General features: G+C 45.8%; 2 protein-coding genes across 5 annotated transcripts in view; both read left to right on the plus strand.

Moving 5' to 3' along the window:
• Positions 1 to 21,919: 21,919 nt before the first annotated feature.
• PEMT (phosphatidylethanolamine N-methyltransferase) lies at positions 21,920 to 100,754 on the plus strand. 4 transcript variants are annotated; one of them, XM_029577149.1, is made up of 7 exons: positions 21,920 to 21,963; positions 24,553 to 24,660; positions 59,865 to 59,980; positions 76,004 to 76,149; positions 87,632 to 87,743; positions 98,450 to 98,524; positions 100,353 to 100,754. In XM_029577149.1, the coding sequence occupies exons 2-7, from the start codon at positions 24,568 to 24,570 to the stop codon at positions 100,405 to 100,407; spliced, it is 597 nt and encodes a 198-aa protein (XP_029433009.1). In that variant the 5' UTR covers positions 21,920 to 21,963; positions 24,553 to 24,567; the 3' UTR covers positions 100,408 to 100,754. The 4 variants fall into 4 exon arrangements, with proteins under 4 accessions (XP_029433009.1, XP_029433007.1, XP_029433008.1 ...); XM_029577146.1 differs by lacking the exon at positions 21,920 to 21,963 and adding an exon at positions 22,698 to 22,977; XM_029577147.1 differs by lacking the exons at positions 21,920 to 21,963; positions 98,450 to 98,524 and adding an exon at positions 22,697 to 22,977.
• Positions 100,755 to 143,012: 42,258 nt separating this feature from the next.
• Positions 143,013 to 144,179, plus strand: part of RASD1 (ras related dexamethasone induced 1) — a 1,755-nt gene continuing 588 nt past the window's right edge. Inside the window, exons 1-2 of the mRNA XM_029577340.1 lie at positions 143,013 to 143,353; positions 143,801 to 144,179. The exon at positions 143,801 to 144,179 is cut by the window's right edge and continues 588 nt beyond it. Of these exons, the coding sequence (XP_029433200.1) occupies positions 143,083 to 143,353; positions 143,801 to 144,179 (650 nt within the window). The 5' untranslated portion in view covers positions 143,013 to 143,082. The remainder of the gene's footprint in view (positions 143,354 to 143,800) is intronic.

Below are 144,179 nucleotides of genomic sequence, written 5' to 3' on the forward strand. Positions count from 1 at the left end.
GTTACGAGCACCATAGAGAGGAGTGAGGAGAGCACAGTACAATGTCAGTCAGCTGGAGATCTCTAGGTTGAACGCTGAGTTACCATTACTTAAGGATGTGGGCTCTATGTTCATCACTAGGTGTCGCTGTCGCGCGATGACTATGACTCTCTCTCTCCCACCCGCAGGGGCTGTGAACACTGCCCCCACAGCCTCCTTAGTACCAGCCAGCCTGGGGAGCAAGAACTGAACTCCTCCACATGGCAGCACCCAGCACTGCCACCAGGGCGGCCACCTACAGTAACAGCAAATGACAATCCATAAAGACCGAAAAGGTCCTTCCAGCCTGCCCAGCGAAGTGTTTACATGTCCATTTGTTCACCTTTTCTAAATCTTCTTTGCTCTGTCATGAAACACCAACTCCCAGTGGCAAAAGCAAGACGGCATAAAGAAGCAGTGTTGGAGAACCAATAGTATGGAATATGTCGTGAGGGTGGGCCTACCATGGCATGCAGAGATTGACGGTTTGGATGAATTCAGTATCAAGAAATAATGACACTGCCTTATAGAGACAGAAGCTGAAGAATTGTTGAACCCTGGTTTCCTGCTAGGAGGATGGTTGTTAAAAGAAGCAATAACCAGCAGCTTTTACTGAACAGGCATTGACAATTTGCAAGATCCTTCCAGCAGACACAAAATAACAAAGAAAACAGCATATTTTGCAGTTTGGCTCCTGTTGGTCATATGCATGGCGGAGATAATGTTGCATGCCTTGTCTGCAGATCTCTTATAGCAGATAACGGCAGATAAAGACCAATTAGCTGATCCAATCTGACCACTTGCTTTCCTTTCTGGTTCTGTATCTCTTTGGGAAGATCAGCAGATACATTCCCAGCTCCTCCCCATATCAAGCTTGATCCCACCTCTCCACTCTGTATCTGGTCGACTATTCCAGGACTTCTCATTCTCCTCTTGGTTCTTTCAAGTCTCATAATTAATCCAACCCCCAGGACCTCTTCCTTGTCTTACCACCAGGCTTTGTAATAATCCAGACAGCCACCAAAATAGTTAGGCTGTTGGCTAAATCATCTGCCCACCCCAAGTTTGTTAATGTTAGGGTGATTTAATTTGATTTAATAACTGTATTTGGAACTCACTTTTTCCGATAATCAACTGGAACATAATCATACAGATTTAAAACAATAAATACTACAATACATAGCTACATTTAAAAAAAACACAATAGTTAACAAAAGAAAATAATAAATCATAATGGATAAAACAACAACAACATTATTTGAAAATAACTTCTAAGATTTCAACCAAACTCAGCAAACAGTAAGGTTTTTTTATAACTGTTGTCCAAACACCGAACAGTTGTGTCAGAATTTCAGTTGTAAAGGGAGTCCATTCCACCAAATAGGGGCCAATCTTGTAGAGGTTCTTAATCTTGAATTCAAAGGGGCATGGAATAAACACTGTGGATCCCTAGAGGATGGGAATAAGAAAAGCGTGCACGGGGGTAACTTGCTGGCGCGGCAGTTACTACACTTAGCAGAAGGCATGGGGATTACGACCCTAAATCAATAAGCCTTGATGCTTTTAATGCAACTGCAACATTGCTCCCTGCTTTGATGGCAGGGGAAAAGAGGAATTGGATTCAGAGAACAACCAAGAGGGCCCTGACTTCTACGGACTGGGATACTGATGCACAGGCATAAGGGGAAAAGCACAGAACTGCTTCTTCGGCTAAGTTCAGAAGCAAAGCTCGTCAAGCAGCACTGTCTGAATTTTCAAGAAAGCTCATCATCCAATAAAAATGGTTGCTAGCAGTAATTTTTATGAGTTGTCATTAGGCTTGGGAATAACTGCATGGAGCGGCAGTTACTACCCTTAACAGAAAGCATGGGGATAACCTGCATGGAGCGGCAGTTACTACCCTTAACAGACACATGGGGGGAACCTGCACCGAGCGGCAGTTACTATCCTTAACAGAAACATAAGGGTAACCTGCACGGAGCGGCAGTTACTACCCTTAACAGAAAGCATGGGGATAACCTGCATGGAGCGGCAGTTACTACCCTTAACAGAAAGCATGGGGATAACCTGCATGGAGCGGCAGTTACTACCCTTAACAGAAAGCATGGGGATAACCTGCATGGAGCGGCAGTTACTACCCTTAACAGAAAGCATGGGGGTAACTGCAGAGTGGCTTTTCTCAACACTTTGATGGATGGCCCAACCACAACCAAAACCAATCCAGAGTCTTCACTTGAAGATAATGCGCTTTCCAAAAACACTGGACATTTTTTCTTTCAGAAACCTAAGGCCACAACTGGCCAACGCTTGGCAAACTGAAGAGCAGATCTTACATTTTAACCATAATGTAATTTATTTTATTTATTTATTTTTAACTTTTATATACCGACATTCCTGTATAAAATACAAATCACACCGGTTTACAATAAAACATAACTTCGCCTGTGAAGCATACATTACCTTTGTCAGAAATGTAAAACAATTATAAAGAAGAAATTGTTAACAAGGGATAAAAGATAACAAGGGAAATATTTAAAACTAGGGGATGCACGAAGGGCAACTCAATGCAGGGAGATCAGCACTGGGCTGAGACACGCATTCTCCTATACTGGTCCTCAATTATGGAACACCCTCCCATGTTATGTGAGATTAATTGATGATATACAAGCTTTCCGTAAGCAATTAAAGCCTTATCTGTTTATTGAAGCGTTGAGTAATAACTGATGTTTTATATGTTTATTATGCGATAAGAAAGGTATTCTGTTATTCTCGCTGTTTAGCGGTATGGATTTGTATACATGTACACCGCTTAGAACAACTTGCTTGTAATCTGCAGTCTATACATTTTTATAAATAAGTAAATAAATAAATAGAAGTGAAGCATTGGCATTACTCGATCCCACCACCACCTGTCAGGAACCTAGCTGCAGCTTTCTGAACTTCTTGTAGTCCTGATAATCTAAACGACTCCACACTGTCACTTGCATCCCAGTCCTTAAATCATAAGGACATAAAAATGGACAAAGCTGTTTAACTAGGCCTACATGATAAAAAGCTTTCAAAGTGGCTGTTTTGATCTGAGCTTCCATGGATAAGTTGGAATCTAAACTCCTAACCAGTGAAGCTAGATGTATCCAAGTGTTCTTTACTTCCTTCTCCAACCCAATAAACTTATGTTTTATCAGCATTTTGCTTCAGCTTGTTAACAAACATCCACTCCGCTGTTCTAGCCAGTAACATTGGCAGTTTTCTCTGGGAAAATTACCATGAGTCTTTCCTATGCTCCCTGATCCAGAAGCAGGGATAAATATCCATGGCAGCTACATGCAGATCACACCAGCCTTCTTGTATTTCAGTGCAATCCAGTATTGCCATCGGATGCATTGCTAAGCACTGATTCTATTTGTCCTGTCCTGGCACCAGCCTGCAAGCTCCCTGCACCTCTAAGGAGTTGAGTGTGAAGGAACGTTCCCGCCCAGCAGATCCGTGTGTTGCAGTGTGGGGGAGAATGTGGAGAGACTCAGAACAGGTGTGGAGAGAGAGAGGGATCCCCTCTTCTCCATCCCGCAACTCACACACACCTTTGCAGGAAGACCCCAAGCCTGGTGTTTTAAGTGATGACTCTGGTTGCCGCCTCGAGAAACGATTCATTCATTCATTCAATTTCTATTTATTTTATATTCCCTCCCAACTTACTTTAGACCAATCATTGTAGTGATAGCCATCACCAGAGGCCATGAACCATGAACCATAGACCAGAGCTCCCTGCAGAACCCTGCAAAGATAAGTCCTTAATCCAGCCACTAGGTGTCGCCATTACACAATAACTATGACCCCTGCTCTCACTAGGGGATGTGAACACCTGCAGAAATCTGACTTTATCAAGCCATTCAAGAAAAGAAAAGTCCTGTCTTTTTTTTTTTTTTTTTTTTAATTTATAATTTTATTGGAAATACAGCACATATACAAAATGTAACCAAGTAACAATACCATGGAAAAAACAACCAAGAGTATGACATATACAGAACAATTACGTTCCAAAACATTTGGTGAAGTATACTCATGTGCAGCCGAGAACAAACAAAGGCCAACATATGTACCGTCAATGTCTAAAGGCTCAGAACCCTATTCCATAGGGGATGCATAATTCGCTAATTGACTTTTTGGGCATATACACTCATACACACGCAAGCTTCTCTATACTTTGGACAGGTGGTGTATGGGTTCATAGATAACACACGGACACAGGGATCGATTATATATTAGCAAGGTTTATTGGTACCAAGACAGACATCTTTTAGAGCAATGTGTTTCAAATGGTTTTGAAGTCCTGTCTTTTTCACCAGATTGTTGTGTTCTGTCCTGGACTGAGCAAGCAAAAGCAAAGGTGAGATAACGCAGGTTATTACTGTGGATCCTTAAATGCTAGAGGATGTGAATGAAGAAAAGAGTGCATGGGAGTAACTTGCTGGTGTGGTGGTTTCTACCCTTAACCAATAAACCTTCCTACTGTTATTGCAACTCCATTATTGCTCTCTGCTTTAACGGCATGAGGAAAAGGGGAATTAGATTCAGACAGCAGCCAACATTTACACTGAATTTTACAATCTGGGAAAACAAGTAACTTGCTGATGCGGCTGTTACTACCCTTGACCAATAAGCCTGATACTTTTGCTGCAACTCCAACAGTGCTCTCTGCTTGATCGGCAAGAGATAACGGGGAATTGGAGTCAGATAGCAACCAACAAGGGCACTGACATTGACGGTTTGGGAAACTAAGTAAGGGGGTGACTTGTATGGCACAGCAGGTGCTACCATAACCTTGCTGGGCAGACTGAATGCACCATTTGGTCCTTTTCTGCTGTCATATTTCTATGTTTGTAAAACTTAATTCCATAGTTACTGTCTCAATAACCATCTTGTCCAACTTTAAATTATATAAAAGTAAATTTAAAAAAAAAAGATCAGGAAACAAGCGCAAGAATATAATAGAACATCTCTTTCTGTTCTTAAGCTTATGATGACGGTTATGTCATTGATTTTTGACTCATCAGCATTTATGTAACAATCTTCTCGTCAACGGCAGTGTTTGCATTGCAAGGCTTGTGCCTTTTTTGTTTTTTTTTCCTTCTCAAGATCACGTAACTCAGGAACCTGAGCAGAGAAATAATTGCCATGCAGGCAACAAGGGAGAGTCTTTCAAAGCCCTAAAACGCTCTTTTCATCGAAGGCTCACAACAAGGCTGCGTTAGTGAAATGGGATTACTTGGTATCGTCACTGCCAGTGGAGCCACACGGGGGAAACATGCCGTCCCTTACCGAGCAGGACACGAAAGGGGGGCAGCAGAGTCTTCCCGGGATGTAGCATAGCCGGGCTCATAAAAGGGATTAGGCGGGAGTAATCACAAGAGTCAGGGATGCAGCATCCCTGGGTTCTGAGGATCCCCAAACCTTGATGACAAGAAACTGGAAGGTTATGATGGGGGATGGACCCTGTTTCTTAAACACTACTTGCCGGATGAACCTCTTAAACAGGGGGAGGAATGGGTGGATGGAGAACTGAAGAGGTGGAAGGGACACAAGAAGGAGAATTTCTAAGATGCAGATAAACGTTTGTCCCTTCAAATCCAAATAATTCATGATGTGCAAAATGGAATATATACAATGAGGACATTTTAGGTTGAAGGTGTTCAGCATACTCTCTTCCCAGCCCAAACCCTGTAGCCTTTCCCTTTCCTCTCTCCTACTTCTCAATCTGCAGGCATCCCTTTTCTTCTGGTCCACCCGAGGCCTTCCTCCTGCCATCTGTTCATGCTTTCTGGGGTCACGCATGCTCTTTGCAAAATACGCACGTTGGAAAGTGGACAAAGCCTCCTGCTGCCACCAATGAAACCGCAACAGTTATGTATTTTTATATTAATATTTTGCATTTTTATACATTTTGTATACTGCTTTCAGTGGTTTAGTTTAGTTTATTGAACTTTATTTTTTGCTTGTAAAAGAGACATCTGAGCAGAGGTACAGTAAAAAACATACATAACAAAAATAAATACAAATCATTAGTTATTGCATAATCAAAACCATAAAATCTATAGCGCTTACAAACTTCACATAAGTCTGGCTAAAGAGAATAAGACCATCCAAGTTGGACAATGTCAGTTCCCAAATGCTTGAAAGAACAACCAAGACTTTATAGTTTATAAAATGTCATGAAATCTTTTTGAAGGTGAACATCCAACGGGAGGGAGTTCCACAAGGTAAGTAACTAAAAGTATTATCAAGCCTGATAACTGAGGGAGGTGGGAGAGTTAATAAGCTCTTGCCAGAAGAACATAAGGAGCGGATTGGGGACTAGGGGATCAGTAGTTTTGACAAATATAAAGATAATCTAGAATGGAGCGCATGGAAGGTCAGGGATAGTGTCTTAAACTTAATACGATAGACAATTGGTAACCAATGCAGCTTTCTCAGAATAGAACTCATACGATCACATTTTCATAGCCCATAGATTACTTCCACAGCCATATTTTGAACCAATTGTAATTTCTTTAGTCTAAGAACAATGAATTACAATAGTCAATTTGCAAAATGATGAAAGCATGAACTATCAATTTAAAAAAATGGCTTCAGTCGGCGGATATATCGGAGGAAGAAGATGATTTCTGTATTACCTCTGAAATGTGAGAGGTCACAGCCAGCTTAGAGTCTAGGCGGATTCCTACAATGGTCACAGATTCCTTTACCAGAATCGGAGTACCAAGCATTTCAGAAGTGAGGGCTGGGCCTGATGAATGGTGCTAGGCCCACAGAGCCTTGGATTTAGTTGGGTTGACTTTTAGTTTATGCAGTGAGAGCCAGTGCCCGACCAGATCCAAACAATTTATGAAATCATAAGCTCTTGCATCAAAAAATGCCGGTTGTTTTAACCAGGAAAGCAGTATAAAAGTTGCTTTAAATTAATTAATTAATTAAATTCTGAACCATATTTATTTTATGCCCAAAAAAATGAGGCATGTTTTCACTTTGCTTATGTCCACATTATCTCCCAAATCATTCAACCTACAGCAATCAAATTTTCATGATATGTACATCTATATAAATGCTAGAAACTGGAATATCATTTTCACAGAAAAGATAGGGATGTAGCAAAAAATTTGGAAAAATGACTTTTTCAGCTACAGTACCAGCACTAGGCAAAAGGTGGCAGTAACCTATTATTATAATAGATGATACTCACACCTTGTGGCCACTGAGAGTATTGCAGTCTGGACAAAACCTGATGGATAACACAAGTTCCCATCAGTATCTCAAAAGAATTGCTACGCAGTTCTAACCTTGCTTTTTTTTTTTTTTTTAATTAACATAAAGCATATAAACATAAACATATAAAATATCTTAAAATATTATTATTTAAAAATAGAGATTCTTTATCAGGAAACAAATTGGGCTGCAAGTTCTGCTTCTGCAGACATGCCAAAATATAGGGACCTTCATAAAACACAAATGCACGTCAGCATCATGGTGTCTCACAAGTTTACTGATTAAGTGGAGCCAAAGCAAAGTATATTTTTATTTTTAAATGAGTCTTTGTTTGTTTTCATTATCCAGGTGATTTCACTAACAATAACAAATGCCTTGCCCGGTAGTTTAAGTTGCTCTAGTTATATTAGACTCACAAGCACATGAGGCGAATCATTGCAAAATCCTGCATGCCCTGTCATGTCTTATTGCCACTGCAATTTGCTCTTCCAAGATTAATCATTGCAAATAGTCATTCATTAACACTGTAGATCAGCACAAGGCATCACACTGAATTTATAATACTTGGGGGTGAGGCTCTGTGATTACTATTGTTATTGTAGTACACTGGTTCTCAAGCCAGCCTAACCAGTCAGGTTTTCAGGAGAACCACAATGAACATGCATTGTGTGCAAATCCATCTCATGCATATTCCTTGTGGATCTCCTGAAAACCTGTCTGGCTAGGTGAGAACCTCTGCTGAAGTGTATCTTGTTTTCTTTCTTTCACACAACATGTTTTGTGCTGCACATGGTTTTTTCAGCCTCTACAGGTATGTGCCATCAACTCATTTTCAGGCTGAAGCAATATTAGGCACTCAGGTCAGCGCGCCGCTTAACATACAGTTGGACGTGCGTTTTAGACGTGCTAGACTTACATCCTATTGTTTTGTTATATTATATTATCGACTGCTCATATACAGGACTCCCCTCCTTTAGTAGTTTTGTAACGTCAGATTTGAAGGTTTATTATATTGTTTTGTTTCTTTTTTTTATGATGTCATTTAAAACGACTTAATGGTTATTTAACCTTCCTTTTTGTAAATGATTCAATTGTAAAGATTGAATATTCTGAAAATTATTAAAATATAAATATAAAAAAAAAAAAAAGATCTTATATTCTGCAATATTCCAGTAAATCGTTCCACTTCTAAATAAAGTTAGCATGTTCTGATTTTTCTATAGATACTCCATGATTCTGATCCTGATCCTGTTGAGTAGAGTTTGTGTGCTCTGATTTTGCCATGAATGCTCTATGATCCTGTGCACTAGAGTTAGCATGCTCTGATTATCATGGATACCTGATGGTCCTGTTGAGTACGCATGCTCTGATTTTGCTGTAGATGCCCAGGATCCTGTTGAGTAGAGTTAGCATGCTCTGATTTTGCCATGAATGCTCTATGATCCTGTGCAGTAGAGTTAGCGTGCTCTGATTATCATGGATGCCTGATGGTCCTGTTGAGTAAGCATGCTCTGATTTTGCCGTAGATGCCCAGGATCCTGTTGAGTAGCGTTAGCTTCTTCTGCCAGTGGCTTAGAAACAAATGTCAATGGCAGGAAGCAGTCTGCCTCTACAATCTGCAAATCCTGTTTCTTTGAAAGTTAGTTTCCTTCTTTCTCAGAGAGCAAAGGGTGCTTTGCATATGAGGGCAGTCTAGTTAGCCAACCAGTGTAAGTAAAAAATCCATTGTTTTTTTAACTTGTTCCCCACTTTAAGACTCTATTCTTATAGGTACCCTGGTCTCAGTCTCCACAGCAATTCTCATTGCTCTGGCAGAATGTGTGTGAATGCTGCACTAACCCTGCAGTCCATGGATTTCTTTCCTGTCACATCCTTGCTGTTTTACAAGTGCAGAAACTTGCATGGCCTCCATTTTTTGCCTCTAAATATTTCTCCTTATCAAGCAAAATGAGGCACTCATTTTGTTGATATGGCACAAATTGTTCAGCAGAGCTCATCAGTTCAATTTCTTTTAAGGGTGCTTGACAGGATCAGAAAGCCCTGGTGCACCTGCTGGAGAGAGAATTGATGTGACTGAAGTATGTGGGGTTAAGCTGACATTTACATTGCAATATGAAAATCGCCCTCTTAATCCTGCCATAATGATGAAAAGTCAGGGGCCAGTAGCTGATGGCTAGACTTACATGTGTTTGTGTGTTTCTGCACACGCCTCTGTAGTATGTGGATTGTAAAGCACGGGGGACGTTCAACCAATCAAATTGTACTGGTCAGTACGCCACTGGACTGTTCCACTCTGCAGGCCATGAGGGATGACTTCCTCATGAAATTTTTTTAATGAAAAAAAAAAAGTCCAATCTTTTATTGAGCACTTACTACATAAATTCCTAGCTGCTTCATAATAAGATTAGTACGCAGTCAGTGGAAATTCTTCTTATGTAAGAGTGCCACCGTGCGCACACTTAATTGCAAGATCAGCTCACTTCTCGTGTTCTGCCAGGCTCATCGCCAACTGTGCACAAGGTGACAGTCTTACATAATAAGAGAAGCTGATTTCGTCTGCACAAACTCACTTCCAGCTAACACACGTGCTATATATGTTTCCACAGTGTATGTGCTTGCCTGCATATGCATTTGTTTGCCGGTGTGTACACGCGCTCATGTGCACATTTGCACAGGGGTGTGCTCATGCACGTGTTAGCTCACACGTGTTCAGGTATTTTTTGTGGCACACGAGCAGGCGCTACGCACATATGGGATTTTTCTTTTCACTTTATTTGGGGAGAGACCATTCTAATTCGATCCTGCCAGGACCATAGGGTGAACAGGACCAATGTTAAATGTCCAGTTTCTACATTATCTATTGGTTGTAGTTGCTCCTGCTCCAAAGCGGCTATGTTTTGGATTTCTTCAGCCTAACGTCGGCATCTTCCCACCAGAGTTCCGTTTCCCTAATGGGAGATGCGCACCCTTTGCCATCTTTCCTGGAGCCTTCGCCACCTCTCCTTATGTCTTAGGCTGTTTTTAGCACTCTTGTCCAGTGACTGCCTGGCGCCATTACACAGGCAGCTTGGGCTGCCGACTGCTCCAGGGACCCGACAGTACTGCTGTTGCTTGAAAGGTAGGAGAGCGACACCAAAAAACAAAAATAAACCCGGATTAAAACACAAATCTTGCTTCATTTAGAACTTGAAACTAAAAGCAAAGGCAAATCTGAGATGTAGAAGATACTGGGAGATGTGGAAAGAAGCAAGGCCACTTGTTCAGCCCTTCCAGTCTGGGGCATGGCCCTGAGCAGACTCTTCATGTGAATAAGAGCAGCCATTTGCTTGTTACTGTCTGACATTGTCTGTTGATGCTTCTCTTCCATAGAGTTGCCATCTCTTGATGATGCCCCATGGCCTCCTGAAAGGGATAGTGTGGTGTTGGGAAGGTCATTTTAATGTACTTAGTTATTTGAATTTAACTCACACCTTGTCGTTGGTAGCTCAAGGCAAGTTACTCTCAGAAGGGCTATTTCTGTGTCCACGGCTTACAATCCAAGGGCCTCATTTACCGAGCCTTTTTCCCATCGACACAGAACGAGGGCAAGGCCCTAATAAATCAGGCCCTATGCTTGTACCTGAGGCAAAGGAGGGTGCAGTGACCTGCCCAATGTCGCTAGGAGAGGCAGCAAGATTTGAGCCTCTGTGTCCTTGGATACTCCTTCACTCCACTTATCGTTGTGCCTAGCTTGTTGTGTCCAAGCTAAAATAAATTCTCTGCTCGTATTAAGGAACCAGGCTTCGTGCTTCCACTAGGAACAAATACATTTGACCACGGATGCAGAGTTAGTTCAGTGCTGCCTGTGTGCGTCCTCTGGCAGCCTTGAGCTGGCTACGGGCCTTGCATTTATAGTAAATCTCCAGAAGCTCCTTTCCTCCTGTGCTTAGGGTTGGCCAAGGTCATGCAGTTTAACCCGAGATGCCTTTCACCGTGCTGAATAAATGCAGACTCACTAAACCGTTTCTTAAAAGCAAGTCTGCAGGGGATGGGTGATAAACGAAAAGAATTCAGATGCGAGTGTCATTGGATACAGGTTGCATTTCATAAACACAGTCTTTCGATAAACAACCTTCCTTTCTGCTCCACTCTTTTTGATTACTTTGCCCTGAGAAAACATAAACACAGTACAGTCACCTTCGGCAAACCTCTGAGTGAAGGATGGTTGGCGATGACCTCGGGATAAGGCCATAGATCAACAACCCAGGAAAAATGGCACCTGTCCAATGTTTATCAGTCAAGAATTTTCCTCTCGGCCCATGTTAGGTTCTTGCCCACATGCGTAGGTTTTTATATTGTTTATCATGTCTTCTCTGTTCAGATATGGCTAATTAAGTTGGCAGTAAAAGTTCATGGAGTAGTCAGAAATGCTATACAGTGGATCTTCTGTTTTCTCTGAACAAGACCTGGTGATCTTCCGCCTTGTTCCAGTCATTCAGCAGGTTAAGAGGAGTGAGCAGGGAGGCCAGCATTTCCCCAGCCCAGTTCTGGAGGCACGTTTAGGCAGTCTGCTTTTCAGGACACCTGCAATGAATGCGCATGAACCTCATTTTCATGCACTGGGTCTTCGTGTAAGCAGCTCTCATTCACATTCATTGCAGAAAACCTGAAAACCAGAGCAGACAAGGCTGAGAAACACCAGGTAGGCAACTCTGCTCCTGGAGGGCCGCAAGCAAGTTTGCTTTGCAGGATACGAACAAAGAGTATGCTGACTCCATTTTTTGCCAAACAGGTCAAACCAATTCAGGTTTTGTAACCCATCAAATTATGCAGCGTGTTAGAACAATACTTTTCTTAGGAAAATGGGAACGACAAGTCCAGCACTGGGTCAGTCTGCCTGGAAGAAATAAGAGTCAACTGGCATCCTGGCAATGCTTTAGGTTTAAAGTGAACTATAAACATTAGCATTTAAAAATGCAGTGATGGTCCTGAGCCAACAGATATGGACTGTAGCTCTCTTGGGACCCTGGTATAAATGTTCTCTGTTCTGGCCTGTATGTGTTGCTGTAGCATGATGGCTAAGGATGCCGCCTCCAGCGAGTCAGTGACTGGATATTTCAGAGGTACTTTTCCAATGGGCTGTGTGTGGAGTTTTGTGTGTGTTGGCATGGGGACAGGTTCCGATTTGTACCAGGAAATAAGTGAAGGCGTATCTGCTCAGGGTGATGGCTCTCAAGATACTTTTTTTTTCAGGAAACAACTCTCTGGCAGAAGAGGAGCAAATGCTGCAGAGGCCAGAAACCCTCCTGGTTATTTTTTAATGTTCTAAATCTTGACTGAAAACAGATTGTACAGTCACTGAAAGATGCATAACGTTGGTTTCCAGTGAAAACAAAGACCTTGGAGCAGACCTGCAGGGGTTCTGTGGGCCTTTGTGCAAAGTTATTGGAAGCTGCCTGGGTCCTGTGACACTGGCAACCTGCCCTCGATACCAGGGGCACAGAGCGGCCCACACAGAGGTAAAGAAGTAGGGCTGACATTTCTCTGCATGATCCAGAAATGCCAGCGTCTTCTCCCGTGGTTTAGAAGATATGGGAATTGGTGGAACAGACAAACGCTGCTTTGCTTCTTTTTTATTTACTGGGGTGAGGCCAGCAATTTTCCACCCGGGCCCTAACTGATCAGGGAGTCCCACAAGCTTCTTATTTCTCTACTTTTGCCCCCTTTGTAATAAGTTGCAAAATTTGGGCCATGCATTTTAAAGTGTGTGCCGATGATGTTGAGTTACTGTTTTCCGTTGCATCGAGTACGGCAGATGCGTTTGATCGCATCTCCAATACTTTACGTGTGATAAATGTATGGATGGGACAAAATACTTTTTTTGGTGAACTCTTCTAAAACTGAGGCGTTGGGGATCTCTCGCCCTTGTTTGGAAGCTCCTCCATCTGCAATATATTTTTATGGTGTAAAAATTCCATTTGTGGGAATAATTAGAAACTTGGGCTTCCAATTTGATTCTAATTTATATTTTCATCCACAGTTGAAAACTGTAGTAAGGAATGGGTTTTTTAAATTGAGGAAATTGTGGAAATGAAGATATATATACTGGATAGGAGTGACTTTAGAACTGTTACCCAGTCTTTGATTACTGCAATGCATTATGCATAAGGTTACCTGCTTGCCAGCTATTGTTGAGTGTGGCCCCCTATGTTAGCGTCTGGATGCCCTCTTAGAGAGCGCATCAGTCCAGTTTTAAGAACATTACACTGGCTTCCCATTATGCAGTGGATCCGGTTGGGGACGGTAACTTTTAAATAGCTGCGCAGGCGTCCATGTACGCACGTATGCCGGCTCGCACCAATGGACGTGCCATGTCATACCATGTGCACGTTTATATGCGCATGTTATAAAATCAGCCGTACGTGCGTACACTGTCCGCACAATTTTATATGGACGGACGCATGTGCGTGCCAGTTCTTTCCCAGTTCACCCAAGTAAAGGATAGGACTTCCTAACCCCCCTAGTTAATTAGCCTCCCTTTTACCCTGTTAGCCCTGACCCTTATAACCCCACTGACTAGCCCTGTTTTTTTTATTTTAGAACTTACGCGCCATCCACAGCAGAAGTAAAGTTACATGGTAGGGACTCCAGCGCACGCTTGTGCGCACAAATTACTTACACGCAGTCTTCATGTTACAGACCTGGACTGCCCATGTCCCGCCTCTTTTTTCCTTTTTGATTTGTAATCATACTGGGAGATACCCACGTACTCAGGCACTTCTTACGAACCGCGTAGCGTGCACTGACCCGAGACACACATGTATCTCCCAGCTTTGGCACGTGTAGGGATTTTAAAATCAACCTTTAAGTTTTAACTTTGGCGCATCATACATCCCATGAGGAAGGCCTTATATATTTAAAACAGTTTCTGGCATGGTATCAGTTTCTATGCGCTTTGCGTTCTTTAGATTCTTAATTCTTGGTAACACCTAGTGCTAAGATTTCATGGTTAAAAGAAACTAATAGGCGTGCTTTTTCGGTAGTAGTTCTATATTTATGGAATAAGCTTTTGCAATTGCTTTGACAGATTCAAGACTATGATTCTTTTCAAAAAGCACTAAAGACCCATCTGTTCCTTGAAGCAATTAATTTTAGTTTTTTAAATTTTTAACTTTTATGTTTTGAATTTGTTTTGATGTAGTATTTTTTGTAAGTTGTTGATTGTGTGTTTATTTATTGTTTATCTGTAATCCACCAAGAATGGAAGTCCAGTGATTTGGTGGGACAGAAATTGTTGAATGTATGAATGAACAAATAAATAAAGTCACCATCTTAATCCATTTGGATATGTAGAACTAAAGGTCAACAAACGAGCTGTAGGATGTTGTGGTTCATTGAAGTAAGAACGTTTAAAGCATCAAGGGGAGGCCTTCTTATTGCACTAACTGAATACCACTGTGAGTGGCTTTGGAGAGCTGCACCCCCTTGAGCTGCTGAAGGGAGCATCGTTCTCGAATGTTCATCACAAGTGTACTTAGTCCAAAAAATGTTCTCAACTGTACCCAGTCTGCTGACCCTTATTGGTAATAATAATAACTTCCACATCTCAGTCCAGCAGCGTGCGTCAAGTTGTTTTATAAATCAGGATGGCCCATAATTTATTTATTTATTTATTTAATAGCTTTTATATACCGGCATTAGTGAGAAACATCATGCCGGTTCACATTTTAACAAAATGAGCGGAAATACAATAAAACAAGGAGATAGGGGAGGGGAAAACAAAGCCAACTGGGCAACGAGAGTGCAGGTTTGAGAAGAAAAAACGAATAAACATAATCAAAAGGCAAATTAAAACTGAAACTAATTACAACAATTCAACATGATAATTACAACAGAAAAGGGCATAATATAAAGAGATTACAAAATAATGAAGAGGGAAAAGAAAACGAGAGGGCACGGAGTTCTCGGCATGGAAGGTTGGGTCACCGAAAGGAATAGGGGGGGAGGGGCATGGGTTGAGAAGAACAGACAGTGGGGGGGGTGAATCAATTAGTTGATTAAAATAGTTTCCTAAAAAGAAAAGGATGAAGCTTGAAATATGGGAATCGATTTTGTACCACATAAAGCTAGGAGTCTGGTCCTCAATGATTTCTTAACTATATTGGGATATGATGGGAGTGGTTTGAGATGGGTCCGTGTGTGGTCTTTTTTCTTTTGTTGGGTAGGTTTGAGGGGGGGGGGGGGGGAGAGAGGGCGGTGTATATGAAAGGAACAGTTTCACATTATTATTCCATTATTCTCTGGTATGTATTTGCAGTATTTAGTGGGGGGGGGGGGGGGGAAGTGTGAGGAGGGATAAAGATTGTTTGTTCATAATTTTGAGTTTCTTTGATGGCTGTTGTGATTTATTGTGTCATTTGTTTGTATAAAATTCAATAAAAAGATTCTAACATAACATCAAACGATGTTCCACTTTACATAAGCATCCTATTCTGAGCAGCAGCTAATTTGTTGGAAAAATAATCATTTTTAGTAAACAAAATAGACAAACAATCTTGTAATGGGTTTGGTGTTTTGCTTTATCTTCCAGGCTCTATGATCTGCACTATACTGTCTCTCATATTAAAAGCTAGAACTTCCCATGATAGTCCACCACAAAGGGTTAACATTTGGAACCATCCAGAAACATCATCGCCCAAGCCTCATGGAAGTGCTGATTACTGAGGTTGCTCAAACTCATCAATCCTTCTATGGAAACATTAGAGAAACCTTACCACAGAAAGAGACAGAAATCATATACAATGTTGTGCAGCAAAACTTATTACTGAGAGAATCTTACTACCAAGCAAACAAGGCGAGAAGAACAGGAGAATGATAGCGACTCCTCCTTGGAAAAAATGTATAGAAGAGGAAAGGAAATGAATGCATGCAGAGGCGTCAGTGGCAGATGCATACCTGAAAGAACTGAGGACACCGAAAGTAATGAGAAAAATCCAAAACGTAAAGCTAAGATACACTGCACTAACAGAGGAAGAGCTTAAATCTATTATCCTTCAGCAATGCACTGAAAATAAGAGCAGAAGCACAAAAGCTGCAAAGATAAGTTCTTGGAGGAGAAGTCCATTAATGGCTATTAATCAATTTTACTTAGGGAATGGCCACTGCTATTAATTGCATCAGTAGCATGGGATCTTCTTAGTGTTTGGGTAATTGCCAGGTTCTTATGGCCTGGATTGGCCACTGTTGGAAACAGGATGCTGGGCTTGATGGACCCTTGGTCTGACCCAGCATGGCATGTTCTTATGTTCTTATATTAAGAAAACAAAAGCGAGGCAGTAAAATGAATTATTTAGAGAGAACCCAAAGCATACAGGGAATTGGGGAAGAGCATTAGTGCAGATAAAACACCAGCCATGAAAGAAGAACCCAAACAGTTGGGAGAAATTATATCGCAGAGGATCAGAATGGCTGTCCAGCAATGCAGGAGAATATAGAACAGGCAAACAACACAACTATGGAATGGCCTGAAGTATTTTTTCACTTAGCGCACAATCGAGCTATGGAATCTGTTGCCAAAGGACTTGATCAAGGCAACTTACACAGGGGGTCATTTTCAAAAGCAATCGCAGGGCGGAGTCGGCCCCGGAAGAGGAGGAGTCGGGGCGGCACCGGGGCCGACTCTGCGGAGACATCGCTGGCGGCGAACGGTAAGGACCCTTATCGCCGCCAGTTTCGCGACGAATAACTACACCTTTTATGGTGTAGTTATTCGGTGCGAAAGCCGACAGCCAGCGCACCGCAGTGATGCGATGGCTGCCGGCTTTCACAGGCCTGCCCCCCTCTTCTCCCCCCCCTGCTTCCCATTACCGCTGGATTTTCTAAAGTCTGCAACATTAGAAAATCCAGGCCACAGTGAGGTTCAAAAGAGGATTGGATAAGTTTCTGAAGGAAAAGTCCAGCGCTTGGGAAAGCCGGCGCTTATTTTCCCTGGGAGTGAGATGTTTCTTTCTGGTTCTGGAGGAAAGAGGATGCTGGCATGATAGGAGGAGCTAGGCTGGCTCTGGTTCTGATTCACGGCCTTCTGGGTCCCTATGGCCTTCCCGGCAATAACTCATAAAGGGATGAAAAACCATACCATTTGGAGAAGGAGATATTTCAACAAGAGGTGACTCTTTATACATTAAAATCTCAACAAGGAACAAAGCATGCAGCTCAGATGTACATTAATATGTACATGCTTCGAAAAATGGTAATGGCCAGTTTACAACGAAAATTCACAATCCCCCCCTCCCCCCCAAAAAACAAAGGAAATAACTGTGGGAATAAAAAGCATTTGTAGATGAATACAATGCAAGATAAATCAAATCAAATCATATAAACTCTGGCAGAAATTGATAACGGAACAATTATTAATGTTGTAATTACCAGACATGAAATAATAGCCTATGACAATCTCCTTGGTAAATGATTCACCACTATATACACCAGGCAAATTTGTTATAAGAGAAAAGTAGTTCCCATTTGCAGAAATGTGCTTGCAGATTGCTGGGCTGTGTAAACACAGATAAATGCCTTATTCAAGCTAAAATGCTGGACTTCCCCTTGTATTATTGCCATGAAATTTCTGTTTAAAGGCCTCCTGTAGAAAGCTTTTTCCCCATGGCCAGCAAGTGGGAGGGAGGAAATGTTAAGTGAATCTTCTTTGCAGGATAACCCGGTGACTGGATGAGCCCGAGACCCACAGGGAGACTTGACAGCATCATTACTGGAAACGACATTTACATTGCCATGGAGAAGGGGTTATTGGTGTGTGAGGTGTGAACGCATTCAGCTGGGTTTCCTGCATTTCCACTTTTTCATATTGAACCTTGAAAACACCCCAAGAATGAGCAGTAAACCTTGGGGCTTGGTAAATCACGTTCCACAGCTATTCAGCACCATGGTCTGGACAGCTCCTGTAACATCTCCACCCACCCCTTTGACCAGCTTTCAAGAACTGTACTCCCATCAAGTCAGTGTCAAAGGGTTACTACAACCCTCCAAAGCTGAAAGCTGGTCACAAAAGGGGTCAGTTTGCAGAGTTTAGCTTCCTAACTTTGGAAGCCTGGCTCTGTTATCTAAATGGATTAACATGGCAAGCACACTGCTTTTTCTAAGGAAGCCTGGATGGCTGTAGAACAGTGAAGTTTCTGCATCAAGATTTACACTGCTGTAAGCTTGCGTAGATCTTTTTTCTAGTGAAGATTAGGGTAGTATAATGGCTTATTGTGCAATGCCTTCAGTAAACCTTCGAGAGAAGATGGTGCAGTTTGTACATTTTCCCTCCCAAGTCATTTTAGGAGTGAATCCTGAGCAAATCCCATTTCCTTTGCTACAATAACTTGATTTCTGCCTGTGTCTGCGCTGATTGCCCATCCCAGCGCCTGAGGACTTCCCGTGGTAAGCATTCTGGGCCCAAGGGTTTTTGGTTTGGACTCAGCAGAGCCAGCCAGTCCTGGTCCGTGTGGCTAGGGAGCACAGGAGCACCGCTCTGCAGCACAGGCTGAAGAGTCAAGGTTGCCTTTGATGGGTTGTTTGTAGGGAGAATCGATAATTTGTCCATTATGAGCACTACAATTTCTTTTGAAGTAAAATGTAAACAAAGGAGGTACCAGAGACACTCACTGCATTCACAGCCACAGCTGGAGGCCTTCTTTTGCTCTGAAACATCCATTAACTGCCTGCTACCTCGGGATAGGGGACTGAGGGAGCCGAAATCTCTCCCCATGTTATTCCCCCGGGCTTAGGTCTGGTTTATGCTTTGGCCTGGCATTAAGGAACTGGTTCTAGCCCTGGTTCAGTAGGTTTGGAATATAATATATCATCATCATCGTATTCCTCCCGTTACCATGGAAATGTTCAGTTACTGTCGAGGGCAGAGAAGAACAGAGCATACATTTGATAGATCCTAACTGTCTATTAGCATAATGCTAGTTTAATAGATGACAAAAACAAAGAAACTATTTTGAAATACTGGTAAGTACAAGGAAGGCAAAATCCTGAATGCTAATAGTGTATAACACACACACACAAAACATGATTAAATCTTTCCTTACGTGTTTCATTTAAGTCTGAACATCCATTTATTTCTCTGGGCTTATCAGACGTATGATTACTTCTCTGCAATCCATTTAAAATTGAGCCAGACTGTCACGTTCTACCGTGTAGGCATGGATCCTCTGACCTGGCCAGTCCTTAGTCAACTGACCATTTTGTATAGGGTGACTTGCACAACTCTAGATTTGTCCTGGGGAGAGGCCCCTCGAGAAGAGGAGCAGTTGACGGAGAAGCGAGTCCAAATGAAAGATGCCCTTGCACCGGGATGCCAGCTCTGCCTCTGCGGAACAATGGAGAAGCCCATTAACCTTCCGGTGCCTTCTTTAACCGCACTGTAACATTAAAGAGTCCCGGCATTTGGCTATTCAAAACCCAGCTGTTATTCTTCGCACATTTTCCTCTGTCCTGGAAGAGCTGTTGATCCTTTGCAGAGCATCCATTCTGGACAGGGGCTGCAGAGACAGTACCCAGGTTCTGCCACCCTTTGAAAGGGGCCAGAACACGCAGAGTGGCCATCGCTGCTTTCACCTCAACAGAACAGGCTGTGAGGGTGGCCTGCGCCCGGGGCCACATGTCCATGGCCTTAGGCCTAGATTCATCAAATTGCTAATATTTAATAGTGGAAATATGGTGCATTAGCGGCTGTGAAAAAAGGGGCATGGATATACAAATTTTCAAGATTCTGCATCATGTAGCTAAAAATTGTAACCTGCGATAATTTTTGTAGCTCGGAACAGCTTATCCGCGGTGTGCAACGTAATAAGAACATAAGAACATATGAAATTGCCATGCTGGGTCAGACCAAGGGTCCATCAAGCCCAGCATCTTTGTTTCCAACAGAGGCCAAACCAGGCCACAAGAACCTGGCAATTACCCAAACACTAAGAAGATCCCATGCTACTGATGGCAATTAATAGCAGTGGTTATCCCTAAGTATAATTGATTAATAGCCCGTTAATGGACTTCTCCTCCAAGAACTTATCCATACCTTTTTTGGAACCCATCTACACTAAACTGCACTAACCACATCCTCTGGCAACAATTCCAGAGCTTTATTGTGCGTTGAGTGAAAAAGAATTTTCTCCGATTAGTCTTAAATGTGTTACTTGCTAACTTTATGGAATGCCCCCTAGTCCTTCTATTATTCGAAAATGTAAATAACCGAGTCACATCTACTCGTTCAAGACCTCTCATGATCTTAAAGACCTCTATCATATCCCCCTCAGGCCGTCTCTTCTCCAAGCTGAACAGCCCTACCTCTTCAGCCTTTCCTCATAGGGGAGCTGTTCCATCCCCTTTAATCATTTTGGGCGTGACGCACGCCGTGACGTCATGCGCAGCCCGTCTAATATGCTTTCATTGGCCGGAGCGCCCAAATTGATGGGCGCTCAGGCCAATGAAAGTACGCTTCGCTCGCGCCATGACTTTTGATTTGAATATCTCCGAGCAAAGCAGGAACTGTCTGATCACCTTAGCTTGAGCGTGCCTAGGTTTCTCGGGGTATGTAAAACTAAGACTGGGACCAGTGGAATAATTAAAAACCAGCAGCCTTAGCCAAACAGAGGACCTCTCCCATTCTGTGCCTATGGAAAACGTCCTCAATGAATTGGCGCGGGGGGGGGGGGGGGGGGGGGGGGGGACTGCTTGCGAGCCGTTTCCGCCGCCGGCTGCCCCCTCCCGGAGGGCGGCAGAGAAGGGAAAGTGGCTGAAAAGCAACAAAGGGTAAGTTGGCACATGTCGAGCCGCTTCGGGAGGAGGGGATTTTCGGTTTTTAGGTTTTCATGGGTTAAAGTTGGGATCCACTTCCTGGTGCCTGTCATTTCAAATGTCATTTGAAATGACAGGTACCAGTGCACCCAGGATACTGTATAGGCGCTGTATTAAGCACCTATACAGTAAAATGGGTTGCGCGGGCCTAACGCTTCGCAGACGCGGCTTGCATTTGCATGCCATTTAAATAGAGTATCGAGCGGTATGTGATCAGAACAGTGCGTGGGGCAAACGAGGGTGCACCCGGCACTGCCGCACTCTTTCTAACGCGTCCTTACTGTATCGACCCGTTAGAGAATAGCCACTGCCATTAGCAACGGTAACATGGAATAGATTTAGTTTTTGGGTACTTGCCAGGTTCTTATGGCCTGGATTGGCCACTGTTGGAAACAGGATACTGGGCTTGATGGACCCTTGGTCTGACCCAGTATGGCATGTTCTTAGGTATTTTCCATTCCCTAGAGGGCTCAGAGTGACCCATTTTACTGTATAGTTTGTAAGGAAAAGTGGCAGTGGAATATGAACCCTGGCTTATAGCCCTCTGCTTTAATCACACCTTTTAGTATTTTACTTTCCAATTTTGGCTATTTTTCACTTGTCAATAAATGAGAAGTTGTGTGGGGCACTCCAGTAAAAGGAAAATATAAGATTTTCTTTTCCAGGCTTAACTTCACTGTACTATTGCATCAATACTCTTAGGTTTTGGAAAATGTACAGTAGTAGCAGTCATTCTGGACAGCTGCCATGACACAGTGGAGTCAGCTGCAACCTACCCAGATCATGTGCAAGGCATGACCTGTGGCTTTTAGCACGGAGGACTGACAGAGCAAGACAAGGCAGGTCAGTGATCAACGATTATTTTCTTCATGGTTGGGAGCGTAATGATCAGGTAATTGTAGGTCTACCAATGTCAATATGCACTGCAAGTGATCTCAGATTGAAGGAAATCCGTTTCTTTTCTTACTTCAGTCGTCTGACTAGGAAAGTGTTTTTTTATTTTTTGAGCTGGCATGTTAACTGCACTCCAATCTGATTGTGTCTATCTGTGCACTACCAAAAAGGAAATTATACAGACATGAAAAGTCTTACCCCTGATTCCCATTTCTGGACAATTTCCGGGTTTTTGTTTTTTTTTGCCCACTCAAAACACATTCACTTTATTGCCTGGCTGAGAGGTTATTAAAGCAAGGGCCTGATTCCCTCACCTCCCTGCAAAACAGCCTAAACTCTGATCAGCGCGGTGGTCTGGGATAGGAAGAAGTGGGGCAGTCAGTTTATATGAGGCTCAGACTGTTTTACACTGAGAACAGCAGGGCTGGGGCCAGCACCAAGATTTCGCCTCATTCCTTTCGGAGGCAGACAGACTCCGCCCCCCCTCCTTCTGCTCTCCGGGCCAAAAATATTCTAAACCCCGGCTCGGGGAGGGGGAGGGGGGGCGCAGCGCATGAGCAGAGTCACGCCTAGAACGCTTCTCCAATCCAGCGGGCAGCCAGAGAACAGGGCCAATCAACGGGCAGCACTCGCTGACCAATCGGCTCCGGAGATGCCTAGGCTGTCCAATCGGAGGGCGGCTACCATGTTTGCGGAAGTAGCGTGATGCCGGGGGGGTTGGCAGCTGCTGGCAGGAGCTGCGCGTGCAGGGTGGTGGGCGCTCGCCATGCGGCTGATGCACTTTAACCCCGGCTGGGAAGCTCTGCCTTTATGTTTAAAGGTTAAGGATGGGCCGCGGTCGCTATGGATTTGAAATCAATTGGTCGAACTTTGTTCTCTCGAGTCAGTCTGGCTGACTCTTTAGCACTTCCTACGTTACAGCTGGATTGCTGTGGAGGGCTGAGTAATTTGGATTATAGAAAGGTACAGATTGCATTTTAATATTGTTAATTTCAGAATATAATATTTCACGAGTTACTTGTTTGGAATGTAGTAAGAGCCACCAATTCTGTAGTTCTTAAGTGTGGGGAATGTCTTTTCAGTTTAGATAAAAATACAAAGTTTTATGGCTAGACTCAAACTAACAGCTTACCCAGAGCAAACTGAAAGTATTAGACTGTGCCTTTCCAGTGGTATGTATGTGCATTATAGTGTTCACAACGCTTCTGTGTTGTTTTAGGGAATAAAGGTGAATACAAATACGGTAGTAACTTTTTATTGAACTAAATACATTTTTTGATCAGCTTTTGTGGGCTTATTCCCTTCCTATTCTCCTCCTATCTCCCTTGGCTCATATATTTGGCCTGAGGACGGGAGTATTAGTTTCTAAAAGCTAGCCAACAAAACTGTTAAAAGTAGTCCAATAGAAAGATATCGCAGTATATATATATTTTTTTGTTTTTATTTTTGTGCGTTCAAGAGGACTAAAAGAGCAGCCACACTATTTTATCTCTTCCTCAGGCCAGAACAGAATGAGCCAAATGAGACATTGTGTTATTTCAGGGCATCTTAATTATGTAAATTACCATGACTGTTCATGTGCACCAGCTTAACTCTAAAAGGTGACTTCCAGTGGAGATGAGTGTCACGCTTCACTGAAGATAAATGGAAGAAATAATTTATCATTGTACTGGTGATAACTGGAAAAGGTTTCTTGTGGTCCTGGATATGATCAAATAAAATTGTGCAAGAAAAGACCTTCTATTTGTTTACAGCACTGACAGGCATTCAACCAGTCAGATAGCCCAGTAGGCATTTTATGGGCAGTGGTGTCCAATGCATCGGAGTGTTAATGGACTTTTACTTCTTAGCAGTCCTTTAGAGGAGAGGCATGTTTGCAGAATTATTTTTCAGGTTTAAAACTGGCACAGCTGCAAAGACCTACAAATTGAAACTTCCTAGCTGCTTCATCTCTACTGTTGTGCAGTTTAAATATTTGCTTTAAAAACAAACAGTTGTTAAAAAAATATATAAATAGAACATGATTTATGTAATATTTCTTTGTTTCCTTGTTTGGATCCTGCTGTCAGGATCAGACTTGCACTTACTTATCCCCCATCAGCCCAGTGCAGGAGCAGCAGCCAGATTTACAATACTCAAATCTTTATTTTTATTCATTAAAAACATAAGAAGTGACTTGCTGGGTCAGACCAAAGGTCCATTGAGCCCAGCATCTAGTCACTGTCAGCCCAATCCGGATCTCTAAAATGTACTTGGCAGATCCCAAAGAGCAGACCCATGCCCAGGTAGCTGGCTAATAATTGTTTATGGCCTTTTTTATTTTTTTAAGCAAGATTTTTATTTTTGTAATTTTTTAAAAATAAACATACTGGGGATCAGTTTGCACTAGCTGCCCACTAGTAAGTTCAATTAATGCAAGGTATCCTTGAAACTGAATATTTACATTGCACATTATATACTGCCATGAAAATGTGATTTCAGAGTTCACTGTGATAAAACAGATGGACATTTCAATCAATTCTGATCTGTGTCCTACAGGTTGATTTTTCAGTTATGATGGGGGCAATTAAGTATGTCGACTTGACAGATTCCAATTTTGCTGTAGCCGTTCTCTGCATTATTTTCAACCCACTTTTCTGGAATGCGGTAAGTACTGCACACCACGAGGTAAATTTATGGGAGAGAAGGTTCTAAGCAATATTGTAACATAGCCAACCCAGCCATGGATTGGATGTAAATGTGGACTAGGGGGCATTCCATGAAGTTAGCAAGTAGCACATTTAAGACTAATCAGAGAAAATTCTTTTTCACTCAATGCACAATAAAGCTCTGGAATTTGTTGCCAGAGGATGTGATTAGTGCAGTTAGTGTAGCTGGGTTCAAAAAAGGTTTGGATAAGTTCTTGGAGGAGAAGTCCATTAACGGCTATTAATCAAGTTAACTTAGGTGATAGCCACTGCTATTAATTGCATCAGTAGCATGGGATCTTCTTGGTGTTTGGGTAATTGCCTGGTTTTGGCCTCTGTTGGAAACAGGATGCTGTGCTTGATGGACCCTTGGACTGACCCAGCATGGCAAGTTCTTATGTTCTCATCTTAAAGTCTGCTCTGTTCTTCTGTCAGAGGAAGAAATAACTTTTTAATATAAATGTTTGGGCGATTGTTTTTTTCACTGTGGTTTAGCAGGGTTCTTACAGCTGCTCTGCTCCTAGCTTCCTCCTGAAGGAGCAACTCAGGAGTCCCAGTAGAGGCAGGTTGAGGATCTGCTATGATAGAAGGAGCAGAGAAACATCTGTGCATACAGAGCACATAAATGTAGGAATTAATGTGAGCAGGGGTAAGTGAGGTAAACACTGGGAATATTAATACAAATCCAGCTGTTCGAGTGGAGCAGGGACAGTGTGTACAGTGCCTGTCACCTCAGATGCTTGCTGGGTTTATTCATTAGAGGTTTTCTCCATCATCTGCTGGCTGTGATTCAAAAGTGAATGTGAGACCCCAAAATGAATAAGGCACAATGAATTGGGTATTTAACGCTGCCTCTTAATACAATTCAGCTGCCTGCCTTTTGAGTGGAACAACGCATTTACTTGATTTAAGAATCCAACCAGAAATGATGGACCAGTGATGGTCTCAACTGACCTAATGCAGCAGTAAAACATTATTTCAATAGTCTTTTGTTCCCAAGCACTTATTTTGATAAGGACCCCCATCCTCACATCAAAGTAACCTGGATGGGGAGGCAGCAGCCCTAAGGTATGGCCTCTCATACCTCTAAAACATCTGGATGACTGCCTCATCTGGGAGTGGCTGGCAGAGGCCATGGCATTTCTGACCTTGCCTGGTTTTCTAGCTCCATTTTCTTCCTGCACTAACTTTCAGTCCATAAGTCTCTGTTCCTTTGAGCTGTGGGCCCAAGGAGTGCACATCCCCCACTTGCAGGATATGGATGTTGTTCCGAGCCCCCTCTGGTGCTGAGCTCATGCATAGCGTTTGTGTTTGCACTGAGTGAATGCTGTGCTGCTGTTCTCCTACACAAAGTGCCAGAGATAAGGGAGGGAATGTGTAATCCTGACCCTGGTTAGGCCAGACGAGAGCTTTCTACCTTACAGCACTGTGTGCCCGTCCCTGAAATCCCACCTTTGGGAGGCTGCTGTTAAAATCTTAACCTCTTTTTTTTCCTATAATAAATAAGTGTTTTGAGGCAACTTTTTTTTTATCTTAATGATTGTATGTTGTCCTAACTAGATTGTAAGCTCCTTGGAGCAGGGACAGTCTCTTATGTGTGTCTGTACAGCATTGCTTCTGTCTAGTATTTTATTTATTTAAAATATTTATATGCCACCCAATCACAGAAGCTGTGAGCGGCTTACAAAGAAACATTCATAAAATCAAACAATCATAATACAAAACAAAATAAAACAAGTGTCAGGACAATAGACATCTTCACAATTTCAATTAACACAAAAATGTCAGGAAAGGCCATTCGAAACGAAAAGGTTTTCAGCTGCTTTGTAAACGATTTTATGCAAGTTGTTAATTGCAATTTTGTTGGTTTGGGAACAGCAAAAGAAAATGCTCCCCACCAGACACACGGTACGCGTTGAGGGGACGTCCAGCCAAACCTCTTTGTGAGGATCTCCGTGATCTTGGTGGGTTATGTATTTGTAAAATTTGAGCAATGGTAAATTCTCTGTACAAGTCATTTTGAATACCAGACAGGCTACCTTGTACCAAGCTCTCATTTTAACTGGTAGCCAATGAAGACTGCAGCGAGTAGGGGAAATATCTGCCCTCTTACAAAGCTCTGAGATAATATCGGGCCGTGGAATTGTGCAGCAGCTGTAAGGCATGCGATGCGTACGCTCGTAATCCCTATACAATGCATTGCAATAATCTAAAACCGGGAAGGATCATTGTACTAGCGATGGGAAAGTCAGCATTTATAAGACCCTTCTTCTTCAGACGAAGGTGACAGTCGCCAGATGTAATGACTGCAGCAATCTGTACTATACAAATGATAAGGGAGCAGTAGTAGCAATGCTTGACCACATGAATACTCTTGTCTAGCATGAAATGTTTAGCCATTTTTTAATTTAGCTTCTTCTCTTTCCTGTTGGCATCTCTTCTTTGTCGGTTCAATCTTTTTTTTGGTTGATGAATAGCAACAGGTTAGAATGTGAGGGGTGGGGGGGTCAGTGATCTTTATTATTCTACAGGGTTGATGGGCACCATCTAAATTGTATCGGAAGATCACAGGATTCTCTCAAAGCAGTTTGAGGTGAGGTTGTGAATCCCAAAGGTGTGAGAATTTGGGGTGTTTCCTGGAAATCGTTATTGGAGCATAGCTCTGTGTTACACATTGGTGCGTACTTTTAATCACAGACCTGGTCCACACAAATAACAGATGTAAAGGCCACAGGTAGTTTTATACCTACAGACTTTGCCGTTGCCTTTTGAAAATTAGCAACCTGACCTGACAAAAAATTTCCCTCATGCAATTGTGTTAATTCTGTATATGTAGATTAGAGCAAATTGACTGACACTCAATAACGCATCTTGAGAATGCATGCAAATGCAAAATAGTTGTGATAGTGCAGGGTAATTAGGAGAATGCATGCATATGCAAAATAGTTGTGATAGTGCAGGGTAATTGGCAGATTACGTGCGCAATAGTTGTGATAGTGCGGGGTAATTGGCAGATTACGTGCACAATAGTTGTGATAGTGCGGGGTAATTGGCAGATTACGTGCACAATAGTTGTGATAGTGCGGGGTAATTGGCAGATTTCGTGCACAATAGTTGTGATAGTGCGGGGTAATTGGCAGATTTCGTGCACAATAGTTGTGATAGTGCGGGGTAATTGGCAGATTACATGCGCAATAGTTGTGATAGTGCGGGGTAATTGGCAGATTACATGCGCAATAGTTGTGATAGTGCGGGGTAATTGGCAGATTACATGCGCAATAGTTGTGATAGTGCGGGGTAATTGGCAGATTACGTGCGCAATAGTTGTGTAAGTGCGGGGTAATTGGGGGATTATATTATTTACCATTCCTGCTTATTAGGTGGCTCACTTCCCTTTTGGTCCACAGATTTCCTCCACTGCCTTGTGGGCTTCTAAGAATTGGAACCTGCCAGTTGGGTTAAAAGCACTGTGAGCCTTCGTTCTCTCACTGTCTGGGAGTCTCTTCCCCCACCCATCTATCTAAGTCTGGTCATTTCAACCGGGGCTCCTTCTGGGAAACCCTGCAATCATGGGCCCTGAATCCAATCACTAGGTGTCCGCCATTGCCTGATGACCGACTTGACTCCCTGCCCTCGGGCATTGTGAGCGCTGGCTCCGCAGCTGGCCCAGTGGAGCAGAAGTCCTACGGGGAGAGTCAGACTTGGGTTCCTCTGGCCGGCTAGTGCTCAGTTACTGCCACAGAGCCAGCAGTCTGGTCCCATCTGTGACTGCTGCCAGGGATCGAGGGACAGCGCAGAACTGCTGTGAATCTTTACAGCTGAACCCTTGAAGGGATGGTGATGGGGCTGCAGCGTTTCTGGATCACATGACGCCTGGAAAAGGGACTTCCGACGTGTTCTGTACAACAGTAAAAGGTGGAGGATTCAGTTTCTTCAGAGCTCTGGTTAAATCCAAGAGCGGGAACGCACAAAAACAAAATCCTTTCAAAAAAGAAAAAAAAAAAAGGTCTGATCTCTCAAGGAAATCCGTTTCTCTTTCTGGTTCAGACAGTTGGGTTTGGCCTTTGAGTATGTAAAAAGGAAAAGTGCCTTTATGTTTGGAGCTGGCCTGATAGTCTGTTGGACAGTTTTGGGGGTACAGGCTGCAGATGCTGTGTGGGTGTTAGATGGCAGCTGAAAGGAAGGTGCCCTACTCATCACTCTAGTAACCACAGCGCCCATCCCTCCTCTACACAGCTTGGAGGTAGCAGCTGGAGTAGTCTGAGGCCTTTCGCTCGTGTTGGAATTTCGTAAACCTGTAGGTAGCTTTTTTTTTTTGTATTTTTGAATGTTTCCTTTTCTATTTTTTGCACTGCAAATATGTGCTGGGAACTTACTGTCGCTGCACTAAGAGGGAGAGGTTGGTGTCTACCAACCAACCTCATCCACATTTGCTGGCTCAGCACCTGCAAGCAAGTTTTTTAAAGAATCGAAGCGTGACCGATGAAATGGGGATTGCCCTGTATGTCCAGGAAACGTGGGCAGACAGGAACCTTGTACAGTGAGCTTCATCTGTTTCTGAATAAAAATATTCTCTCTCCAGGGGACTCCCTGGCTGTTGGTTCCTGGCCTTGTAAATTTCGTCGGGCTGTGTACAAACGTGCCAGGTGCTGACGCATTTCAGAAAATTATAGTAGCACTGCTTTCGCTGTACGTGTGATAAGAGCAGGGCGGCTTCTCCTCAGAAGGCTGAGCTTACAGGGCCAGAAGTTTAATATGAAAGAGCTCTCCTCCCTTGTATATGAATGAACTACAGTACCTGGAAGGCCTGGGTTTGTGAGTCTCAGTTACTGGAGTTTAAAGCAGAAAAGTAATTCAGCACTCCCAGATTTTCAACATTCACCGTGTCAGTGCTCCTGTCACGCTCTGAATGCAAGAGAACTGCTTTTGTATCCTTTAAAGATATCCGCGGCAGTCTCTTGAGATGAGGGACAGCTGTCCGACTGGCTGATGCTTTTACATTTATAAAAGGAAGGCCTGCAGTGGACCCATGAGCGAGTGTGAGATTCTCCTCCTGGCTTTTAATTTGGGCTTATTTAAATTGAACACTTTGTTGTTGTAGCAGGTAGGAAAGAATCCGAGGTTTGCACAGCAGAAGCAGTGAACGTAGCAGCTGGAGACGCACACGAGGTAGTTAGCATCAAATTCAAGAAAAGAAAAGCTTGGAACCTGAGGCAGGAAAAGAAATCTTTTATAGAGGGAATAAATGCTGTTGTCAGCGAGCAGTGGTTTCAGCGTGTGACGCACTGCAACCACACGCCACGGTTTAAATGGTTCCTGGAGATGCAGCAGTTTCAGATAACTGAAATCTCGCTCATTTTCAGACCCCCAGGCCCTGCTGGTCTGCCTCTGTTCCTTCCTGCTATAATGTTGCTCTCTGGCTTCACCTTCGCTTCCCTGCAAGCTGTGTTTTTTTATTTGCTGGATTCCTGCACCTTCCTTTGATTTCCCCTTTAACTGTGGTTTTGGGACAAAGGGGTAAACAACAGTGGCTCCTGGTTTGAAGCAATGTGGAGGTTGAGTTGGCTGACTTGGATGCACAGAAAAATAGGTCAGCAAACAAAGCTGATTGTGAGATCTTTTCATTGGCACGGATGTATTTTGGTTACTTGGGTCACTTGCAGGTATCGGGTTCATCGACCTCCATTCCTGATGAAGGCAGAGGAGAGATTTTGGGATGAATGTATCTGATGATCTCCAGGTACCGAAATACTGAGAATGCAGTGGCCAGAAGGATGCTGGGGAAAGAGACTTAACCAGCAGAAGCGAGAGGTGATAATGCCCCGCGTACAGGTCTCAGTGGTGGGACCTTGCCTACAACAGTGGGTTCAGTCCTGGAGGCAGTATCTCTGACAGGACAGGCTGTCTGCATGCTGCAAGCCATATGAGATGAGACCCAAGAACCCAAATATGTATGCCCTAGCCTAGAAGAGAAGAAAGATGGGGGGGTATATTATTAGGCGTTTAAATAGCTCAGAGATATAAATGCACGAGAAATGATCCTTTTTCAGAGAAAAGAATGTTCCGGAACAGGAGGTCTCCCAGGGTGTAGACTTGGGAGCAACATCGGAAAATATTTTTTCACAGAAAGTCGTGCTGGATGCATGGAATGTCTTCCCCGTGGAAGAGATGGAGACAAAAACAGTAATGAAATTCAAGAAGGCCTGGGAATAACCAAAGAGTATCCCTAGTTGTGAAGGAAAAGACAGAGATCAACTGGAGTCTTCAGCATTGCTATTGAAGGTAGGTTGGGTTGACTAGGTGAGCCGAATGGTCCTGAGCAGCCATCATGTTCTGTTTCCTAGTGGATCTACTCAAAACTTGTTAGTGTCACTTTCTTCTCGTATCTGCTCATGTAGTGCCTTCCTAGGGGGTCTTCAAGATCATTGTTTCCTCTTTGTACTTGGCATTTACCAGTGTTGAGGTCTCTTTGCTTAGGCCCCTTCTTCTGTGCGGCAGTTCTTTGCACTACCATGCCCAAACCCAACCCTTCGTCCTACCATAAGCTCATCCCTGATTCTGCATTCAGAAAAGGGTTTGGTTTAGGTGGTCTTGAGTATTGAGAGAAACTTGACTGGGTACGGTTAGCAACTTTAAACATAAAAATAATACAAAGGGGTTGATTCACCCCTGCTGGTTGGACCTCAAAATATTGGGTTTTCCCCAGTATCTGTTCTCATGAAAGGAGATATCTGGCTGCTAAACTGCATGTTTTAAAACATTCCAGACATTAAGATGATGATAAGTGCCCTGCTGGGTCAGACCAAGGGTCCATCTAGCCCAGCATCCTGTGTCTGAGCGTGGCCAATCCGGATCTCTATGCAGTGCTAGCAGATCTGAAAGATGTCATGGAGTATGAGTCCTTGAGCTGTGGCATGGTTGCTTTTCCTCAACTCATGGGTACACTACTGGCTGGAACTAAGAGGAGGCTTCACCCATATCAGTCTCTTCCCCCTGCAGGTTGAGCGCATGGGTTCTGAGACTGGCGGGCCTAAGGCGAATATCCACAGCAAGAAGTGTTCTGAGAGTGAGGGCATATAGCTGTTAGACGGGGTTGATATTCAGTCAAGGGTTGAGACAGGTGAAGAGCAAGGCAGAATCAGTATCCAGGCAATGGTCAGCAACGAGAGATCAATCAGAGGGGTGAGGAAGACAGAGAATGTGGACAAGGAAGAACAAGAACAAGGCTGGGAAAAAGAACAAGCAGGAAGGGGCAAGGCTGGATGGGAACAAGGCAGGAGCGTGGTGGGATAAGGAACCAGGTGAAGCAACCAACAACCGACCAAGATGCAGGAAGACCCATAGCTGAGGCATTAGCTAGGAATTTAAATGAGGTTTAAATATCCGGGCTGCTGATGTCACCCAGTGGCACCACGGGAGGGTTTTCCTGCTGCAAAGCCTACTAGAATGGGCCTTTTTCCAGATCATTAATGAATAAGTTAAACACTGGTCCCTGAGGCACTCCACTATCTACCTCTTTCCATTGGGAAAACTGACCATTTAGTCCTACCCCCTTGTTTCCTATTCCCGATGAGCTTCTCATTAGGTAACTCTATCAAATGTTCACTTTCTCCACCTTCAGAGAACTCTAATAAATGATAAGTCATGATCTCCCTTTGCTAAATCCATGCTGGCTCTTCCCCATTACAAAATGTTTATTTCTTCAGTAATAGCTTGCACCATTTTACCCAGCATTGATGTCGGGCTCGCTGGTCTTTAGTTACATTGGTCATTCCTCAGTCTTTTTTGAAAATTGGCATTGCATTGGCTACTCCATTCAAGTATAGAGGCAGATTGGCATTTTACGTTACAGATTACCAGTAAGCAGGTCTGCAATTTTGTATTACAGTTTCTTTAGAACCCTAGGGTAAATACCATCTGGTCCTGGTGATTTATTGCTATTTAGTTTATCAGTTTGCTCTACCACCTCTTCAAGATACACTTTTATTTCTTTGTTTTCCTGACTCATCACTTACAGTGGTTACAGTGTGGGTATATCCTCAACTTCCTCTAAAGTAAAGACTAAAGCAAAGAATTTAGTTATTCTTCTATGGCCCAACTGATTCCTTTGGAGTGGTTAGAGCATTGGGCTGTGAACCAGGGAAGTCAGGGTTCAAATACCACTCGCATACCTTAGGCAAATTACTTCACCCTCCAGAACAAAAGGAAAAGTGTAAACTTCGTGATGGCTTGGGGCTAACTTGAAATGGAGCATCAGTTGCTACCCTAGGAAACTTGCTGGGTAGCTGGATGGACTATTCGGTCTTTATTTGCTATCATTTTCTATGTGACTATGTTACTGTTTGCAGGTTTCCCATTTTTATTGTATTTGAAAAAGCTTTTATTAGTTTTTGCCGTGATGGCAAGCCTCTCCTCAAATTCTCTGTTCTGTTTTATTAGCATTTTACATTTAATTTGCCAGTGCTTGTGCCCCTTTATTTATTTATTTATTTATTTAAAACATTTTTATACCGGTATTCTGTATTCAGTCATACCAGTTTACAATAAAACAAAATAAAATACAAACAGAATAAAACATACATAATAAAACAAATAAATTCAATCAAAATACAATCAATAAAATAACATTAGAATCACATTAATAAAAAAAATTAAGATCAACACATTAGAATCATCATTATCTCCTTGTTAGGTCCTGCTTTCCATTTGTAAAGGATGCCTTTATTTTTTTACTTTAATAGTCTTTCACAGCACCATTTAGCCATTGTAGAGATGCTGGTGGTTGTTCTTTTAACCTTTTTTAATTTGTGAAATACATTTCATCTGGGCTTCCAAGATGACATGCCTCATGCAGAAGTTTAACCTTGGTAACAGCTCCTTTTAATTTCTTTCATTTTATCATAGTCACCCGTTTTAAAGTCATATGTTACCACAGTTTTATTTATTGTTTCTCTCTCGTGATTACCTCAGATTTGACTGCATTATTGTCACTATACAGTAAAAAAAAAAAAGTTTGAATACTAAGACAAATCAAGCCATACCTTGAGGCTACTGACCTTATAGGCACTTGTGATTTAACAGGTTAGACTATCGTAACTCGCTTTATCTTGGGCTGCCTCACAAGTGGTTCAGAACTCTGCGGCTCGTATTCTGACAGGAACATCTGAGCACGAACGTATTTCACCAGTCCTGTTTTCATTACGCTGGCTTCCTATTGCTTGGAGAGTCCTGGGGTACAAGCTCTCTGCGATGAAACTCCCCTTTCTGCCGGCGCACTGCTAAAGATCTGTCGTCCCACAAGGACTCGGCTGATAAATTGCTTTTAGACGTTCCAAACCCATGGTTAACAAGACTTCACCAGCCACAAGGAAGGATGTTCTCCAACACTTTGGAACAAGCTCCCAGAGGTTTTGAGAAAAGAAGCTTCTATAAAAACTTTCAGGAAACAGCTTAAAGCAGAGGCCTTTAGGGTGCTGATCTGATTTATTTTTCACTGAATTTTAGCACAGTATTTATTCTTTTATTTTTATTTTCTCTGTTTTACTATTTTCATGCATGTCTTATGTATTTTGTTTTATGATGATATGGATCTCTTTGTGAGCCGCTTTGAACCTTGGACTCGGCGGGATATACAGTAAACATTTAAATAAACTCTATCTAACTGGCTCTACCACTTGTGCCCCTTGCGGCTGAGAGCCATATTTAAAGCTGTATCCTCTCTCATTGGTTCTAGGACCAGTTTCTCCATGACGTAGTCATTTGTGGTATCTAGGAACGTAGCCTGAATAAAGTTATTTAGAGAGAGCAGGAGGGAAGCCGACTACACAAAGCACTTTCAGACTCCACCTCAAAAGGTCATTTGCCTCCCAGGGGTTTCTACCCCGATTTAAACTGGCTGCCGTTCAAAGCGGGAGTAAATCCAGATGACCATAACTACCATTTGCTATGGGAGGAAAACAGAATTTTTTCTTTTTCTTCAATGGATTCTGACCCGTGCCACCCTCTCAAGCCACTATTGGTAATGTTTTCCCTGCAATAGGTATGTTTTCCATGTCTGTGTAAATAGTGGGGTTTACCCCATTGAATTCTATGGAGCTGGGATGAATAAGTGTTTCAGAGAGTTCGCATGTGAGGTAGTTTGAAGAATGAAGTATGCAAAGGTGTTTTGTGTTTCTCTGCTCATTGCAAGCAGTGACATCATGGCCTGTGCATGCCGCAAGCACTTTTCCTGCCTGCAGGAGACCAATGTCACATGAGCAACTCGGCTTATCTGAAAAGGGGTAATGAGGCTCATGCATAGGGAAATGAGGCAAACGGTGCAACCCACAGCTCTGAGCAAGGTGGGCCCAAAATGTTTTAATTAAATGCTCATTATTGCCTCCTCTGTCCCTATGTGGCCCTCCTGTGCTGCCTCTGGTCCAGCTAATAGACGTCATTTTTGTTCACTGGCCAGCCCGAGTATGTATTCACTTCAGCCTCCTTTCTGGGTTTCAAGTTAGTTCATTTGACCCCTTTTTATAAATGAATGTAGCCAGGGTACACCGATTAATTCAAGAAAGAAGGGGAATTGTTTCTTATGAATGATTATGGTAGAAATCTGGTCATCTTTCAACCCAATCGACTACGTTATTGTGTAAAGGGTGCATCAGGGAGAGCACTGTACAATCTCAAAGACCAAATGTTTTTCTGTGCTTGTATCACCACCGAGCTACATATTATTGATTCTTTTGTCGTTTTTTCCTTCAGGCTGTGAAGCAGATGACCCAATAATGCAAGCTTAACTATATAAAAATAAAAAAAGGAAGTGGGTTAAATGTCTCCATAAGACCATTTCATAAGCCCACGCTGCAGGGTCCTGCCCCTCTCTGTCTTTGTCTGCTCACCGCACAGCAGTTCGGTGGCTAAATTTAGAGCACTAGGCAGCTCCCCATTGCCACCTGTGAAAGCAGGAACTGGAGAAGTGGGTCACGCACGCAGCGCGCTGCGATTGTGTCAGCGGCACAGCCGGGAAGCAGGACGTCGGGCCTGCTCTTCTCGTGCGGCTTCTGAATCACTTTTACCTTTCCTTCCCTCTTCTGTTGCTAAGCTTTTGCCTTTGTGGCGTTTTCTGCCGAGGAACGGCGCATAGGACCTGCAGTGGTTTGGCACTGTGGCTTCTGTTTTATGGTTGCGGGCCTTCTCAACGCCCCTTGGATTAATCCTGCCCGGAGCAAGTATTGGGATATCAGACTAGAGTGGGTGATCCTGGCGATTTCGTTGCCGCCTTGTGTAATGTAGACCTTAGCGACACCCGAGGAACGCGAGGCCCAGCTGGCCCTGTCCACGTCCCGTGCAGACTCTTTCCCCTCGGAGCCTCGTGTCTAAGGATCCTCTCTGCTTGCTTTCCACTGCCTCAGCTGTTCCCTTTTCTGTCGAGTCTTCAGTGGTCTTTCTCCTTTATACTGAGAGCTGGGTGATTGATCCGTTCCATGATGTGGACCGTAGCTTGATCTAGGAGAAACATCCTCGGTCTGCTGTGGCTCCCGTTACAATTGTAAGGAGTAGAAAAGCTTTCAGATCTGGATATTGTGAATAATTAATTTATTTATTTATTTATTTAATGGTTTTTTCTATACCGCCGCTCATCAAAGATATCACGTCGGTGTACAAGGAACAAAATACGCAATTGCGTGTACATATAACAGGATAAAAATAGATTTTAATAATAATATAATAATAATAATATAATAATAGTAATAATACTATATATATTTTTTTTTTATGGAAAAGAGCTGGAATAGTGCAGCAGTGCACTTTGTATAGAGGTTATTGGGGGGGCGCTATTTTAAACCTGGTGATATAATCTGGGCCCAGGCTTGTTCACACCGGAGAGTAATATTGCAGATATTCTCCGTCACTAATACTTTTTAAATTTCTGTTTCAGAATTATAGCCAAAGAGTAGATTCAGTGGGCAGGCGGGTGGAAACCTGGGATATTGTGCAGATAAGTCTGCCACTGAATGTACCCAGATGGTTACCTGGGTGGCTTTAGGACAGGTATTTTTACTTACCCGGATGTCTGTGCTCGCCGGCTGACGTTTAGCCATGACCTTGGGACCTCCATCACCACCTCTTCCTTCCAGCCGCATTTTGAATTTGTGCAGGGAGTGCCTCGCCAGACTAATCTAGCCGGGGAGAGGGGGTGGGATTTTCACACTGCAGGTATTTCTGGGTAACTCCAAAAGTTACTCAGATTAAGGGAATCTTGGTCCCATGAGGCGATGAGTACTCACAAGGGAGGTCCAATAAATAAACCTTTTATGAAATTGCTATATCCGAAGACATCACAGTGCATTTTATGAAAACCTCTCACTAAAGAACAAGTCCACAATCCACCAGGACCCTTGAACGTCTCTGCTGTCCCCTCTCAGGACCCCCCCAGAAAAAAAATCAGACCGTATTAAAAGTCTACTTCCCTGACCACCCGACACAGATCAACGTTTCGAATCGCCGCGTCGTCGTCTTCATTCTGACAGCTTGCGTTCTAATCCACCCTGCCGCTGCATTAATGCAAATTCAGCAAAGGATCCCTCCATTTCATTCACAGCCAGTACCCCTTTCCATTCCCCCTCCCCCCCGGGTGTGAATTAAACGGAGCATCTTCAAATCACCTTACTTGTTCTCGGGGTTTCACCGGAGTCTCGTCTGTACATTTTCGGGAGCTTTGGTTTATCCCTTCTAGGCCGCTTCATCGTCTCCGTTCTATCAATCCTGGCGCGGTTCTGTGCGACCTCTCCTACAGCTGCCGAAGACTGGAGAGACCAGGCTGCAAGAGGTGGAAAAAGGACCTGGAGCCCTGGGTGGCTCTCTTAGGCGGGAAGAGAAGGAACCGGTTAAGGGCGGGGGAGGGTTCTTGCAGGCCGGTGGCATGCGTTTGCCGCATGGCTAACAGCTTCTAACTCTCTGTGCTTGGCAAAATGTTGGAAGTGATAAATGAGAAATGCATTTTGTGTGTCTCTGGGTAATTGCCTGGAAAATCTTTTCCCTGCCTCCTTTCATGGCCCATGACAAAGTGATGTGATTATGAATCTGTTCAGTGCACTTTACATTAATAGAGGCCCTGCAGACCTCACAAGCCTTTTGCCTTTCTGTGCCGGTTAGCTGAGCCCCAGCTCTCTACGCCTACAGCGGCAGCTGCTCTTGTAATCATCTGGAATTGATATTCTTAAGTGCGCTGTTTCATCCAGGTTCTTGTAATTTGTGAAATTCAAGGCTTGCTTTCTTTCACGTATGATTGTGGGATCATTTTCTTCCTGCCGGCTCGTGGAAAAGAGGAGAGGCTGACAGTACCTGGAAACGAACCTCAACTTGTTGGCCAAGTGAAAGAATGAGAGCTGGCATCGTCCTGCATTTGCTGTGGGTGATTTCTCTTCACTAATTAGCTATGGCATTCCTTATTAATAGGTCGGGAGGTAGATAAGGGGTTTACATTTAATTGGTAGGGATTTTGCTGTAATCCACTTAGAAGGATATCTTCAACTTAAGTGGAATACAAGAATTTTTCCATCAGTCAATCGAGATTGTACTTTTGCTCCTCAGCAGTCGGAGGAGACCCATCCACCCTTCTCTATAACTGTTCCAGTTTGGCAAGGCTGAACGGGGGCTGTTTTCCCCTTATCAGGCTGAATGCCTGGACTTAAGAGGGACCCTATCTCATCTCTTTTTAGTCACTGGCATCCGATTCAGACCTGTAATGCACCGAGATCTTAGCCCTTCTGATTTTCATGAAAAGTCCACATACTGCCTGAAAGTGATCAAGGAGGCAACTGTGCATGGTCTTCTCTATCAAAATATAAAACATGATAAGAGAGATGTCCATTTAATTTGTAAACCAGGAAAGCTAGGTTAATGCACACTGTGTTTGGGATCATGAAAGCACACGGCAGTCAAAGGCCAGGTATACTAAATGGGACTGCATGGGGAATACGTTTTAGTATATCTGTCTCAAAGTGGCGTGCTTAGGGTCAGCGGCAGATAAAGGGCCTTCTGTTCTGGCTTTCTCCTAACTCCAGCAGGCCAGCGCTCTAAACCTCTGCACGTAAAGATACGTCTGTCTAGCTATCGGGGATAAATGCATACTATTCATTTGCACAAACTGTCTTAGAGGAACGTTATGGTTATAAATGAGCAGGAAGAGACGATTCAGAATAATGGCAAGCAAATCACTGCACCCTTTGTATCTCGTTGCATGCATACGGTTTTCCATGGCATCTTCTCACAATGATGCGACCTACAGAAAAGAGGGTATTACCATTTCTAAAACTGCCTGTTCATAAACACAACATTACACAACATAGAAGAAATATAAAATACAGAAGAGCAACAGCAAAACAAGAATGAAAGCAATAGAGCAGCTGACGGGGAGAGTGTGTAATTAATTAGGAGTTAAAAGCTGAGGTAAACACCCGGGCCTTAGCTTGCTTGCAGCAGTCAAACTCTTCCCCAGCTAAGAATTGCACAGCTTAGGGACGGCAGGAGAGAGCGAGCTTTTTCTTCCAAGACTCAATGAAGTTTATCTCCTTTTAAGGAGGGCTCTCTGTCTACCCTTCCTGAAAAGAACAAAGGTTTACTTTTGGGGAAATATCTAATAAGTCTGCATAGATTTAAAAACGGATGATGATCGTTTTTCTCTGAAATTCTTGCTGTCGTGCATGCTAGCAGGACATTCCCACCCTCAAAGGGCACCTCAGCCTTACTCTTAGGTGTAGGGAGAGGTCAGAGGGCAGGGAAGCAGCTCGATAAAAGCTTTGGCCTTTCTGAGAAGATACTGAAATGAAAAGTATGGTGTGGTATTTAAGAAGTTAAACACCAGCGACTTTTCTGGAAGGGCCGAGTCTCTGCAGCTGCCCGGCGGGATTAGAGCGGGTTATGAAGGAAGACTAAATGAAGTTTAACCTGCTACTCTGGAGAGGTGTTGACCTAATTTTCTTGTTCTGAGACCATGGGTAAAAATGAAAAGCTCAGGGATGCATTAACGAGAGCTTTGCTAGCAGCACTTTGAGGTTTGGATGGGACCGGCCGCCTAACGTCAGAACATTCAGCGTTGAGCAGCGTCTGCTAATCTGCGGAGGGGCTGCTGCTGGTTTTTCAGCTCTTCACACGCAGATGATCGTGGCCTTTATTTCCCCTTTCCTTCATGGAAGTGGACGAGTTTTTACCACAGCCGTTTATACTAGGCCAGATTAGACCGGCTGGCTAGGAATTCAAAGCAACACTTGCCACTTTTGTATAGATATAATCTTTAGGTGCTTCCCGTTGCCCTGCAGATGTGGTTGAGGTCACTTAATTTTTCTCCCTTTCCTTTTGGGCATCCAGGTTAATCAGAACCAGCCTTCTTCAGACATGCTTACTGTAACAGTTAAGTGATCAGGGCAGATTTATTTCTCTTGTTTGTGCATCTCAGATTGTAAGCTCCATGGAGCAGGGACGGTCGGTCTCCTGTGTATCTGCACAGATGTGCGCATGCCTTGTAGCACTACAGAAATGCAGAGTAGTATGTTCTCCCTCACTGTTCCCCCCTCACAGAAAAGAAGAGCATCCTTAGCCCGGTCATAAAGAAGCAGACCTCCTGTCGTATTTACTCTTAGTGCTTATATCAGTTGAAAAGTAAAACGCCTTTGTCTATTTACTGCTACTGCTATTTACCTTATGGTTGTTTGTCTATAGTGACCCAGAAGGGAGACAGCCAAAATTAAAAAAAAAAAATGTAAAAACCCTTGTGCAATCCATTAATAAACACTTGGACTAATTAATCCCTTCCCCATCCCAAATATGACAATCAATAGAAGCCCCTGGCTGAGTCTCTTCCCTTGCTTCTGAGGGACTGCCAGGGCCACATTTCATGCACAGTGGAGTTAATTATTCCTCTGAAGTTTGCAGTGCTCTGTCTGTCGCTTGGCAGCCTATTCCTCACAAGACGGTGAGATATCTCTCTCCTCCAGCCCGAGGCCGTTCATGGCAATGTGTAAGAGGGTCCTTCACAGTCTCCCTAATTACACAATTTGATTATCAGATTGTACGGGCAGTGTAATTAAAAAAAAAAAAAAAAAAAAGTTCAGAATCGTTCATTGCAGCTTTTAAAATGAGACGCCCGCGCTGCAAGGAAAAATTGAACTCTGTTTCCTGCTCCTGCGTGGTCCCCTGCCCTCGTCCATTCCCTACTCGCCTGCGTTCAGTGCCCATTTCTTTGAACGTTGCATCAAAATTCATCACCATTGCCGTTTCAGCTCGATCCCTCTTATCACTTCAGGGCTCTAAGATGTTGTGCAATCCATGGGAAGATGACCCACATCAAAACGCAAAACCCGTTCTGCACATCCCTGGGTCAGAACTCTTTAACTGGTTCCTAATTTGCACCTTAAACTCTTTCAGTAAAAAAAAAAAAAAAAAAAAAAGTTCTTTCCCGTTGCAGACGAGAGACCACGATCTGTACAGAGGCGGCTGCATGCACCCGTTTCATTCTTAAACGCTCGTGTACGGTCCCAGAAGTGCGCGCCTAGGGGCCTCGCCTCCTGTGCGCTCGCCATGGTCGCAGCGCGCTTACATGGAGTAACATGGCCGCGTACACACGATGCACTGAAGCACGTGGCCCCGTCCCACGAGCCAGCCTGGGGGCGAGGATGGTGGCCATAAGATAAAACTGAACAAAGCGAGGATGCCTGGAAAGCCCTGCTCTAGAGAGGGGTCGTGGAGCGTTCTAGAAGCCGGCATGGCTGCGAGGCGTGAGCAGGTTACGGAGCTGCCGGTATCGCGCCTCTCGCTGTCCTCCTTGACCTGGCGAGGAAGTGCATAAATACAGTAAATGTTCCCAGGCGGAGAACACGGAACACGATATCTTGACTTGGGGCCGGATCCGGAGAAGTCCTCGAGCGCCGGCAGTGTTTTTTGCACTCCGTGTGTCTGAGGTGACACAAGTTCTCTTCGGATGAGTTATCGCTGTTCCGTGAAGAAACAGCAGATTAGGTGTCGCTTTGCCTTTTCACGGATTTCTTTCCCGCTCTGGGGAAAGCTCCTGCCGGTACGAAGCGTGCACGGAGATGATCCCGTTGCGACTTCTCGTATCCCGGCACCGAAAAGTTACCCGAACGATGTGTAGGAAGCCACTGTCTTGTTTTGAAAAGGTGAGACTTTTCTTCCCATTTCAGCAGCTCCTGCCTGCAAACTGAACTGTGCCAACTTTACCTGGCATACCTTGTTTTACCAGGGACTTTGGGTGAGAAATATTTGCAGACTTGGGGGCCTGATTCACTAAAGCTTTCTTTCCCCTCCTCCCCCTGGACCCAGAGTTTCTGTAATACCGGACCAGGCCCCGTTACGGTGGCGTGGTGAAGAGAGAGCCCTGGGACGGCTTTCTGACCAGGCTCTCTCTAGGCCTGTGGTGTTTCCTTTTACCGCGCCAGTCGCAGGGACGCAGAGAGAGGGGGGGGGTGGGGGAAAGCCAGGCTGGCAAGCTGAGGCAGACGTTAAGAGCCAGAACGCCTCTTCATTACAGACTTTACAAAAGCAGTCACTGGGTGAGAGGAGGGGGAAGAGTTGTTCTGGGCGGCGGCGACGACAAATATATTTTTGCTGAGGCAGCTAAAAGGAACCCTGCATTTGGACTTAATCGTTGAATGGCAAATTCATCTCGCACGTGCTCGGGGCTGCTAGAATGTCGGTAGCGGCAAATCGCAGGGTCCTCCGCTGGCCCCAGTCTTACGCACACGAGTCCACTTTGAAAATGAAGGCTGAGGACTACGCGTACTTCCCTCATGCGGGCTTCAGCCCTGCGCAGGTTGTTATAAAATGGCTCTCCCATGTGTATAATTTCTGATGCGTGCTGGATTGCTAGGGCCCGGTGTTTATGATTTGGTTTTAACTGTTTTATTATTGCGTGCGTGATGCACTCATGTTTTAGATTGTAAACTGCACGGGGTCTTTTTCTAACCTTTCTAAACTGAATGCACCGGAGATTTTTGCTTTTTTTTTTTAAATTCTTTATTTAAATTTATGATGAAAAAAAGAAACCATCCTTCATGAAAACAACAAAACAACCCCCCCCCCCCCCAGAAGGGAGCAAAAACAAGATGATACACAAAACATATCGTATTGGGCAAATTACAGAAAGATTACGAACAAACACATCACGTCTGTACGCGGTATCCATAGAACTACATTGAGGAAGAATGGTTATTCCGATACGCCCAATAGGGAGGCCAAATCTTATCCTATAAGAGCATATTACGGGTGCGCTTCTCCATCGGAGCAATCTCATGACCCTGACTCAGCCAGCGACTCAGCGTAGCCGCCGATTCCGCATTGAGGCGATCGTAAATTCCCCGTGTGTATTAAATGATCTGCCAACCTCTTTTGCTTCGAGGTGAGGTTGTGTTCTCCTCCCCCCAAATCCCCCACCAAACATAGTTCTGGTTTAGTGGTTTTCCCTTTTCCTAAAATAAGGTGGCAAACCACCATGATGGACCGCCAAAAGCCAAAACTATTTCGCAGGAACCACCAGACGTGGATATAGGAACCTGGATAACCACAACCCCGCCAACACAATCCAGTGGAATCAGAAACTTTAACATAAGATAAAGGATATCCGAATGCTCTGTGGAGAAGCTTTACCATCATTTCACCCGGGCGAACACACAAAGAAATCGTATGCGCTTTCTCCCAGATTCTTGCCAGTTCCAACTGAAGGTCGCTATTCCATTGCTGAGTTACGCCTAATGGTGGTTCTTGCATAACCTGTACTTGCAGTAAGGCCTTACAGAAAATGTGTGTGAAAATGCTGGTTTCTGCTTAATTTTTCCTGTGGTACTTAATAGAAAAGTGGACGCCTGTACGTGGGACTCGTGGCAGCTGCGCAGAAAAAACGGCCGAAACGTGGGAGAGGTGCTGCCAGTCGTCAAAATTGGAAGCCCGAGGATTTTGTTTCCTGCAGTTTCTGGAAAGGAGAAAACGTTCCATAGAGGAAATTAGTGAAAGCCAAATCACTGTCTGACTTTCATCCAGTCCTTTAAGTAGAGCATTTTGGAGCAAAAAATACCTCGTTTCTGAATTGTGCAAGCAAATGCACTCGGGGACTTCTTGAAGTTGCTTGTGCCCCAAAACGTGAACATGGCCTTCTGGGAGGTCTGAAAACAAACCCCTGGTGGTACCTGTAGCCTCGGACCAGCAGATGAAAATTCATCCATACAGTTATCACTTTCATTGGCTTGGGCCGTTGGTTTTGCTTTTCCTCCTTGGGAAAATAAATTGAGGCGATAACCCTGAAAAGATTTTGAATGTTTGGTTTCACACTTTTATGGATCGATGCCGTTCCCTTCAGACAGAGGAGATCTGCAGGAGCTGTGTGGTTCTTGCAGCTTCCAGGGGGAAGCTTGAGGATGCAGTGCGACGTCCCTAAAATCGACCGAGTGAGTGGGGAAAGCGGACGAGAACGCGGATGCTCAGAGAATCCGCGTTGGCGTAGACCACAGAATTTAAGGCTCCGCCATTCTCCTCCTCTGTTAACACCTTCTCTCTCGCTTTGGCAATATGATTTCTATTGAACTTTTTCAAATGAAGAAATGAACAGGTTGTGATGTTGAGTTAATTCCTGCTGCTCCAGACTTACAGACCCAGAGCAGAAAGAAGACGAGACCGATCTGTCTTCAGGCTGAATGGGAGTAGATGTGCCCATCGCAAGTCGTCATCGTCATCCCTTCCTAAAAGTTATTAAAGTCTGTGGCTTGGTCCCAGTGCTGATTTCTGCTTCCTCCTTCTTCTACAGTGGTAGGGAAAGGGTCCGGATCTCAGAACATCTGTCCAGAACAAAGCTCTGCAGAGTCTCCTGTCAAATTGGATCTGATGGGATTTTGCTGATAGTGGAACTGCTCCTGAAGAGAAGTAATTGAGTTTTTGTGGGTTGTTTTTTTTTTTTTTAAGCATTTAGGTACCGTGAGTTAACCTTCAGAGAATAAACTCCCTTGACTGGAACTCTAATCAGAACCATCCTGGTGCCAAAGGAAATTCTTTCCATGTGCTCGTCTTTTAATCCTTTATTTATTTATTTATTTCCCCCCAGAATTACACCTGGGCAGAACCACCTCCTATGTCTACAGCCTCCCCTTCCCCTTCCGGGGCTGCAATTTCTCCTGCCTAACTTTGCACTGCTGGCCTTCACCTTTGTAACCCATGCAGGACATCAGACACCACCCTGCCCTTTAATTGTGTGTTTCAGACGCCTTGTGGTACCTGAAGATAACTCGGCATGAGGTGAATAGAAACAAACAAAGTCCGTACAAAATGTCCACAGCATTCTTGGATGTTTTCGATCTGAGTAAGGCGGCAGATCAAGAGAGAGGGAGTAATGGTGTAGGTACCAAAGCAGCCCCTTTAACTCTGAAAATGGCTTTTCTAGTCACTTCATAGCAAATTGCTAATTTTTTTACTTGGTGATGCAACCATAATATTAGAGATTTTGTTGCAGGATCCCTCAAGTTATTAGCCTTGAATCTCGGGGGCGTTGCTTATTCACCAGCATATAGCAAATGGAATGCACTTAGCTGAGGGCACGGTGATCTGGGGCCGGGCCAGAACATGTAATTTCCTGAGGTAATTCTTGCTATAGATCTCTGGGTTAAATAAATGCCATTTCTTTGAAATGAGGATGCCATTTCCGCTCTTTCTAGGTGCATGACACTGGTTTTCCAGCGATGGAAGTACGGTACAGTGTGCTTGCAGCATTCCTGGCTAGAACAGATGACGCTGCCGGAGGAGTTTCATTCTCTTGTAAAAATGCGATTCACCATGGAAATCCTTTGCGATGACTCTGCTGTTGTGACAGTAACTGGGAGAGTCTGGTGTACCTCTTCTTCTTAACGTCCTTGTTTTCCAGGATTTTTGTTGGCAGATAGCAGTTTCTTAGCTCGCAGCCTGCTCATTGGGTTCTTCTCCAGTGAATAAACCTGTTGAGCCACGGTAGATGTTGGCTTGGCCACCAAATGTAAGAAATGCAATGAAGCTCGTGTTGTAAGCCTTCTACATTCTGAGGCAGTCTGTGCAAATCCCAGCTGTGTTAGCATTGGCAGTGACCCGGGGTAAGGTGGCTCCCCTAGGTCTGTGTTTCCCAGCCCTCTTCTAGAGGCGCTCCTAACGATGTCCATAATGAAGATGCATGAGCAAGACTTGCATACACGGTGGAGACTCAGGGGTATGCAAATCTATCTCATGCCTATTCATTGTGGCAATTCTGAAAACGTGACTGGTTAGGTGCGCCTCCAGGAGAGGGTTAGCGATACTGATTTCCTGCTGCATGTTTTGTCCGCCATTTCTCAGGCTTTGGGGTCTGAATGGAAGAGCACAGTTCTGTCATAACTTCACATTTTGCTGTAGACATAAGGTTAACGTTCCACCCCTTTTATACCTTGGTATCTTCTTAAATCTCATACTTCTTGTGTAGCCGAACAGTGATAGCGGAGAAGCAGAAGGAGCATTGCTGGCTAGGACAGGCCAAGTTGTACGGCTTCCATCAACCCGTCCAACTTAGTAAAAGATACAGTAGTATAATCTAAAAAATGCCGCTTGCAAACAATGTAGAACTGGGCTTGGATAATCGTATGCATGTCGGAGCAGAATGTAGGATGCAGCTTGGTCTGCTGGGAAAAGCACATAAATAAATCCCATAGGTACAGTGTGCTCTGTACAGTGAGCTAATTAGACTAAAAAGCCGAAGAGACTTAAACTGGGTGGGATCTTTTGTTTTTGGTCCATTTCTAACAAAATTGTGAAATACCCCGGCTGCAATAACAAATTAAGGGAGGAGAGCTCCACTGTTTTGGAGGTCGTAAAGAACTTACGGGCCTTTCTAATGACTGCTGGACAAGATGAGAATTTGGTTTCCGAAAGGGGGAGAGCCTACGAGTGAATGATGTATCCTGGCTGGCAGAAGCCAGTTTTATAACTTTGCCCTGCAGCTTTTGTCAAGCTGGAAAATGAGTCCAGTGTCAGGAGATTCAAAGTCACATCCCACCATCGCTGGACACGACGTGGCCGTACAGAGGGTGCTCACGCATGGATTATACACCCTTTATTTATTTATTTATTTAAAGATTTTTATATACCGCAACAATAAGACATTTTCATGTCCGTCTAGGCGGTTTACAAATATACATACATAATATTAAAACAAAAATGACACAATATAAATTTAAACAAATAAAAGTCTGTTGGATTTAACAAATTATTAAAGTTGGTTATACTATACGCATCATTAAATAAGTATGTTTTTAACATTTTTTTAAAGTTCCTAAATTAGTGTTGTGTTATATATATATATATATATATATATATATATATAGTACAAGTCATTGGAAGTCTGTTGTGGTGTCCAAGTACTGCTGTGGTTTGTAGTGCAATTTTCACAACTGCGCTGCCCCTTTACAAGACCGACCATGAGTGGAGAATGAACTCTCTCATCCTCGAGTGCTGGGAATGGCCATGTTGCCTAGTCACATGGTCAGCTGGGTTGATACAAGACCAGATGGTTAAAACAGTGCATCACGAGGGGTGAAATAGACTTAAGTGCTGTTTTAGTGGCCTCTAGTTGCTTCCTTTGCACTGTAACTCACTTTGTTATGCTGCAGTTTCATGCATTATGTATTTGTTCTCGGAGTCTACCTTTCATTGCCTTTACACACACACAAACACGTTTATCATACTGTACAGTGCTTGTGGGCTCGTTTGTGTATCATACATTTTTTTTTTTTTTTAATTTATGAGAGAAGCTACCAAGAAACGTGAAGCATATATTTTTTTTCCCCCAAAGTGAAATCATTCCGGTTATGAAATGTTTAATTACCACCGAGCTTTCGTAAATGCATACTTTGGTGACCTGATTGGAAACAGAGGATGAGATAAGGCTCTCAAGGACCATGGAAACACTATTAGAGAAATTGAATTTGGTAGCAATCTGACTATCATGGGTGGATTTAAGGTAAAGGATCAGCAGAGATGATACTGAAAGACTTTCCGAGGTAAATTCAGCCACTTTCATTTGTACCTAACGAGTTGACATTTTTTTTCCTTCACGATGGGCCATGATGTGGTGATGACCTGTGTCATGTGATGTTAGAATTGTGTTTGCAGGTTGCCTTGCGAATTGTTACCGAGAATTACTTTGCCTTTTTTTTAGCCCCTGTGCTTACTTCTGTTGAAACCATATCCCATACTCTGCCGTGTCAACCGTTTGAACTTTGCCCGCTCGGGTTCCCGACTGGCTCCGGATTTTCAGGGTGGGTTGATCCAGTCCTGGTTTTACTCCCCATTGCATGCAGGGACTTGTAGTCATGCTTTTTCTTATGGAATGCCTTAGGGAAATGAGAACAGGTCCCTGCATGCAATGGGGTAGAACCAGGACCGGATTAACCCGTCCTGAAAATCTGGAGCCTGTTGGCAACCCTGCGGCCTGCTAGGGATTCTCCACCATGCTGCTGCCGCCAGTATATCTTTCAGGGAAGAGATTCCCTTCCAGTAAAATCGCTTGTGGGGTTTATGGAAGGAAGCTTTAGATCCTATTTTTTTATTAGTGGTAAAGTGCTATTAAAGATGAAGACATGGGATCAGAATGGGAAGAACCTTTTAGTGCGTCAGCGCTGTAGCGAGAAATGACGTTGGTTCATGCAGAGGGAGGCGTCTGGCGTTTCACGCCTCGCATCCTTCCATGTTCTCTAATAGCTTCCCTTCCCGTCTCGACGGTTTCTGTCCACGTAAGGAGGTTTACCCTTGGTTTTGGTTTTTCCCGCGGTCACAGACTAGCGAGCTGCTTGCTTGACTTGGTTCTGTTTCCTGAAGAGCTAATGGGGGCGCGTGGGTCCTTGGCCTGCAGCTGCTCTGCTGTGGTTTTCACGTTTTAATGGCGAGGAACTTTGTACTGCGTTTTGTGAGTCTTTCGTTGCCCCAGGTATAGGGAAACAAAGGCAAGCAGTAATGCCCTGTGTCGATCTGCGTAGGATGCTTACTGCTCTGAAGATTCATGGAGTGGAACGCGAGGCGGGCAGATGGTGCTTAGATAAGGCTCCTGCTCGGATGGCGTTCAGCTTTCCCAGGTTATAGTTTGCCAGTACAAATTAGGTTTTGTTACATTAACTTACAACTACCATGGAAAGTTGTATGTGTGTGCTTTTTCCCCGCTAAACTGTTATCTTTTTCCTGGATTATATTGGCTTTGTAGTGAACAAATTGAGAGTGGGGAAACTGGCTGAATTGGAGAAGCATTTATGAAAACAAGTTTCCGGACAGCCAGACTTTGCACAATAAAAACAGTGCTTTAGAACTGGCAAACACTTTGATTACGGTTAATTTGGAAAGGAGCTGGCTGTCTCGGGGCGGATGTTGTCCAGCCCTTGCTGTTTTGCTTCTTGCACAGCAGTATTGCTCAGCATCCAACAGCTTCAGTAGGGGAAAGCAATTAAAGCGCCGTATAAATACGCCGGGATTAGCGTTGGCCATCAGTTAGGGACCTGCCTGTTGTTGCTTTCCTAATTTCTGTTCACAAAGCGAATGGATCATTTTGAGTTTATTAATAACTCTCCAGTTGACGCCCAGCAGATTGTGCATTAAATGTGCCTTTCCCCAGTTGTAGCACCGCTTGTATTTCAGTTTAAAATAAGCCCTGTGGTGCTTGTGTTAGATTTCTGAAATGCAAAAGTGCTAGCAAACATAACTGCATTAAAAATAACTTTTGTTATAATGTGTGCCTGCTCCGACTGCTCAGTTCTTACAGTGACTGCAGCACAGGTGCTTGAGTTGTATAAAGAACAGGTACTGATTCGGAAAGAGCTGACTTTATTTTGGGGGGGGGGGGAGGGGGTGCATGCTGGTCCACCTGGGGTAAACTCTGCAGAGGGACGGGGACTGCTCTGATGCTTCCAATGTTTTCCTGCCACCCCTAAAGCTCTAGTGGCTGCTTTCTAACAAGTTGTACCCTGCCTCCCGCAAAAATTAGCAGGTGATAAGTTCAAATAAAATAAATGGTTATAACTCCGATGCCAGCGAGCTTAAGGCTGCCAGATATTCTGGCAACGGCCTTGCTAGTTTTGGTGGCCCTGTGGATTATTTCCAAAGTTTGGGCGAGGCCCTGGGTATTCGATGAAATATGGCGACTTGTAAGAACCAAAGAGAGAGAGACGAGGCCTGGAGCAGCCTAGCAGTGCAGCGGGAGAGGTACAGAGAGCAGAGCTCCTGCGAACGCTGGTTGTTGGGTTTAAGGATTGGAATTGACCCAGCTCATCTTCCCGCACTGTTAGAGAAGAGGGCAGAACGAGCAGGGCCAGTTGGTGGTCGTTTGCCATCATTCACAATCTTATTTATTCATAATATTTTTTTTTTTGTTTAAGATTAATACAAGACATGAAATACTGAAAGAAATTAGTCGGCCAATTCTAACTTTTCGTTGCTCGTTACTAACGGGCCTGTTAGGGCCGTTGCAAGGGATGGACGACGCTGCCCTTTCGAGTCAGCCTATGAGCACAGAAGCCTGAAAAGAAAGGGAGACGCCAGAAGCAGTGCCCGGGCACCGTTTTGTCCAGCAAGCTTCCTGGACTGAGCGTTGTTGGCAGTACAGCCTGCATAACTAATCAGCGTGGGATGGTTTAACCGTATAACTCTGGGAGTTAGCCGTTCTAAACCTAACTGCTCTCGTTGAAAAAAGGGCAGGGATTTAGCCAGTTAGGGCTCGCTTTCCAAGCTGTCCGGCTAAGCTACGTGGCTCATTCTGAGTGGAAAGACCGCAGGCCTTAATCCAGCCAGGCAAATTTCCAACTAAAGAGTTTTAGATTTGTCTGAAAACTCAGGTAAAATTGTCCCAGTATCTTTCCTGCACAGAATGAAATCTGGAGCCAAAGGAGTAATCTTGCATTTTCTCGTTGTCTGGGTTTTGGCCCAAGACTGTAACTAACGTCTTCTTATCTGAAATGCTGGCTTGTGAGGACCGCTGACCAGAAAGTCGGTTGCCGTGAGAAACACTGCCAAAGGCAAGTTTCCTAACTCCGAGGATGAAGGAATTTCGTTCTGGACCGCAGGCTGCTGCCTCGTGGGTGCTCACCTGCCCAGCAAGTTTCTTTGCTGCTTCTCTGCACGTTGAACGATGACTTGCAGCGCTCATGCATACAAATCTTATCCTAGTTCTAGCAATCGGCCAGCCGGTGATAAACCCAGCCATGTTAAAAGCAAAAAGCTTTATTAGCTCTCCACTAGGATGGGAGTGTGAGGAAGCGAAGACCTTCACAGAGGCCCTTCTTTGGCCAAACCTTTGTGCCATGGCTCAGAATGTTTCGGTGGATTAACCCTTCTTGTAGCTCGTTAGCTCCCGAGATTGAGTTACTGCTACCTTTGTGTTTCACTTTCATGCAAGGCTCCGTGCAGCACGGCAGGAGGATACCTGCTGAGTCAGTTTCCTGGAGGACGACTTTATTGTGTCTCTGTTCCGTCTCGTCATAAGGTGAGGCGTACATGGCGATAACCACACCGTGTGCTTGAAAGCTGTTGGGAACGTACTCTCAGCACCAACGTTTGCAGAATCCGAATTTCCAGAAAACAATGTTTATTTAGCCTGTGCCTCCCATGCAGGAGAGATCTACGGTCGCTCGGTGTAACTGCTGTAGGGTGAGATGTTTTCATGTCTTGTTAGTGCGATTTCTGATCAGTTCTTCTTATTCGGTAACTCTTCCAGAGGACTGCGCTTAAAATCTACCTCTCAAATTTTATCATTTAACCCTTCGAGGGCAGCCACTTACGAGACATCTAATGGTGGACCAGTTTCAAAACATAGAAAACCTACTAAAACAGACAACTTTGCTTTGTTCTTTGATGATAGTGCATACTTTATTTGGTCAGCAGTGATGAATTAATTATCATGATGAAGGAATCACAACCTTAGGAAAGAGCTGACTAGTTTAAGCCATGCTTTGGTTATTAGTTGACTGGATTATTGTAACGCATTATACCAGGAGCTTCCATCAATCAGTCTGAAGCGCCTACAACTTCTACAGGATACAGCGGCAAGGTGTCTTGTAGGCGCTAAGGGAAATGCGAATCGTTTTGTTGTTCTTCTGGGACTTACATTGGTTTCCTAGCAAGATTACAGGCTAAAATTAAAGAATTGCCACTGGTGCATAGGTGTTTACATTTGGAGATTCCAAAATATTAATCTGATCTTTTGAGATGATACAAACCAGTTGGAGCATTGCATTTGTCTCAGCAAATGCTGTTGATAGATGCACCTAGGCTAGTAGCTCATTTAAGGGGTAGTTTTTCAAAAGGGTTTGCCTGCGTAAAATGGGGTTTTACATGTGCAACTGCACTTTACCCATGTAAGTGGGCTTTCGAATTGTCCCTAGGATATTCACGTGTAAATGCATTTTACACATGATTGTGGCTTTTGAAAGTTGCTGTGAGAGTCTGTTACATGAAAACGACCCCCTTTTATGTGCACTGTGCTCATAGAGTTTGCCTGTTTAGCCACAAGTCTTGGGAATTCTGTTCTGTTGGAGCTTCAGACCCTTTTAGAAAAGAAGTTAAAAGCTTGGCTCTTTGCTGAAGCGTTTACATGAAGAGCTGTATTTTTTTAGACTGAGTCAATGACAGTGTGTGGTATTGAGGGGCGCTGTATTTTTAGACTGGATACCGTTGACCTGTCAGTTACAGTCCAGTGTTATTAAATAATAAGGTATTAATTGCTCTGGAGGTTTTTTTTTGTAATGAGGTTGGAGGGTTTGGCGGTGCAGTTTTCCAACCTGCTCCTTTTTATTTTGCAGTTGTTCAGCCACAAGCTTTTTGTAAGAAGATAAGAAATTGCCATGCTGGGTCAGACCAAGGGTCCATCAAGCCCAGCATCCTGTTTCCAACAGAGGCCAAAACCAGGCCACAAGAACCTGGCAATTACCAGGTTCTTATGGCCTGGTTTGGCCTCTGGTTCTTGACATCTCTGTAACCCTTTCTGGGCTGTATCACTTTCTGGCTTGGTGTCTGCTGGAGCCCAACTGGGCATAGGATACCAGGACCTAGGCTCTCAGCTCCGCTTCCTCCTGCTCCTCTGGGCACACATTCTCTTGCTGGTGTTGGGACTGCGCTGGGTTTCTGACCCTGGTCGGTTATAAGTAGGTACAATACAGCCTGTTCAGCTAATTAGTGCTCAGGCTGATGAACACTGCGTGCCATTATCTGATCTGCAAGACGCTTTGGTCATTTAAATGAGCAGACAGCAGGGAGAACATATTTAAATAAGCTCACTGGAGACCATTGTACAGATATTATTTATGATTACCAGCCTGTACAAATTAATTTGCAGATTTGTTCTGTTCTGCCGCTGTTCCACTGCTGTATCTCATCGTGGCTTCTTGGTACATTGATTGCCAGTCATGCTGTCTTTGGTGATCCGGGTTGTCCAGATGGTGCTGAATGCCAACAGTACCTTCCAGTGCACGGAAACACTGTCTTATTTCAAAGACTGCACGAACCGTACTCGCTCGCCATACTGCAGTAGCATCAAGGAGGCTGAAATCTTCCTGTCACCTAAGTCCATGAAAAGTCTGCTAACCTGAGACATGATCTGACTGCAGCAAGACTTACATCATTGTCTTGTGATTTAGGGGCATGTACGCCAAACCGTATTAAAAAAAAAAAAAGTAAACTAATTCTTGACCATCAAGAAAGCACAAAAGACCTCTCTAAAAATGCCCACTTCTGTCCAGTCCCTCCCCCACTAATATCAAACCCTATATCTAATCCCGACTAGGAACCTGGTTTGAACGGCAAATTGCAGTCTTCTTCAGGGGATACCACCCCTTAAAAACCCATATCCTAAAATACCATCAACTAATAAAACAAATATCACACACACAACTTCATGTTTGTAATTGCCAATTTTAAAAATTTGAATCCAAGAATTCCTTTAGTTGTCAGTTTTCTGCAACTTCATGCTCATTATACCAACTGGAAAATATTAAATAATGAAATATACAATATAATATTACAAAATAAAAAAATATATATATTTAAATAATACGTATAAACACCCTCAGAATTTTAGAATAAAACCTGAATTTATAATCTGTGGTGTTCTTCACAGCCTCCTTTATACTTTTTTTTTGAACGTCTATTGTAACGCTGTAAAAACCACAGACAAACAGAGGGATTACTTGAACAAATCCAAAACCCCAAAATTGCCGGTTTCAACTACATTGATGCCCTCATGGGTTTTCCTTTTGGTTTTGATATTAGTGGGGGAGGGACTGGACAGAAATGGGCATTTTTATATAGGTCTATTGGGCTTTCTTGTTCAAGAATTATTTTACATTTTTTTTTAATAAATATTTCTATTTAGAGGCGTATATATTTGCTTTTGGCACTGCTTGTGTTCGTTTAGCTGTATATTTCCATATGGCCCCACTTGTCACTCTTATGGTACGTGTGTGAATGTGACGAGCGTGAAATCGCGTCCCAGCCATAGTTTTCGATCATGGTGGCTCCCTTTTGAGTGAGACCACACACTTTGAGCGAAGAGTAGAAAAGTCTCTGGGTGCCGATGTTAGTTTGGTGATTCCATTTGTAATGCAGACCTTGGGAGTATATCATCCTTCTAATATTTAGAGATTCTGGTTTTCCATACAATTATACTTACTTTAAAAGTAAAACCGTGCATGGAATTCATTATTTCCTGACATTTTTGGATGGTAATTTTCTTTAATTGCTAAAGGATTGCAGGATTGTAAGTAGCAGAGCTGTTGTGGATTCTTAGACCATTTGTTAACAATAAGAGGACCTGCAGAATGGATGCGAGAACTCAGTACTTCAGAGTAGGGTCAAGCAGATTGTAAAGTGCGGTATTTCTCAAGACACAGGGACTGGGAATTGCATTACGTAATTTGTGACTGGCTAAGATCGGTAGTTACCTGGTAACATTAGTAAACGATGGCCTAAATATCCTTGAAGGTGACTGCATAGGCACCGTGGACCTAGCCTGCCACTGAGAGCACAGAAGGGGGACAGGTTGCAGGAGTCTGTGACCTGTCAGATCGAAGGGGAGTGAAAGGGATTGTAACTGATGGCCATAGGGCTGTGTGTGAGGAGAATCATCGGTGGGATAGCATTGCATTAGGTCTGGGATTACAGAGAGAGACTGATGTGGGCTGCTGGGTCTCTGCAGCGCATAAACTGAATGCCCTACATTTAGAGCTGCTGATGTTAGTTGTTTATAAATTGTAAATAGAGGTGTTTATTTGCCAGTTGTACCAAAAATTAGTGTTTATCGGTGTCTTGGCGGCACAGATATTATCGGGTATCATTTTCTGGTTGAATCACATACATACATTTGTGCAGCTGAGGAGTCGTTACTGTGGAAGCAGAAGGATCCAGGGTAGGCAAAGAAGGGGAAGTAGTGTTTTTTTTTTCCAGTATTTATCTAATATCTATTATAACATAAATAGTGTTTCTGATTTTAGGCCAATAAAACACCCCTGATGCATAAGAACATAAGAAAATGCCATACTGGGTCAGACCAAGGGTCCATCAAGCCCTATCTGCCCAAAACCAAAGAAAAAAAATGAAGACTTCGAACCTATCCAATCTTCGACCGATCACATCTCTTACCTCTCTTGCAAAACTCATCAAATCCATCATTCTTCACCAACTAATTGACTACCTATCTGATAACTCTGGCCTTCATCCAAATAACACAGTTTCCGTAAAGATCACAGCACTGAAACGCTGCTTCTCTCTTCATTTTACACTATACTACGCGGCTTCGATTCAAACACTGATTATATTGTAGTATTACTTGATATCTCAGCTGCATTTGACTCGCTTGACCATAAAATACTCATTCATCAATTACAATCCTTAGGCATAACCGACGCTGTATTAAACTGGTTCAAATCTTACTTACACAATCGCCCACACCAGATTAACATTGGTCCCTATTTTTCTGACTGGTGTACGTCAAGGTTCTTCAGTCTCTGCTATTCTACTTAATACCCCCTGTCACCTTCTTAGCAACCTCAATATTCAATTCAGAATTTATGCTGACGACATCCAGTTTTTCGTACCATACTCCACATCATGGTCCAACACCCTCGCAACTGTCTATCTATCAAAACAATACAATGATGGCTTTCCAACAACCGCCTCTAAAACAGAAGTCATACCCTTATCACCTATTCCTCATTCTGCCTGCAGCCCCACTTCTCACTTACTCTTAGATGGTATATCGATTCCCATCGTATCAAAAGCCCAAAACCTTGGTGTGCTTATTGACTCGCGCTTATCTATGTCCTCCCATATCTCTACAATAGTAAACAATTCATTCTATAAACTACATCTACTAAATCGCATTTGTCCTTTGCTGTTTTCACATGACATCCGTACAATTTTACAATCTTATTCTTACAGGCATTGACTACTGCGATGCCCTCTACCTCGGCCTCTCAGACAACGCTCTTCGCCCTTTACAGTTAATACAAAAAAAAGCTGCAAGCATTTTGACCGGCACCTCCCGCAAAGAACACACATCTTCAATACGATCATCAATACATTGGCTCCCAGTAAAATTCAGAATACAGTACAAAGCTTTATCTGTCGTCCATAATTTAATTCACAATGACCCCTCAACTTGGCTAGGCGCTCTACTCGGAATTTACCAGCCCAGCAGACAACTTAGTTCATTACACAAAAATCTCCTGGGGACACCGTCAGTAAGGCTAGACGCGCCTTCTCAGTCGCCGGCCGCATGCTCTGGAACACTCTCCCGGACCATCTAAGACAAATAACATCTCACACAGAATTTAAAAAAAAATCTAAAACATTCTTCTTTGCTTTGGCCTTTAACACTCCCTGACACCACTTTCAGCTGACAATTCGTATCAAACTACAATTTCTGGAGCCTTCGCTTTTATTTTTTTCCCTCTCTCCTTATCCCTTACCAGTTGTTTATTGATGCCTGAAGATGCATTTTGTAATTGTGGGCACCAATTATTAGGAATTGTGTCTTCATAGAGGACTCTGAGCCTTGCTATGGAGCATCCTAAAATAAACGTGGTCAGCCCGGTGGCTTAGTGGCTAGCCTGTCATTCCGCTGTGCAGAGGGACCTGGGCTCAGTTTTCGGGTCAGGTTGGATCAGCCGGGGGATGCCGTGGAGGGACAATGGCAAGACCTAGTGGCTGGATGCCAGAGGGAGCTCTGGGTGCACGGCGTGGGCGGAGGCTTTGTTGCTGCAGTCACGGAGGGAGAGAGAGAGAATCCCCAGGCAGCTCTGAAGGAAGGCTTATGGCACCAGATAGCCCAATGGGGACAAGTGCAAACATATCTGCCCGTCGGCACGCACATACGTACGTTTGGTTGCTTAGACGAGAGGTGTTTCCAGGGGGAAGGGGAGAATGAGGGGTGTTTCAGACTCGTGTTTGGAAGCTACGTGTGCGCGCGCTGAGTTTCCCAGAAAGTAGGCGTGTTGTAGGCATTCTGCTAACGTTCACCACTTTTATGCCATTGCTTGGAAACACGTAAGAGCAGGCGCAAACGTTTAGCTTCATTAATGACCACGATGTAGGAGGGGGAAAATCGGCCTGCGTTATGCGAGATTAGCAATTTACGTGTAACGTTGCTGCTGCCGTTTTTTATTTTTTAGGCCGTACCTCGAGACTAGTTACGTTCGGATACAGTAGGCAGTTCCCTCTCCCCAGAAGGCTTCCAGTCTTAAGTCTCCAATGTAATAAGACATGAGTAATAAAAAAACCCGTTAACTCACAGTGCAGCGAGCTAATAGTATGTTAGTGTATCAGGAGTTTAAAAAAAAGTGCACAGAAATAATGAACAGTGCACACAAATCAAAATGAATGCACACAGACCATGATTTAGGAGTCTAAACAATGCTTTATGTGCACAGCAGTTAATGTACCTAAGGTTTATGCACAGAAAGCAAACATTGTGCATGTAATTCTGTAAATCGCTCAGAGCTCTGTATACCAAATGATTCATAAACTTTAATAAACTAAACTAAACATGTGAACTTGCAGGACCCCAGCACCACGAGCTCCAGAAACTTTACGCCGACCAGGAGTTTTCTTTCCAACATTAAGAGAATGTGAGTTAATCTTGCTGTAGCGAGTGGACTGGTCTCGGTGTCTGGAACGGCCAAGGAAGACATCAAGACTTGGCTGCACTGGTCAGGAGCAAAGGTTTATTTTCAGAAATCAAAGAAACGGCCAAACAAAATGGTAGCTTGCCTCGCTCTAAACATCCAAGCAGCTCCTGCGCATCCTGTTCAGGACGACCCAGATGCGTGACCCTGCCTTCCGGTGGCTGGCAGACGCTGGATCGCTTCTCCGGCTTTGCTAGATCTCTCCTCATCTTCCCCACACCTCTTTTTGGGTTCCTATCCTGCTGCAGATTTTGGGATCCGCAAAAAAGGTAGAACCTTTCCTGGCGGTCCTTACGCAATATGACTTGTGAAAATGTTGAAAAGAAGCTGGGCCCCCCCCAGACCGATCCCTGCGGCCCCCCCCTTGGAATGAACTCCCACTTACTGCTTCCCATCCAACCAATCGCCTTAGGGCCCAAACCAAGGCTGATTAGTTCGGAGCCTGTGTGGAGCTGCGTCCTAACTGCATCCACCTGGCCTGGTCATTGATCCGCTTTGACTAACAAGATCTAAAGAGCCTGAGATCTCATCATCCATTGCATTCCAGGAATGCGGCAAACTTCATTCATTTACTCTCCGCCTCAGACTGCGACAGGCCTGTAGTTCCCAGCCTCCCACTTTTTGTGAAGAAGAAACCACATCCGCCTGCCTCCAGTCCTCCGGAACCACTTCTGTCTCTAAAGAAGCATTGACGGAGGCCGGCTCATGTAGCAGCGAGCACAATCCCCATCCACAGTCTCAGCCCTGGAGCCGGGAGGAAGGGCAGAGAGATACGAACGAACGGGCAGGAAGCTGAAAAAAGAATTAACAGGATGAGGAGAGAGGGCTCTTGATGGTTTTGTGCTGGGGGTGGCTACGCATGTAACATGAAAACAATGCAGTCCTGAGCCTCCTCCTTGCTACCCAGAATAGTGTTGCTTCCTTACCTATATCCGATTTTTTTTTTTTTTTTTTTAACATTAAAAAAAAAAAAGTTTAACTTCCGCAGAAATCCGGCAGCGGATCCTATTGTAGCAGCAGCCTAACACGCCAGTGCCCGCCGTATTCATTCTGTGCTGACAAAACATTTTTATACTTTCTGGCCCAAGGAATACAGATCGGTCTTTTGTTAAAGAACAGTGAGTGGATTTTGTAATTTAGGGAGCAATTATTAAATTGCTTAATTCAATTATCTCTCCTCCTTTTCATCTGCGGCCCTGCGGTTTGCTCATATCCCGAAGTACTCGACCGAGGCGAAAGTTTCAGCTCCACCTGAGTTCGGTGAAAACGCATCTCCTGCTGCCGCCAGTTCTCTTCCGTACCCGCTCCTTGCAATTCCTTTCACGAGTAGAGCAGAGACTGAAATAAAAAAAATGTTCAGCTAGTGCAGCTGACATTGGAGAGGCCGGGCAGCTAAGCAAGGCTCAAACTCTGTCGGGGCCTTATGAGCACCAGGGATGACCACTAGCACAGTTCCCGATCTGTGGTCTTCATTACTGGAGCCTTCAGATGGGGGTTTATTTGCATTCAACCCCCCCTTTTGCCACCCATCACCAGCAGAGGGAAGGGGCTGAGCTGAGCAGGGTACAGGGATGCCCGACACCCGAAACGTTTCCTCACGCAGCTATCCTAGAATTTTACTTGACGTGATCTTGTCCTGGGCATCTTTCTACTTCCTACTACTATTTATCGTTTTTAAAATGCTACTGGACTTACACAGCGCTGTACAGACACACGTGAGAGAGTCCCTGCTCCAATGAGCTTGCAAGAATCTGTAAAGCGTGCATTATAGAGAAGTACTTTGAATTTTAACAAACAGTTTCAAACTGGATGTGAACGCGGCCAGAGAGGGAGCATAGTGCACAGACCGGGGAGTTGGCTGTGGAAGAGCGGGTGCGTAGATAAGAGCGCCTACTGAAATGTCCTCATCCCTTTGGGGTCTGAGTTGCACGGTTGCTGGGATTTTTTAAAACTTTGCTTGTCTCTTCAGGTAGCAAGATGGGAGCACAAGACTCGCTCCCTGACCAGGCTGCTTGGCTCACCGTATACAGGATGTTACTGCTTGGGAGTGATCCTTGTGCTGCTCGCCATCTTAAGGAGTCACTGGTAAGGAGGCCTGTTTTGCAGCAGCAGGTTATTTCTGTTAACCCCTTAATTGCTGTCTTATTTGCTACTTGTATAAAGAGGACAGTTGAGACCTGGCGAGAGATGTGTGTTTTTGGTTTTGTTTTTTTTAATTCTGTTTTAAAAACCTGCTCCCCCGGGATCACCCTTTTTAATTGTTGCTGTTGTATTTTGCTGCACAGGTTCAACGGGTGACCAGGCCCAGTGGTGCCCACATATATACTCCGACCTATAGTGAGAGACCAGGCTGACTAACTCCAATAGTGTGGCTTGTGATTTTTGAAGCAAGCCACGTTATTTGATTTGCATGTTTTTAGGGAGTGAATGAGCAGATTAGCACGCGTTTGCTCCTCAGCTCATTATCGTGAACGCGCGGTGCCGGTGGCAGAATAAGGCGAGGTATTTTAAATACCTCGCCTTATCGCTGTCGGGCCGTTTACTGCACAGCCTAACATGGCTTCATAAATGAGGCAACGGTGGGCAACGTGACCTGCTCAAGGCGATAGGGAGCGTCCGCAGGATTTCAGCCCTGTCTTCCCTGGCTCTCAGCCTGCTGCTCCAACCACTAGGCTCATCCAACCTGTCCATTTTCCCTTCTTGCTACACAATACTGCGGACCCTACTTGGGGTTCCCCCAGTGATGCAGAATTCAGAACTGAGCCCAACACGCAAAAGGAGGTTTTTGCCAGCGATCTGTACAGAGGAATTATTGCCAGCTTTCTGCTGGTTATGCTCTCCCTTCCTGCACCTATCATTCTCCTGCTGCTTGAAAACCAGGAGCTCATGCGATGCGTTTGCCCCCAGACCCATCTCCTGTTGGGTGGTTTTCATTAGATCCATAGAGCTGGACTGTGCCAGTAAAGCCACCCAAGCAGCCCGAGTTAGCAATGCACAAGCATTGCTAACTTGGCCCAATGTGCTGTGGCAATTAAAAAAGCAAACAGAATGTTGGGAATTATTAGGAAGGGAATGGTGAATAAAACGGAAAATGTCATAATGCCTCTGTATCGCTCCATGGTGAGACCGCACCTTGAATACTGTGTACAATTCTGGTCACCACATCTCAAAAAAGATATAATTGCGATGGAGAAGGTACAGAGAAGGGCAACCAAAATGATAAAGGGGATGGAACAGCTCCCCTATGAGGAAAGGCTAAAGAAGTTAGGGCTGTTCAGTTTGGAGAAGAGACGACAGAGGGGGGGAATATGATAGAGGTCTATAAAATCATGAAAGGACTTGAGGAAGTTTAATGTGAATCAGTTATTTACTCTCTCAGATAATAGAAGGACCAGGGGGGCACTCCTTGAAGTTAGCAAGTAGCTCATTTAAAACAAATTGAAGAAATTATTTTTCACTCGGGGCATAGTTAAGCTCTGGAATTCATTGCCAGAGGATGTGGTTACAGCAGTTAGTGTAACTGGGTTTAAAAAAGGTTTGGATAAGTTCCTAAAGGATAAATCCATAAACTGCTAATACGGTAATCAATAAGCAATAGTAGCTTGAGATTTATTTAATGTTTGGGTGCTTTCCAGGTTCTTGTGACTTGACTTGGAAACAGGATACTGGGCTTGATGAACCCTCAGTCTGACCTAGTATGGCAATTCTTATGCTCTTATGACAGCGTTCAGGACAACGGGTCGGAAAGTAGATAATGAGGGTAGATCATAGTTTAATTGAAAACAGTGTAATTGAGGGCAATAAACATTTTTCCTTTCTATGCCACTTTTGTTTTACTGAGATAAGTCTATTTGCATTTCATAAGTGTGAGATGTGTAGCGCAAGACTAGCCAGGTTAGCAATTCATCGGCAATGATCTTTTTTTTTTGCTTTTCCAGGATGGGGCATGAAGCCTTTATTTGGTTTCTAAGGTACCTAAATGTAAACTGAGAAATTTAATAAGCATTCTGGCAGGTGCAATGGCTTATGAGGCAGATGTGGCTTGAGAGAAGGGGACGGAACATAGAAATGACGGCAGAAAAAGACCAATCGGCCCATCCAGTCTGCCCAGCAAGCTCCCACACTTATTTTCCCATACGTATCTGTTTCCATACTTATCTGTTTCACAGACCACCAACTTCAGGGCTCTTGTTGGTAACTGTTTGATTCAAGTTTCCTGCCATCTCCTGTCATTGATGCAGAGAGTAATGTTGGTGTTGCATCAAAGGTGAGCATCAGGCTTATGTTTAAGGGTTGTAACCGCCGCATCAAGCAAGCTACCCCGATGCTTGCTCACCCAGACTGCACAGATTTATGTCTTGTTGGTTGTTGCCTGAATGTAAATCCTGTTTTCTACTTTTTTCCCCCTACCGTAGAAGCAGAGAGCAGCACCATATATGTATTCAAAGTGATATATCAGGCTTAACTGGTTTAGGGTAGCAAACGCCGTAATAAGCAAGCTACTCCCATGCTTATTTGTTTACCCAGATCATGAAGTTTAGTCCTTGTTGGTTGTTGTCTGAATGCTAATCCTCTTTTCCACATTTTCCCCTGCCGTAGAAGCAGTGAGCAACGCTGTGTATGCATTCGAGTGATGTATCAGGCTTAATTGGTTTAGGGTAGTAACTGCCGTAATAAGCAAGCTACCCCCACGTTTATTTATTTACCCAGATTGTGTAGTTCAGTCCTTTTTGATTGTTATCTGAATGCAAATCCTCTTTTCCATATTTCCCTTTGCTGTTGAAGCAGAGAGCAACGTTGGGGTTGCATTAACTGTGCAAGGGATTTTTTTGAGTAAGGGTAGAAATCACCAGGTAGTAGCTGTCATTCCAGCAAGCCACCCCCATGGCTCTACTCTTCATTCCCATCCTCTAGCCTTTATGGATCCACAGTGTTTATCCCACGCCGCTTTGAAATCTTTCACAATTTTAGTCTTCACCACTTCCTCCGGAAGAGCATTCCAGGCATCCACCACCCTCTCCGTGAAGAAATACTCGACGAGACGGTCATTGCGTTTTTAAGTGACAGTGGAGCTCCAGCTATGATTTGTGATGACAAGAGGTTCTCATGGAACCCTTCCAGCATCCCCTCAAGCATACGGCAGTCGTTTATGTGCAGTATTTTCTTCTTCAAATGGCTTCAGTGACTCATCCTGTGATTTTTAAAGCAAATCTAGTCTTCTTCTTGCGTCCCTGGCTTGCACAGGCCTTTTGATGGAGAATATACTAAAACTACCGCAACCTTGAGTTCTCTGAAAGATCACGTCCTCCGTATATTTGTGCTCTGATCACCTGATCTGGAAGACTGGAATAAAATGTTTGTGAGGGGTACGGTATTTGTTAGTTGTATGCTGGCTACACGCCTGATGAGATACATCCCAGGGTGCTGAAGGAGCTCAGGGAGGCGCTGGCAGGGCCTCTGAAAGACCTGTTTAATAGATCCTTGGTAATGAGAGTTGATCCGCAGGATTGAAGAAAGAAAGGCGATTGTGATCCCTCTTCACAAAAATGGGAGGAGCCTGGAAACTACAGACCAACGAGCCTTACCTTGGTGGTGGAAAAAAAACTAATGGAGACACGTCTGAAGGAAACGATAGAGAATTATCTGCAATTCAGTGGTTTTCTCGATGGCTTTACCAGAGGAGGATCATGTCAGACAAAGCTGACTGATTACAGAATTAGATCAAGGAAGAGCACTTGATGTGATGTATCTGGATTACAGCAAAGCTTTTGATACAGTCCTGCATAGAAAGCTCATGAAGAAATGGAAAAGCCCAGGAATGGGTCCCAAGATGGTGAAATAGATCAGAAATTGGTTGCTTGACAGATGACAGTGAGTCGTCATAAATGGAATCTACCTTGAGGAGAGAAGAGTGTTAAGCGGAGTTCCCAAGGATCGATTCTGGGACTGATCCTTGGGACATTGCGGAAGGGATAGAAGGTAAAGTTTGTCTTATTTGCGGATGATGCTAAGCTCTGCATGCCTGAAGGAGAGAGAGAATGAGAAGTGATTTAAGAGAGCTTGAGGAGCGGTCACAGATATAGCAATTAGTATTGAATGCCAAGAAGTACAGAGTCCTGCTTCCAGGATGTGGTAATCCAAAAGAGCTGTATGTGATGGGGAGGTGGCGAGAGAGACCTTGATCTGAAGGTGGTGAAGCAATGTGAGAAGGCAGTGGCTGCTGGGCTGCATAGAAAGAGGCAGGAGAAAGGAGGTGATAATGTCACTGTACAGGCCATTGATGAGGCCTCATCTGGAGTTTAGTGTTTGAAAGACCGCATCTCAAAAAGGGCAGAGAGAGGATCAGAGCAGTCCAGAGAAAGGCGACCAACATGGTGTGGGGCCTGCACCAAAAGAGTTATGAGATGAGACTGAAGGTCTCATCTCATAACTCTTTTACCCTGGAGGAGAGGAGAGTTAGGGGTGATATGATATGGACCTATAAATACCTGAAAGGCATTAATAAAGCACAGGAATCAAACTGTAGAACAAGGGATCGAATAAGGAGCAATGTCAGGGAAATATGGGTGGATACATGGAATGCCCTCCCAGAAAAGAGGTCATGAAGACAAGGATGGTCATGGAATTCAAAAGACCATGCAATAAGCACAAAGGATTTCCTAGTGGATAAATGATGGCGACAAAGAAATGGAAACCCATGTTGACTGGGATAACCTACACAGAGCAACAATTACCCTAAGAAGAAATAAAGAAGACTGGGCACACTGGATAGATCATGTGTGTCTTTTTCAGCTGACATTTACTGTGTCGCTGTCTTACTATATTACTGTGTCGCTGTGTTACTATATTACTGTGTCGCTGTCTTACTATATTGCTATGTTGCTGTGTTATTGTGTTACTATATTAGTGTTACTATATTACTGTGACGCTGTGTTACTATATTGCTATAACTGTCGCTGTGTTACTATATTGCTGTTGCTATAACTGTTGCTATATTACTGTGTCGCTGTTACTATATTGCTGTTACTATGTTACTATATTGCTGTTGCTATAACTGTTACTATATTACTGTGTCGCTGTGTTACTATATTGCTGTTACTGTATTACTGTGTCGCTGTGTTACTATATTACTGTGTCGCTGTGTTACTATATTGCTGTTACTATAACTGTTACTATATTACTGTGTCGCTGTGTTACTATATTGCTGTTACTATAACTGTTACTATATTACTGTCGCTGTGTTATTGTGTTACTATATTACTGTGTTACTATGAATGGGTTTATATGTAAAAAGACTTTGGTTTGTCGGGTCAGAGTACAAGTTCATTTGATGACCTTGCCAGGGCTATGACTTCTTTTGCCAGTAGTTTTGAAGAAGAAAGCTACTTCATCATTTCACTGCCACCTGTCCTACATCTGTCCTGCTTTTCCCAGGAGCCCTGCTACGGACATAGCCACATTTATTGTATTCATGATAATTATGACACTCTCTCTCTCTCCCTGATTTGCTTTTCGAGTTCCCCTTTTGTCTTTCCTGAATCTTAAACTGGCCTTTACTAATCACAGCAATATTTAGTCTCAAATGACTGCCGCCTCTTTCTTCTTAGAAAATTGTGTATCCATTTCTGACTCATCGCTATTGTCTGCGGTCTCGGAAAGTGGAGAGAGAGAGTGCACTGGGGAAGGGGGGGCCGCGTTCACTGGAGGTGAGCGCAACGCAGTCTTTTTGTTTAAATCCAATAACTCGGTATTATAAAGGTCCTCAGCCGGTGCATCCAGAAATTGATGGAAACCCGGTGTTAACGGCAGCACGAGCTGCCTGCGTGCGTCCGTCGGGGGAAGTCGCTCAGGAGGGTTGTGAAGCCGGGTTCAGAAGACGGAGCTGCAGAAAAGAACCGGGACAGCAATCCGGAACGTTCCTACAGCGCGACCGACCGATGCTAAAGTTATGGCGTCACGGTCCCTAGCGTAAAGTGCTCGGGAAAGCACGAGTGCCGATGCTTTGCTATCGGCAAAGTTTGCGGAAGCCGTTTGGGGGAGATGCATAGCGGAAGTAAAACCTCTGTGGAACCGACGGAGGCCGCCCTGCGAGTCAGAAGTAAGAAATGTTCTTCCATTCTCCCCGAATGGCCCGGAGAAAGGGCGATTTGTAAGGGAGCGACGGCTGGAAGTGCAGGGCCCCTTCAGTGCCCTGAAATGTTCTCCCTTAGCAGGGAAGCGAGCGTCGGGGGCTCCCTGGCCGATTCAGGAAGGCAGCAGCAGACGTTGCTCAGTGGCAGTGCTGGCTCCTGTATTTGTTCGCTGGCCGTGACCCTGCCGTGTGTGATTTATTCTGCATAGGCTTGCCCATAAAAGAGAGAGAGAGAGAGATCAACAGCCTTTCCTCATAGGGGAGCTGTTCCATCCCCTTTATCATTTTGGTAGCCCTTCTCTGTACCTTCTCCATCGCAATTATATCTTTTTTGAGATGCGGCGACCAGAATTGTACACAGTATTCAAGGTGTGGTCTCACCATGGAGCAATACAGAGGCATTATGACATTTTCCATTTTATTCACCATTCCCTTCCTAATAATTTCTAACATTCTGTTTGCTTTTTTGACTTCCTCAGCACACTGAGCCGACGATTTCAATATAACCTCAGATCACCTGTGTCCTGGTCTGTAACACTGTGGCAAAGCCCGGAGGATTGCAGCCCTGGCTTGTTAATTCGATGCAGTAAATGCAGTGGCACCGTGCCATGCTACGGCTCTGCCACATCTGGTTGTGAATATCATTAAAAGACATCTGTTTGTTTATTTAAAAATTCTTATAGTCGGCATTATACAATAAAACTCGTTGTAGAAGTCCTAGAGGGAATAATATACGACAGAGCGTACAATGCACAAAGCATTTGTGGGTCTAAATACACTGCATGGTTTTAGGAAAACAGAATGAATTCAGTCTACACAAGAAATCCTTTCACGTGGTTTGAATTTGGCTTGCTACTAACATTGAACTTAGACTAGCAAATACTGAAAGCAGCGTCTTTGTTACTATAGCGACACGCCTCTTCCCTCGGCCGAAAGTGAGTGGAAAGCTCACCCTTGTTCTCCCCTGGGTCAGAGGCACTGGGATCTGTATAAGGAGATGCTTGAGTGCCAGGGAGATCAGACCTCGGTGACGTGTTAGAGACTTTACGCTGTTTTATAATTTGTGTTATCTACGTATGCCCGTGCGCATAACTCTTGCTTATCCGATGCACAAAAAAACCGAGAAGACTTTAAGGCTTTTAGCTTCTCCGTTATGCCCGGGTTGTAAGCCCGATGAAGGAATGCCCTTGGAAAGCAGCAGGAGTTTGCAGGAGGAGGGTCTCGGTGCACGGCATTCCCGTTAGCCGTAGCTGGAAGGGAGGCACAGCCGCTACAGGTGGGCGAGGAGTGGCCTGTTGGTGTGAGCAGTGTGATTATAAGGGCAATGGGGGAAACCAGGATTAATTCCTTTTCAGATTTATTAACCGCCTCATCCCCACGGGGCTGAAAAGTGGGTTCATATCCCGCGTCCGCCAAGGCCCTCCGTGTCCTGTTGCCTCAGGCGCCCACTTAGATCGAAGAGACTTTTACCGTGCACGAATCGCAATCCGCCTTGAGCTTATTCTGGAAAGGCAGAATAAAAATGCCCCCCCCCCCCAAAAAAAAATCTCCTCAAACAAAACTGCAGTCGTCCACTCTCTTTCTGGGCCGCGAGGAGCGTCCAAATGCTGCTCTAGTTTCCTGCGTCTGCAGCGGTGCCCGGGCAGCGCTGGCACCGAGTCGCCTTTCCTTTTAAACAGTATTTATTTACTTTCAGAATTCAGACTGAAAGGGGAGGGGTCGAATTCCCTACCCCCCTCCCCCCGCTCCCAAAGGTGACCCGGAGCCCAGGTAATAGGAATTTCATTCTGCTGCTCCAGAACCCAAGAGCACATCTGCTGCGTCCGAGCTGGGCCCAAGGTTTAACGATCTGGGGAGAAAGCGAGGGGCCGACGCTGCTCGGATTCCCCGCTCGCTGTTAGACGTCTCGGGGGGGGGGGGGAGAAACTCGCTGACCTAAATAATACGTAACCCCCTTGCTCTCGGAGGAGCGGAGACGCTTTGCCGAGGAGAAGAAGCTGTGAAGAAAATGACTGAGAGCGCCAGCTGAAGACGGTGGGGAGGAAATCTTTTATTTCCCAGCGTCTTACAGTCGAGCTGCTCGTTACAGAGTCACCTCGCCAATAAATCGTCGGGCGCCGAACTAGGTTACCAGAGCACACGCAGCTGGTTGTCACTGAAACTTTAGGCTCACTCTTTGTTTTTCCTCCAGGCTCATGTGCTGCTTTCAGGGCCCGATCCTTTCAAGAGTTTCACACCGGCCCCCCCAGTAGACACAGAATGGAAGAAACGTCTTTTGTTGCGCAATTTCTTTGACCAAGGAAGGACTCTGTGGATTGCTGGCCAGAAGTCAGGTGGGCTGAATTTCCGGCTGCCTGATCACCCCAGATGAACAACTTACCTTGTCCTTCACTTAGGCAGTCCCTAGAGTGCAGCCAGGTGATGGTAAAATATTGGGGAAAACCATGCTCCCTGGCTCTTCTGCCCGGCATCACGGCAGTAATGGGTGCTGTCTGCCACCTTTCAACGGGACGCAGCGTGAGCTAACTCACAGCCCTGCAGACTGGTAGCTGTCCTATGGTTTTATGGGGGGGGGGGGGGAGAGGAAGACTATTTCCTGCTTCTCCTTAAGCATGCCAGCTCAATCGGATCCAGCACCCATGAGCTGTCAATTGAAAATACCCAGGGATATTTTTGCCTGTTTAATATCCCCTCCCATCCCATCCCATTTGGCCAAGTCATGCAAAGGTCCTCAGCTGGGGCCGTACACCAGAGCTGACCCAGGCCTCGTCCATGCCTTTGGCATGGAGCTCACGTTTAAAGGTGCAGTCAACAAAATTGGCCCGGCAGATTTTGGTGCAATAAGTGGTGTCAGAGTGGAGGGCTTTGCCACACATGTCCAAGAGTCTTGTGTTGACTGTCATGGCACAGAAGGAAATGCCACTGCCATCTATGAAGTGGGGCGCTATAGTTGGCAGGAGTTGTCGATACAACCAACACCAAGCACTTCGGAATGGGCTGCTTCTGTGGCAGGGATGGTGCCGTGGCTCCAGGTTCCTCTTCAGCTTTGCCGGCAGCCCTGAGCAAGGGTGAGCTGATCTGTTTTCTAAAGATCTCTCCTCCAACTCCAGCTCAGAGGGTCCCTAAACTAGTGGAAGACCAGTTATTGGAGCTAGTGAAGGATTTCTTTGCCTGCTTCAGTCCTGAAGACTGAAGAAGGAGATTAGAATCTCTCCTGTCTGATGGAGGACATTTTCCTTCATATTAGGGCTGTTCCAAATTCTATGCCAGGACATACTTAACCGCATCAGTCAACATTACATTACAATCCTCAGCTTCGGCAGAGAACCAACAGATTTCTGCCCAGTGCCTCTACTTCTCTTACAAATGCCCATTCTTGAAGTGCCTTCCTCTCTTTTCAATGTCATTGAGCTCCTCCTAGCCTTCAGCAGTAGCTGCTGCTCACTTGAGGTCGCAGAGGGAAAAGCATCAGCCTTAGACTCAGTAGCAGACATACAACCTAAACTGGGCACCAGTTTTTAATGACCGAGACCCGCCTCCCCATCTCCTCCAGTGGGGGACAGGATTCAGTCCTTCTTCCCAGAATGGTTCCAGATAACCAAGGACCTGAGAATCATGGAACATAGCTACTGCTTACCCTTCTCTCAACCTCCTCTGTCGCAGTGGATATCAGTCTTCAACTCTGATCTTTCTCGAGTCAGCTCAACTACTGCTGGAAGTGTAATATCTTCTCGGGCAGAGGACAGTTGAAATTGTCCCTTCCCAGGAGTGTGGCCAAGGATTCTATTCCCTGTATTTCCTTATCCCCAAGAAGTCAGGTGGATTAAGGCTCATCGTTCAGGAGGATGGCAGACTCTGCCATCGCTGGCCCACATGGCATGCATGTTGAGGGTGCAGTAGGCTCCTTACACCTTCCGAAGGAGGCGGAGGGCGTATTGATTTTAGCTAGAAAGCCTTTGACTGGAAGATCCTATGGTTTCAAGAGGAAGAGATTCTTGACTTGGTGTGGGGCCAGCAGACTGTATCCCTTCTCCTGTGGCACGAGCGATTTGTTTCAGTATCATCTGCAGGCCTCAGCTCCTCTTTGGTTACAGTTTATCTCCATGCCGTTGCAGTGTTATCACCTGCAGGTGGAAGGGCTTCTGATCTCTCTCCATCCTTTGGTTTCCAAGTTCGTGAAAGAGCTGTGGCCTTCCAGACCTCCTGTCAATAAACCGCCAGTGACTTGGGACCTCAGTGAAGTTATAACTCAACTCCAGAAACCTCCTTTAAGTCGGTGTACCTGAAGTTTCTCAGGAATGTGTTGGAAAGTGTTTGTTTCCCATGCATGATGAGTAAGTGAACCTTGGGCTCTGCTTTCATATTCACTCTGCTTGCAGTTTTTTCACAATCGGGGTGATTCTGGGTTCTATGGACCCACCCCCGAGTTCCTTATAAACTGTCTTCTGTGTTCCATATTATTCAAGCTATTGTTCTTTATAGTTTACAGTTTATTGATTTTCTAGACCGTCACATCAGCCGTAGCTTTCACAACTGTGTACAATTATATTTAGCATGAGAAATACAATAAATTCGTAAAAGGATAACAGCTAAAAATACTAAAAGATGAAGCACAGAAATAAATTAGCTGTTAAAATTACCTCGGACCTCATGCGCAGAGAGGAGAATGGCTCTTCATTCCTTGGACTACAAGAGCCCTGCCGTATTACCTAAAGAAGACTCAACCTTCCCATCCATCTTCTCAACTTTCCATGTCCTACGATCCCAATAGATTGGGAAGGGGCAGTTGCCAAACAACCTCCGTTCAGTTGGCTAGTGGTCTGTATCACTCAATGTTACGTGCTGCCTGGCTTGCAGATTACAAACTCTCTCAAGGCTCATGAAAGCGAGAGCCATGGCGACTTCAGCGGCTCGTCTCGGAGCCACTTCCATTGAAGACGCATGTAAGGCTGCTGCTTGGATTGTCTGTGCACACCTTCACGTCCCATTACTCTTTGCACAGTATGTCCTGGGGAGAGGATAACTTTGAACCAGCAGTTCTGTGCAGCCTCTTCACCCAGTAGTCTGTTCTCCTCCTGGTGGGGCCGAGAGTTGTCTTTAAATTTCTGCTTCTGTAGTACAGCCCTCAGCTTGGGATGCCCCCACACATAATGGCTTTATCGATGGAGAAGGCAAGTTTGCTTACCTGTAAACAGGGTTCTCTGAAGACAGCAGGATGTTGGTCATTCTTAATGCCCGCCTGCCTCCCTGGGAAGTCGACAACCCTGCTAAAACTTTAGCTGTGGAAGAATCTGAGAGGCTCATGAGGCAGAATGCGGGGAACCCTCGTGCATTGCGCCATCAGATGATGTCACCACGCCTAACGGCTGATTCATTCTGCTATCTATGCAAGTAAGCAAACTTGCTGTTCATATGGATAGGTTTGGCTGAAAATGCAGTGTTCTCATTCAAGACTCTTTTGGCATGAAATAGCAGAAACTGGATCATTTTATTTAGTTGCATGGAACTGCTGAGGACTGGGACAGGATTACCTTTATCAGTACTGATAAAAAAAATAAATAAACAAACAGTTGTGTTTATCTCAATTGTTTGCATGTCATGTGCCGTGGTAGTGCGCTACCATGCATGACAAGTTTCTTGGAAGTCACTTTAGACATTTCCATAGCAAGCAGTAGGGTGGGCCCAGGACAGATGACGTCGTTGACTGGAGTAGCACATTGGATAAAATGCATTCCAGCAGAAGGCTGAAGGTCAGGCTGCCATGCCGAGACTCTCCTCCTGTTGCCAGATACCACTCACTGGTGCTGCTGGAGTTTGCTGCCTAAAGCCAGACGTGTACTGGCAGATGATGCAAGCTGCAGCCTCACAATGATACGTTCAAATGGATGTTACTAACCACTTTTTCAGATGATGGAAGGTAAGGCATCCTAGCATTTATCCACATGTTGGTGAGTCCGGACGTGTGTTTAAAAAATGCACAGGGAACAAGGCTTGCTGTTATTGGTTGGAGTCTGCCGCAACGATTTTGTCATGGCAGAGACATAAAATCAGTAAGCACCAAAGTTTAATTACAGACATCGTTATGAAGATCCTGCAGAGGAAATGGACATGTATATGTGTGTATGGTTTTTGGGTTTTTTATCATGGCTCCTTTACAGGACAAACAATGATGCAAGTTTGCCTGCAGGGCTAGATGCCAGGAGATAGGCAAAATGAACACTGAATATGTGGGAATGTGGGAGCAGGATCCAGTGCTGGACAGTGAAAGATACTCTCAGGATGACTCTACTATGGAAAACACCGTCAGAAAAAAACCCAACCTACCCACCCTCTGCCAAGACAAAGCAAAGGCAGGTAATTTTCAAAGGAAATGTAGCAAAGTATCCTAGCACCTAACACGGGTGAAACTAAGTGACCGTTCAGTAGCAACTTTCAGAGAGAAACGAGGCGTAGGTAAGTTACCGGCTGCCGCCAGAGAAGGCCCTCTTGGCCCATCCTGACCCCTCTCCTCACCATCTGCTGCTGATACACTTATTGCCCCCTCCTTCCAGCTTCATTTCAGGATGAGGGGGGGTCTCTTCCTGTCTGGCAGAGTATTAGGGACCGACCAGGAAGACACTGAGCTTTGCACACCACAGAGGTCTCTGCAGATAGGACACGATTAGGGACCTTTTTTTTTTTTTCCCGGTTTTTATTATTCTGTATTTTTCCCAGGGATTTATCAGGCTTTATTATGATAGGGACCAAAAACAGGAGAAAATTGGTTTGAAAAAAAAAAAAAAGACTCGTTAATCTTTCCAGGTAAATATTGGAGTTTATTTTGGTGGACAGAAGCCAGGATAATGGAATAACATCATCAGATTCGTCCACCCACCCACTCAGCAGCGTCCCCATCTCTACCCCCGTCCCTTGCCTAGCATCATCCCCCACCCACCCAGCCGAGAATCTCCCTCCCTTCCCTCATCCTTACTGCTGATGGCTCCCGGCTTCTTCTTCTCTCCCCCCTCGGCAGCGGCTTACGGAGGCTCCCGCCCTCCCGCAACCTTCGTGCAGGACCAGCGAGCCTGCCGGAAAGTGCCGCCTAGCGGACAGGGCCTGCTTGAAATGCATCCACGAGTGAGGAGCCAGGGGGTGAGGAGCCAGGGTGAGGAGCCAGGACACGAAACACGGCGTGGGCGGCACTGGAGGGTGAGCGCTTGCACTGTCGGGGGACATTGAAACGCGGCGTGCAACTTGGCCCACGCTGGAGGCCTTGCAGCTCTGCATCTCTACAGCTACGGAGAAGTTTTCTAATCATCCTAAGGAGGGGGAATATCAGTCTAAGCCAAATGCCAATTCTGGGGGAAAAATCCAGGAATTTATGGGTGAAAATCGGTTTAAACTGAAGGCGAAGGACCCCAGGTGTGATTGGAATTTGCCGTGCATCCTGCCACTCGCTGAAGGAGGAGGGTAGAGAGAGAACCCGGCACACATTCTCTCCCCTCCGACCCCAGTACCTTTTTCCTTATAAAATCATTACTGCCCACCAGAAATAAACTTTACCACCACCAAGCTTCCCTTTTTTTTTTTTTTTACCACCTCCCCTGTTCCACATCTCCGTCTCTTTAGTTACCTTGCGATACTTACTATACCAGTCCTTTTACTGTTTTGCTTTGGATTTGTAACGTTGTGTATATCGTGTCAGCAGAATCAACAGATGGGACTGACTGTGTGATCTTCCTGTGGAAGGACGCAAGCCAAGTCTGTGAACATTGTTGTTCAGATGTAGATGTCAGACGGGAATGTTGTTAGGCTGTGCTGTTTCTGTGGATTTCATACCGTCCGGCCTGGAAGAGTGGCCAGCTCGGTGAATCGGCACAGGTGGGGCCTGTGTGTGTACTGTGAGCTGAGAGCTAACACAATGTCAAGGCATTGCCACGATTTCTGCAGACTTCGAGAAGTCTTGTTATTGCTTCCCCTGTAAGACGCTGAAATTATTCGTTAAAGAAATGGCGCAGTGATTGATGTCTGCATACAATCTTTTAAACATAAAGTTCGAAAGGATTGGGATTTTAGTGGCTAGCATGAAAAATATTCTAACCGCCACCGATGGCCCACGTGCTGCACACTTATTAACACTCAAATGAATTATTTTAAAAAATGATATAGAATGTATCGCCTAAAATGTAGTTTCTCGAGACAGGTCATTTACCTATTAAATGACCATCAAGTAACCTCTCCTTAATCAATATACCAAGGTTTGATAATTGAGAAAGTCTAGATAAGCAACTTGGTGGCCAGACACAGCTGGCCACCAGGGGCTTGTCCTGCTTGCAAGTCAGCTACCTTTGTTTACACCTCGGAGGCCACTTCTGTGCCTCAGCCTCTCTCTCATACCATCTCCGCTGCTGCTTCCTCTTTTCCCCCTGCTTGCCTGCATGATTGCTTGTCTCTCGCTTCACTGCTGTTTGGACCTTGGAGGCTACTGCTTCTTCTGCTCACTAGCCACACACCAGCCTTGCACCAGTAAATGCTGCAGAAAGTCAGCCTGCATCATTTGGATGCCCAGAAATGAACACTTCCGATTTATCTGACCTAGCTCAGATCCCAAGGGCAATGGATAATAAATAGGTGGATGACTGTATGTAGATACTGAATGTTATAGTGAATTTATTTTCTGGGAAATTTTATTTCAGATTTATAAACTGCCTTTCCAAAGAAAGCTCAAGGCAGAGAACAACATGTATAAAACAAAAATATATCATAACAGAATAAAAACATAATCAACATAAGTTAAACATTAAAAATCAGTAAAAAAAAAAAAATTAATAATAAACCCCCCCACAAACTAAATAAAAAAAAAAATCCACTTAATAAGAGCTAAGAGGACCTAAGTCAACTGTTCACATTACTTTAGTAAAAGCAGTAATTTAAACACATCAGCTAAAATCAATTATATAGAAACAGCTGTAAAAGTCAGGATTTTTCTGGTTTCCTGCAGTGAAAGTAATAAAATTCTGATTGGATCTTGCTGGGTAGTGGGTTCCATAGATGCGAGACAGCGTAAGAAGCAGCTCTCGCGCGTGGACCTTCTGATTTAACCTCATCAGGACCAGTAGTAAAGTTACGCAGGTGACATGGTGCGTGTTGCCGTGTTCAGCCTTGCAAAATCCGGGGGCTCCGTGCGCAAGTCTTGGCCCCCACGCCGGAGCGCCCACGGCCCTGCCCCCTCCTCTTCCTCCTCATTCTCGACGCACGCACGGGTATGCACGCGTGTACTTCCCGGCCTCTTAAAATATGCGTTGCTCGTGCGCGAACCACGGGGCCGTTTTTTGCTCGAGCAACGCTCTCTTAAAAACTTCCTCATAGCGGGCAGCTCGGAATCGCCGGTTTTTCTTTAGCCTGTAATTCTGTCACCGTGACCCGCGATTATCTTTTTCTTCAAAACCAATGCAATTTACTTTTGAATTAATTTAGTATTGCAGCCTTAACTACCATAATTTCATTATAACTGTTTGTATGGAAATAAAGGTGAACACAAAAAAAATCTAAGGTGATACTTCAGTACATTTCTTGACGAGCTTTTGGTAGCTGTACTCCCCCTGTCGGGTCAAAACAAAATGAAAACCAAAAAGGAAGCTGATGGTTTTTGTTTTCGCTTGATGAGGGGAAGTGAAACTCTTGAAAGCTTAGTCATTAAAATGTATTAAGTCCAATAAAGAGGCATCTGCTTCCAGAGTATCCGGCAAGCACAATCCTCATTTTTACATGGAGGTGCTGAAATCCCTTACCCCTTATTCAGAGAGGATGCCCTCTTGTTCCATGCTGAAAAGATGATCTACGAGATCCCTGTGGGATCTGTCGATGGAGTGAGATTTCCCTTTTATTCTAATGCAGGTGCCCTGAGTTTGGAAATCTTTCAGCCTCCTGGCCCCGCTCCGAACCTTTTTCTAACATTTGGATATCCCTGGTAATGCCGCAAGTTTCTCTTTGCACAGTTTTGCAGAAGCCATGAAGAGTCAGCCAAGGTTTGCTGGGCTGGACTTCCCAGGCGCTTACTACACCGGCCTGATCCTCCTGGCGAGCGGGGTCTTGTTCGTGGTCAGCAGCTTCTCGGCGCTGGGATTTGTGGGAACCTATTTAGGTAAGAATACGGTTTACAGAAATGAATGCATTGCACAAAGTTTAATTCTAGCCGTCTGGTCACAACGTGGCAGTGGAAAAGGCTGCGTTCCCCCACCCGTCACACCCTTACCCATTATTTGCGTACTCCCGCAACTCTTTTCCGATAATAGTTTAATGGTGGATGATAATGGCCGCAGCCCAACAATACAAATAACCATCAATAAATAACAATAGCAATAACATTAACATAACTATTAAAACAACATAACAATTAACAACTACTTTAACGTGACCAGCGAACACCCCCCACCGCTTCTACGTGCCAAGCATGAAAATCCGCGGAGGCGCGCGCCCACACCCCCCGGCCGTAGAAGCCGGGGAGCTGTCACTGACCCCTGGCCGTTAAAGCCGTAGCGTCGTTGCCGGCGACCCAACCGTGGAAGTCTGGTCGTTTCTGGGTTTGTTCAATTTTTATTTTCAGCTCTTGTCCCGACACTCGGTTCCAGCTCTGCAGGGAGATGACTGGGGCAACACGCTAGCTCCCCCCCCCGTCTCCCACCTCCTACCCGATAACAACTCGTGACCCTGCTGCCGTTCAGAAGAAAGCCGCGGTTAGCAGAGATCCAACGCAGGAGACGCCAAGCTCGTATTATAATTGCAGACCACGACTTCCGGGCCTTTACCTGCGGACGTGGTTACTCCGGGAACGAGCGGATCCATGCCAGCCCCCCCCCCCCCCCCCCCCCCCGAGCCGGCACAGAGCTCAAGAAAATATTTTCAAGGGGAGCAAACTTGGCAGAGTCAAATTTTGTAAAAGCTTATGATCAAGTTTAAAATAAATAAATAAATAAAACACCGAACGTGAGAGGAATATAAGCAGGGACCTTTGCTTTTCAATGTTTCTTTTCTTCCTCCGGGGAGCTTATAAATAAATAAATAAATATTATAAATAAATAAAAAACCCCACCAAAACTGAGAGGAATATAAGCAGGGACCTTTGCTTTTCAATGTTTCTTTTCTTCCTCCTGGGAGCTTATAAATAAATATTATAAATAAATAAAAAACCCCACCAAAACTGAGAGGAATATAAGCAGAGACCTTTGCTTTTCAATGTTTCTTTTCTTCCTCCGGGGAGCTTATCGGCATTTTATTATCGCAAGAAGAGATTTACTTGGGAATAATGCGGAGTCATTTTTCCCCACTGATGATGATGATGATGATTTTATTTTTTCCCCAGTTTTGTTTTGATGTAATAAATGCTGATAAATTCCCAGGAGAAGTTAAGGTCCCTGCATTATAAGGAAGGTAAATGATACCATAGCCCGAGCTGATGTGCTTTCCGGACCTTTCTGACTGTATTCGTTATTTGGCAACTTCCTTTCCTGGTGCTGGGAGACTTCTCGTGCATCATGAAGACTGGGTCCGTGAAGCCCGGGGGGCAAATTGCCTCCGTTTTGTGAGAAACAAAGTCTGTATCCTGGTAGGATGCTTAAATTGAATCGGGAGAAAAGCCCCCCACCCTCCCCCCTTGGTCATGCTCCGATTCTTGGTCGGTGGGGCGGCCCTCGGCGTGAGAGCTGTCGACGCCCACGAGCTTCGGAGACCACGGGACACCCCCCCCCGACCTTCACATAAGGACGAACGTGGGCGTAAAAGTCCATGCAGATTTGGGTAAAGCTTCTCTCTCCCCCCGCCCCAAACCGGTCCCACCGCGCGCTCCGATGCCCTTCCCCTCTTCCGGCGTCGACGCAGGGACCCGACTCCTGCCGCTCCTGAGATTTGTGAGGGAGCGCGGCTGCCGTGCTGGCCCGCCCCGGACCAACTCCAGACGTTTGTGACGAGGTTTTGGGGAATGAGCAGAGCTTTCCAAAGCTGCTCACAGACGTATCCGGTTCATCCCATAAGCAGGTCAGAGCTTCCTTTCCACGAATCGTAAGTGGAATTTGCTCCTATTTTTTACGCTTCGATCCCAAAAATGGCAATTTCTGGAGAGCGGTTTCGGTGCTAATCTAGGGTAAACGGCTCCCATCTCGGATCGTGAGTCACGGCTTCAGAATCAGGTTTCTGTGCCACACAATTTTCTGCCCAGCAGTATCCAAGCTGGAGCTCTTATGCTTTCTGTTCCACATCTTCATTTTAGTCGATAAGGCTGTGTTTATTTTTTCCTTTCAGATCCGCAGCGGTTATGGTCCCTGCTTATCAGGGCTTCCTGTCTGTGCTGTACAACCGCACACACTTGCTTTCTTTGTGTGGTTTTTTTTTGCTGTACTTTTAATGCCTGGAGGATGGGAGGGGGGTTACCTTCTCCTCTTACGCGTGATGGGCTCGAGCTGCCCCTATAGAGGCCGTGGGGGACGGGGGCTGGACGTTTGCATTGTGCTGTCTGCCCGACCCTCGGTATTCGGTGAGTTTCTGTGTCAGACTGAAACTCAACAAAAGCAAACGTTTGCATTCACTTCTGGTCCACTGATGCTCGACTAACTTTGCCCCTCTGTTAGGAAAGTGGCTGGCGGGAAGGCCCCACGAGCTGTGGTAGTCGCCCTGACGCCACCTGGCGTGGCTCAGGATGCCGCTGACCCCGCTGACTTCCGAGCTCGGCCTCTCGCACCGCCAGCCTGCTCCTGCCCCAGACATCCTGAGCCACACGCGTGTGCACGCACAACGCCTGCCTCACTATAAGAGGGCTCCACAGGCGGTGCTTCAGCGCTGAGCCACGGGTCTTGTACCATCGGCCGTGGAGAGCCTGGTGCTGCTTCCTTCCTGGTTCCTGCGTTCCCAGCTTTGCCTCACCTCCTTGCCTCGGATTCCACCCTTGCCTGGACCTTGACCATTCTTGCTTGCTGCCTGCCCTCTGACCCTAGCCTGGCCCTGGATCAACGCGTATGCTATGGCCAGAGAGGCCTTTGCCTAAGACTTGCCAGCCCCCGGAACCGAAGGGCTCAACCAATGGGGAGAGAGGTTGGCATAGGTGAAGCTCCAAAGTCTGTCTCTTCCGTGCGTAGCACCTATGGGGCCTTCCCTATAGGTTGAGCCAATCTCAACCTATAGGGAAGGGTCCACAGATCTGTATGTGCTTTCAGCCAAAGCAGTAATGGGAGACTTTAGAAACTGGACACATTTTAGCAGATCACTTTACTGTAAAAACAAATCAGCCGCCGAGGCTATAGGCCCTCACGTTCCTTCCTTCCTTCTGCTCTTCTGTGGATCTCATCCTTGGTTTCCGGGGGTCCTGGTGCAGGAAACCAACTCCTACCCTTCTAATTGAGATTTTGATGGCTCTCCATAAGACTCCAGGGTGTAGGAGATAGGCTCTTCCATCTTACCTCGCACAGACTTCTCGGATGCCTGAAAGCCCTCACAGCATAGGGGAGAGAGATCTGTGATTCAAGCAGGACCTCCCAGGGAAGGTCGCTGGTCCTCAGTTTATTTTATGTTCTGCCACAACCTCTTTTTCTTCCCGGCAGTACTTTCACGTATTCCTCTAAAGCAAATAGCCAGAGCCTTCCAATTTCATAACCACCGGAATATTTTTTTTTTTTTTGCAGGATCCCTTGTTGCAAGTCAGAAATTCTCAGTGAATGTAACTTAGAATAATTTTGTTTGCTGTCTTACTACTTTTTCCTGCAGTTTCTGCAGTGGCTTTCTGATCCGCTGCCTTGCACAGAAGCGTTTTCTTCTCACGTTCAGCCCGATTGGGAAGCCGGTTAAAATCCCCCTATGATGGGGTCTGGAAAAGGGGATCGCTGCGTTTTGGTTGGAAAGGAGGCGCATGAGAGCAGCATGCACTGTGCAGGTGGGAGCTGGCCACGTACGCCAGCCATCAGGACAGAGGTCTGGGACCCTGTGGTCAGCACGCTCCTGCTGTGCTTGCCTTCTGTTTGGTTTTATCAGGCAGACCCTTTCTCTTTGCATTACTCAGGATGGCCACTGATTGTGTCATTTATATTTGGGCTCCGTGTTCTGGCCGTGCTGCTCTCGCTGATGACGACAAAGGATCTGTGCCGGGCGGCTCGCATCGCCGGGCGACCATCAGGCTGCCCGACCCACGAGGACAAGCTTGACCTACGCTGTATTTCTCTCTTCCATGTGAAGTACAGGAACTGCTTTCTGCCTTTTGTGACTTCCGGGGCAGTACCTGCTGAATTCACCAGTACCAGGGGGGTGGCCCACTCTCCGGTCCTCGAGAGTCACAAGCAGGTCTGGTTTTCGGGAAATCCACGGCGAATGTGAATGAGAGGGATTTGCATGCATTGCCTCGATTGTATTGTAAATTCATCTCGTGCCGTGGCCATGGTGGATGTCCTGAAAACCAGGCCTGTTTCGCAGCTCTCCAGGATCGGCGTTGGCCATCCCTGTACTGGGACAAGCCTGGCGCGGGTTAGGTGTGCAGTTTTTTTTAAACAAAGCGAACCCCCAGCCAATCTTGTAACAATTACGTGCCTGAGAGCAGGTTTTCTTAGGCTTGCTGCAGGCGTGGCTCTCCAGGGTCCCTGCGTGACGATGGCGGCTGCAGCCACCCAAGGTTTGCAGCCATGCCAGCTGCAGGTCGGCACTTTGCTCCTTTGTGCGCTCTTTCTAGTGTTCGTGTAAAACTCGAGTTGGCGTCAGATCCAGATACTTTGAACTTAAAAGGGACGGGACCTTTGACTTCACTTTATTACTAACTTTTTGGCAAAGATGCATGTGAAAAAGAAAAAAAAAACAACCCCAAACCCCAGCTGAGGAAAGCGTGTGAAATGAGCCTATTCTTAGCTCAGGCCTTTCGGCTCCCTGCAGACGGCCTCTCGTCGAGTCGCTGTTAGATGCCTCAGCGATGCTCTCAGCCCGCTCGGCTAAGAGGCGTCAAGCAACCTCTGAAGAAAAGGGGCTGGAAACAGGCTTCTGATGAGCAAGCCGGCTCTCTCGCTGCCGAAATCTTCCCTTCCCTCTTTATTACGCCGGAGAATAAGTGGGAGCAGTCGGGTTCTCTGGCATCACGACACCCGGGCACGATTGTCGCTGGCGGAGCAGGCCAGCTCTTGGGCGCAGTGGGGTAACCTTTTATAGGGGGCGTACAATGCAGATACCGCGCCGAGCTGAGAAATTCACAACTGGAAACCGGTCCAGCGGTTTGACAGAGACGCAGCGACTCTGGCAGTGAAGAATGCCTCATGCAAACGTTAAAAGTCTTTTGAGATTAAAGAAAGGAGGCCGTTGCTGGTGCCTGCCAGTTACTGTTCACACTCGGCTGCTGACGTTTTCCAGGCCTGTTTTAAAAGGCGGCCCTCATTAATTTCCCAGGCCCCTCTCTGTAAATTCACACCAAGGTATAACATAATTTTGTCAGGGTTCCTCCCTTTGAAGCTGTTGTGCCATAGAATGAGTCCACAGCCCGCGTGGTTTGCTCGTTGGTTGTACCACGTTCCAGACCTGTTTTGTGTGTGTGTGAATTCAAAAAAAACAAAATAGCTATGTTACGGTTACCACTCTGCTTATTAAAAGGTGAATTTTAAAAGCCCGACGCACGAATTAATTAGGGGATGCGCGAATTATGTTGGGCTTGCACGCGCCGAGAGGGTTTTAAAAGCCGCCCTGATGGCGCGCGTGTAAGTGCCGCGGCGCGCACGTCTCAGATCATCGCAGAAAGGGTCTGGGCGTTTCGGGGCGTTAACCGGAAAACTTGCACGTAAATATTTACACGATCCGGCGCGTGCTGATGCCCCCCCGCCGCGTAACTTTACGTCTGCTACAGGTAGCGCGCAAGTCCAAAAAAAAAAAAGAAGCCATTTCAAAAGCTTTAAAGGGTCTGGGGTAACGGGGAGGGTTTAGAGGCTCTCAAACCAGGGGGTGGGGGAGGGCCTGTTAACTGGGTGAACTGGGAACGAGCTGGTAAAACTGGCAAATGCGTCTGTGAGCCTCCCTTTTAAAATCCTCCCCCCACCTACACGTTAGAAGTGCGCATCCACTTAAAACTGGGCGCACTTGCCGGCGCGGCCAGGCTGCTCTAAAACGGATGCACGCGTGTACACCCACGTGTTCTAACGCAGCCGCCTCCCGCACGCCGGTTCTGAAATTCACCTTCAAGCTTGTGCGTCCCCTGCCACCTTCGCTCCCTTCTGGGACGCGGCTGGCCTACCGAGGTGCTTTAAAGCTGCTGAGGACGCGGCTGGCCTACCGAGGTGCTTTAAAGCTGCTGAGGACGCGGCTGGCCTACCGAGGTGCTTTAAAGCTGCTGAGGACGCGGCTGGCCTACCGAGGTGCTTTAAAGCTGCTGAGGACGCGGCTGGCCTACCGAGGTGCTTTAAAGCTGCTGAGGACGCGGCTGGCCTACCGAGGTGCTTTAAAGCTGCTGAGGACGCGGCTGGCCTACCGAGGTGCTTTAAAGCTGCTGAGGACGCGGCTGGCCTACCGAGGTGCTTTAAAGCTGCTTAGGATTTTGAAGGCACACAGCGAGCCCTTTTTTAAAAATATTTTTAAACCATTATAAAAATGTAGCAGTCGACGATGAGGCGATGTGGGGGGAAATGGATAGAGCAGTGAGCCCGCGCCTCGGTTCTAATCCCAGCTCTGCCGCCAATTGCCTCTGTGTGACCTGGGCCTCTCCTGTGGCTACCATTTCCCTGCCTTCAGTTGAGTAATAATAATATCGGGACAGGCCATGCTCCACCCTAGACGCAGCTGTGTACGTGCATCCGACATGTCACGATGGCTCGTTTATATTCTGACCTTAATTGGATGAAAGCCACTGGGTACGGGACTCGCGCATGCATTGCTTTCAGTTGCTTTAATGACCAGAATGAGTTGAAAATATTCCAGTGGGGGGAGGCTGATGGTCTCTTTCGATCAGCAGACTGGAGACCGCGTCCCGAGCTTCCCGCTGACCCCGCCCCGAGACGGCGTTCTGAATGCATCACCCTCGACCTGACAGCTCGTTTCCACTTCTCTGAGCATTCTTGCTAAATTTATTCATGTTTTCTGCATTTCTCCCAATGTACTGTTTCACGCCGCTAATTGATAAACTCATTAACGAGCTAATGTGAAACTCTATTGAATAAAATTGCCAAATTAAGATTGTGCATCTCAGATAAGTAGTCTTATTCCCCAAGCGTGCCTTTTGTTCCCGCTCGAGCCCAGAGCCTCGCCGGGCTCTGACTGGAGTCAGGATTTTGTCGCCCCTGCTCTCTGTGGTCCTCAGAGGAGAAAAGGTCTGGAGCAGTAGCGAGGGTGACCCGCTGATGATCAGGTCAGGTAGCAGGAGAGCTGAAAGCTTTTTCCTTTGCTGCAGCGGACAATTACATATAATAATAATAATAATAATGTCCCTTTGTCAGGCAGGTAATTTTCTAAAATTGTGAATAATGCTTCTGGGGCGCGAGTGTTCGGCTGACAGCGTCAGCACGTTTCGGTCAGTTGTGCCACCCTATTCTGGATTAACAGCCCCCCCCCAGAAACGTTTTCGTGTAAAATGTGAAGACTAAATCAGAAAAGCTGCGTCGGCTGCGTCTGACGTCCTCTTTCCCTGTATTTGCGGTCCCCTGGCCCGAACCTGTCTTGTGTGTGCGCCCGCGCCACCCTCCCTGCCCCCGCTCCACTCAGGTTGCTGCCCGGTTCTCTATTTGCAGGGCAGCACAGAGCATCGAGGGCAAGAAGCGAGAAGAAACCCATGGAGCAGATTTTCGGCAAGATGTAGCCGAAGGAGTCTGCAGATCTCCGGGGGTGAAAATCCCCCCTCCCTCTCAGAACAAGCCCGGTGCAGCGTCTCTCTCCAGTGGGCCCTGTTGGACCTGACAGCAGCGTCTCTCTCCAGTGGGCCCTGTTGGACCTGACAGCAGCGTCTCTCTCCAGTGGGCCCTGTTGGACCTGACAGCAGCGTCTCTCTCCAGTGGGCCCTGTTGGACCTGACAGCAGCGTCTCTCTCCAGTGGGCCCTGTTGGACCTGACAGCAGGCTTTCACCCTTCGGACCATCAGGTGCCCCTAGCCTGACTGAGCTTGTGCGGTGTTGAAGGCGCAGGTTTGGAGTGGATTAGGACTTTCTTAGTAGATCGGTTCCAGAAGGTGGTTTTTGGGTTTTTGGTGTTTTTCCAGGGGGAATTTTTCTTCTGTCTGGAAACCGCCCTGCGAGCCTCCTCCCGGGGCTCCATCCTGTGCCTTTCGGTCTGTACGTGCGTCCCCCCACCGCTGGGTGGGATCGGATCAGAGCTGAGGTTGCCAGCTTCCTAGGTGTGTGCAGATGGCATTCAAGCGTATCTGGAGCTGGGCCCCCGCAGAGAGGAGGCAGTGTTGTTAAACTTGACTGGCTGCCTCCGCAGGATCCCGGATTGGGAGAGGGGTAATAGATGAAAGCTAAGAGGTCCTCTGGCTGCAGAAACCCCTCCCTTACTATGATGCCACCATCTCTCTGTGGTTGGAGCTGAGAGATTAAGCCCTCATTCTGGCCGTGGTTGGTGCTGGTGGGACGTATTGTAAGATCTTGGGAATGGAAGAGAGAAATCTCGCCCCTATCCCCCCCCCCTGCTAATCAACCCCAATCTCAGGGGGTGACAGTGCCCCCAAAGGTTTGCGGGCACGGCTGTAGCCCATATTTAGTTTGATCTCTGTCGCACCCCTCCCATCAAAGCCCTGCAGTGCTAAACTTACCTCCTCTGCTTGGAGTCCTGCCCCACTGCTGATGTGCTCCTCTCCTCCTCCTCCTGTGAGTATAGGACATTGCACGTTCCTTGACATACGAAGCCCTCACCCCCCCCCCCCCCCCCCACTACCGGCAGTGTCCCCTCGCTTCTCCTTTCCGGCGACTGAGACCGAGCCCGCATCCTTAAATCTCCCAGCGTAAGCTTTCTTTCTCACCCTCTCACCTCTTCCAGTTCGGTAGCATGGGTTCAGAACGGACACGCGATATGCCGCCTGCGGTTTGACCAATCCAGGACATCGTGCGCCGTCTGCGCAATGGAACATAATAGACAAAAGGAATCAGTGCATTTGAAGTGTTAAGGGTCAGCTTAATTAACTAAATAAAAAGGAAAGTAGGGCTACCAGAGTGGGGATTTTTTTTTAAATCTTTTGTAGACAAAGGTTAGTAGTAAGTGTAATGGAAGGGGAAGTAATGTAGAGTTCCACACTCCAAGCCTGGTCGGCTCCAGAAACACACCGCCGACTGCCTCCTGTCTCTATGCTGTACAGCTCCCCTCCAAACTGTAACTTTTTCTTGGTGTCAATTATTCATTCAGGAGAGACTGGAGGCCTGGGAGATTGGCAGTATTTCAGGGTGATGGGTAAGCTAAGGATATTCAAGGTGCGGTCTCACCATGGAGAGATACAGAGGCATTATGACATCCTCTGTTTTATTAACCATTCCCTTTCTAATAATTCCCAACATTGTTTGAGTTTTTGACTGCCGCAGCACACTGAACCGACGATTTCAATGTATTATCCACTGTGATGCCTAGATCTCTTTCTTGGGTTGTAGCACCTAATATGGAACCCAACATCGTGTAACTACAGCAAGGGTTATTTTTCCCTATATGCATCACCTTGCACTTGTCCACGTTAAATTTCATCTGCCATTTGGATGCCCAATCTTCCAGACTCTCAAGGTCCTCCTGCAATTCATCACAATTAGCTTGTGATTTAACTACTCTGAATAATTAATTAATAAGCTTGAGATTTATTTAATGTTTCAGTACTTCCCAGGTACTTGTGACTTGGCTTGGCCACTGTTGGAAATAGGATACTGGGCTTGATGGATCCTTGGTCTGACCCAGTATGGCAATTCTTATGTTATGTTCTTATCTGCAAATTTGATCATATCGCTCGTCATTCCTCTTTCCAGATCATTTATAAATATATTAAAAAGCACCCTTCTAAGTGCAGACCATTTAATCCTACTCTCTGTTTCCTGTCTTTTAACCAGTTCCCATCCACAAAAGTACATCGCCTCCTATCCCATGACTTTTTAGTTTCCTTAGAAGCTTCTCATGGGGGATTTTTTCAAACACCTTCTGAAAATCCAAATACACTTCATCTACCAGCTCACCTATATCCACATGTTTATTAACCTCTTCAAAAAAATGAAGCAGATTTGTTAGGCAAGACTTCCCTTGGGTAAATCCATGTTGACTATGTTCCATTAAATCATGTCTTTCTATATGCTCTGTGATTTTGATCTTTAGAATAGTTTCCACTATTTTTCCTGGCACTGAAGTCAGGCTCACTGGTCTACAGTTTCCCAGTTCACCCCTGGAGCCCTTTTTAAATATCGAGGTTACATTTGCCACCTTCTAGTCTTCAGGTACAATGGACAATTTTAGTGATAGATTACACATTACTAAAATTTCATTTTGAGTTCTTTGAGAACCCTGGGGTGCATAGCATCTGGTCTGGGTGATTTGCTACTCTTTAATTTGTCAATCTGGCCAACTACATCTTCCAGGTTCACTGTGATTTGGTTCAGTTCATCCAAATCATTACCCTTGAAAACCATCTCTGGAATCGGTATTTCCCCAGCATCCTCATAAGTAAACACCAAAGCAAAGAATTCATTTAGTCTTTTCACAATGGCCTTATCTTCCCTAAGAGCCCCTTTAACCCCTCGCTCATCTAATGGTCCATCTGTCTCCCTCGCTGGCTTCCTGCTTCGGATATATCTAAAATGTGTTTTATTTTGAGTTTTTGCCTCTATGGACACCTTTTCAAATTTTCTCATAGGAAGGCTAAAGAGGTTGGGGCTGTTAATGCTTTTTCCTATTTTCTTCAAATGGATCTTTCTACCACTGCCGGTATGGTTAAAAGGTGAGGTAAAAGAGGCTATTTTAGCCAAAAGATTTTCCTCTTTTAACCATGTCGACAATCATTTGGTCTTCCTCCATACTGCACGTCTAAGATAGTATTTTTAAACAATGTCCATGCCTGTTGTATACTCTTAACCTTTGCAGCTGTACCTTTCAGTTTTTTTTCTGTTTTTCTCATTTTATCAAAATTTCCCTTTTGAAAGTTTAGTGCTAGAGCCATGGATTTACTTAAGAAACATAAGAACATAAGAAAATGCCATACTGGGTCAGACCAAGGGTCCATCAAGCCCAGCATCCTGTTTCCAACAGTGGCCAATCCAGGCCATAAGAACCTGGCAAGTACCCAAACACTAAGTCTATTCCATGTAACCACTGCTAATGGCAGTGGCTATTCTCTTATTGTCCCCTTTCCAGTCATTAGCTCTAAATTAAATGGATTTATTTATTAGCTGGGTTATGGCTTAGTCTCCCTAGGAGGTTTGGTTTAAGTTGTTTCCAATTTGATATATTTCTGCATGGAGTGGCAATTACAACCCTAAACAATTTGCTGGGCAGACTGGTTTGGGGCTTTATCTGCCGTCTGTTGCTGTGTTATATTTTTTACTGATGTATTAGTTTCTTCATGTTTTAGATTAATGATGTATTGATGTATGCTTACTGTTACTGTATTATTTTTATTTGGATTGTGCTTTTGTGCAAGAAAGACAAACTAACACATTTATCTCTCTTACTTAAAGGAGACTATTTTGGTATCTTGATGAAAGAGAAAGTTACGGGCTTCCCATTTAATATCATGGAGAATCCTATGTATTGGGGAAGTACAGTCAACTACCTGGGATGGTCCCTCATGTGAGTATGACTATTCTGGGTGAGGCCCTCAAAGATTCAGCAACCCTAGAAACAGGATGCCAGAAAAAGACCTTACGGCCCAGCCAGTCTGCCCATCCGTCCTATTGCTTTAGCTTTATAATTCCCATCATCCCTCAAAGATCCCCTGTATTTATCCCAGGCTTTCTTGAATTCAGATACTGGTTTTTTTCTCCACCACCTCCACTGGGAAGATGATCCATATATTCACCACCCACTCTGTAAAGAAATATTTCTTAAGATTACTCCTGAGTCTCCCCCTTTCACACTCATCAACCTTGTTCTAGAGCCTCCTTTCCATTGAAAAAGGCTCATTCACCTCCTGTGCATGGAAACCTTTGAGATATTTAAATGTTTCTATCATATCTCCCCTATCCCACCTTTCCTCCGGGGTATATTGTCTAGATCTTTAAGTCTGTCCCCATATGCTTTAGAAAGAAGACCATTTTAGTCACCACCCTCTGGACTGACTCCATCCTGTTTATATGATTGTGAAGGTGGGGTCTCCAGAACTGTACTCAGTATTCCCAGTGAGGACTCACCAGGGACCTTTACAGGGGCAATATCACCTCCCTTTTCCTGCTGACCAGCCCTCTCCCTATGCAGCCAAGCATCTTCCTGGCTTTTACCGTCGCTTCATCCACCTGTTAGGCCACCTTAAGATCATCAGGTACAATCACCCCAGATCCCGCTCTTCCTTTGTGCTTAGAAGAATTTCACCTCCAACACCGAACCTTCCCCTTTGGGTTTTTGCATCCTAAATGCATTGCTCTGCATTTTTTAGCATTAAATCTCAGCCTGCCAGACCTGAGACCGTTCCTCGAGCATTGCTAGATCCCTCCTCATGTTTTCTACACCTTCCTGGATGTCCACTCTGTTGCAGATTTTAGTACCATCGGCAAAAAGACAAATCTTTTCCGACAATCCTTCCGTTATGTTGCTCACAAAAATGCTGAAAAGAGCCGATCCCAGGACTGATCCCTGAGGCTCACTGCTAATAACAGCCCCCTCCTCAGAGAAAACTCCATTTACCACTCCCCTTTGTCGCCTCTTACTCAGCCAGTGTCTAACCCAGTCAGTCACTCTAGCATCCATACGAAGGATGCTCTATTATTAAGTCACCTAGGTGGAACTGTGTCAAAGGCCTCGATGAAATCCAAGAACACTACGTCTAGCGCTGTCCCATGATCCAACGCTCTGATCACCCAATCAAAGAGATTGATCAGATTTGTCTGACAAGATTAACCTCTGGTAAAACCCTGCTGCCTCGGATCTTGCAATCCACTGGATTCCAAAAATTGAACTATAGTCTGTTTCAGCAGTGAATTCCATTGGTTTGCTCACCACAGGGCTCAGGCTAACCAGTCTGAGGAAACATTGAAAATGTCACCAGCGGAGCTGCCAGGACATCTCTAAGTCCCTTAGTACCCTCGGATGTGTCCCATCCGGCCCCATCGCCTTATCTACTTTAAGTTTAGTTAGGTCCTCACGCACTGCTCTGAAAATCAATCGAGGTTTACTTCACGTCCAGTCTTATTTGTATTTGCTTAATGTGGTCCTGCTCCAGGCCCTTCCACAGTGAGCACCGAACAGAAATATTTGTTAAGCAGTTTTGCTTTTTCCTCATCAGCCTCTACTTATTCCTCCCCGTCACCTCTGAGCCTCTCAGTGCCACCTTTGCACTTCCTTCTATCACTGACAATCTGTACCTAAAAAGAGTCTTTTCCCCTGTTTTCCCGTATTTGCTTTTTTTTCTTCCATTTGAATGTTTGCATTCCTGACTGCTTCCCCAGCTTCTCTTAGCTTTTCCAGTTATTGTCGCCTGCCTTCCTCTTTCTGTGATCTCTTGTGTTTTATGAGTGCAAACCTGTTCTCCCTCACCTTTGCAGAACCACAGCGGCCTCCTCTTCCTCTTCCCTTTATTTGCATTAGATTAGTTGCGCTTATGATATCTCCTTTTAGTTTTGCCCACTGCCCTTCCACTTCCCCTAGATTTTCCCATCCAGCTAACGACTCCTTGAGGTACCTCCCCCATTTTCCTGATGTGTAGGACCCCTCGCCTTTGAATGAACCTTCACCTCTTGCGTCCTAATAGTGAACGCGTGTGTTCGGGCAGAATACATTGAGAAACAGCTAAGACTCCTGTTTTCATGGTAACGGTTAACAAAAGAACTCGCATGGATGCGTCGATGTAGGGGAAGGAAATAATTGGGGACAATTTCTATGCTTAAGCCAACGGGTCATGCCAGAGCAGCCTTAATGGGTTTTTCAGAACTGCTAGCAATAAACTCATTATGGGAAATACGATGATTCTGGTTTGCTTGGATTTGAATATATACCCATGAAAGGTCGGTTTTCAAATTGCAAAAGATTGGATGTGGCAATACCTTTTTTTTTTTTTTTAGAGAATAAGGAGCTGGTGAAAGGGCTCCTAATGAATGCCGTATGCTCCAGTTGGATAAAGATGATAAGAGGTCACATGGGGTGTGCGCTCGGCCTTCTGGTATTTCATATTTATTGACGAGGAAATGCTGGAACATTTTGTCAGTGGAGCTGCACAGCACTTAAATAAGCTCAAGAGAAAACTTAGAGGACAAAGGGACCGATTGGTGTGAATCTAGTTAGACTGCGGAGCCGGGGGCTCAGCAGATTTAGGGTTTGGAATTGGCCGTGAGTGTGCAGGAGACGTTGCGTTCCTCCACCTAGAGGGGCGCTCGGCAGATTCTGTGCACATTTCTTGTGCACAAACCTTACGGCCAGTGCGGCGATCGGTTCTGTTCACAATGGGGGAGTTTTTTAAAAATCGTGCGTGGTTCCCAGCACTTGGACACGGCTGTGTTATAAAATAGGGTTCCCGTGCAGGCCCTAACCCTATCCTTCCTCCCTCTTCCCCTACCTATCCCCAGGTTTTTTTTAATTTTCCTACTTACTGCTCCTCCGGAGCGCGCATTTTAAAATTCACCCGAATGTGCCTACAGCTTAGCACCCTCTCCTGCAGACTCCAAGCTAAGGATGGCATTGGCTTTTACCCGCCCCCAGTGCAGGCAGGTGTGCTCCTCCCCTCCCCCCCCAAGTGCAGGCAGGTGTGCTACCCCTCCCCCCCCCCAGTGCAGGCAGGTGTGCTCCTCCCCTCCCCCCCCAGTGCAGGCGGGTGTGCTGCCCCTCCCCCCCCCAGTGCAGGCAGGTGTGCTAACCCCTCCCCCCCCCAGTGCAGGCAGGTGTGCTGCTCCTCCCCTCCCCCCCCCCAGTGCAGGCAGGTGTGCTCCTCCCCTCCCCCCCCCAGTGAAGGCAGGTGTGCTCCTCCCCTCCCCCCCCAGTGCAGGCAGGTGTGCTCCTCCCCTCCCCCCCAGTGCAGGCAGGTGTGCTGCTCCTCCCCTCCCCCCCCAGTGAAGGCAGGTGTGCTCCTCCCCCCCCCCCCCCCCAGTGCAGGCAGGTGTGCTACCCCCCCCCCCCCCCCAGTGCAGGCAGGTGTGCTCCTCCCCTCCCCCCCCAGTGCAGGCAGGTGTGCTGCCCCTCCCCCCCCCCCCAGTGCAGGCAGGTGTGCTACCCCCCCCCCCCAGTGCAGGCAGGTGTGCTACCCCCCCTCCCCCCCCCAGTGCAGGCAGGTGTGCTACCCCCCCTCCCCCCCTAGTGCAGGCAGGTGTGCTCCTCCCCTCCCCCCCCCAGTGCAGGCAGGTGTGCTGCCCCTCCCCCCCCAGTGCAGGCAGGTGTGCTGCCCCCCCCCCCCCCCCCAGTGCAGGCAGGTGTGCTGCCCCTCCCCTCCCCCTCACAGTGCAGGCAGGTGTGCTGGCTAACCTCCCTGTTTTCTTAGCACTGGAAACTTATCTCATAGTCTGAGGTGGAGTCGAGTTTCCAGGGTTATGGGCGGAAGCTGGAGTTACGGTGCCAGGACCCGTAGTAGGGATTTTATGCACAAAAGGCAAGTTTTCTGTGCATGAAACACGAAATGCGCACACTCGTTATTGTATATTTGTTCATATTTTATGCGCAGAAAACCTGATTTGCCCACGTAAACATGGTTTATGATTTATACAGAGAACATGGCCTGTGTGCAGAAATCATGTGTTTCTGTGCTAAGCATTTTCTTTACGCACAATTTTGGGTTCAGGCGAATGTCCTAGCTCCTGGCGCATTAGTATACCGGGAGTTGAAACCATTTCTAGCGTGTGCACTAAATTTTGGTTTGCAGTTTTAACGCTCGACTTTATCCGTTTGCTCCAGTGAGAGCCGATAGGCAATTCAAAGACGTTTCAGCTTCATGGAGCTCTGGTTTTTAACCTAACCTGCTGTTTGAATAAGTAACAGTACATAGGAGTTACTGCAGTAATCAGGGTGTAGGTTGTTCCTTTTTATTCAGATGGGTATAAAATAATTTGGTTGTAACGTTAATCCACTGAGATAAAGGATGCAGGTGCGAGACCTTTTTTATTGAACTAATGTATTTGTGATTAGTTTTTGAGGGCTGTATGCCCTTCATCAGGTCACATTGCCCCAGTCCCATGAAACCACGCCTGTCTCCAAAGATCAATTGATCAGATCCATCAGTGGACCAACCAAAACCTGAGTTCCCGTCACATCCTCAGATGTGTCCCATCTAGGCCCCATAACATTGTCCACTTTTAGCTTTACTGTTCTGTAAGAGGAGTAGCATCTACTCCACTACCACACGTGCCCGTTCCCACTAGCCGTGGTCCTTCTCCAACCTCTTCTTAGGTGAACCCTGAGCAAAAGTATTGGTTCAGCACTTCTGCTTGTTCCTTGTCGCCTTCCACATCTTTTCTCCTCTGTCTCTGTCCTTCCTGCTTTCACTGATGTACCTGAAGAAAGTTATTTTACTGCCTTAGCTTATCTTTTTCTCCATTCGCACCTTATCCATCCTGACTACCTTCCCTGCCTCTCTCAGCTTTTCCAGATACGCTGTCCTGTCCTCCTCCTCCTGCGATCTGAGTGACCTTTTTTTCCCCCTAGCCTTTAATTATTGTGGAAATCATGTTGATAATGCCCCATAGTTAGAGCCAAGAAAAATGTTGCCTCTTAATTTCACAGCATTTTGTTCGTTAGCCCTGTCTTTGTAAATTGGCTTAATGTATAGGCTCGTGTTGCATTAGTCAGCTGCAGTACTCTGGCAATTGAAGCCTAAGTAGGCCATTAGCTATTTAGAGACTGTTGTCTGTTTAGCGGGAAAGCAGTGCTCGAGTTATCAGATGCTAATAAGATGCAAAGAGCAGCACTGAAGATAGTTATGCAATTAAGGCATTCAGTGCCAATAAACAATCATGTAAATTTGTCCTTGTTGATATAAATCAGTCAGGGGACGTGATGAAACATTAATTAGGAGGCAATAGGAATAAATAACTAAGGGATGGTAACAGAAACCCCTTGAATAGAAAATGGTGCTTAATCAAATAGGATTAATCTATGAAAATCATTGAATCGGGATCCATTCACTCAATTTATATCAGGTTTGCCAAAAAAAATAATGGAAAATGTTGACTTTTGCAGGTAAACAAAATGTATTTATTTATTTATTTTATTTAACATTTTTTATATACCAACAACCGTTTGCACATCGTATCGGTGTACATTTAACTCAGAACTAATAGGCGGAGCCTTTACATGGAACAGTAACTATAAAATTAAAGTTAATAGGTATTACAAGAGACAAAGTAAACCAAATTAATAATAATTGTGAACTAATGTACAAAATATTTACAAGAGAGTCAACAGTCCTATGGACAAATGGTTTTCATACATCAAGTGGAGGGAGTAGAGGGAGGGCAGGCTTGTTGAAAAAGCAATGTTTTTAGTTTCTTTTTGAATTTTGGGGTGGATGTTTCTGTGCGGAGATCTGGAGGGAGGGAGTTCCAAAGAGTGGGGCCGGCGAGGGAGAATGCTCTGTTCATTGTATGGATTAGCTTGAAGGGTTTGATAGAAGGGGAACGGAGTGTTCCTTGGAGGGCAGGATGTGTAGATCTAGTGGAGGAGCGAGGAAGGGGTGGGTGGGGCAGAGCCAATTGAAGTTTTCATTGGTGATACTTTTGTGAATGAGGGATAGAGTTTTGAACAGGATACGTGATTGGATTGGTAGCCAGTGGAGTTCAATGAGGATAGGAGTGATGTGATCTCTTTTTCTAGTGTTAGTGAGGATACGTGCAGCAGCGTTCTGTAGGAGTTGTAAAGGTTTGGTGTGGTTGGAGAGGGTGGAGGGGTCAAGATTAGGTTTTCTAAGGATAGGTTTAACTACCGCATGCTTGAGTGAATTGGGGACCATGCCCTGTTCTAGTGAGCAGTTCAGTATGACTGACAGGGGTTTGGAAATAGTTTTGGGAATGGAGAGAAGAAATTTAGATGGGATGGTTTCAGCGGGATGGGAGGATGGTTTCATTTTTTTTAGGATGTTTTCTATTTCCAGGGAGGAGGATGAGTCAAAGGTAGACAAGGTAGCCGAGAATGAGTTGAGGGGGGGTAGGTTCACATTATTGGGGTTAGGGGAGAAATGTGCGGTGAGGGAGGAGACTTTGTTTTTGAAGAAGTGGGCCAGTTCATTGCAGCGGTTCTTAGAGGTGGGGACTTGGGGTTGCATTGAGGAGGAGTTGGTAAGGTCTGTGATCAATGTAAAGAGGGCTCTGGGATTGTGTTGGAAACCATGTATCTTTTTGGAATAGTATTCTCGTTTAGTGACGAGGATGGTGTTCCTGTATTCGTGCATAAGTTGGTAGTAGGTTGTCTTGTGTGCTGGAGAGGGGAGTTTGCGCCAGCATCGTTCAGCCTTTCTAAGGCGGGACTTGAGATTTCTAAGTTCGGGTGAGAACCAAGGTTTTTTATTTGGATGGGCTGTTTTGATTGTTTTTGTCGTAATGGGGCAGAGAGTGTTGGCGATGTTTAGGGTAAGGTTGTTCCAGGAGGAAAAGGCATTGTCTGGTGATGAGGTGTCGAGTTGGTTGGTGATGGAAGAGCAAACCTGTGAGAGGGAATCTAAGGAGCATGATTTACGGTATTTGAGGGATAGGGGCATGGTAGGGGTGGGGGGAGTGCAAGGGTGGTTCGAATGATGGAGTGGTCAGACCAGGGTACAGGAAGACATGTAGGAGAATGGATGGTTTTGATGGGTGAGTTTGTAAAGATAAGATCTAGAGTATGTCCGGCTTTGTGTGTGAGGGCGTGTATGCTTTGGGTAAAGCCCATTGCTTCGAGGGAGGAGATGAAGGCTTCACATGCCGAGGATTGGGGGGTGGCATCAACGTGCAGATTAAAGTCTCCTAGGAGGATAGTGGGTAGGTCTGGCGAGAGAGAGTTGGCAAAGAATTCGACCAGAGGAGAGGAGTCTTTTTCTAGCAGCCCAGGGGGGCTGTAGATAATGCAGACTTGGAGAGATTTAGATTTAAAGAGACCAATTTCATATTGGTTGGGGAGGTTGCAAGTATGGGGTATAAGCTTAAGATCCTTTTTTTGCAGAGAAATGTAGAGAAATGTCATTGTATCTGAGAGGGGAATCGGCAAGTCTATTTCTAGAAAAGCAATGTATTGATCGCTCCCTGAGACAAGACCCTCAAGGACTGCAAAGCCCATGCAGAGCATTCAATCCATAATCATCATGTCGAACTGATAAAAGGAGTGGAGCAGTAGCCTACTGTATTTTTTTAGCAGCGGGTTGAGAACCAGGTTTCAAATCCAGCTGCTGTTGCTCTTTGTGACCCTGGGCAGGTCACTTCGCCCCTCATTGCCTCAGGTGGCAACTTAGATTGTAAGCCTCCTGGGGCAGGGGACTGCATACTGTGCCTTGAGCCCAGCTTTGGAAAGGCGAGTAATTTAAATCTAAATCCAGAGTCCTTGACTATCGCTTTTAAGCGGCCTGTTTGTAAAAGAGCACGAACGTGCATTAAACGCCTGTGTTACTGTGGGAGTAGGGGAGGTAGAACATATGAAAATCTCGGGGACTGTAGGCTAGTTTGGAGTGGAGGAAACTGTTGTGTAATGAATACTGATGCAGTCACGATTGCTTGTATGGATAGACGTTTACAGTAGCTTTGGGTGTATTTAGTGCGATGGCCGGGATTCTCTGCATTAGTTTGGTATGATGATTGTGTCGTGTGCCCTGGTGTCTTTGGATGAAGAGCGAGTAATTAAGCGTTTTGAAAAAGAGAACGTTTCCTTCTCATCGATTCCAGGACCAGCAGCTCCAAGGTCTGGCTTGGTAGAACATTTACCCAATCAATATCGGGAGAATTTAAATTTCCCATTATCATTGTGTTATGAATTTTATTAGCCTGACTAATCTCTGTTAGCATTTCATAGTCTGTTTCTTCATCCTGGCCAAGTAGATGGTAGTGTATCCCCACTGCTATTCTCTTTCCCATCACACATGGATTGTCCATCCTTAAGGATCTCAGCGTGCAGATTCTTTGCTGCAGAACTTTTGTTCTGCTTAAACCTAAGCCATCTTTAACATAGACTGCCAGTCCGCCAGAGTTTAGTCTGCCCTCTCATTTATTTATTTAAAAGACTTGTAACCCACAAATGTCCAAAAGTTAAGGCAAGGAACAATAATAGAACATGCATAAAGCACTTTTGTCCATGTCTAGCCCAAGGGCAGTGGTGTTTCCTGTCCAAGTTAGCCCCCTTAAAGGCGCAGAGGTTTATCAACCAGCAGTGATTGCAGTGCCTCCAGGCCTTGTAACTCCTGTGCCTTTGAGGAGCTGACTTAGGTGGGACATCCCCTGCTGCTGGAGCTGGGGGCACAGGCTCCTTGAGACCCCCTCTCTAGCTCAGCTGCTTTTCCTCCCCAGTTTACCCCCACAAACTCCCCTGGCTTAGTGACCGTTACATTCCCCTGTGCAGTCTTTAAAACCAAAGAGCTGGCGCTTTCTGATGGCCCTCAGAAAACCAAATCTCTGCTGGCAGCATGGGAAGAGCGAATTCGGGAGGTTTTAAGACTTTTTTGACGGGCTCATCCATGATCAGCAGCTGGGGTTGAATCTGACGTTGCTGCTCACGAGTTTCAGACTGAAGCTAAAGCAGAGACCTAACCACCGAGTCACTGAAAGAGGGGGTATTCCCACTGCTTCTGCCCCGGAAGGCATTCTCGTCCCCCGTGCAGCCCGGTCACCGTTTCGCGTGCAATCTCTTTATTTAAAACCCTTATTCTCTGCTTATGTCGGACCCCTCTCCAGCCCTGCAACCAATACTATATTTTCAAAAACTGAATGTTCTGCACTAAAGGTCCAGCTGTCTGCTTCCGTCCCACGACAGCCGTGTGCCCAGGAAAAGCTTTTCCTTCTGCTTTCGAGCAGTACCGTAGCCGTTGGAAAGAAAGTGCAGCGCAAGATATAATTAACCCAAAGCATAACCATACCCAGGGGGGCGTATTTCTCAAGAGCTTAATCCAGAATTGACTGATAAAGTGCTCTTGTTGCCGCGGTGGCGTTTGAGAACACGTTTCGCCATTGATTTGTGCCCAGAAAGGAAGCGCAGTAAACCTCGGAGCAGGTCTCACTAAGAACATTAATATTCCCAGTGAGGAGCTTTGGTAATAATTTCATGTTTTTCTTTAATTGTTGCGGGGAGGGGGTGGCAGCAGTTTGTGTTAACGCCGGTCCCATTGTGCCTTCAGAAAGAACACTACATGCTCTGCCTCTGTAATGTTCTCAGATAGTCGGTAAGTTGTGGATTTCGTGTCCTTTCAGTAATTTGGGCATTGCAGCGTAGATGAGTACATCGGCACATCTAGGAAAGCTTAGCTCCTCGCAGCAAGCCTAAACGCTGCCATGATCTGGAAGGACAGGTCAGGAAGAAGAGCCGGACCGGTCCGAGAGCTCGGCTGCAGTGCTACCCCTGGCCAGGTGGGCTTGATTCCCAATCCTGATTCCTGCCCCCCTCGGGGGGAGGAGGTGAAGGGGAGTCCTCGCCATCATGCGACGGTCTTACTCCTTGACCGGGTTCAGGGTGCTCGTGTCCACGGGGTTCCGAAGTGAGCCCCCGACGAGGACTGTTGTTGTTATATGGGGGAAGCACAGGGAGGGTTATATCAGAAGAATGCAAAACCCAAGTAACAGCTTCCCCAGTCATAAAAGCAAGATCGTGCTGGGACCTGTTATCCCTGAGAGAGAAAGACGCAATGTTATGGGAAGCAGCTAGAGCTGCCCCCAGCCGCACACTTTCAAAGCTGCCTCCAACTGCTGATTGTCGGCCATCGCGAAACAGAGGCAGAAGGAAGCAAAGAGTAACAATAAGCCTCCGGCTTGTTAGGAAAGCAAACACAGGACGTAGAAACCTACTCTTGGCTTTGAGTGCATGAAAAAAAAATTTTTTTTTGATAAAGAGAGCTCACAACCTCTTCAAACTCGAGTGAGTCCACCCCTGGCCTTCCCCTGTTTCATGGCGCACGACATTGTTTCAGCTGCTTCCTCCTCCGTGCGGTGGATGGCACTGGGATCGTAGGCTTTCTGGGAGTCCGGCGGTCCCTCTGCTCTTATGAAACGTGAAAGGCCATGGGAATGGAGGGTCAGTAATAACCATCATTAAGTGACTTTCGCCACAGACCTTTGCTTTTATGTTTGAAAGGGAAAAGATGGTTTGGGCTTTTCAGGAGAAGTCTTCTGGAGCATAAGGGATAATTGTGCTGATTCAGAGTGGCTTGTGACGAGCGTAGAGTCCACGTTCTGATCTGCCTTTGTCTCGTTGGAAAACAGGAACGCAAGCCCGGCTGGCCTCGTCCTGGCGGCGGTAGTGGCGGTGGCTTACAAGATTGCTATTGTGTTTGAGGGGTAAGTTCATTTTTGGTTCTCTCCAAATAAACTTTGAGGGAAAGCTCTGAAGGGCCCTGTCCAATGAGCACCTGGCACAGTTCTGTGAGGGACCTGAGCTTTCTCCGTTCACTGTTCCTGCCCCTCCCGCCCTAAGGTTTGGGGTAATGTGAAAGGAACGTCCCAGTGTCTGCAGACTGGGCCTCACCCATGTGCCAAGGGACTGGTCAAGATGGTGAAGAGCATCCTTGGATTCCCAGCTTGACTGGTTTTCTGGATGCCCATCAGCAAGTCACGTTTTTCTGCCGGGACAGAGTAACAACCTCGTTCCTGTGCCCTGTCCTTGGTCGTAATTCAGAAATGGGAGCTGAAGGTTCATGTCCCTCAGCAGTGTTGACAGCAGATGCCTATAGGCCCTTTCCGTATTTCCTCTGAACAGGTACCTGGACAGCGTGAGATCTGCTTGATGCTTTAGTTTTGTTTTAAAGCGGCGGTAGGAGGCAGAAGGTCAGAGGGAGGAAATGGTGGCCTTTCCCTGGTCTGGTTTCACTAGAGCTGTGCAGTCCCTGTGTACTGCGTGGCGCACAGAGCAATGCGTAACTCCCAGGCCATCTCCCTCTTCTGAAGGGTCAGGCTTGCAGAAGGATCCTTTCAGTCTAATCTAACTCTAGACTTACTTCACGCCTTTCTACGAAATGTACCCAAAACATTATTTATTTATTTATTTATTTATTTATTTAGGGCTTTTTTATACCAACACTCATGATACCACAAAATATAAATACATCATATAAATCAAAGTACATCCATAATACACCATAAAATCAATAATCAGTCTCCCAAACCAAATGCCAAAACCCTGTACATCCTGCTTACTCCCAAAGGAGTTGACCATACCTTGGTTAGCCCCTTCAGTAAGAACCTGCCCCTGGTAACAGGCCCCTACTTATCATCAGCAGGAGGGGGTGCGACCACAGGGTAAAACCTAATTTATGGCTATGAGAGAGAACCATTTTCAGGCTCCTAACTTAAAGCTAAAAGGCAAGTGAAAGCCAATGCTGTAGACCAAGGGAAGAGGGGATAATACCTGTAGACTTTGGTTTTGGCTTATGGACCAGCCAGTAACAGGGTGAGCGCTCCTGAGTCTGGATTGCAGGTGAGCAGTGACCCTTCACGTGCCAGGTGCCAGAGTAAGATTACGTGGTGCTCCTTCATGATTCATGGCCTGCTCCTGCTGTAAGCCATGGGAAATCCATTCTTATTCAGCAGACCCCCAAGCCTTCCTCCCGTCTCCAGGGGCTTAGTGTCTCCTTCCACACAAACCACCCCTTCGTTTTTAGTCCTCATGTGATCTCTGGTTATTTTGCATTGGCTCCTGTGATAGTCCCTCGGTAATGCAGGAAAAAGAACGATTCCAAACCCAATTCTCCGGTTTCCCAGCAGTACGAAGGCCGCAGAGAGCGTCGGGAGGTGAGCGAGGTCCCTGGCATGGTGAATAGGCTTCTCCAAGGAGCCTTTTCCGAGTGGGACAGGTCATGGAGGAGTGCAGTGGTTAATGGATGCGGCCTGCACCTTTTTTGTCAGGGAGCAATGAATATTTCCTATGAATGAATGCCAAGGTTAGTCTGACATTTGGGTCTTCCTCAGGGTACCAGGCTTCTTTGTCACCCAAGCACCCAGATGGCCAATAAGTAAATATTTGAGTAACTAAGAATGGAATATTATTTACCTCTCGAGCCACTGTCTTCTTCCTGAGCGTCTGGTGCAAGGGACAGACAGTAACAGATAATCTTATCACTTTATGGCTCCTATTTGACATTTTGAGTTTTTCTTTTTTTTTCCTTACCAGGCCTTTCACTGAGGAAATTTATCGGGAGAAACAGAACTGCGGCAAGAATAAATAAAAGCAGATGTGTTAGCAAGGCACAGCAGAGAGAGTGCGGCATCTGACTTCCAGCTATCGGGCCCTGCCGGATGCCAGCAGATAATCTGCCAGGATAGACAGATGTTGCCTGCTTTCTCAAGATGCCGAGAGCCCAGCTTACCTGTCAGCTCCCTCAAACATCTGGTGCCTCTCCCCTCAGAGGGATGTGAGTGCAAGGCAAACTCCCAGCTTCCCCCAGGCGAGCCTGCACCCACGGAATCAGCTTAACTGCACAGAGGGATCAGCTGCAGCCTTACTTACTGACATGAAATGATTTTTGTATTCATTTGTTTGAGAATAGGGGAAATAAAGCTTTCTTACCCGTTTTCTCAGTCGTCCTGGGTCGCCAGATACTGAAAGAGCTTCTCGAAGCTGTGTCGGATGGCTCCGTATTCTTTTTCCAGGACAGGTCGCGCCATTCGTGCTTTTCCTGCCACGACATAGTGCGGTGATTCAGGACAGCGCCTGTGTGAATGCGTTTGAGAATAAAACCAGGACTGCAGTAGTTGTTGCTACCAGCTCCGACTCGTTCGGCTTGCTATGGGGTGTGGGTGGACAGGCACAGGAGCATCTCAATAAATGGCCGAAACCTAACCATTGAAATGCTGTGTTGCGTGATATTCTGTCTTAAGATGGACGGTGGTTTATTTTCAGGTGATAATTCCCAGATTCTTAAAAATTGTCTCCTACGCATTTCCTGAGAAATCTGATTGATGGTTGTTAAATATTTTGGTGACTTCTGCATCCCAAAACCAGGCTCTGATTAGGGCTGTTCAAAAATCAAATCTATACTTGGGGGTCGATTTTAAAAGGAGCGTGCTCTTGTCCATGTGCGCGCCAGTTTTATAACGTGCATGCTCGTTATAAAATGCAATGGTCCCGCGTACACGTGCACCGGATTTTAAAATCTGCGCGCGCAAATGCGGGCAGCGCACACTGGGGGGGGCCAGATTTTCCATTGATACGCGCGGTGACGCAATCGGGACTCCCCCCAGTTCCTTCCCCTTTCCCCTCTCCACCCTGACCCCTAAATCTTTCCTAACTAACCCTTTTTTTTGTTTGTTTTGTTGAACGAGGATACCTGTGTGGAAAGTAGGCGAAGAATAACTTGTAATTCCATCTGTAAAGCCAATCAAGGAACACAAACAAATTGTAGGATGGCGCCTGTCCAAGCCATGTATGTATTTATTTATTTATTTAGAGTTTTTTTTTTTATACCGCGGCACGTTAATAACATTACCTCGGTTTACAATAAAAAATAACATTAGAAACAAGCTTTACAGATAAAATGAACTAATGTTAATTTAAATATCCATTAAGAACAGAAAAAAAAAATTAACACAGAACGATTAAATTAATGACAATAATAATTGAATGTTAATGGCCATTTAAAAAGGAAGTAAGGTAATAGACCATTAAAGTCAAGCATCGCAGTAAAAATACAGTAAATAGTCGAATTCTAAGAGAAATGAAATAGTCGGGTGATCATGGATCAGAATAACCGGGTTGAGTGATTGGCGATTTCGATACGGGTGTTCATAGTGAGAAAGCTTGTACCAAAGCCAGATGGATAGCGGAGGCTGAAAAGTGACTGATAAAGTCATTGGATTCAAAGTGGAGTCCATAGGGTCCCTATTACAGTGAATCAAAGGTCTTTCTATAGATATACGTGTAGGACCACTATCCAAAGGGCTGGAATCGACCTTACGGGGCCACCTTAATATGAGGAATGTTCTAAAATGAAAAAGAAGAAAATCCCAAGTCAATGAAGGGAAAACGTCTCTGCAACATATACTGGATGTTAAGCTCCCTCAATCCCGACACGGTGCCAGGTTTCATAAGCCCTGCATCGGGGGTAATTTAAATCCGAAGCTCCGTCATCGCATGTCTCTTGAATAGAAGAACGCCGTCGCAGTCCTCTTATGGTAATCTTTCCGTCAGCTTTGAAAATCAGGGAAACCAGCCCTCAAAGGGGGAAAAAAAAAGTTTAGTCTGAGCAATCAGAGTTGGATCTCTCAAACTTTGCCAGACATCGGGAATCAGCAGGATGTTGATCTAAAACGGAGTACGGCAGTGATAGCCTCCTCCTGGGGTCTGTTAGAATAGGGGAGGGGTCAATATCTAAAGTCTACACATCTTGTTTAATAAAGAAAGCATCCGCGCGAGGTAGGAAAGGTTGGAAAAACGAATCCACAGACGTATTAAAGAGTGAACCAATCCCAGAGAATGTGGGGCAGCCAGGAGGGTTAGTCAGCAACTCATGGATCTGTTCCAGTAAGAAATCAGCTTTCCAAGTAGTAATATAATGTCCCAGGTTCACCTGGCAGGAGATTAACATCTGCAAATCCGCAGTGGGATCCCTGGGTAACGCGGTGTAAAAAGGGGAGTCAAATGGCCATAGACTGTGTCCAGTCCTTTGTCAGCAGCATTGATTATAGTTGAAGGGTCTGATAATGACTGTAAAGCCAATCGATCTTAGTTTGACAAATCCTGAAAATGTCGAGTTGTGCCAGCCTCCGCACAAGAGAGATCAGGTAAGACATCAGAAGCAGGGAGACCCAGGATGTATCTGTGGAACTGGATCAACCATTTTCGGGTGACCTGGTTAATCTGTCAATTCTAGCAGCAATGCATTAACGAGTAGGCAGTCCTTTTGGATCTGGGTTTTCAGGATATCCCTAATGAATATGCATGAGATAGGTTTGCATACAATTGAAGCAGTGTGCATGCAGATCTAACTCGTGCATATTCATTGAGGATATCACAAAAACCCAAGCAGATTGGTGTCCACAAGGACTGGAGGTCCAGTGCATTAAAGTCAGGACTGGCTCAGTCTGTCCTAAAGTTTAAAAAAAAATTATTTTTTTTTAGCCATAAACCAAATACTTAATGTTTAATGCAAGAGCAGGACCTGAAACTTGGAGACTGCACGGTAACGAAGAAGGACAGCAATTCAACAAACTGGTTCTGGAGGTAAAGCAGTGCCACACGCGCAGAAATGGGCTTTTATAAGATCGCCTGCCCAATGCGTGGTAGACGTATGCGCCTATGTACTGAACGCACACAACTTTACCCAGACTGTGTGGAAGCAGAGTTAGGGAGGGGCTTGGACTTACATGCATAGTTTTGGATTTTCAAAAGTAGGTGTGGAATTTTTCATGAAATTAGCAGGCGTGATCATTTGCGGACAGTTTTGGTGGGATAATTTTCAGTGAACGCACCTGCGTGAATTTGCATTGAAAACTGATGTAACTTGGGTGCATTTATTGCCGCCTTTTTGATGTGGTTTGTTACTAAACTGCCCCCAAAATGTGTCTGATAAGTGCGCGTAATGGGGTTTCTCAAGCTGGTCCTTGACTAAGCTCTAGCCCAGGGTTCTTCAAGCTCGGGATTGCAGCCCCAGAGCTGCACCTCCTCTGGATGTTTTTTGAGAGCGGGCAACAATCACATCATGTGGCAGTCGTTTGCTGACAACCGAGTGGCTTTCAGAAAGTTTTCAGGTTGTGAATTTTAAAGATTGTAGATAATTTCAAGGCCGGGTCCCCATTCGGGTGCCCCAGATGACCTAACACCCAGCATAACACCTTCAGTGGAAGGATGGTTTGCATATAATCTTGCTAACGAAGAAACATCAGGCTTGGTCATGCAGAGACGTTCAGTTTTTTTGTTTTCTTTCCAAAATCACGTTTCTCCTTTGGTTCACGGACGGTGCAGCTTTTCTGTCCTGCTGCAACCTGATTGCCTCCTGTCCCATGGAGCTGTGCTGATTGCTACTTAGCCTAATGTTCCCCAATGAGTACATCATCTTGGGTAATTATATTGCATTGTCATTAACAGTTGGCAAAGCGGTTGGAATTAGATGTATAATTGTACCCTTGAATAGCATCCCTGCTGTGAATCAGGAACACTGTGTGTGCGCTCGTGTCTTTGAAATGTCCCATAGAATACCAGGTGGCATTTCAACCAATCGGACGGCTCGCTGCGGTAAGTCCCCTGCCTGTATTTGGTACAGTGTCAGTGGTATTTATGCACAAAGTTATGGGTGGTTTATGACACGGTAATAGGTGTAGCTGCTGGTGTACATTACTGTTTAAGACAGACACCACAAGGTTTGACACTCCCTATTGCAAGCATCGTGGTTCTCACAGTCAGGTCTTCATGTAGCATCATTCTGCAAACAGTCAGACATGGGGGCCTTGGATGGCTGTGGATTGGTGGAGGATTCCCCTTTAGGTCAATGCTTCAGACTGTCATTCACTTCGGTGGCCATATTCCAGTTCCCAGTGGACCTTTGTCTACCTCACTAAAACAGCCTTTACTCTTTGTTGCTAATTGGTCCCCTAACCCAAGCTAACCTTAAACCTAACCCTGGCCCTAATAACCCTAATCCCAGCTAACCTTAAACCTAACCCTGGCTCTAATAACTCTAACCCAAGCTAACCTTAAACCTAACCCTGGCCCTAATAACCCTAATCCAAGCTAACCTTAACCCTAACCCTGGCCCTAATAACCCTAATCCCAGCTAACCTTAACCCTAACCCTGGCCCTAATAACCCTAATCCCAGCTAACCTTAACCCTAACCCTGGCCCTAATAACCCTAATCCAAGCTAACCTTAAACCTGACCCTGGCCCTAATAACCCTAACCCACTGTGCTGTATTCCAATTGACCTGGTTTTAAAAACACTTTTCTTCATCTTAACATTTTGATTTTTAAATGATTTTTTTTTAAGATGTTTAAATATTGTGAAATAAGTGCACTGAAAGTCATGACCCATGTGCCCTCTCATACCGAGCCCATCAACCACCCCTTCCCCACTGTACTGGGACAAAGCGTCAGCCTGGTTCCTACCTCTCTTTCATCACTCTGAGAAGCGGGAACAAAGTGAATCTTGGAATATTAGTCTCTGAGTGTTCAAAATGTTTCACTTTGTACGGAATTCTGAAATTGAAAAACAAAAGGATGAGCCGCCAGTGTACGCTGGAGGGGTTCTGTGGGTGGTCCTGGGTGCTGTAATAACCTTTAGCTAAGAGCATTTTCCATTCTGGCTTTGAACCTTTCTCACAGTACCCATTCTATCAGGTTTTGGAAAATGTGCATGTTTCCGCTCTTCTCGGTACACCATATTAGCAATCCCTCTCGCCAGGCAGCCGGTGTACCGTGGAGGGAAGGAGGGCTAAAAAAAACAGATTTAATAAGGGAGAGGAATGGTAATGTGTGACTGCATCCTCCTGCGGAGAGTTTTCTAATTCTTTGTCTGTCAGAACAACCAGTACGCCATTGCCTATTTATATACCAGTGCAGTGTGTACGAATTCTCAGCTTGCAGCCTCTTCACCGCTTTCCCACTGCCGGCAAACGAGCAGGATGGGAGCGGCCGGTGGTTGCAGTGTGCATTGAGGTTAGGGGCACCTCAGGTACGGGCATCCTATAAAGACCACCCTTCCCCCAAATGCTAGGCACAGCGGGGATGCTCTCACGCCCCTTGTCACAGGGCAGCGATTTACTTGCCTGTAATGTTCACCAGGATTCTCTTCCCTTGTTTATACATTTAAATCAATTTATATTCCGCCAGAACAAGGCCCGCACTGGTTGGCTCTTATTTGGCAGATAACCAGGAGGTCAGTATTCAGAGGCACTTAGCAGATAAGCTGCAAGTTATTTAGCTAAATGCCAACTTTTGAATAGTTTGAGGACTTACCTGGTTAAATTATAGATGGCTAACTCATTATCGGTCTAAAATTCAGCTGATTAATGTAGGGGTGTTGCGGGGCAGAGTTAACTTATCCGGCTAGCTCGGGTCTTGCCGAAAAGCAATCCTGACGTTGGCTGGATAAAGTTATCTGGCTCTCTGTCTTCAGTACGGATAAATTGCTTGGGCTAGTGACGATCACCATGCAGGCGTTTATTGTCTGCTTTTCACCCTGAAATACAATAATTCAATTACAGCAAATATCAAAATACATCTAGAGTAAATTAAAATATCACAATGAATAGTGAAAAATAATCAGGCTACGAAGCAACCAACTTTTACTGAATGCATAAGCACATCGCAGCGTGAACACAAAATCAATGCACTTCCATTCAGGAAAATGAATTACGTATTAAAACCATAAAGCACATTTAACTGAAACCCCACGGATATTTAGAAGGAGATGTGGAACAGCCTTTTAAAAGAGAGCGGTTCTGCCTATCGTAATCCTGCTTTAAAATAATGCAAGTGTGACAATCCGGACAACCTTGCTTCAGACCCCCCCACCCATTCATTTCTTATGGAAAAAGTGACAACTATGTCCCCCCTCCCCCCAAAAGAAATCTCAGCAGCTTTGGAAAGTGGAAAAGTCTGATACTCCCCCCAGGGACCTACCTGCACCCAAAGCGTGCTGTAGCTAGGTCCATCAGGGGGGCAGTGGGTGGGTCCACAGAACACACAAAGCATATCACGCGCACACGTATCCAGTGCCACCTGATAGCGCTCTGCTCCTACAGATGTGAAAGAGATCTGACCACCAGCCAGCCCCGAGCAGCACAAACAAATAGGCCGTAACCTGACTGAGTCCAGGCATTTGGCCCTTCCTAGGGAATTCCAGCCCGAGGGCAAGGGATGGTGGATTCAGTGTGTGCTGGTAAGCAGTCAGCTCCTCTCCGGTCCTGGGGTTTAACGGTCACTATTCCTCCTTCTTCTCCGTCTGCTGACCAGAAGTCGTTGGAATGGCCAGGCTCAAGCCAAGGAAATTTAGCTTTCATCAATAAGCTGAATGGTGAGAAGTCTAGTCTGTGACAAAAGTTTGCTTATAGAACGGACGACTGAGCTTCCAAGTTCCCATCTGCAATGTAAATTGTTGGATGGCAGCGACCTGCTGTGTGCAGGATGAGGAAGATGTGTCTGTATCCTGAACAAATGGGGCAGGAATGACTTTCCAACCCTCGTGGGCAGAGATTTGCAGTCCGTGAAGCAATCGACTGGGCCAGTCTGGATGTCAGCAAGTGGCTATCAAACCTCAACACAACAACTTTAATTAATCTGCATCTTTTCAGCAGTCGTTTGTCCCACCCCTACAGAAGGAGATGGCCAAATTCAAATTCCAAAAACCGATTCTCTGCATTCCAAAGGCCATTTCACATTACAGCAAAGAATCCAGATCCTGAGATCATGTCTGTAAACACGGCTCATTCCTACAGCTCTTAAGAACATAAGAACATGCCATACTGGGTCAGATCAAGGGTCCATCAAGCCCAGCATCCGGTGTCCAACAGTGCCCAATCCAAGCCACAAGTACCCAAACATTAAATGAATAGATCCCAAGCTAATCTCTATTGATTAATAGCAGTTTATAGACTTCTGCTCTAGGAACTTATCCAAACATTTTTTAAACCCAGTTACACTAACTGCTGTAACCACATCCTCTTGCAATGAATTCCAGAGCTAATTATGTGCTGAGTGAAAAAGAACTTTCTCTGATTTAGTTTTAAATGAGCTAATTGCTAACTTCATGGAGTGCCTCCTAGACCTTATGTTAACCGAAAGACTAAATAACCGATTCACATCTACCCGCTCTAGACCTCTCATGATTTTAAACACCTCTATCCTATCCCCCCTCAGCCGTCTCTTCTCCAAGCTGAACAGCCCTAACCTCTTCAGCCTTTCCTCATAGGGGAGCTGTTCCATCCCCTTTAACATTTTGGTAGCCCTTCTCTACACTTTCTCCAGTGCAGCTATATCTTTCTTGAGATGCGGTGACCAGAATTGCACACAGTACTCAAGGTGCGGTCTCACCATGGAGCGATACAGAGACATTATGACATTTTCCGTTTTAGTCACCATTCCCTTCCTAATAATTCCTAATATTCTGGTTGCTTTTCTGACGGCCGCAGCACACTGAGCCGACGATTTCATATTGTCAGTATTTGCTGACATACAAAAGGCATAGCCATTCAGAGGTCCAGCTTTTGGACACTTTTGTAAATAATGCATCAGTAGATTGAGCAGCGTTTGATGTAATTTTTCAGTCTGGATTCTTTGCTGTAATGTGAAAGGGTCTTTGGCATGCAGAGAATCATTCTTGGAATTGCATTTGTCTCCTTTCAAATGGGTGGGAGAAGCAAGCAACTAATAGGTTGAAAAAGTAGGTAAATAAAGCCTTTGTATTTTCGAAAGTGTCCAAAAACTGGGCTTCTGATTGATTATGTCCTTTGTATGTTCCAGGGTAACAAATATTAAATCTGTGAGCTCCTTTATTCCGTTTGTAGCAATCTTGTTGCTGAAAATGTTTATTTTTAGAGAACTTGCTGACCCAATATTCCTTTTCAGTTTACATTTAGAGCCAGATGCTAAAATGTCCTGGTGCCCATAGCAACCAGTGAGAAACCAATACATTATTCAGACCATTTTATGTCAGAGGAGCTTACAACAGATTATAAATAAACACAAGGTTGGGTTTTTCAAAATATGAATCAACATTTCAAACAGAGGCTCTTTTAAGGATCAGTTACAACACTAATAATAGTTTAAGGGCCTGATTTACTAAGCCTTTTGTCCCATTCTATGTCAATGGGGAAAATGCTTAGTAAGTCAGGCCCTGAATTTGATGGGAGGTGTGAAGAAATGGTCGGAGTTTTCAAAAAATGATTCTTTAGATTGATTTGGGTAATTCAGGGTGAGTTCATATAGACCGGTCTGGTCACAGTAACTCAATGCTTGCATTCCAGGCAATGGGGGGTGCACACTGAACTTTTTTGGTTTCGTTTCATTATTTTCTTTTTTTGTGTTTTGTTTGTTATTTCATTTTGTCTTCTTAAAATGAATTAAATGCTAAAAAAAAAACAAAAACCCACCCCAGAAAACAAAGCAAAAAAAAAAAGTCAGATCTGTCCCACAGGGAATTGCGATGGTCACTGGAGGGCTGACATAATGGATGATGTGACTGGGAGGTTGAAAGTAACCAAATGTAGTAATCATAAAATTTGCATTCACGATGGTGGTTCTTTGATGTCATGGGTGGTGCGGTGTGTGGGATTTGAATATCAGTGGTGGTTTTTATAAAACTTACCATTGCTATTATGTCTGCAACGCTGAGGAAGATCAACATGGGTAGATCAAACAGGTTTTACAATGATAGGTTTAGAAATGAAAAGTGATTTGGTGTGATGATATGCCTGGTTCTCATCTTTGATCCGCAAAATGCCACAAGAAGAGAAAAAAAAAAAAACCAGGACAAAGGCATCATTCATAAATTGTTTCCTTTTCCTGCCCAGTTCATGCTCAGAATCAGAGATCCCATTCCTAGAAATGGAGCTGTTTCCTTGTTCTGTCAACATGCACTAGGCCACAGGACCTGTTTTGATAAAAGTCCGACTGACACATATACAAGAGAGTCCTCGCCTGCCAATGTGCATAGGATACTGTCCATAAGTAAGGAGGTGTGAAAAGTTACGCTTGCATAATTCTGTGTATTAAAAAAAATAATTATAAATAGAAACATAGAAATGACGGCAGAAAAGGACCAAACGGTCCATCCAGTCTGCCCAGCAAGTAATATCTGCCATGCTGTACAGGTCACCTCCATACTTATCAGTTTCTCAGACTGTAAAAGTCAGGGCCCTTGTTTGCTGTGAAGCTTTGTTTTCTGCTCATTGAAGCAGAGAGCACTGTTGGAGTTGCATCAAAAGTATCAGGCTTTTTGGTTAAGGGCTGCCACCACCTTATCAAACTCTTTTGCTATCTTGAGATCATCAGGCATTCGCCAGACATTCATATAACAGAGTAATGACAGCAGAAAAAGACCAAATGGTCCATCCAGCAATTTGCTTATGGTAGTAACTGCCGCTCCATGCTAATTACCCCCATGTATTCTGTAGTAACTGACGCTCCGTGCAGTTAATCCCATGCGTTCTGTAGTAACTGCCACTCCGTGCAGTAGTAACTGCCGCTCCATGCAGATTACCCCCATGCATTCTGTAGTAACTTCCACTCCGTGCAGGTTTGCCCCATATGTTCCGTTAATGATAGTAACTGCTACTCTGTGCAGTTACCCCCATGCATTCTGTAGCAACTGCCGCTCTGTGCAGGTTTGCCCCATGTGTTCTGTTAAGGGTAGTAACTGCTGCTCCACGCCGATTACCCCATGTGTTCTGTAGTAACTGCCGCTCTTGTAGATTACCCCTCATGCATTCTGTAGTAACTACCACTCCATGCAGATTACCCCATGCATTCTGTAGTAACTGCCGCTCTGTGCATATTACCCCCTATGTGTTCTGTAGTAACTGCCGCTCCATACCGATTACCCCCTATGTGTTCTGTAGTAACTGCCGCTCCATACCGATTACTCCCATGTGTTCATCTGTAGTAACTGCCACTCCGTGCATGGGCGAGCAATTTTGAAACCCCAGGGGTAGCCCGCTAGGTTCTTTGTACCCCTGGCCCTGCATTCACAAGGTGGGTATGTCAGTACTCGTGTACCTTGCACACACCAGAAAGTATGGGTGGTGATCGGAGCATACAGTCACCCTGCTCACCTTCCATCTCCAACTAATCCCACCCACTTTATCTTTTTTGCAGGTAAAATTACTTTTCCCTCATACAGGGGAAAGGCCATTTTCAAACTGTGGACATTTGCACCGTTTTTCGCTGTGGGTATTTTGTTTCATTAAAAAAAACCTCGATACAGCTCTGAGCTGTGCAGAAAAAGTCAATAAAATCTGTGACCTAGTGAGAGGAAGGGAAGACAGAAGAGGCAAAAGTAGGGAGGAGAGAGGAGAGGCCGGGTCAGAGGAGGCAGGAGCAGGTCAGTAAGAGGAGCAGGGAAGAGAGGCCGGGTTAGCAGGAGGCAGAAGCGGGTCAGTAGGAGCAGGGAGGAGAGGCCGGGTCAGAGGAGGCAGGATTGGGTCAGTAAGAGGCTGGGTCAGAGGAGGCAGGAGCAGGTCAGTAAGAGGAGCAGGGAGGAGAGGCCGGGTCAGAGGAGGCAGGGGTGGGTCAGTAAGAGGAGCAGAGAGGAGAGGCCGGGTCAGCAGGAGGCAGGAGCGGCTCAGTAGGAGCAGGGAGGAGAGGCCAGGTCAGAGGAGGCAGGATCAGGTCAGTAAGAGGAGCAGGGAGGAAAGGCCAGGTCAGTAAAAGGAGCAGAGAGGAGAGGCTGGGTCAGAGGAGGGTCAGTAAGGAGCAGGGAGGAGAGGCTGGGTCAGTAAGAGGAGCAAGGAGGAGAGGCTGGGTCAGAGGAGGCAGGAGTGAATCAGTAAGAGGAGCAGGGAGGAGAGGCCAGATCAGAAGGAGGAGCAGGGAGGAGAGGCCTGGTCAGAGGAGGCAAGAACGGGTCAGTAAGAGGAGCAGGGAGGAGAGGCTGGGTCAGAGGAGGCAGGAGCGGTTCAGTAAGAGGAGCAGGGAGGAAAGGCCAGGTCAGTAAGAGGAGCAGGGAGGAAAGGCCGGGTCAGTAAGAGGAGCAGGGAGGAGAGGCCGGGTCAGAGGAGGCAGGAGCGGGTCAGTAAGAGGAGCAGGGAGGAGAGGCCGGGTCAGAGGAGGTAGGAGCAGGTCAGTAAGAGGAGCAGGGAGGAGAGGCCAGGTCAGTAAGAGGAGCAGGGAGGAGAGGCTGGGTCAGTAGGAGCAGGGAGGAGAGGCCGAGTCAGAGGAGGCAGGAGCGGGTCAGTAAGAGGAGCAGGGAGGAGAGGCCAGGTCAGTAAGAGGAGCAGGGAGGGTCAGCAGGAGGAGGAAGAGCAGAGAGCAGACCTCATGTGCTGTGCACAGGGACTAATAATTCTTAGATCTGCTCCCAGAACCTCGTGTGGGTGAGGAGAAGAGGAATTACTTCTAATGTAACCATTGCTACTTAGTACTGAAATTACCTTAATGAGGTTGTATTCCTCCAAGATTTAATTGTGGTTTAGTTACCCTTCCTGGCTCTACTCGTTATTTCTGGTTTGTTCCAGCTTTGGCGTGTTTCACATCGTAAATATGGGCAGCTTCGTTCGGACTTTGTTTATCGCAGTGCCAAAGATCTGGCAATTGGGGTGATAAACAAGGAAAGGCATTCACGCTATGTGTTTCACAGGCTTTGTTTCACAGTTAAATATTATACCATTCTTAGAACAAGCCATACCTGCCCTTGTCAGCTGCAGACTGTATGGTTTCTAAGAAGTTCCTGTTTATGAGAAGTCCTAGGATTTTACGTGCACGCTACTTAACGCCCTGCCTCTGGGTTCCCCTTCTATCTCACCGTGGCAGAGGCAGAATTTACATTTCCATGCCTAGAGGTGGGTCTTGGAAGCCTGACGAGTAATATTGTTACCTGCACAGGGGCAAACGTCTCCCGCAAGCCTGCGCTGCTCGGCAGAACCCATGCAGCCTGCAAAACATTAGAAGTCTCACCTGTGGAGTCCGTGGCAAAGGTCTCCAGTGTCAGCCCTGGCCAAGACTGATCTGTCACAGTCACTTGAGGAAGGACATTATTATCATTATCGTCGTCACCATGACCTGGCTGGTGCACAGCACGGTACAGCGAGGCCTGATGCACTGTCCCCAATCCTTGCAGGTTACAGTCCAGTGAGGACAGGCCAGACACAACTAGAATAAAGAAAAGGTTTTTGAGTTACAACAGCAAGGCCGTGACTGAGAAGACAAATTAGATAATATTTCCAACATCTAACCCTTCAAAATTACCCATACATGGGGATATTTTAAAAGGCCGGCGCACGCCAATACTGGCAGATAACGTACGCGGCCGGGTCGTGCGCGTGCCGGGCGCGTTTTCACAGCGGCCCAGCCACTCGCTGCCCCGGCGAAGCGCGTGCCAGCAGCTTACGTGCGCTGCTGAGCATAAGTAAGTAGGAAAACAAAACCAAAACTGATTAGTTAGGTGGGGATTAGAGGTTGGGGAGGAGAGGGGAAAGGGGAGGAAGGTGAGTTAGGGGGATAGGGAAGTTCCCTCCCAGTCCCCTCCTTTACTGGAGCGGACTGGGAGGGAACTGGGCAAAGGCCCGATCGTGTCGCCACGTGTTTTTTTTATAAAATACCTCCGCCTTGTGCGCCCAGCCCTTTAAAAATGTACCCCAAAACGAAAGGAAGAGCCAGGTTTTCAGCTTCTTCCAAAAAAGAAAGTAGTTCAAGTCTGTTGTTGAGGCTGCAGTAATAGAAGTCCTAGCTCCGGGTGATCCGCTGAGACAGAACCTAGAGCAAAGCCCTCTGGAGGACTGTATCACACATCCTAGTCTGTACCATTTTAACTTGTTCGTAAGATAATGAGGGCTATTTCCCCTCATCGCCTGCAAGGTAAGAGTCATAACTTCAGCTTGACTTGAATATGAAGTGGAAGCCAATGCACAATCCACAGGGTTTGGGTTAGAAGGGTGACCCAGATGGGGAGAGTAAGATTGATAGAGATGGTCCTTGACAGCTTCAGCAAAGGAGTTCAGGCCTGGTAGGATTAAGCGTTGGGTTCTCTTTTCCACAACACTGAGCTATGGTTGCAAGACATTTTTTTTTTTTAGCTTGGCTTGATCAGTCTGAGATTTTTGCACCGAGCTGAATGTCTTCGGCAAATGGATGGCGTACGGTGTTGAAGGATCAGGCGGGGGGTGGATGCCGAAGAGGATAGGGGAAGCGTGGAGCCTTGAGGAACTGCCCCAGTCACGGCAGGAGACAGTCCGGGATCTGTCTGTCAAGAAGAATTGGAACCTTTTAATAACTGTGCCTTCTGTAAACGTTTATAGAAATCTGGCTGTCTATATTGCTACTGCACAGAAATAAAGGTTAACGAATGAAAAAAAAAGTGTTATCAGCTGAGCCCTCTTTTTTTTTATTGTGATCATTTAATTTTGCAATATTTTAGTGAAAATGTCTTTTCTTTTTTTTTTTGTTTCCTTTCTTTTAGGCATGGGGTGAGCAATTTTGAAACCCCAGGGGTAGCCCGCTAGGCTCTTTCTACCCCTGGCCCTGCATTCACAAGGTGGGTATGTCAGTACTCGTGTACCTTGCACGCACCAGAAAGCATGGGTGGTGATCGGAGCATACAGTCACCCTGCTCACCTTCCATCTCCAACTAATCCCACCCACTTTATCTTTTTTGCAGGTAAAATTACTTTTCCCTCATACAGGGGAAAGGCCATTTTCAAACTGTGGACATTTGCACCGTTTTTCGCTGTACTTGTTCACAGTTCAAGCTCCTACTGTGCACGTGACGATATTCTGCTAATTGAGAATCAGTTTGTCGATTTCAGTGATTCTGGGTTATGTCAAGACCAAAACACTTGGCATGATTCTTGCAAGATGATGGCAAAGGCAGCCTGTGAGTAGACTTCCGTTTCACAGGGTACTCTGTTTAGAATCACTGTGTTTAGGTGTTTTTGCATGCGTTGATTCCTTAACTGACTCAGTAACATGCAAGCAAGCCTGATAAACTGATTGATGTCATCATATTGATCAGCTCCATGACGATACCACTAGTGCCACTAGTTATCGTTTCTAAAACACTACTAGCAATGTGTAGGGGCTGTGCAGAATGCACATAAGAGAGTCCCTGGTGCATGGAGCTTGGAGTCTAGTGAGGACAAACATACATGACCCACAAGAGTCTGTGGGAATGCTTAGAATTTAAAAGCAGCTTCAAAAAGTGAATTTTTAAATATGCCTTAGAGAGAGAGCATGGCGCAGGGGCTCAGGAAGACTGTTCCAGGCATACGTGCAGCAAGATGCAAAGCAAGAAGTCAGGAGTTGGTGATGGATGAGAAGGGCACAGATAAGTGCAACATTCCTAGAGCTAGCATTTTGTAGGGCAAACGTTTGCAATGGTGCTGGCCTCGTTCTGCTGCTGCCGTTTGCAATAGCAGCAGCTGCGGGGCAGGAGCAAACAGGGAAGGGGGAAGCCGGGGAGGATCAGGGATTGGCCTGTGGGTGGGGAGGAGTTTTGGCAGCAGTGAAGATCTCATGGGGGTGTTTTAATGAAACTAATCACAACAAATGAAATTCCATTCATTTGTCTTTCACTTCATTTAAAACACAAAATGAAATAGAAAATTTGGTTTTCAATGACTGGATATTGCAGGAGGGAGATGAGACTGAAAGCCACACCTGAAGGCTGAGAAGCACGGCCATGTCTATAAGATGCCTGTGGCACCAGTTGGGGGCATTGTACCCGGGAGAAGCAGGAGGCCTGGGGAGCACGTGGACAGAAAGAATACAGGGCACGTTTCAAAGCTTTTTAACCATAGACTTTACGTCCGTTTCCAAAATGAAATTTGCAAAAGGCAGGTGCAGATCTGTGCATGTGCTGTTGTGCGGATATCTTTTTCCAGCAAAATTATGCATGCATGGGAACCCCTGCTCTCTGCGTGTGAACGCACGCATGTGCACTTTCACACGCAGAGAGGGGTAGCAATTTTCAATTACCCCAGCCCTCTGGATAACGCACTCTTATGCACAGGTCTTTGAGACTTAGCTTGATAACGTTTGCATGAATTATTTCTTCCGGCTCTCCAGAAGCATCCACAGGTGCAATGAACCTCGAGCCCCCGTGTGAGCAGTAAAACCATTCTCATCACAGAGCTGCGAGAGGGAGTGCAGGGATAACATCCTTTTTATGGCCTGTGCTCTTAGATAAATGGCCCTTCCAGTAACCATTTCACGTCATGTGATGAGCGGAATGGAATGAGCCTTCACTTCCAGGACTCTCTTTTTAATACCTGTTTTTCTAACTTGGGTTTTTATTGCATTTCCAAGCCCAATACATCATCTCTCGGGTCATTTGCCTGGCGGGTTCATTTCAGCTGCACCGACCTTGAAAAACTTGGCAGGTTCCCGTGTGGAGATGCAGCCGAATGCCTGTGAAGGGAAGCCTACGATGAGAACGCAGGACTCGGTCGTAGTCCAAGTGCCCTGCTACAGAGCAATGCCACCCAGATTATTCTAACTATCGACGTCCCTTTTTCTGGGCCAGACCAGCGGGGCCCATCTGGCGGACCTGGGGTTTGATTCCTGCCTCGGGGCAGAGGTAGCCCTTACAGCCCCTGGCGTGAGGGGTAGGGGGGGGGTCTCGGCCTTCGCACGTATTGGCTGGACTTAAGGTCCACATTATCCAGTGGTTGGAGGGAACTGCGGTTTGTTGACCCCCTGGGTCACGGATTTGTCACCTCAGGCAATTGTAACTGAAGGCTCATGGGGCCGGAGCCGGATAGAGGCAGGTTCAGTCCAAGCTGGAAGCACAAAGAAAAGCAAGAGAAAAACTGCTGGGCCGAAAAATAAATCTTAATTGTTCCTGGGCTCAGCTCTATCCTCTTTACCGGATGTTTTCCCTAATAAATGTTGTTTTTTATATTCGCAGTAGTGAAATACTGAAAAACTCCATTTTTGGGTGGTGACTGTGATCCCTGCCTATGGTCTGGATCAATTACTGCTCCAGTATAACCAAGAACCACCACTCACCTACACCCCCGCTCTAAGAACATAACAACATAAGAACATGCCATGCTGGGTCAGACCAAGGGTCCATCAAGCCCAGTATCCTGTTTCCAACAGAGGCCAAACCAGGCCACAAGAACCTGGCAAGTACCCAAAAACTAAGTCTGTCCCATGTAACCATTGCTAATGGCAGTGGCTATTCTCTAAGTGAACTTAATAGCAGGTAATGGACTTCTCCTCCAAGAACTTATCCAATCCTTTTTTAAACACAGCCTTACTAACTGCACTAACCACATCCTCTGGCAACAGATTCCAGAGCTTTATTGTGCGTTGAGTGAAAAAGAATTTTCTCCGATTAGTTTTAAATGTGCCACATGCTAACTTCATGGAGTGCCCCTTAGTCCTTCTATTATCCGAAAGAGTAAATAACCGAGTCACATCTACCCGTTCTAGACCTCTCACCAAACTTTGCTTACCGACTGATTCCTCGCCAGATTACTTTGTAGATTGGGCATCTCTCCGTCTTCTACAGCTCAGGTTCATTAGCCAGGTGCTAGAGCAGGCCCAGGCCTTTCACGCTGTTCCTCGTGCATCCTCAGCGCACACCTCTTGTTCTTATTAATAAATATTGTTTTTTCTCTGTTCATTCTGTCTACATTCAGGCAAAGCTTTTCATCCTGCCTGGTTTTCCCTAAGAAAGGGATTCTTCCTAGTTTATAAATATCACCCTAGCCGGAGGAACTGAAGACAGATCTGGTACAAAGCTCCATAGTGTGCTCGCCCCTCCCCCATCTGTCCCCTGTCCCTAGTCCTCCTGCCTTCGAGGCTCTTGGCAGAGCTGGATAGCGTTGGCCACCTCTGCTTACCCTCTGCATCACCTCTGCTTACCCTCTGCATGCAGTGCACCTTTTCTGCCTCTAGGAGGCTTGGATCAATGAATTGGAGGTGCAGACAAATGCCTGCTTTCCACTGCCACAATCCCCAGCTGTACACTGTGTGGCACAGAGACGGACCTTCATCACCAAAAGAATGCCACATCGTGAAGCATGGCTGTTCAATATGTCTACATGAAGATGGGTCATTTTGGTCATGTGGCAAGGCTCTTGACTGAGGCTACCATTCAGTTCAACAGGGTGGAAATTTTGCACAAGCCAACAGTAATCTCTCTCACAGGAACAGTGGTACAGAATGAGTGCATCGCCCATCCTCATGGTGGGTTCATTATGTGCAGATAGAGTTGGCTCTAGGTGTGTGATGACCTGTGTAGATGATGGAAGAGGTAAGAAGTCAGGTTGCCATGTCAGACTCACCTGTGCCACTGACACACTACTCTTGTAACTGCTGCTGATGCACACTCAAGGAAGAACGCTAAATCTGGAGGCTGATAAGGAGCTCCGGTCACCCTGTATTCTCTTGCAGATTGTCTCTGGTTACATATGGCATTTTCTCACTAATCCCTGGTAGGCCGCACACTTGTTCTCCTCAGCAAACAGGAGGCAGGTGGTAGGATTCCAGTTTACGGGAAGACTGCCCACCATGCAGACAGAGAAAGAAAGACAGACAGACAGAGCAAGAGAGAGAAAAAAAAGAGAATGAGAAGACGTGCAAGAGAAAAATTAAAAGTGGTGCTGGATACTGCACTGGAGAACCAAAATCTAACATACCAAATGACAGCAGATAAAGAACCAAATGGTACACCCAGTCTGCCCAGCAGGTAACTGCCGCTCCATGCTGGTTCCCCATGTTTCTGTTAAGGGAAGAAACTGCTGCTCCGTGCTGATTACCCCATGTCTCTGTTAAGGGTAGTAACTGCCACTCCGTGCAGGTTCCCCCCATGTTTCTGTTAAGGGCAGTAACTGCCACTCCGTGCAGGTTCCCCCATGTTTCTGTTAAGGGTAGTAACTGCCACTCCGTGCAGGTTCCCCCATGTTTCTGTTAAGGGAAGAAACTGCTGCTCCGTGCTGATTACCCCCATGTCTCTGTTAAGGGTAGTACCTGCTGCTCCATGCACATTACCCCCATGTTTCTGTTAAGGGAAGAAACTGCTGCTCCGTGCTGATTACCTCCATGTCTCTGTTAAGGGCAGTAACTGCCGCTCCATGCACATTACCCCCATGTTTCTGTTAAGGGTAGTAACTGCTGCTCCATGCACTTTACCCCCATGTTTCTGTTAAGGGTAGTAACTGCTGCTCCATGCACATTACCCCCATGTTTCTGTTAAGGGTAGTAACCGCTGCTCCGTGCAGGTTACCCCCATGTTTCTGTTAAGGGAAGAAACTGCCGCTCCGTGCAGATTACCCCCATGTCTCTGTTAAGGGTAGTAACTGCTGCTCCATGTACGTTACCCCCATGTTTCTGTTAAGGGTAGTAACTGCTGCTCCATGCACATTACCCCCATGTTTCTGTTAAGGGTAGTAACCGCTGCTCCGTGCAGGTTACCCCCATGTTTCTGTTAAGGGAAGAAACTGCCGCTCCGTGCAGATTACCCCCATGTCTCTGTTAAGGGTAGTAACTGCTGCTCCATGTACGTTACCCCCATGTTTCTGTTAAGGGTAGTAACTGCTGCTCCATGCACATTACCCCCATGTTTCTGTTAAGGGAAGAAACTGCCGCTCCGTGCAGATTACCCCCATGTCTCTGTTAAGGGTAGTAACTGCTGCTCCATGTACGTTACCCCCATGTTTCTGTTAAGGGTAGTAACTGCTGCTTCGTGCAGATTACCCCATATTTCTGTTAAGGGCAGTAACTGCCGCTCCGTGCAGGTTACCCCATATTTCTGTTAAGGGTAGTAACTGCCGCTCCACTGCCCACTCCCTTCCACTGAGAAAATTGTCTATTTAATCCTACTCTCTGTTTCCTGTCTTTTAGCCAGTTTGCAATCCACGAAAGGACATCTCCACCTATCCCATGACTTTTTACTTTTCCTAGAAGCCTCTCATGAGGAACTTTGTCAAACGCCTTCTGAAAATCCAAGTACACTACATCTACCGGTTCACCTTTAGCCACATGTTTATTAACTCCTTCAAAAAAGTGAAGCAGATTTGTGAGGCAAGACTTGCCCTGGGTAAAGCCATGCTGACTTTGTTCCATTAAACCATGTCTTTCTATATGTTCTGTGATTTTAATGTTTAGAACACTTTGCACTGTTTTTCCTGGCACTGAAGTCAGGCTAACCGGTCTGTAGTTTCCTGGATCGCACCTGGAGCCCTTTTTAAATATTGGGGTTACAATATCTATCCTCCATTCTTAATTTAAGTTTGCTGGGCTGCGGCCATATCATTCTAAATAAAGTAGTGGCTTCTTTCTAATTGAGGGTGTGGAGTTTGGTAAGACGGGGCCCCTCAGTTTACACATGTTGTGTATCTCACACGGCTCACCGGAATGCAGAAGTCTCGGTGAGGAAGGAAGATGTAAGACAAGGAGGTTAGAAGACGAAGCTGGAACGGGGCAGGGTAGATGCATGGAATTGGCTACTAGGGGGGAAAAACAGTAAGGGAATTTGAGAAAGCCCTCGGGAAGAAGAGAAGATGAGCCAAGCTGGAGATCGAGGTGGGCTTGAGGTGTTGAAGTAGAATGGAGCAGGACAGAGAAGATGGGGCCTTGTGCTTATCGTCTGCCGTCAGGCTCTGCGAGTCTCGTAGAAGAGCAGGTTGATGCAGATACAGGCAACCGATAGCACTGCAGACTGTCACCTCCGGCGTGTCAGACCTTTCCAGGTTAGTGTCGGTGCCAGAAATCCATTCCAGGAGCAGAGAGCAGAGCACTCGTTGTAGCCAGGCCTGTTTATCCCAGCTCAGAGGGCTTTAACGAGCTCACGATGAAGAATCCTTTCCTTTCAGCTCGCTCTGGATGGCTGCTAAATCTGACTCATCCAGCTCGTAATAAAAAGCGAAAGCTGTTCTTATGTTGTGGGTTTGCTCGGGAGGATTAGATCTCGGCTCTCGTCCCTTGCTTGCAATAGATGAGAGGGCCCTGTGCTGACCGTCCTCGCCACAAATGAAAGGCGAGCAGTAGCAGCAGGTGCTGACCCGAGGGAGCAGGTGTCCATAAGGAGGGGGCACCAGCTCCACGCAGCAGTGCAGGAATGCGCTGGGCTGCAAGGGGGGAGACCTTTCCTGATAGAAAACCTTTTGAGACAGGTGTGAGGTGAGGGGAACCACAGGGAAAAGGCAATGAGAGTGACAGGGAAAGCTGAAACATGCCCAGCGAGACTGGGTGAGAGGGAAGCTGCGTAATCCCACCCTGACAGATACTGAGGTCTGGGAAGTTAGGACAGGACACAGTGAGGTTTCTGACTGAATAGGAATGGGTCTTCATCCTGCACATGGAGACTTGATGGCTCGAGAAGCTGCAGAGCTCCCCACAGGGGGCCTGCAGGGTTGAAATATTCATCTGGCTCAGTGCATTTCAATTTAGGAATTAGGGTTGCCAACTGGCTCTTCAGGTCCAGATGATCCAATCCTGATTTTACCCCACTGTATGCAGGGACTTGTAAATAAGAAGATAAGCCTTGTCATGCTAGGTCAGACCACAGGTCCATCAAGCCCAGTTTCCTGATTCCAACAGAGGCCAATCCAGGTCACAAGAACCTGGCAGGATCCCAAGGGGGAGATAAGATCCCAAGCTGCTTTCCCCCCAGTCCCTCTTAATTGTTTATGGACTTTCCTCCAGAAATGTGTCCATAACTACACTAATAGCTTTCACCACATCCTCTGGCAATGAATTCCAGAGCTTAATTATGCATTGAGTAAAACAATGTTTTCTTCTATTAGTTTTAAATGTATCAACTAATAACTTCATTGTGTGTCCCCCTTGGTCTTTGTACTCTTTGAAAAAGTAAACAACCAATTAACATTTACTCGTTCCACACCACTTATGATTTTATAGACCTCTATCATATCCCCCCCCCCTCAGCCGTCTCTTCCCCAAGCTGAAGAGTCCTAACCTCTTTAGCCTTTCCTCATAGGGGAATTGCTCCATCCCCTTTATCACCTTGGTCATCCTTCTCTGTACCTTTTCTGATTCTGCTGTATCTTTCTTGAGCTGTGGTGACCAGAACTGCACACAATACTCAAGATGAGGTCTCACCATGGAGTGATACAGAGGCATTATGATATTCTCCGTTTTATTCTCCGCTCCTTTCTTAATAATTCCCAACATTCTATTCTGCGCACTGAGCAGAAGATTTCAATGTCTTATCAATGATGACACCGAGATCCTTTTCCTGAGCGGTGATTCCTAATGTTGAACCATGCATTTGTGTGTTAGCTATAATTTGGAATTATAATTTGCAGCTTCTCACAGGCTTCTTGTGATTTAACAACTTTGAATAATTTGGTGTCAACGGCAACTTTGATCATCTCACGTGTTCCCATTTCCAGGTCATTTATAAATATATTAAAAAGCAGAGGTCCCAGAACAGATCCCTGGGGCACTCCACTATTCACTGGGAAAATGTAAGATTTAGCCCTACTCTGTTTTCTGTCTTTTAACCAGTTGGCAGTCCACAATAGGACACCGTCACCTTTCCCACGACTTTCTAGTTTCCTAACTCTCTCATGAGGGATTTTGTCAAATGCTTTCTGGAAATCCAGATACACTATATCAGCTGGCTCACCTTTATCCACAGGTTTATCTATGCCTTCAAAGAAATGTGGCAGATTGGTGAGGCAAGACTTCCCTTGGCTAAATCCATGTTGGTTTTGACCCATTAAACTCTGCCTATCTATATGTTGCCCTTGCTTTTCTGAGGGACTGCAGAAGGAAAGAGTCCCAGCATGCAATGGGATAAATCCAGGATTGGATCAGCTGTCCTGAAAATCTGGAGCCAGTTGGCAACCCTTATTAGGAATTCAAGAAACAATTCAATTTCTCTGACCCATGACTGAAAAGCTTCCCAGAGGTGTAGCAGAAGAACACAGCACTGTACACCTCAAATGGGAAAAGCCACTTCTGACTCTACATTTATTTTCTTCATCTTCTAAATGCATCCGGCTTTTTCATGACCGAACTCAGAGAATCTCTAGAGGGGAGTGCGTGCCTTCCTGAGAACGGCCAGCGAATCACAAAGAAAATACATTCTCTTTAAAAAAATAAAATAAAAATGTTTTTCCAGATTTGAGACTGCACAGAGTTACATTTCAGCACAAGACTCGCGAAGGAGAACGTCAACTTTATCTTCTTCAAAGCTTCCGCGAGATGTGCCCAGCATTTCCCTGCTCGGCAGAGCTCTTACAGGAAACCAGTGGCCTTGCAGTTGGCAACATTGCTCTCGGTGTGCAGGGCCAACGCTCCTTCCCTGCCGTAGCACTTGTGTACAGTTTGCACACTGCCCTGGGCGTGTTGTAAGCCAGGTTTATAACAAACGCGGGTCTTCAGTGGCTTTCACAATCTTCGTGCTCAGTTCAGTGACCCAGGCCCAAGGTCATTGGCCCGGGCTGTGGGCAGAGAAAAAGGCCTAAAACCTACCAGCAGTCTCTGGGACTGTCCGGAATATGTGAGAAAGAGTAAACACTTCCTTTAAAGAACAACTAATTAAAGAAAATTTCCCCTGCTTAGCACAGATACCGGATTGGAATTCCTGAAAGTGTTTTGCAGGCTATGTCATCACGATGTCTTCCAACCTTGTAATTCCAGCGTTGGCGAAATCATTTTGCCCTGCGACGTGTCTGCCAAAAAGCACCTGGCCTGCAATGTAGAATTTTAGATTTAATTTCAGAGGCTTATATTCTCATTTCACAGAATAAACTGAACCATGTGGATTAAGACATAAGGACACAGCATACAAAAAGGAGCCATAAAAAGCATAAATGTCTCGTAACAGCTCAAGAACCATTTCTGCACAAGACAGAGCTCTCACCATGATTGTAAGCTCCTTGGGGAAGGGACCTGTTGTACTGCGTAAACCACTTTCAGCTAAAACTGGGAAGGCAGCCTAGGAAATGCCCTGTTCCTTCTTCCCCAGTCAAGTTCAGGCCTGTGCTTGAAGCAGGAAATTGCAGATCTTTTCTTTTTATTTTGTTAATGCTGAAAGCAGAATCAAAAAGCAATAAGCCCTTCTTACTGTACCCTGTGGGGGCATTTTACAGAAAGGCAGCCATCTGCACAATTCGGCTGCTCTGTCAAACTCTGACTTTCCAAGACACATTTCCAAGTTTATGGTTAAAGAAAACAGGCTGTGGCCTAGACAGATGGCTCCCGTGGACGGCTCTGTACATTAAGGAGTGGGATTCCCGGTCCATCACTTCTCAGGACCCTGCAACCGAGACTCTCAGAAACTTAGACCTGCCTTATCGGCCCCAGTCTGGATGCAGACCACAGCTGCCGTCCCTGTAGGTGATACTCAAAATAATAAATCCAGATGGTGCCAGACACTATGATAAATACTAAATTATGAAAAAGTCTGGCTAGAAAATGAAAGTATGTATTTTGAACTGGGGAAACCTCATAAAGTGCCAATACTGAGCTATATAAAGAAGCCTCTTATGGCTACTTAATCCAACTCCAATGTGCAGGTTGTTGGAGAAAGGTTATAATCATTGGAAAACCCCAGCAGTCCAGTGTAACTTGGGTGGTATACAACTAAATGATGTTATACCACTTCACAACTCACAGTTCTGTCGCAAAGATGCTGAATCGAAAACTTCATGCAATAAGTCTTTTAATCCCGACACTGCAATGTTTCGAGTGGACTCTCTTCATCGGGGAATGACTTTTAAGCATGGATGGTATCCATATGTCTAGGCTGTGAGCAATGCCACAGCAGCGATAAGAATGCAGCATACATCGCGCATTCTGAGTGAAGAAGAACCTCTTTGACCCAGAAAAATAGCATTGCCACAATTTCAGCGTAAGCACAACATTTGATTGGTGAATTCTCACAGCCTAGACATATGGATACCATCCATGCTTAAAAGTCATTCCCTGATGAAGAGAGTCCACTCGAAACATTGCAGTGTCGGGATTAAAAGACTTATTGCATGAAGTTTTCGATTCAGCATCTTTGCGACAGAACTGTGAGTTGTGAAGTGGTATAACATCATTTAGTTGTATACCACCCAAGTTACACTGGACTGCTGGGGTTTTCCAATGATTATAACCTTTCTCCAACAACCTGCACATTGGAGTTGGATTAAGTAGCCATAAGAGGCTTCTTTATATAGCCCAGTATTGGCACTTTATGAGGTTTCCCCAGTTCAAAATACATACTTTCATTTTCTAGCCAGACTTTTTCATAATTTAGTCCCTGTAGGTGAAGCACTAGCTCCTCTGTCCTTGGAGCAAAGTTCCTTGTGGTAAGCACACCTCTCTGTCGCAGGCTGCTTGTGAGTGGCAAGAGAGCTCTCGCTTTCCGTCTGCCTGACGTGCAGCAGGCTTTGCTTGGACACTGAAGCAGAGGTCCTGGGAGTGTATAATGGTACAACAGAACACAGTGTTTTGTTGTGCTGGCCTAGTGGCCTGGTGGCAGTGCCATGCAGGCGACCTGAGTTTCAGCCCCATGCCAGGTCTTTCACTGCCTGGACCAGCCATGGCGGAGAATGCTGGGGAGGCAACGTTCACAGCCCTCGTGCGGCGGTGACTCCTACTGGCTGGATTCAGGGTGCACAAGTGCAGGGCTCTGGAAGGAGGGCTCGTGCAGGGCCCCTGATCCAGGATTGTCCCTGCAATGGCCGAGCTGAGATGGGAGCCCCCTGGGAAGCTGCGCATGAGGTCTCGGGATGCTCTAAGTCCAGGAGGGGGCTGGTTCCAACTTATCCTGGCAGCCCAGAGGAGCAGGAGGGAACTGCCTTGCCATAAACAAACGGAACATTTTGATCAAATGATTACAAATGCACGTGCACCGAAAATGAGCGAACTGGCCAATCAGCTGCTGCCTGATCGGCCCCAGCTTTGGATGTAGGTCAAGGAAGGCAACAGCAGAAAACATTCCCCACCCCCCAGCTGGCTCCAGTGCATGCCAGCAAAGAGCAAGGATTTTCTTGGCTACCTTGCATCTCCGTCTAAAGGTAAATACTTTTTAAAAAGTAATTGCTCTCTGTGATCAGATGCTGCCAAGATTTGATGCTGGGGGGGAGGGGGTGGAAGGTGCTTCTTTTGTTTTGTGTTTTACCCAGGTTGTTGAAAATTTAATTTAATAAGCCAGACTGCCAAGCAGGAAACTCGTTGACGGGAAAGAGAATGTTTCACATGACTGTCGGTCACGACTTGGCTCTTGAGTTCCTCACCTACCAAGTGGCTTTTACAGTGAGGGGCTGAAGGAGGGACAGATGGACCTTGCAATAAGATGCAAAGCTTGTAGCCTGGCACATACGCCGCCTCCTCCAGGCTGAGCTGCAGCTGCATCTGGTCAGTTTGATTGTCGCATGATCTTCCAGCCCTTGCCACTTCAGTTTCAACACTTTTCTTTAATTTTGATGGTTTGTCTGAGGGTAGTCACATTTTACTGTACGGTGATAACCTCACTCGTTGTATTCCTTTCCAGATCATTTATAAATATATTGAAAAGCACCGGTCCAAATACAGATCCCTGAGGCACTCCACTGTTTACCCTTTTCCACTGAGAAAATTGACCATTTAATCCTATTCTGTTTCCTGCCTTTTAACCAGTTTGTAATCCACGAAAGGACATCACCTCCTATCCCATGAATTTTTAGTTTTCTTAGAAGCCTCTCATGGGGGACTTTGTCTAACGCCTTCTGAAAATCCAAATACACTACATCTACCGGTTCACCTTTATCCACATGTTTATTAACTCCTTCAAAAAATGAAGCAGATTTGTGAGGCAAGACTTCCCTTGGGTAAATCCATGTTGACTGTGTTCCATTAAACCATGTCTTTCTATTGATCTTTAGAATAGTTTCCACTATTTTTCCCAGCACATATAAGAAATATAGAATATAAATATCTAGAACAAGACCCTAAATATCAGATAATGATAAATGTAACCATAAAGCAATAAAAGTAAGAGATTATCCTTCTATACAATCACACAACCTTCCTTAAAAAGCATGCAAAGCACAGTAAATGAGCCAGAGACAATAGCCGGCTCTTAAACATTTGCTAATCACTGGTTAAACAGGTGCCTGGTGGAATAGAATGAGCCTGAAAAAAATCACTTCCGGGATGTGCCAGAAAAAAAAAATCTTTCTATGCTGATCTGAGAGATTTCATTTATTATTACTTAATCACAAGCTGCTCATCCAAAGACACCCAAGCTCGACACAGTAATAAATAACATGACAGCTAAATCCCTGCAGTCCCATCTTGTTGGCTCTTATGGAAATAGTCGATCTCTCAGTCCTAAACCTTTTAAATCCTTATAGGCAAGAGATAGGAATTTAAAGTGAACCCAATGTAAATCTTTAACCGGAGAGCTGCTCGGTTAATTGAATGAACCTCTGCCAATAGGCGAGCCGCAGCAGTTTGCTCCACTTGGAAGTCTCTTAGTGTTCTTTAGAGTAATCCAGCAAATTAAAATAGTTAGGTCATAATATAATAACCATGTGAACTACAGTCTGACAGGGAAGTAGCTCATGCACTTACTGAAGTCTTGCAAATAAGCTCCCTGTGACGGCTAAAATGTGAGCGTCCGTGTTTAAACTTGAATCAAGGATGACTCTTAAACTCCGTGCTTCATCCTTATCAGAATATTCAGGAAATGACTTCAGGCCCTGGGCTCTCTCCTGCTGCCTCTCCAAAGGATTTGGGCTTTCAATGGATTCAGTTTTAATTAGACACTGATTTAATCTGTTGACATGGTTGATCCCAGAGATGTGTACAATTGAATACTGTCTGCACAGTAGCAGTAGCTTGCATCAAGCCGCTGAACAACATTACCCAGTGAGCACACTGTACATTTATTTATTTATCGAGTTTTATATACCGTCATTCGGTTTCGCCATCATAACGGTTTACAAAAATACGAAGGTTTTCAAGGTTAAGGAGGATAACAAGGTTTTCAAAAAGGTTTAAAAGATTGTTAACATAGGGATATCATATACAAGTTAGTTGCTGTTCGGTTTTCTCACGTTTCAATTCTTTCTTATAATGCATACTTGTGTTGAGTTTCAATTTTTCTTCAGGTTAGACCGGAGGGGGTTGGCGTTGTGTTGTTCATTGGGTGAGTTGGTGTGCTTTGTTGAACATCCATGTTTTTAGATCTTTTTTGAAAGTTTTTAGGTTTTCTTGAGTTCTGAGTTCAGTTGGGAGGGAGTTCCAGAGTTTTGGGCTACCTAAGGAGATTGTTCTCTTTTGGGTTGAGTTCAGTTGTTTGGAACGAGTAGGAGGTGCCTTTAGAAGTCCTTTATTTGCTGATCTGAGGTTTCTGTTTGGGGTATGTAGTTTTATGGAGGAACTTAGCCAGTTTTCTTGTTTTTCATATATAATTTTATGAAGTATGGATAGTACTTTGTATTCAATTCTGAATCTTATTGGTAGCCAGTGCAGTGAGATAAGTGTTGGAGTGATGTGGTCATGTTTTTTAGATCCAATGAGGATTCTTGCAGCTGCGTTTTGTAGGATTTGGAGTATTAAATATTTGTATTAAATATTAAGTATTAAAAATTGAGTATTTAAATATTAATATTTAAAAAGTACAGATGAAAGTGTAGAGCTTTGTGAAGCCTCGCACAGTAGAGGCCAAGAAAAAGGAATCTCCTGTCTCTTCAATCTGAAATCTATCAGTTAAAAAAAGAATGGAACCATTGTAAAACTGCACGTCCTACACCAAGATTTACCAGAAGAGCACGTAAGAGGTCGTGATTTATTGCATTCGTGTCCAAGAGAACAAGCAAGGAACCATGCCCTTGACTTCATCCTCCTCAGAGGGAGGATCATCCATTAATCATAACATTGTTGTTTCTGTACCATGTCCAGTTGAGAAACCTGACTGATAAGGGTCCAGGGAATTCCTACTTCTTGTAACTGAAGCAACACCAATTGCTCTGTCATGTTTTCAAAGAAAAATCAATTTCAAACAGGTATAAAATTCTCCAATGTATCTGGCTCAAGTGATCCGATCTTAATCAAAGGATTCACAATAGCTTGTTTCAGCAAGGGAGCGAGAGTTGTTTACAATCAGTGGAACCCTCACCCAAGACAGAAAATTGTGCTGCTTCAATTAATCAAGACAAATAAGGATCCAATGAGCATGTGGTAAGCTTTATCCTCGTAAAAATAAAATCTGTAGCGGTGCAATAAATTTCACAAAATTGCTGCATAATTCTCCCTCTGGATTCATCTCAGGACTAGAAATTGCCTGGAAAGTTGCATTTGACACCAAGTTATTATAAAGAAGGGAGATCTTACCATCAGAAAAATATCTTGCAAAATCTTGTCAACTTATTTTTGAAAACTTCTCACTTTGAGGTGAAGAAGGTTGACGCTTGAAGCTATTTGAAACAATTTTTCAGTTGTCACCACCATAAGGCAAGCACTGTCCAGCCTTGGATTGCCTTGGCAGGTGACTCTACAGAGCATGGTCTGCCTGGCAGATGCTCCTATGACTGAGGCAGGAGATGAACATTTAGCTAGGGTTTCTATTTTTAAGTCATCACTATATATAAAAGGCAGGTCAGGCTTGGGGTTTCTGTTTGCAGGAATCAAGTTACCAGGCACGAGCATGGAGGGTCGGTTGATGTATGGTCGAGCCAGTGCCATCTTTGATACTGAAGATCACTCCTGCCCTGGAGGGGTGATAGTTGTCCTGGGGCGAAGGAGGAGTGCAGGGGACAGGATGGAACATGGTTGCCATCTGGGCAGGACAGGGCATCATGGTGCAGTGTGAGGAGGGGCAAACAAGCGGAGGGATGGCATTGTGTTTCATCATGTTTGATGGGCGTTTCTATTGATTTAATAAATATCTCTTTAGGGGTATAACACTTCTTAAATCCACTACTGGTGTAATCTGTTGAAACTATCTAAGTCTGAAACTCCTTGTGTGGGAGCGAACTGCTGCCTGGGAGGTGCTTCAGGGATGAATGTATAAAGCAATACTACTCTAGTCCAACGCCACGCATTCCCTGCTTAGCTAATGATTACAGAATTGTAGATGAAGGGTCAGGTCCCTACAACGCCCTCCTTCGCATGTATTGCACACCCAAAATCATTTAGGAATCTGAGAGCAAGGAACAGTAATTAAAAACAAATTTACAGCGGCAAACACCCCCACACAGGTTTTTTTTTTTCACCCACAGCAAAATACTTCTTTAAAAATCCAGGATTCCTGTTGTTTCCAAAACGGTAAATAATGCTGGCAATTCCTCAGCTCCAGTGGCAAATCCTTTCCAACAAACCTGAACCCCCATTCCTGACAGACAACCCCAGCTCCTCAAAGAAATACATTCCCACACCCAGAAAATGCCCTCTTAACTCCGTGCCTCCCCCGCGCCACTTCTCATCCTGTCCTTCCTTTCAAAAATGGGCCCCCCCCCCTTACCGGCTACTTTGCTGCCCTGCCCCCCACTTCTGGCGCCACAGGCCACTGCCTACCCCTCCTAATGCTTCCGCTGGTCCTCTGGCTGCCCCCATTCCTCACATATCCTTAAAAAACAAACATAAAATCTTAAAATTAATTCTGTTAAACAGGTGAAATGTTTATTGCATGTTTTACCCCAGTAGCCACCCGTGTAGCCGCATTTTGAACTAACTGCCTATCAATAACCAATTACAGTGATCTAATCTGGTCAAATCCAAAGACTGGACAATCCTACGCCCATCATCCTCTCAGATGTGCTCGCTTTATCATTTTAAGTTGTGCATAGCATGATTTCCAAATTGAGGAAGCACCACTAATGCACCATCAATGATGACATTTCAAAGTTGACTGGATACCTGAATATTTAGGCCATGGCCGACTTGTAAGTGGGCCACTTTCTGCACGCCAGCTTTCCCTCCCCATGGAATCGTTTTCATTTTAAACCTAGAAACATGATGGCAGAAAAAGACCCTACAGCCTAGCTAAGCCTGTCCATCCACGCCAACGGCTCAGTTCTACAATCCCTACCACTCCCTCGGAGGTGCCTCCGTGCTTGCCCTATGCTTCCTTGCATTCAGATACCGTCCTGGCCTCCACCACCTCTGCTGGTCACTTGTTGCATGAGAGCAGACCTGGCGCAGCTGTCCCGGTTACAGAGAATACGATGGCAGATAGGGACCATTAGACACATCTGCTTTGCCCAACTGTTAGGGTTGAGGACCCAGCTCGGCTGGGAAACCCCCACGGGAACAGTCCAGGACTCCAGGGGCAGACTAGACTAGGGGGATCTTTGGCCTACACCAGCCACCTTCCCCACAGGCTGAGCCCCTGGGTTCTGGTGGCCGCAGGACTTGAACCTAAGGCTAGAGTTGGACTGGAATCCGGAGTGGAGAGGAATGAACTCAGGGGACGCTGAACAGGCCTGGGGATGCAGGCTGCACGGCTGGAGACAGAAGTCAGGCAGGACCGGAGAGGCAGGCTGCAGGCCTGGAGGCTGATGTCAGACAGGACTGGAGTCAGAAGCCAGAGCAGACTTGGGATGAGGGCTGCAGGCCTGGAGGCTGACGTCTGGTGGGTCTGGAGCCTAGGCAGGAACCAAGGTCAAGGGTGAAACACTGGATCAATTGACCAAGACAGAGGTTACTGACACTGGCAAGCTTGAGACAGGAGGCTTGGGAGCCAGGGAGCAAGGCTTGAGACAGGAAGGGATAGGGAAGCCACAGAGCAAGCTTGGAAACAAGAAGGCTTAGGGAAGCCACAAGGCAGAAAGCTATGGAGAGCCACAAGGTATACAGAGACGAGAGGCCAAGCAAGGAGCCGAGCAGAGTCAATGACAAGGCCTTGAATGTAGATGGAGGCAGGGATCTGCCAAGTCATGAGGTCACCAAGACTAAAGCTGAAGAGAGGGTAGGAGCAGCTCCTGGAGGACCTCTGGTGGTTGGGAGGCCACATGACCAGCAGAATCACAACACAATTTACTTCATGTTACTGTACCATAGACCCCTGTTGATATCTGACCTTCCCCTAGAGATTCTCTGTGCGCATACCGGGCTTTCTTCATTTCTCTTATCAGTTTTGTCTCTACCACCTCCACTGAGAGGATGTTCCCTGTGTCCACCAGCCTTTTCTTGTGCCGCCAGGTAAAGTACATATAAATATGGCAATTGGAAAGCCCCCCCCCCCTCCAAGTTTAATGGGGTGTCCAAAAATAAAAGAACCAATTGTCTCTTCAACTCAAACGCTTTGGAATGTCTTTCTCGGAAGGATTAGGCCTTCTATCCCATGATTACAGGCAATGCGCATGCTGAAATGCCAGCTGAATACGCACCCCGATACCGCCTCCTGCAGATGTCCACACCCCAGAAGGTTCAGCAGCAAAGCCAGCCAGCTGGGGTGGGCGCAGGCCTGCACGCCCGTCCAATGCGAGATCTCACCCTCTGAATGCGCAGTGTGCAAAATCCTCTGCTCTGTAATCCACCCGCGTATAACAACTGCTTCTGAATGTTTAGTACAGTGAGTTTATCAAAAGCTATCTCCAAATATTTACTAAGGGATTGAAGGATCCCAGAAATAAAGTGAAGGATTTTTAATTTTTTTTACCTATGGCTAAAGAAGAAACTTTATAAAACTGGACTGTGTGCTCTGAATTGCACTTTACACAAGACAACAGAATTAGCATTTTACCCTTGCAAACTGAGACATGGGATCTCTAATGCCCTGATTTTGCGTAAAGGATGCATCGCACCTTGCTAGGGCCCCGGGGTCAGATGGAAACGTGACGCCCTGCTGGGATACTGCCTCAGTTACAATGCCCCTTAGTGGCAGGCCGGGACTTGGGGTCAATACTGGCCCTCTACTCAGCTAAAAGACAAATGCCAAGATCTTCTCTTGGAGCCGACTACTCTAAAGGGACTCTACGGCTGGGCAGCCAGACGGCCATACGAGTGACCAGCGGTGATTCCCACGAGTGGCAGGCAGCCTCTGCACAGTCAGGTGCACGGTTTCTGTTTACCTTTTTGGGCCACTCATTTCTCATAAAATGATCTCACCAGTAAAGTATTTCTTCCTGGCCAACAGTGTGCACAATCCCAACCTGCAGCAATAAAAGACTTTCACTTCTCTGTTTGTTTGCTTTGAAACTAACACGACATCCTGTTATTATGAAACTCAAATAACTAGGTTAAAAAAGCAGTGAAAGTCTGACTCTAACCAGTCTCAGAGTAAGGGGCGGGAGTTGAGCATCTACAAATCAGCAGACTCCTCTTTACTGGAAAGTGAGGGTGGCCAGCTGCCCTGGCCCCCATGTCCAGGCATTATGGTGACCCCTGGATGAGGAAGGAAGGTTTCACGTGCAGGGGCCATCTATGGAAAAATCCCTATCCTGGTCCAAGACAAGGGGAGCAGAGCCTGCAGAGAGCGTGCATGCAGAGATTCAGCCAGCAGCAAGCAGAGATGCAAGTCACAGCCTTGGACCTGGAGCAGGCACCTCGGGGTTCAGCCAAGCTCCCAGCAGCTGTCACTGCACAGCCTAAGGAAGGAAGTCAATTGGTTTCCAATATCCAAAACCAGCAAACCTGAGAGCAAGGCCGTGCATGGGCTATTTTTATGCCCTTTAGGTGCTATTAATAACCGCAGAGTCACTGATAAACTGCAATCAATGTTAGATTTGTCTGTTCCCAAAGAGCAGGCTTCTCCTCCTCTTTGTTCACGAGGAAGCAATTGACTGACAAAGGATCAGGAGGGTTCAGAGGGTGTGCAGGGAGGTGATCGTGCTTGCTTGGCATGGCAGGGGGGGAGGGGGGGCCCATCCACCCCAGCTTCTCACCGCCAGTGTCTTACAGTATTAAAGTGCCGTGGGCCACAGCCTTCTGTAACTCTTCTGGGCGTGGGGGCAGATCATTAATGAAATGGCTGGAAGCGCAGGGCTTCTGCGCCGCGCCATTGCACCCTCACCAGGCCTTAGAACGCAGTAATGACTCGTTGGCAATGCTCTCCCTGCATTGGTCTCCAGCATCCTGGCTGCACGCATGGCTGCAAGTGTTCCCGGCTGCTGTGCTAGGAACTATTGTGAGGACCGGTTTGCTTTTGCATTGTACAATTCTAAATAAAATACGTTGTTGTAAGTTCAGTTGTAGCTTGTGACTCAAACTTACACACGCACACGCCGGTTTGGGTGGAATGAATGTAAAAATGAAAATATAAGTCTTGCCCGGCCGTTTGCCCTCTGTGAGGTTATGAGCAGAGGTTTCTGGGTCAGAAATATTCCAGGATTTCTCAGCCGTTCCTTGCACTGGAATTCCCAGGCTGTGAAATCAGAAGGCAAGATCCTAAAACCGATCTGTGTTTCCACTGCTCTCGGAGACATCATCTGAGGCACAGTTATGCATGGTTTTTGCTTCCATGTATCCCCGATCCTTGTTCTCATCCCCGGGGCTTCCCAAACCTGAGCTGGGGTCCCTTTCTCAGCCTCTGCGAGACCCTGGGCAAAACCTCACTGGCATGAGCCCCTCCCAAACCATGGACTCAGCCCTAAAAAAAAAAAGATAACATTGGCATGGGAGTTCTCGTATTCTCTTATCTTTTTACCGTTTTATTCTCTCTTTAATTTTTTGGGGATCAAGCTTGGGCCCTCTAAGGCTTTGCGCCCCATTTTCCCTAAGGATAAAACGGCCCTGTTCCAGGATCCGCATGCAATGGAAACCCAATGCGTAACCCACCCACTATATGCTAATGTAGCTCATGCATATTCATGAAAACCTGACGGGCTGTTGCGTTGCCAGCACTGGTCACACCCAGCCAGTTGGGTTTTCAGGATGTCTTCAATGATTCTGCATGAGACAGATTTTCATACGGCACAGGCCGGCACACAAATCTTCATTATGAATATCCTGGAAACCAGGCATGCTGGATGAGTCCCGAGGACTGGGGTGAGAATCACTTCAAGGACCACCGCTTCTGGTTTCAGGTTCTGAATAACTCCAGCAAGCCCTTCAAGTCCAAGGCTCACATCTGTACCTGAACTCGGCATCCTGCTGGGCAGAAAACCCATGCTCCTGAGTAAGTGGGTTCTCCACCATATAAGTGATTTTGAGTAGTTCTGCTTCCCCAGGAGGAAGGTTTAACTCGGCCCTCCTGTATGAAAAGGCAGCGTTGGGGCTTCCACTGGCCCTCTGCTACGACAGCAGGGTATTGGCCAGCGGGAGATCACCTCTGCACCACGGCTGGTGTGCCTTTCGCCTGCCCTTGCTTCACAACACAGAGCCTGTGTAATACACCATCTGTAGCAGTAGATATCTGAGCCAGTTCAGCCATAGGTTGCAATCTGTGGTGTTTCCTTTGCACACTTGGGGATGATGTAAAAAAACTGAGCACGAAAACCGTTTCTTAATGCACGTGGTAAAAAAATGTTGAACTCCTGTCGGAGTAAACCAACGGTACGCTAATGCATCAAGAGTTAACGATGTGCACAAACCTGAAAACGTGTGCACAGAAAAGGCTTAGCACCTAAAAGCATGCTTCCTGCACATAACGCCATGTTTTCAGCACAGAAAGCAATTTTTTGTGAGTATAAATCATATTATGCACGTAAAACCCCTGCTGCAGGTCCTGCCCAACAACTAACACTAGTGCTGGAAACATTACTCCATCTTGGACTAGAAGTTACGTTTCCAGCTCTAAGAAAAGACGAGGTGATCCAGCACAGCTCTCTGCATCTGGGGGTGTACTAGCCGCTACCATCATTCGCATGGGATTTGCATGAAAGGGCGCTATCCTGTCTGCACATTATTGGGTGTAAACCTCCTTGCTGTTTGTTTGTTTATTTATTTGCACGGTTTTTACATACTAATGTTTGGCTGGAGTACCATCACCTCGGTTCACAAAGCAAACAATTAAAAATTCATTCTACCTACATCAATAAAATCATATCTCAAAACAATAAAAATTACAAAATTAACTACTCGTACATATATAAACAAGTTTGCAATCAAAATATGTGCACACAACTGCAGGTTAAACCGTGCGCTCTGCTAAGTGCAGCTTATTGCATCGATCCCTTGGTGGGCTCAGTGTCCCTATCAGCTGAAGCTGAAAGGCAAAACAGGATAGTCTGGGCCCAGCTATACAAAAGAGGAAAACATTAATTAAGCAGAGTACAAGGGCAAAAGTGTCAGTCACTCGTAATCTTGGCACCTGGTACAAACACATCTGAACAGCTTTGGCCTTTGCCCTAGTGAATAAATGAGGCTATGGCAGGGAAAAACCACAAAGCTTCTTTCATTGAGCCAATTACACAATCAGACGGTTTTGTTTTTCAGTGCTGGACAATCAGATCAGTCTGTCCGTCCGTGGCATGTTTCAGTGGTAGGTCTGAGTGAGGACCAATATTCCTGATAATCACTAAGGTGTGTGCCCAGCGAGAGATGTCGGGGAACCTGGTTCAGATCAGGCCACATCAGAGGACCGAGGGAGCTCCAGGCAGGCTTCAGTGTGACGCAAGGCACTTTTTCAAAATTGTTTTGCCCCGGGTAAATGTCTGCACGTGGGTTCCTTGACAGGAACGACTCTCACTCATAAGCCAGCCTCTCCAATTCACTGCTGACGCCCTTATTAATACTTGTATTCTACCACAGAGCACCTCCCCCTGGAGCTCATGAAGTCTTAGATGTGTTCTGATCCAAACAGACAGCGCCACTCAATCTTCACTTCACAGGCAGAGGAGGCTGCGTCTTCAGCCCAAACTTTATCGAAAAGTAAAACAAGTAAACAAAGTCTCGCAGGAGAACAGCAACCAAAGCAGGACAAATCACTGCAATACCCCTCACCGCCAAGCACTTCTGGTGTAGCGGCATCCAAGGGCCATGCACAGCACTTCCTGCTACCAGGATCTCCTCTTCTAGGCCCTGCAACCGGGACTTCCTGGGGCACTGGCTGATGACAGCACAGACTGCCTAAGTATAGAAGGAAGTTCTCTGCTACCAGCCAGTGCCTCAGGAACAGGTCTTCTGCTCTGGTCCTGCATGTGCCAGAGGGTGGCTTAGCCAGCCTGGTGTCCTGCCTTGCAATCAGCCTTTCCTTGGCCTGTTCTTTATTGACCTGGACTGCCTTTGACTCTGTTTTGATCTCTGCCTACCTTGACCCTCTGCCTGGACTTTGACCTTGCTTGATCCCTGCTGTCCAGTCCTGCTGACTGCCAGAACCCACGGGCCCAACCCGTGGCTGTGCCAATCTCGCAGTCACAGCACCCCCAAGGGCTCACATTCCCCAAGGTTTGACAAATGCAGAAAAATGAAGATGGGTAAAAAGAGTATTATTCTGCAGGGCTAGGCCAGAAGAGTGGCTGAAACACACAGGCTGATCAGAGCTGACTGAAAACAGAGAGCAAACAGCCAGGAACCCTGCGTCCAATTCAGAGGTTAACCCTTCCAAAGCCAGCTGCCCTTGAATACAGCAGAAGCATTGAACATGCAGGCCGAGCAATGTGGCAGTATAACAGAAAACAAAGAAACTTTATGGAGAATAAAAGCAGAAAGAACAGCATTAGCAGACAGAAACAGGAAAGGCTGCTGTGAAAGCTGAACAACAGTGAACAAACTGAAAACATACACATGGAGACAGAACAATATGCACAGGCAGCAAGTCTATCTGTGCCTGAACTTCTTTGTAATCAGGCCAAGGGAATCCAATACAATTGGAACTATTTCCTTATATCCTTTTCTTGGTATCCGATTGCATCATTTGATACTTGTGGATCTTCTCTCTCTCCACATAATTCACAGAATAGTCTCTTGGCACTGACACTTCTGTCAGCAGTGCTGTTCTTGTGCTTTTCTCCTTTACCACAATATTCAGTTTCCTTGCATTGAGCTTTTATCTGTTGCAATGGGAATGTCCCAGGTGCTCACAACTTGTTCATGCTGTACAATTCTCTCTGAGTCGTGTTCCCGGTGCTCTTCTGGTACAGTGATGCTATAGTGTTACACAGTTTCCAGTGGATGAGCCATGCCACCTTATCATGCCTTTACATAAGAACTGAGTCAGACCAAGGGTCCATCAAGCCCCGCATCCTGTTTCTAACAGTGGCCAATCCAAGTCACAAGTTCCTGGCAAGTATCCAAACATTAAAAAGATCTCAAGCTACTAATGCTGGTAAGAAGCAGTGGATATTCCCTATTGTTGGTAGCAGTTTATGGACTTCTCCTCCAGGAATTTAACCAAACCTTTTTTAAACCCAACTACACTAACTGCCTTAAGCACATCCTCAATTCACGATTTGAAACTCCAGGGAGGAAGACTTAGAACCAATGTCAGGAAGTATTTCTTCACGGAGAGGGTGATGGATACCTGGAACGCCCTTCCGGAGGAAGTGGTGAAGACCAAAACTGTGAAGGACTTCAAAGGGGCGTGGGATAAACACTGTGGATCCATAAAGTCTAAAGGATGTGAATGAAGAGAAGAGGCATGGGGGTGGCTTGCGGGAATGACAGCTACTACCTGGAGGTTAATACCCTTATTCAATAAACATACTCACTGTCAATGCAACTCCAGCATTGCTCTATGCTTCAATGGCAAGAGGAAATGTGGAAAAAAAGGATTTGCATTCACAAAAAAACCAGGGAGAAGCTTGCTTGTTGCGGCGGTTACTACCCCAAACCAAATAAGTCTGATACTTCACTTCAATGCATATCCAGCATAGCTCTCTGCTTCAATGGCAGGGGGAATGAGGAAAAGAGGATTTATATTCAGACAACAACCAACAAGGAATGAATTACACAGTCTGGGCAAACAAATAATTATGGGAGTAGCTTGCTTGTTACAGCAGTTACTACCCTGAATCAATTAAGACTGATACTTCACTGGGAATACATATCCAGTGCAACACACTGCTTCAACGGCAGGGGGAATAAAGAAAAGAGGAATTATATTCAGACAACAACTAACAAGGACTGAATGACACAGGCTGGGTAAACAAATAAGCGTGGGAGTAACTTGCTTATTGCAGCAGTTGCTACCCCTGACCAATTGAGCTGGATGCTTCGCTTGGATGCAGCTCCAGCACTGCTCTCTACATTGATGGTAGGGGTGGAGGAAAACTGGAACCAGGGGGTTGCTGATGGAGGCCAAGAGTAACAGATAAGTATGAGAAAAAAAAAAGTGTGAAAGCTTGCTGGGCAGGCTGGATGGGCCGTTTGGTCTTCTTCTGCCATCATTTCTATGTTTCTATGTATTGAATTCCAGAGCTTAATTATGCATTGAGTGAAAAAGAATTTTCTCCAATTGTTTTAAATGTGCTACTTGCAAACTTCATGGAGTACTCCCTAGTCCTTGTATTATCTGAAAAAGTAAATAACCGATTCACATTTACCCATTCTAGACCTCTCATGATTTTATAGACCTCTATCATATCCCCCTTCAGCCTTTCTTTGGAAAGTTTAGCACTGTCCCCTTCCAGCCATTAATTCTAATGTGATCATGTTATGATCACTGTTGCCAAGCAGCCTCACCACCATTACCTCTCTCACCAAATCCTGTGCTCCACTAAAAATTAGATCTAAAATAGCTCCCTCTCTCATAAGCTCCTGAACCAATTGCTCCATAAAGCAGTCATTTATTTTATCCAGGAACTTCACCTTTCTAGCATGTCCTAATGTTACACTTATCCTGTCAATATTGAGGCAATTGAAATCAACCATTATTACTGCACTACCAATTTGGTTAACTTCCCTATTTTCTCTTAGCATTTTACTGTCTGTCTCTCATCATTTTGTCCAGGTGGAGGGTAGTATACCCCTATCACTATACGTTTCCCCAACACACAAGGGATTTCTACCCATAAAGATTTGATTGTGCATTTAATCTCATGCAGGATCTTTATCCTGTTGGACTCTATGCCATCCCGGACATAAAGTGCCACCTCACCACCAAGATGCTCCTCTCTGTCATTGCGTTATAATTTGTACCCCGGTATAGCACTATCCCATTGGTTATCCTCTTTCCACCATGTCTGTGAGATGCCAATTAAGTCTATGTCATCATTCACTGCTGTACACTCCAACTCTCCCATCTTACTTCTTAGACTTCTGGCATTAGCTTACAAACATTTCAAAGTTTGTTTTTTGTTTGTATTTACATTCTGCCTTTCAGGTGTCAGGGATAATTTGGAATCTTTTAGCTCAGGTGAGCCTTTAATTATAGGCACATGGACTACTTTTCTTTTTATTGGAACCTCTCTGTTGGGATGTCCTAACTCTCCTGTTTATTACTATCCTTTGAAGATACCTCCCTCCAAACCATGCACTGCTGAGTGACTGTCGGCTTTCCCCTGTGTTCTAGTTTAAAAGCTGCTCTCTCTCCTTTTTAATGGTTAGCGCCAGCAGTCTGGTTCCATCCTGGATAAGGTGGAGCCCATCCCTTTGGAAAAGACTCCCCCTTCCCCAAAAGGTTCCCCAGTTCCTAACAAAACTGAATCCCTCTTCCCTGCACCATCGTCTCATCCACGCATTGAGACTCCGGAGCTCTGCCTGCCTCTGGGGACCTGTGCATGGAATACGGAACATTTCAGAGAATGCTACCCTGGAGGTTCTGGATTTCAGCTTTCTACCCAAGAGCCTAAATTTGGCTTCCAGAACCTTCCTTCCATATTTTCCAGTGTCATTGGTGCCCACGTGTACCGTGACAATGGGCTCCTTCTCAGCACTGTCTATAATCCTTTCTGGGTGACGCGTGAGGTCCGCCACCTTCACATCAGGCAGGCAAGTTACCAGGCGGTCCTCACGTCCACCAGCAACCCAGCTGTCTACATTCCTAATAATTGAATCACCAACCATGACGGCCGACCTAACCCGTCCCTCCTGGGCAGTAGCAAGAGGACAATGCACCACCTGGAGAGCAAGTCCTTGCTATAGGATAACTTCCTTTTCTGTGTACAGGCCTTCTGACATCAACACTTGACATCCGGCAACAAGGCACCCAACCGTTTCTAGTTCTGTTTTACAGAATCTACATTTATCTGTTATACTATTTCTTTTCTGTGCTGGCTGTGAAACATTTAGTCTGTAATCCAATATCCTGTGTTGCAATTATTAATCTCTCATCTTCAGATCTAAGCTCACCTCTCTTTAACCATTCCAGTGCCACATTGTGATTTGCATAGGACTTCCCAAGCAACTCTGTTTCCCACTATATTTATGCTTTTGACAAATGAATTTTTTCCTTGTCTGCTGCTTAGATTCTTTACGATTTTTTGCTCTTATTTTGCAAATTCTATTGCCTCTTTCCCATCCTGTGCTGGTAAGTTTTTACTCATTCCTTGCACTCACTGCTTTTATTGGTGTCTCTTTGATTCCCTTCCCTCACCTGCTTCGGTGACTTAAGTTTTGAAGAATCCACGTGGTCAGGTTAAAAAAAACCAAAACAAAACAGAGTTTATTATCTCCCCGAGTTTGGAAAGCGAAAACTAAATCCTTCCACCCTTAGGGAAGGGAAGCTGCCAAACCATGCCGTGTCCTGCCCTCTTGTGGAGCATCGCTGCGTGCAGGCGATGACCTGGTATCAGGGGAGATCTCCTGTCACTTGTGTTTGCATTCCTAGTGCAACTGATCCTGAGTGAAGGTACAAAGCACAGCAGGAGCAAGAGTTAGACTGATAAGTGCCAGTCAAGCAGTGACAACCTCGGCCTGAGTCAGCGGTTTTTTTTAATCGCAGTTCGTTTGAAAGAGTTAAGGTGGTGCCAGATCCTGAAACCCAGCAGGATGTTAAGTTCCAGTTAATGCACCATCCAGCGGGAACCGTTGCTATTTGTAAACTAAAATGTGTTTATTGTACGATTATTTAAATTGGCTTTAATAAATAAATATGCAAACAGCTGCAAAACGTCAGTGAAGTTTCGATCGATTCCACACAAGCCAAGCAAAGCAGCCTTGCTTTTCAGCCCCTGTGCATGGCCATTAGCTGGCCTGAAAAGCAGACCTGGTCGCCACCCGACTGAGCACCCTCTAGCTCGTTGTCAGGATGCCCCAATCCGTGTTTTGTATTGCTCCCGGAGTGTCCACAGTATCTTATTAACCCAAATTGTGTGCCTGTGTAGCTAAGACATGGGACATCATTGCTAAAGTACCGGACTGTCCAGCCCGCGCGACACAGGAGGGGCCAGCTCGGGGGCGGTGTGAGTCCAGGGCTAGGGGCATCCCAGCCAGTGCACACGAGATCCGGGGCCCCTGCTTGCAGGGTGCTGCGTGGCCCCCGGGCAGGAGACTGACTGGACTCGGGTAATCCCCAGGTACTCGCATTTTATATTTATTAACGCACACGGACTAAGCGGTGTCCACAGTAAAAACCCTGAAATTATTATCAACCTGTTGTACAACACCAAATACACACAGATTACCAGAAGCCCAACGGAGGGTCTGTGCGCTCCCCCCTCCCCTATATTTACTAACACCGCGCTTGGTCTCTTCTGTTTCTCAAATCGAAGGGGACACGAGCGCACCGCTGCTTTGCCTTTGCGATGCATGAGCTGAATGTCCTGCTCCCTGGGTTAAGCACTGATGACTGCCTGTGCCTGTGCCTGCGGAAGGCTCTGATAGGGGACAGCTAAGCCTGGGCGCCGCGGTGTCAGGTTCCCGCATGAAATGGATGTTCTGTCTCAGCGCAGGCGAGGACACTGGGAAGGGGAAGCCAAACAGCCAAAAGCCTCCAGCGAGGGCGCAACGCTCTCCGAGTCACCTTCCGGGCAAAGCCTTCCCAAGCGCACTTGTACTACTAACATTAAATTAAATTAACTACTAAATTAAATACAGCCCAGGGTTTGTGCCAATGTGCAAAGTTAACTTTCCGGGGGTTTATTTGCGATTTACTACTCGTTTATTCCAAAAGTAAATAATGCGCATGTAAAATATAAAACTGGCAAAGCAGTAAAATCCTGTACCCGAGCGCTGAGGAGCAGCCCCTGTCCCGGGAGCTGATCACCCCCGGCCCCTCTCCGGGTGCTGATCACCCCCGGCCCCTCTCCCGGCTGCTGCTGATCCGCAGGAGCGGGCCAGCCCCGGTTAACCCCCGGTGCAGCCGTACTCGGGGTGCGCTCTGAGCGAGCGGAGGGCACTGACGCACGGGGCCGAGCTCCTCTGCCGCTTTCAGCCGCCGCCGCCGCCGCCTCGCGCCTGGCTCCAGCTCCGGGCTCTGACGTAGCCCAGGGGAGGCGGGGCCTCGGCCGTCTATATAAAGCGAGCCGGCGCGCGGGCAAAGGCTCAGACGGCATCGAGCTGGGAACGCGCGCGCGTGTGCTGTGCTCCCGCGCTACTTAAAGCCATGATCAAGAAGACGTGCCCCAGCGAGCCCGAGCTGAACATCCCGGCCAAGAACTGCTACAGGATGGTGATCCTGGGCTCCTCCAAGGTGGGCAAGTCCGCCATCGTGTCGCGCTTCCTGAGCGGCAGGTTCGAGGAGCAGTACACCCCCACCATCGAGGACTTCCACCGCAAGCTTTACTCCATCCGCGGGGAGGTCTACCAGCTGGACATCCTGGACACGTCCGGCAACCACCCCTTCCCGGCCATGCGGAGACTCTCCATCCTGACAGGTGAGCGCCCGACGGTCTCTGCCACTCCAAACAAATGAAGGGGGGGGGGGAGGGTTAGAGGATCGTCTAGGAAATGATTGCACTGAAAGAAAGGCAGTGCACTGCTGGGATTTAGAGGTTATTACTCGCCCTGGCACCCCCGGGCTGAAGGGATGGGCTCAGGGTCTCCGACTGCGCCTTTTTCACTCTGGGTGTTTGCATTTGCAAGCGGATCTGCAGCAACAAAGACTTTTTGTTTAGTTTATTTAAAAAAAAAAAAAGTCCGTTTCACTTCCCGGCGAAAGGAAAGTGCAGTGAGAGCCCTCCCGAACTGCTTTGCAGGGAGCCCCCTCCCCCCCCCCCCCCAAGCTTCAGGGAACTGCAGAGGGAGGGGATCGTGTCTGACCAGGCTGTGCTTTCGGGCCGCTGACCCTAACCTTGCCCTCTTTCTCTCTCCCCCCTCCCCAGGCGACGTCTTCATCCTGGTCTTCAGCCTGGACAACCGGGACTCCTTCCAGGAGGTGCAGCGCCTGCGGCGGCAGATCGCCGAGACCAAGTCCTGCCTGAAGAACAAGACCAAGGAGGAGGCGCAGGTGCCGCTGATGATCTGCGGCAACAAGGGCGACCGCGGCGACTTCCACCGCCAGGTGCAGCGCCACGAGCTGGAGCAGCTGCTGGCCGGCGACCCCCAGTGCGCCTACTGCGAGATCTCGGCCAAGAAGAACAGCAACGTGGACGCCATGTTCCGGGCGCTCTTCGCCATGGCCAAGCTGCCCAGCGAGATGAGCCCCGACCTGCACCGCCGGGTCTCCGTGCAGTACTGCGACCTGCTCTACAAGAAGAGCCT

This window comes from Rhinatrema bivittatum, chromosome 14 (genome assembly GCF_901001135.1).
Source record: "Rhinatrema bivittatum chromosome 14, aRhiBiv1.1, whole genome shotgun sequence".
NCBI classification, from domain to species: domain Eukaryota; kingdom Metazoa; phylum Chordata; class Amphibia; order Gymnophiona; family Rhinatrematidae; genus Rhinatrema; species Rhinatrema bivittatum.

Bases quoted from the DNA above. Each gene is read 5' to 3' on its own strand.
- PEMT (XM_029577146.1), top strand. From the start codon at position 22,858: ATGGATTTGAAATCAATTGGTCGAACTTTGTTCTCTCGAGTCAGTCTG. The intron at 22,978-24,552 runs GTACAGATTGCA...TGTGTCCTACAG, and splicing joins GTAATTTGGATTATAGAAAG to GTTGATTTTTCAGTTATGAT. The intron at 76,150-87,631 runs GTAAGAATACGG...TCTTACTTAAAG, and splicing joins ATTTGTGGGAACCTATTTAG to GAGACTATTTTGGTATCTTG.